The following is a 144179-nucleotide window of genomic DNA, read 5'->3' as shown; positions in this document are numbered from 1 at the left end:
GTCATGTGACCTTAAAATAACACTTTTCATTTGTTGCTAACAGTTTTTTTTTACAAAGAATGAAATCCCCACCCATTTCCTTCACTTCTTCTTTCACGTTTGTGACTGAAAGACCTGCCTTTTTGCTCCAGGATATTTCTTGGTTTTACAATGGCTGCCAGACAATCCAGCAGTGAGGATGACCCAGAATTCATTAATGAAGAATCTCCTCAACGAAAAGTTAAGGAACATTTCATTTGGAAATTTTTTGAAATCCCACCTGGACAAAAAAAGGTAAATGCTCCAAAAGTGCAGTGCAGGATCTGCAAAGAAGAGCTGTCACGAGGTAACCCTTTGAAAAAGTACTCTTTTGGGAACTTCACAATGATCCGCCATGTCCAGAGGAAGCACCCCCAGAATTTTGCCCGGGAAAGTGTCAGGGCTCTGGCACAAGAGGTTCCCAGTGATGGGGCCTCTACATCCACCGGAGGAGCAACTTCTTCTGGGAGGGGGCAATCACAGGAGCAGGTGCCAAACATTCAACCTGCATTTAACCATGGTATCCTCAGATGCAGATACTGCAATCAACTCCTCACCTATGGGGAGCAAAGTGTCCAGCTCATGGTTCGAGCATTGGAGAACCATCACTGCCCTTCCCACCCCTAATTTATTTTGGTTTTTTTGCTCCTGTTGAGCAGTTTCCATTCCCTGTTTTTGTTCCTGTTTTGAAAAAAGAAGAACACAAAAAGTTCTTTTCAGAACTACCTCCAATTCTCATCAAAGAGCTATATTCTTAAGAAAATGAAAAAGAGTAAGTGAAATAGAGTGCATTGATGATTGAAAGGAGAATGAGTAAGAAAGAACAGAAAGGTATGAGAGGAAAAATGAAGTGAAGTAGGAGGCCTGAAAGAAGGTGAGTGTTAGGAAAGAAAGTTATGAGAAGAAGAGTGAATATGGGGAATGTTGATATTCAATGAAAATGTTGAAAAAGAACAGGAGTGTTGAAGGATAAGAAAAGATGCATTGCTGGAGTTGAAGGTAGAAGGCCTCATTTATGAAGCCATGCGTCACTTTAACGCCACCAAAGCATCACTTTTTGTGACACAACATTCCAATAAAAAATGCACCTTATTTATTCATATTTACAAAGTGGTGTTTCTAGGTAAATACATCACTTTGTAAACCCCTGTGCCACATTATTCCTACGTCAGGTGTAATGTATGCAAAAGGGACGTATTGACGCAAGAAAGGGTCGTAGAGGTGACACAGTGAATAAACTGGAGGCCTCATTTCCGAAAAGTGACGCATCGCTACGTGAAAACAGCGATGCGCCACTTTTCTGGGCGCACTCTTTATGACATTCCAGATATGTCATATTTAATTTATGACTAATCAATTCGCAAGGAGTTACAGATACGTCAGTATTTCTGACGTATCTGTAAACACAAAATTGACACATTACTGGAGTGCGTCACAAAAGTGACGCAACTCCAGTAATGCGTCCTTTCACAAGGGGAAAGCACCATGTGAAAGGTCTTGCGTCAGTCTTACACCTGCTGTGAGGCTGCCTACCTAAATACGAATAGATTCAATGTCAAATTGACCATGAATTACTCAAGTGAAAGGACCGAATTCCTGGATCTCAGACTATACATACGTGACAACAAGATACAAAGCGAGGTGTTGAAAAAACCCACTGCATGCAACAGCATGCTCCATGCTGAAAGTGCGCATCTGAGTGCAACCATAGACGCGATACCTTATGGGGGACATTTATAACTTACCCGTTTGCTGGACGGGCCGCCGCCGGACCGCTGCTTCTGGCCACTGACCTCCTGTACCTGCTCTCCCTCCGCCGCCGCACTCCAGAGACCGTGAGTGCCGCCGCAGAGCGAGGGAGAGGACGAGGGGACCCGGGACAGCATTTCCCGGCAGCCACCGTGACCGGTAGTCGCTTCTCGATGCACAGCGCCAGGAGGCGCTTAAATCCACGCTTCATTTGCGGCTGAGCGGGGACATTTATAACTTACCCGTTTGCTGGACGGGCTGCCGCCGGACCGCTGCTTCTGGCCCCTGACCTCCTGTACCTGCTCTCCCTCCGCCGCCGCACTCCAGAGACCGTGTGTGCCACCGCAGAGCGAGGGAGAGCGCGAGGGGACCCTGGACTGCATTTCCCGGCAGCCACCGCAAGTCGCTTCTCGACGCACAGCGCCAGGAGGTGCTTAAATCCACGCTTCATTTCCCACGTCGCGGGAGCGTGCGGGGCTGCGCCGGCCCTCAGAGGCCAGAAGAGGCTGGGCTGGGCCACCTCCCTAAGTTACTGTCACAGGTGAGGCTGACCTACTAACACCCACAATGGTGAAACGAAACATCAACACCGTGGCACAAGCATCTGAAAAACCTCTAGTTCCCCTACCCTCTCTGGAAAGCATGTTGGAAAACGCTTTCAACATGGTAACAAACTAAATTGCGAACACTGAGAGGAGAATGTCAATGGGTCTCACAAGTACACTCTCTGAGACACCATTGGCAAACCCCATTAATGCCTTCCCGCTTTCACCTGTGGTTACAGTCATGAAATCTTCGCTACCAGCTAGCTCTCTGGAACCACTGTCAGGTGGGAGTAGCTCTACCATCAACGTGGAGTCCTTATCAGATCCTGTCAACTCCCTGACCCCGAGTAACAAGCCTGGAGGTGAGAAAAGAAAAAGAGGTGCCTCAAAACCAACGGGTAATAAGAGGAAGCAACCTCCTCGCAACAAGAGCCAGCCAACTCCCCAGAGTATGTGGTCCAAAGGGATCAAAGAACTATCGGGGGTTGGCGCTGACATGACTGAGTCTACACCACATGACGATGTGGTTCTTGTAGCCTCCCCAACAACCCCTGTAAACGATGGCCACACCTCTGCTTGTACACAGACTGAGTCATTACTCGACAGAATCAGCCAACCAAAGACTAATGGGAACCTTATTGAGACTATTGTAGACACTATTTTTAAACAAATGGAAAGTCAAATGATCAAGCAATTTAATACTATTTTTAAACTATTAGATAGGCTGGAAAATCTTGTAAAAAAGGAAGATGCAAAAAGGAAGGGGCTGATTAGTCTTGACCTACTGAGGGGAGATCGTCTAGTGAAAGACATAGGTTAAAATAGGTGAAGGGGCCAAGGCTCCCAGCAGTAGCATACCTACATCTACTGCTGCACCCAGGAGTAATACTGCAGGGAAAACTCCAACTGTCATGAAACCACAGCACACCTCGGTCATGGTTGCTGGACCCCCCAGTACCACCAGTATGGCTAGAGGCTTGTTAAAAGATGCCCGCACTCCTAGTGTCCCTAAACCAGGGGCATTAACCATCGCTGCCCCTGATAAGGGGCCTGCTGCGACAACAAGGCCCATAAAATCCCCGGGACCTGCCCTGCATTTACCACCGGATGCATGTCCTTATGTTTTAGTTTTAGCAGGCGTCCCACCGCTCAAAGAAGGCCAAGGAGAGTCCTGGGTCCAGTTAAATAATAAATGCATAGACTGGCTGTGTAAACATAAAGGAGTAGGCCTTGACATTTCCAATGAAATCTTGTCAGCTTGCCGAGTATGTTGGGTTGGTCCCCTATTTAAGAACATTAACGGCGACTGCATTGTGATTAATTTTCACCACCCTGGGACAGCCAAATACATTCTGAACAACAATAACATCTACCCTGGTCCACCATCTATCATAACTCTACTACCACTAGGCTATTTTTACAGGCCTCCCCAGAGATCATTTAATCAGGCCCCACCACCTTATCCTCTGTTTAACAGATTTAGTGTTTTATCTGAGTTGAGCAGTTTTGAATGACCACTACCATCAATCCCTTGGATACAACACCTAATGACCAGCCGCATATAATTGATCCCATAGCTGAAACGCCAATTTGCCTTAATACTATGGTGCCCTATGATTCAGGAGTACCCGCATCACCAATTACATCTTTAACATCTTCCCAAGGCATCAATACCCCCACATCCACTGACGACCTGAGCATACTGAGCTGGAACATCGCTGGTCTTAATGCTAAAACACAAATTAAGGAGTGGACAGAGTGGGTCATTAATTTTGACGTCCTGATGTTCCAGGAGACTTGGTGCACAAGTCCCCTACTTCAGGAAGGGTACAGCTGTTACAATAAGATTGTACCCGTCCCGGCCATGGGCCCCCCAAGTGGGGGACTATCCATTTGGGCCAAGATCACAGCAGGAGTTAAAACCGAAATATTACCTGTTAATGATAAGAGCTTTCAGGCGTTAATATATAATAGTAGGTTAAAGCTATGCTTAATCAATTTTAATAATAACGATTTCACAACCCATCCTAATTCTAATTTTATAAGATTATTTCATTTTATTGACGAAATTGTGGAGGGACACAAATATGGCAATTTTGGTGGCATTTATATAGGGGGTGACTTCAATGCCCATATTTATCTAAGAACCCCTAGCTGTAAAAGAGGGGTAGAACTGCTTGACCAATTAGCCTCACGTGACTTAGTTAACGCTATGGAAAGGTAATTTTCAATGGGTCTGATGAACCTGTGGCCACCTATGTAGGGCGAGGGTGCTCAACCACAATAGATTACGTATTCTTATCCTCTCTTTTAGGAGATCTCCTATTAAAGGCCAAGGTGGTTAACGTTCCCTATAGTGACCACTATCCGATCTTAATAAGCCTTAAATCAATCATAAAACAGGGGAACAAGAGAGAAATTGGGGCACAAAATTTAGTGGCCTCCACAGACAAACTTAGGGTGGTCTGTAGGGGGGTTGATAATAAGGGAGTCTTAACTCGCACCATTCAAAAGCACCCCCAACTAGTGTCAGTCTGTCTATCCACCGACAGTCCTGAACAAGTTATCATCGAGGCCTTTACGGACCTTGTAAGGCTATAAAAATGGAGATTTCTAAATCAGCTTGAACCACCAATCAAACACAACCAAGGTGGTTCGACTCCTTATGCTCTAAAGCCAACCGGGAACTAAGGGCTGCTCTCACAGCGGACCCACGAGACCAGTCTGCTGTGAGGAGACTGAGGGCTAGTTACAAGCATACTCTCAAAATAAGAACAGAGGAGTTACTAAGAGAGCATTGGGACTCTCTCATGCGCTTTGCGTCACTGAGGGATGTCACTGGGTTTTGGAGCGAAGTTAAGAGTTTAAGATCATTAGGAACTAATATTACCCCCATAAATTGTAACATACCAGGGGACGTGTGGGTGGATCACTTCTCGAAAATTTAAGAGGCCCCCCTTAACCCCACGGGCATTGTCCCTCCATTAATTACACTGAATATCCCTTTAATGGAGGTAGAAGATGCCATATCAGAAAGCGCTGGGAACAAAGCTCCTGGGCGTGACGGTCTATCCATCGACCAAATTAAATCGGAACCAGACTTTTGGGCGCCATTATTGTGTAACATTTTTAATCATTTATTTTACACCCCACCCCCAGTAACTTGGTCTAATAGCACCATAGTGCCTATTTTTAAAAAAGGCAATAGATCGGACCCTGCCTGCAACCGTCCGATATCTTTAATCGACAACACCTTGAAGATTTTAGGCAGGGTCCTTTTTAATAGGATCAGAGTTTGGGCGGAAGATAATTCCATCCTACACCCATGCCAGCTAGGTTTTAGAAGCCACGTGGGTACTGTGGAACAATGCCTAAACCTAAATCTATTAATGGCAAAGTACACTATTGCAAAAAAATCCCCGCTTTAATTAGGATTAATGGATTTAAGCTCTGCTTTTGATTTTGTTAACCGCTCCCGTTTATGGTCAGTTTTGTTGAATTATGGTTTAGATGAATCCTTAGTTAATTTTTGGCCCACTTGCACAGCGACTTGGAAGCTCGCGTCCGTTTGAATACCCTCGGTGAAGTCTCCAGTGACATTTTTATTGGTAGGGGGGTCAGACAGGGGTGCGTTCTGGCCCCCCTGCTTTTTATTTTGTATATAAATGAACTAAGCAGTTTTGTGTGTAAATTAACAACCGATGTCCCGCAAGTCAATGGTAGACCACTTCCCGCCCTTGTTGCGGATGACGCGGTACTCATGGCCCGCACACCTAATGCACTGCAAATTTTAATTTCAGGCTTTGTCACGTATATGGCAGACCTTGGCCTCTGCACAAATTTTAATAAATCATTTTTAATGTGCTGTGGTCCAAAAAAGCATAAGATTAATCAAATTTTGATAGGGAATAATGTCTTAAAAAGCACAAGCACTTTTCCATACCTAGGTCTGTTGTTTGCTGACTCTGGCTCACGGCAACCTCATGTTGCCCTGGGGAGAAATAAACCGGGCAAATCTGTAAATTCTGTCACCTCTCTTCGTCAACCCTTACATGCTGAGGTTATTATATCACTGTTACAAATTTATAAAACCCAATGCCTACCCACAGGAACCTATGGCGCTGAGGTATGGGGTTACATGAATTGCACCAATATACAGACAGTGGAGAATAGGTTCTGTAGGAAGATTTTGGGGGGGTTATTTCCGCCCCAACCTTTGTGTGCCACCGAGAATTGAGCCTTAAGTATACAGAGTATTTTATAAGATCTAGACCCGCTCTGTTCTGGCTGAAAATATGGATGAATCCAGCTGCGTCACTGACCCGTGACATCATTATGGATTGTCTAAAATGTGATCGGGCCAGGCGCATTCCATGGCTCGGGCAGTGGAAAAAAGTCTAGTGAGTGTGGAGCAGGGGCATTTATTTACATCTCCCCATACAATAGACTGCACACACAAGAATTTAGTAAAAAGGGCTCTGTACAATCTTTATAACAGCGAGAGGGAAAAGAAAGAGCTTGTAAAACCGGCAACTATAAGGTAAATAACCATCTTGGCATCTAGCGACAGGCCTTTTGATTTGCTGGAAGGCTACCTGTGTAGAAAGATGAGTAAATGGAACAGGAGCCTGTTGTTTCGGCTCAGGGATGGGAGCATTAAAAACCTATTATGCTTCCCAATAGGTTTTAACAGAAACTTAGAAAATCTAAACTGTCCCTGTAACCATGGCGGGAAACAAAGCCTTTTACATTTTATGTTTTTTTTGTGGTTTTTATGTAAAATATACTAAACATTTTTTAATGCCATATTTTCGTAAGACTGCCCAGCCTGATTTTAATTTAGCCCTCGGCGACCTACTGAGGCTGAGTTCTGATGAAGTAATTTTTAGAGTCAGTTGTTTTCTCAAAGCTGCTGTCCGCTCAAGAGCGTCATTGAACATGTCTTGAAAAGTTTTGCACTCTATATGCTTAGTTTGCACATTGCTCATTTTGCACAAGTAGCTGCCTTTTGCACATATTACAGACATTAATTTTTGAACTGTCCTTAATTGCTGCGTATTTTATCGTGTACTAAAATTTGCTGATATTTTGATTCATGCAGTTATTTGTAAACACACATGATGAATTATGTGATTTTACTATGTGATTTTATTATTTCCTTTTAAAACAAAAAGATTGCGGTTTTATGTGTTTTGGATGATTGTTGTGATTTTATGTACTTTTATGGATGTCATTTAATCCGAATAAAGATACTTGACTTGACTTGACAGTGGTCTAAGAAATAAATCTAGTTTTGTGCCATCTTGAGTTTGATGAAGCGAGGTACAGAAGATTTTGTGTGTACTTCATTCGGATCAATCACCCCCCATAACAAAGTAATATATTACTTTTGATTGCTGTGTATTAATAAAAACACACACATTACATGTGGGAAACGCTTTGCACTAACAGGTTTGATTAACATATTAATTAGTGATGTAAAACGCATGTTTAACCTATTTTGTGCATTTAAGTGGTGTAATAATGCATGTTTGTGTCGTAATGTGCATTGTGCATTTGCATGTTGCTTTTCTGCTTTACTTTTAATGGCTTGCAGTGTGATGCTTTTCTGCTAGGTAACAGTTTTAAAGGGTAAATATTAGCACTGGTGGTTAAGGTGACAGAAAACACATATATTCTGTGTATTTACATTTTCTTTTTCTGTTTATCGTAGTTTTGGTGGGTTGCCAATTCCAAAATGGCTTCGCTTTTCCCGGTTCTGCGCAGTACAAAAAGCTTACATCATTTTGCTGAAAGAAACTCGTCCATGCTCTGTGCTACACTGACAACTTTGCAACCTCAGCTAACTATGATTCGAGGCCACTTGATATCAATGCTGGTGAAGTGGCTGCAGGCCAAAGTGATAACCACGAGAACAGCTGAATGTCTGCCAAGGACAAAAGCATAGTGCCTTTCAAAAATGACCACATGGAAACAGCTGAATTACTGAAAATGAACATTTAAAAAGCCCTGATGAGGAACAGGAACTGTTGAACGTGTATTTATCAGTTTGTCAAACAAAGTTATTCACGGACATTCTGGAAGTTTGAGTAATGCATGTACAGTCGAATTTGTATCTGTCAGTCTTTTAATCAGGAAGTTATTCATGGACATCCTGAAAGTTAAGCAACACATTGTTGATTAACGAACATCCTGAGAGCTAATAATTGCAATGTCATGATCAATCAGAGAAAGGAGACCGGAAAGTGTTTATTTTTATTTTTTTTTAAACCGTTTTTATTGCGGGAAACACAATCCACTTCACATATTTACAACATGTCTTGTCCCCTGACGCTAGTGTGCCTCCCTCTCATCCCACGTATTGCGTACACAGCCATTTAGCCCACAACCCGGAGGTCGGGCGGCGTCAGTCAGTGGATCCTCCTTCTTGAGATCTTTCATATATGGAGTTCAGTATACATGGAGTTCCACATCCTGCTTTTAATATTTTCGCCCTTCCCACCCCTGTCGCCAACTGTCCCTCAACTCCCCTCCAACTTCCCCCCCTCTCCCCCAACCTTCCCGCCCCCCCGAGTGCCTTCCTCCTGCGCCTGAACTTCTGCGGTAGCGTACATGTGTGTGGGCTACCAGGAGTGATTACCATCCTATTGGGAATGTGCTCCCAGTGTGTGTCGGGGAGGCTGCATCGTTTGATTCAGAGAGGCTTTTCTCCTCCTCCACCGTGCTATCTCGCAAGGATTGCACCAGCATCTCCCATTCCATGGCCACCTCCATTGCTCTGTCATCTGACCTGCGGCGGGCTAATTGGTATCTGGTTGTACTTTCACTCACTGCCCACTTAAGCATCTTGTTAGTCCACCTCCTGAGCGTCGGGTAGTTTTTCGATTTCCAGTTTCTAGTCAGTTCTCTTTTAGCTAAGATTAAGCCCATATCTACAAATTTGCTCGAGATCCTATTTTTGGGTGTATGCGGAAACCAATGCACCATGCCCACCGCCTTGGTGAATTGTAACTCCCTTTCAGTCACAGTGTTCAATGTTTCAATAATCTCCCTCCAATAATCTCGTAGGTGTGTGCAGTCCCAGATCATATGTCCCAGGTCTGCTCCAATCATGTTACACCTGGGGCATGCCGCGCTCTCCACCCCAAAGTACTTCCCAATCTTTCTTGGTGTAAGATAAGCTCTATGCAGTATGTAGAAATGTATTAACTGAAAACGTGCGTTCCTTGTACTTTTACTCGCCCACCTCACTATCTGCGCCCATGTAGTATTGGGGATCTCTACCTGCAAATCTAGCTCCCAGGCATCCTTAAGTTTTACCAGGGGTTGCAGCGTCTCGCGCAACATCCATGAGTAGAGGCATGTCACCGCTTTATACGTGCCGGCCGCCATCATTGTATATTGGCAAGCCATGGATGTAGTGGGCTCCTGGATCCCTTCCCCCCAGTGTACCTGCATCGCCCGCGTTACAGCCGCATGCATTAAGAAGTCCCCCCTCGGGAGATCAAAGCGATCCTGCAAAGTCTGGTAGGGGAGTAGTTCTCCATTCTCATACAGATCCCCTTACATTTGCAGCCCCGCATCCTCCCATCCCTGCAACCTCGACCAATCCCCACCATGCGGGAGTGCCGTCACCATGCCCAGGGGTATTTCAGGTGCATACATGCGTCGTACCCCCGCCCTCTTCTGTGCTCGGTTCCAGCAGAGTCTGTATGTCTGCTCTTCCAGCGATAGGTCACTGAGAATCAACTTCTGTTGCAGGGTTATAAATGCCAGCACATGCCGAGGGGTAGCTCTCTCTCTCTCTTGCTCAGACCCTCGGTACACTCGCGCCACCTCCTGCGTGAAAGTCTGCAGTTGAGCTGCCAAATAGTATAACTCGAAATCAGGGACCGCTAGCCCTCCCTCATCCTTCGGCTGGAGCAGCGTGGTCAAAGCTATTCTGCGCCTGCCCGTGCCCCAGAGGAAAGAGATCAGTCAAGACTTCAATTGTTGGAAGACCGATCTGGGTATCCAGATAGGCAATGTGCGGAAGTAGTAAAGGAGACGCGGCAAGGCTACCATTGTTACCAGGGATATACGTCCCGTCATCGATAGCGGGAGAGTAGCCCAGAAGGTCATATTGCCCCGCAGCGCTCGTATACAACGGCCCACGTAACCCTCGAGCAGGTCCGCAGCTTTATGACAAATGTACACCCCCAGATATTTCAAACAGTCAGGCTCCCAGGCCAGCAGCGGTCGGGTAGCGGGTCTCGGTTCTCCGTGGCGTAGAGGAAACAAGCATGACTTAGACCAATTAACCTTTAGACCGGATAGCCTGCCAAATAACACTAAGAGTCTTTATGCTCCCTCCAACGCCTCCTTCGCATCCTCTAGATATAACAAGAGGTCATCCGCATACAAAGAAATAATTTTTGGGCTTCCCTGATAAGTTAGGCCCTTATAGAAGTGTCCTTTCCTGGCTTCCGCCGCGAACGGTTCGATCGCCAGTGCAAATAACAAGGGGGATAATGAGCACCCCTGTCTGGTGCCGCGGCCCACCGGGTACTGGTGCGATACGAGGGAGCCCACCCGTACACCTGCCATCGCAGAGGCGTATAACACTCTCGTTCAGCTTATATAGCCACCTCCAAGGCCGAAATGCTGCATAACCCTGTACAGGTATTCCCACTCCAAACTGTCAAATGCTTTTTCTATATCAATTGACAGGACTACAGGCGTTTGTGTGTCAGGCCACGGCCCTCCCAGAAGGCGTATCAGTCGGCGTATGTTGATAGTTGTGTTACGGGTGGGAATAAATCCAGATTGGTCACTGTGGACCAGTCCTTACATATGCTGCAGTAGTCTGGTCGCCAGTATAGTGCTCAGAATTTTGTAGTCCATCGTCAGCATGGACAGCGGCCTGTAGGATGCTGGGTATTTACTCTCTCTGCCTTGTTTCAACAATGGTATCATTAAGGCTTCACACATGGATTCAGGCAGTCTACCCCGAGACTTAGCCTCGTTGTACACCACCTGGAGCCACGGAGCTAATTGGTCTATATATTTGCTGTAAAATTCTATGGGCAGCCCATCCAAATCTGGTGTCTTATTACGAGCCATCTTCTGCACTGCGCTCCTAATCTCTCCCAGTTCTATATTCTTGCCCAGGGCCTCTGCCTGCTCTTTCTCTAATTGTGGCAACTGCAAGCCCTCTAAGAAAGCATCAATCCCATCCTCCTGCCCTTCTAGCACACTCTCGTAGAGCGTTTCGTAGTACGAGCGGAAGCATTCTAGTATCTCCATCTGTGTGTGGTGTACAAGACCACCCTCCCCCTCAATGGCTAAGATTGGGTGGCTACGTCTCGTGGGGTTAGCCAGCCAGGCAAGTAGCGCCCCCGCCTTATCCCCCTCCGCATGCGCCTTTGTCAGATAAGTCTTATGGTCAAAGCAGCGGAGCCGTTCCATTTCCACAGCCACCGCCTCCTTGGCCACGCATACCGTCTCCTGCAACTCTGGGCGAGTAGGGCGTGCTATTTCAGCTTCACGCAGAGTTCTCTCCGCTTTCTCTAGATCCTATCCCCCAACGCTTCTCAAAATAACAAGTCATCTAGTGTGTCTGGTCTCAGTTGCCACATCGGGACCCGCGAGGTCTCCATCATCCAATTAAGGGTGAGCAGTAAGGGATTGTGATCAGATAGCGTGCAAGATAAGTATTCGGAGTTTGCCACCATTGGAAGCACCGGTGGGGAGCATAAGAAGATGTCTGAACGGACATGAAGGTCGTGCAAGCTAGAGTAATAGGAATAATCCCTCGCCATTGGGTGTTGCACCCGCCAGGCGTCCTGCAACTCCCAGCTCTCTTGCCACTCGAATCTTCGCTTTGCCAGACGGTGCACTGGGTACATCCCCAGAGGTGGATGGGATCTGTCCAATACAGTGTCCGCCACTGAGTTAAAGTCCCCCCATTACGAAAGGGCCCGCTAAAAACCCTGCCAGTGCCCCGGACAGTTTTGTGAAGAAGGACAATTGGTCGGTATTAGGCGCATACACGCTGCATACCACTATATCCTTGCCCTTCAGTTTTCCTTCCACTGCTACAAACCTGCCCTCTGGGTCTATTGTGTGCATGATCACCTCGAAAAGGGTTCCCGCCCGTATCCAGACTAACGCGCCCCTGGCAAACGCAGAATATGTAGTATTAAACAGTTGCCCCCTCCATCTCCTTTGTAGCGCAATACCCTCCTGCTTTGTTAAATGTGTTTCCTGCAGCAGCGCAATCTGCACCTCTCTTCTAACTAAGTATGCATGTATTTTGTGTCTCCTTGCCATCGTGTGCAAGCCCCTCACATTCCAGGTTACACATTTCACAGTTCCAGTGTTAGCCATAGTCCCATGTTGTGCGGTGAAATCCAGCAGTGGTGCCCATCCAGGCACATAAGGTCGCACTTTTTCCCTCCCAGCCCCAACACAGCAAAACCCCCTCCCCACCCATCCCGCCTCAAGCTCCCCCAACTACTCTCGGCTCCCCCCCCCCCCAGAACAGGAGCCAGCTTTGCGAGAGCAGCTCCAATCCAAACCTAATGAGGGCTATCGTATCCCCCCAACAACCCAACTATTCCGTAGTCTGCACCACGGTGGCCTTAGGGGCCTAAAAGGCGTAGCTCGGTCCCGGAGGTGGTTAACTTAGTCCCATCCCCCCACCCCGCGATCCCCCCCATTCAAAGCCGGACATCCATCCTACTGTATTGTGTCCTTCACCATCTGTTGTCTCCGGCCCTCTCCAGGCACCTTCCGAAGTCAGCATTAGTCGCATCCAGTATCATTCGTCCATTAGCCCTCCCGACGTCTGTGGCGTTACCTCTGGGCCCTTGGCACCATTTAGGTCTGATTGGTCCCTTTCTGATCCAGTGACATGGCCCTCCACGTCCGAGCTCCCACATGATCTAGTCCTCACAGTTCCCGATAGATCAATTACTGCTTGTAACGCCGCTTTCCTCTCCCCTTCTGTCTGTGATTCGTCGGTTTTTGTGACCTTTGCAGGCGCTTCCGGAGTCTTTGCGATTTCCGGGTTGGTTGTTGACTCCGCTCTTCTACAGCTCTGTACCTCGCTCCGTCCGTACCAGCCTTGTACGTGTCCCACCACGCCCAGGAGTCCGCCGAAGTAGGGAAGAAGAGCGTTTTGTCGTCCACCACCACTCTAAGTTTGGCCGGGAAAAGGAGCGAATATTTTATGCCTTCCGCCCGGAGTTCTCTCTTAAGTGACAAAAAAGAGGCTCGCAGCTTCTGAGTTTCAAATGTGTAATCCGGGAAAAGCGTTACTCTACTATTATCCACCTGGATGGGGCCCACGTCCCTGGCCCTCTGCAGCAGCCAGTCTCGGTCCTTGCAGTGCAGCAGTTTTATCACCACTGGACGGGGTTGCTGACCCGGCCTTGGGGGTCGGGCCAGGACCCTGTGAGCCCGCTCCAGCGTAAAGAAAGGTTAGAGACCCTCCGGCGCCACTTCCGTCTTCAGCCAATGCTCCAGGAATCCCACCATGTCGTCCCCTTCCTTTTGTTCCGGAAGGCCCACCAAGCGCACGTTGTTGCGCCTGCCACGATTTTCCGCATCCTCCGCTCTCCTCTCCAGGGCTTGTATGCGGTCAAGCGCGTCCACTAGCCGCCCTTCCATAGATTTGTGCTCGGGCAATATCTCCTGAAGGGTGTGTTCTGTACTTTTAACTCTATCTTTCAGTTTATCATGGTCGGCCCGTAGAAGCCCCAGTCCTGTTGCCACCTGGGCGATATCTTGCTGCAGCGCCTCTTTCGTGGCCTGGATCACTTCCAAGATGCATGTTTGTAGCTGCTGCAGGTCAGCTGGGGCCTGTGGTGGTCCATCCGCCGCCCTCGAGCCCGCGGCCTCCTCCACTCTCCCCTTAGGCTTCCCCATTTGAACTGCTTGGAGGGGGGGAACCTCGTCTCCACTGTCTTCTGGATAAGAGGGGCAGGCGGGTCCGCTCCGCAGGTGCCGTGGGCGGTGCGTACTCGATCTCCGGTCGCTTCCAACTCTCCTCCGGCCACGGCTCACCAGCGTCCAGTTGCTTCAGTTAGCGCTGTTATGCCACTAGTTTGGCTGCGCTATACTTTTCGGGCGGCCAGCAGGAGTGGGTAAGTGCTACTCCAAAACCACCAAGCCCCTCCGGAGTCAGTCAGCTCTGATTTGCTAGTATCGCCTCCACTGTCTCCCGCTAGTGGTTGCTGTTTCGGGATTTACTCGACTCTTCGTGCGCTGTCTGTTCCCACTAGGGCCTCCACAGCAGTCAAGCCCTCGCTCCGGTTCACCTCCCAGCGTGCCGCCACCACCTAAGTCTCCAGCTCATCCACTGCCCAGTCCCGGACCATAGTCAGTTCGGGGAGCCTCGGCCCGATCCCGGGTTGCTTCCGGGCTCTTCAATCAACCTCTTGACAAGCGACTTATCCCGGAGCCGGGCTCGCACCCGCAGGGGATCACCTGTTGTCTCTCCTTGCTGGCCAGTCACATCAATGCAGGCAGCTCCATGTCTCCCGGGGTCTAGTCGCCCACGTTGGATTGAGCACCGTGATCAGCCTTGCAGCTCTTGCGTGCTTACTGACAAGGGTCCCCTTCAATAGAGGAGGCTGTTGATCCACAGGAGCAAAGATGAATGTCCCACACACTTCCAGACAACAACTACCCAAGCGAGAAGAGATAACTCGCTCAAAGTCAGCTGCTACCAAAAAGTGTGGGGGGAATTTTCCCAGGGAGTATACCACTCTCCCCCAGCAAGGTGATGTAGCTGCAGTCTCGATGGCAGGAGATGACTGGAAAATAAACGTACAACAATACTAACCTCACCAGTAATTTACAGGACTGATACATAAGTGTTCAACATAGCATTCCACTTACCTCACCAGGTGAGCGTTAGGGCTTTATGCTTGTAGTCAAGGCGAGAACCAGGAGGTACAGAAGGGAACCTGGGTGACTACCAGCAAGGATACCTCCAAGGCAGAGTGCACACAAATCCAGTCCTGCTCATAAACTGAAGACAGAGCAAGACTGGGGCCACAAGCGCAGCTGATGACGAACTTGTATCACTTATAAAGCTAAAGACAAAGTGATACAGAAACTCCCACTTCCAGCGCATAAACTTAAGACAGCGCGGAGTGAGAAACAAATAACACACAACACAGACAATCCCCACTTCCGGCTCCTAAGCTTAAGACAGAGCGGAGTGAGGAAACAAATAACGTAGAACACGGACAATATACACACCACGTCCGACTCGTAAACTTAGGACAGAGCGGAACGGGCATACAAGTAACAATACGAGATAGACGAAGCAGCGCTCCACTCGTAAATTAAAGACGGAGAGGAGCGCGTAAACACACACAAGCAGAACCCCTTCGATCACTCTGTAATAAACGACAGAAGTGACCGCTGAGAATAACAGGGCGGAATCGCCAGCAAGAAACTGACAGAAAGGAGTGAAGGGCAGACGGGGAACCAAGGCGGAAGGGAGAGCTAGGCACAGAGGGAGGGCGTGCCAGTAAGGAGAAAGTTAGCGGAACAGAGCGGGAGGTACAAACAACGAGTAGGGCACAGGCCAGAAAAAGAAATACCGTGACACAAAGGCGAAAACCACAGGAACAGGAAAGGAGCACAAACGGGATCGCTAAGGCAAAACAGGATTTCAGAACGCTACGGGAACCTCACGGAGCAGAACGCTGAGTAGAGGGGGCGTGGTCACTAACCAAACAGTAAGCCAAGCAAGGATTCGCGGGTGAGATTCCCTTTTCTGCTAGTTAGGGAGCTTCTCAAAATACCGTAGCCTAAGGCAGTAAGAGATTTAGGGAAAGTCACAAAAGGATCTCAGGGGCACAATAATAATTGCAGAAAAGAGCAGTCTACGCAGCCCTGAGGAATCTACGTTGAACACTCATGAATGGGGTCAAATCCGACCACCCCTAACAGTTCTCCCCCTCAAAACCCCCCTCCCGGGCGTTTCATTGGATGCAATCGGTGGAACCTCCTTATCAATCTAGGAGCATGTACATCCTCAGCAAGTTCCCAAGTTCTGTCTTCTGGGGTATATCCCACCCAATCTATTAGGTATTGGAGTTTTCCTCTCTGCCTTCTAGAATATAGGACCTGTTGTACTTCAAACTCGTCTTCACCTTCGATCACTACAGGAGGAGGAGGTGGTTCGGGTATCAATGGGGGAATGTATTTCTTAAGTAGTGAACAATGAAACACAGGGTGAATCTTGATGTGTGATGGTAAGTGCAATTTGAGAGTCACTGGGGTTATGGCCTTAATAATGGGATAGGGACCTATGAAGCGGGGCTGTAATTTCTTGGACCCAGGGAGTCTGAGATTTTTGGTGGATAACCATACTTTTTCACCCACATTATACTCCGGTTCCTCTCTGCGATGTTTGTCTGCCTGATATTTCATGTTTTCTTTGGCTTTGTTGAATTCTTGAATGGCCTTTTCCCATACCACCTTTATGTGTTGATGATGCTCTTTTAATGCAGGAATTTTGTCAAGATCATTTGGGAAGGGAATAGGAAGGAACCCCGGATGTTGTCCCTGATTAAAGTAAAAAGGGGACACTCCTATAGCTGAATGTGTTGAATTATTATATGCAAACTCTGCCAAAGGTAATGCTTCCAACCAAGTGGACGGTAAACTGGTCAGTAGGCAACGTAAATATTGTTCTAGTGTTTGATTAGTCCTTTCCGTTTGACCATCCGTCTGAGGATGGTATGCAGTGGACAATCTATGATCCATTTGTAACACTGAACATACTCCTCTCCAGAATTTGGAAACAAATTGAGGGCCCCTATCTGACAATATCACTGCTGGAGTACCATGTAGGCGAATTATCTGCTCTAGGAAAATATGTACCAATTCTTGTGATGATGGTATCTTTTTAAGTGGAACAAAATGAGCCATTTTGGACAGCATGTCCACTACTACCAGTATGGTATTGTACCCTTTACTACAGGGCAGTTCGGTGATAAAATCCATACTGATGGTATGCCAGGGTTTGGGAGGAGCTGGTATGATTTTTAACAACCCCGTGGGGGCGCAATATGAAGACTTTTGCCTAGCACACACTGAACAAGCTTTAACATAAGTCGTTGTGTCTTAGATTATATTATCCCACCAGAACCATCTCTGACATAGACTAACAGTTTTGGCTACTCCTGGGTATCCTGAAAGCACACTATTGTGACACCATTCCAATACTTGAGTTTGTAAGGGGGGACAAGGTATGTACAATCGGTTATCATGAAAATATAATCCTTCTTTGACTGTATTCAACGGATTCTTTATCCAATCTTGTTTGTCGATCAAGGCATATTGTTCTCTTAAGGTATCCAAAAAGGATTGAGAATGATGTTCTTCGGCTCCAATGATTTTATGTTCTGGGATGATAGGAGGTGTGCTGTTCGTATGTTCTATGCTAGAGTTGTTAATTCTCGAGAGAGCATCGGCCTTGCCATGTTGGGCTGCAGGTCTATAAGTGATTATAAAATCATATTCACTAAAGAAGGATACCCAACGCATCTGTCTTGGTGTCAGAGCTTTTGCAGACTTAAAGAACTGCAAATTCCGATGATCCGAAAATATTGTGATAACATGCGGAGATCCTAATAGATAATGTCTCCATTCCTGAAAGGATAACTTGATGGCAAGGAGTTCTCTTTCGCCTATGGTGTAATTTTGTTCGGCAGGGAGCAACGTCTTAGAAAAGTAGGCCACCGGATGAAGTTGTCCTGTCCCTGGATCTCTCTGCGACAAGACAGCACCAACAGCTGCTTGTGAAGCGTCAGCTTCCAAAAAAAACGGAAAAGTGTTGTCAGCATGCCGAATGATAGGGGCAGACATAAATTTCTTCTTCAGATTGCAAAATGCCTGTTCTGCTTCTTCATTCCAAGTGAACTTGATTCCTTTCTTGAGTAACTTCGTTATAGGAAGAATGGTTTCTGAAAAGTGGTCTATGAATGTCCTATAGAAGTTAGAAAATCCTAGAAAGGACTGTACTTCCTTGACTGTTGTGGGGCTAGGCCAATCCATCAATGCCTTTGTCTTCTTAGGATCCATAAGAATCCCTTGAGGAGAAATTACATAACCCAAAAAGTCGATGGTATCAGTGTGGAAGGTGGTTTTATACAATTTGGCAAACAAAGAATTCTCATGTAATTTCTGCAAAACTCTCTTGACGTGTACCACATGTTCTTATTCTGTTTGAGAATATATTAAAAGGTCATCTATGTACACGATGACGAAAACATCAAGGTATTCTCGAAGAACTTAATTGATAAAGTATTGAAACGCTGCTGGCGCGTTGCATAACCCGAAGGGCATGACACAGTATTCATATAACCCGAATTTGGTGCGAAACGCCGTCTTCCACCCGTCTCCTGCTTTAATACGAATTAAATGATAGGCTCCTCTTAAGTCTATCTTTGTGAAAATCTTTGCACCTCGCACTTGATCCAACAAAACAGGGATGAGCGGCAACGGATATTTATACTTTATGGTAATCTTGTTTAATGCCCTATAGTCCAGGCATGCTCTCAAACCACCTTCTCTTTTTGGGATAAAAAACAGGGGCGAAGATACTGGGGAAGTTGAATGTCCGATGAACCCTTTTTGTAGCATGTCATCTAGATAGTTCTTTAAATATTTGGTTTCAGCAGAAGTCAGCGCGTATATCCTACTGTTAGGAAGTTCAGCCCCAGGTAATAAATCAATGCGGCAGTCGTAGGAACGATGTGGGGGTAATTTAGTGGCTTCTTCTTCATTAAATACTGTCTGGAATTCAGCAGAGATGTCTGGTATCTTTGAAGCCACGGCTAAGGACTGGACTGAGCAACATAATGGGTGCAAACTGTCACTGGCTTCTTGATAACAATGAGTCATGCAATAGGGTGACTTTAACTTCACAGTTCTGTCTATCCAGTCAATCTTTGGATTATGGGTTTGGAGCCAGGGAACTCCTAATATTGCTCCGAAATTAGGAGTGTCTATCAAGTCAAAGATGATATGTTCTGAATGTCCATTACCACAGACCAGGAGCAGGGGAGGTGTTTGATGACTAATCAATCCTGATGAAAGTTCAGACCCATCTACCAACTTGACAGGTTCAGGTTTATCTTTCGCCACGAAAGATATGTTCATTTTACGGGCTAATTGTATATCGAGGAAATTACCAGTTGCTCCAGAATCTAAAAGAAGAGTCATATGATGTCTACCTTGATTTCTGACCACTAATGTGATATTCAATAGAAAATGTTTCACGGGTCTCATCAGTGTCTTTTGATTTTGAGAGATCTGACAAAGGCATGTACTTGAAGAATCGATCTACTCATTCTTCAAGCTCGTTAGTTTTCCTGAACACTAGCAAGTTTCTTGGGAGTATTAGAAGGACGGTTGGGACAGTCTTTGGCATAATGGCCACTCTTGCCACAGTATAAACACAAATTGTTCTTCATTCTTCTAGCTTTTTCCTCATCTGAGATAGGACCTCTCACTCCACCAATTTGCATAGGTTCAGGTATATCCTTTATCTCCTTCTTGTCGGTTTTCTGTAAGACCAACCTGGGGAATCCGATACAATTCTTTTCACCTCGTCTCTCTTGAAGTCTATGGTTCAACTTGACCCTGAGTTCAATGAATGAGGGACAGTCTTAAGGCGGGTTGACTATTTGTGCCAGTATGTCCTTTAACTCATCAGACAATTCTCGATAGAATAGCGATGTTCTCTTGTCTTCAGGCCAATATGTTTCGGCCAGTAGCCGGTTAAACTGTGTTATATATGTGAGAAGATCTTTGGACCCCTGCTTCAGATTAAGCAGGGCGGTATTGAGACAAAATATCGACTCCAAAATATCGACTGGACATAATATCGAGTTTTAAATATAGACTGGACAAAATATAGACTGGACATAATATCGACTACAAAAATATCGTTTTTCAGGTAAGTGAAGTAATATCGACTGTATAAAATATAGATAGCAAAAATATCGATTTTTTAATAATATATAATATTTTATAGTGTATTTTTATGTAATAATATGTGTGAATAGTGTGTATTAATGTTATAAAATATTTTATTACATGAATTTTGTTTTGTTAATAATTGCGTAATGTAATTCTGTAGCGGGTTGTGGGTTTATAGGGGAATAGGGTGGGAAGTAATTTAATAATATTTAATTAATTAATATATGTGTGTTAATATTTTTAATTAATAATTATTTGATAATTAATTAATATTAATTAGTTAATTATTTAATATAATTTTGAATATATTTTGTATTAGTAAATAATTGTTAATTAATTAATTGTAATTAGTTAATTACATTAATTAGAGTACATTTTTAATATATATAATTTTGTGTTATTTTTAAGTAATTAATTTTCAGTTTTTGGGTAAAGGGGTATTTTTAGGGTTCAGGGTCCGTTTTCAGTTTTTGGGTAAAGGGGTATTTTTAGGGTTCAGGGTCAGTTTTCAGTTTTTGGGTAAAGGGGTATTTTTAGGGTTCAGGGTCAGTTTTCAGTTTTTGGGTAAAGGGGCATTTTTAGGGTTCAGGGTCAGTTTTCAGTTTTTGGGTAAAGGGGTATTTTTAGGGTTCAGGGTCAGTTTTGGGTTTTTGGGTAAAGGGGTATTTTTAGGGTTCAGGGTCGACAAATAAGATTTAAAAAAATTATTTTTATTATTTTCATTTATTATTTAATTATTATAATTTAATTTAAGTTGTTTTAAGTATATTTTAGTAATTAAAATTTAATATTAATTTAATTTAACACTGTTTTTAATAAAGTCGATATTTTTTACATCTATATTTTTGTTAACGATATTTTGTACTCGATATTTTTGTACTTACCTGTTTGTAGATACAAACTCGATATTTTGACTGTCGATATTTTGTCCACGATATTTTGGCAAGTCGATATTTTGTCAGTCGATATTATTTCAGTGATCCAAGCAGGGCATTGCCACTGACTTGCATATAAGCGTGCTTGGCAAAAAGACTTCTAAACTTGAGCTGAAAGTCGTTGTAATTATACAACAGGGGATCATCTGTTTCTACCAAAGGGACAGCCCATTCTGAAGCGTTTCCTCCCAAATAAGAAAGAATAAATGCTACTTTTGAGGCATCGTCTGGAAAGGCTGCCGGCTTGCACTTAAACTGAAGATGACACTGAGTCATAAAACTGTTAAACTTGGCGCTATCTCCTGTGAATCTCTCTGGCATGGCTAAGGGAACAGGACTAGGTGTGTGAACCGTAACTTGTACAGGAGAGCTAGGCACAGAGGGAGGGCGTGCCGGTAAGGAGAAAGTTAGCGGAACAGAGCGGGAGGTACAAACAACGAGTAGGGCACAGACCAGAAAAAGAAATACCGTGACACAAAGGCGAAAACCACAGGAACAGGAAAGGAGCACAAACGGGATCGCTAAGGCAAAACAGGATCTCAGAACGCTACGGGAACCTCACGGAGCAGAACGCTGAGTAGAGGGGGCATGGCCACTAACCAAACAGTAAGCCAAGCAAGGATTCGCGGGTGAGATTCCCTTTTCTGCTAGTTAGGGGGCGTCTCACAATACCGTAGCCTAAGGCATTAAGAGATTTAGGGAAAGTCACAAAAGGATCTCAGGGGCACAATAATAATTGCAGAAAAGAGCAGTCTACACAGCCCTGAGGAATCTACGTTGAACACTCATGAATAGGGTAAAATCCGCCCACCCCTAACACTTACACTGGGGGCCCAGAGCCGCCGGACCTACAGCCAGGCCCAGCGCCGATCCAAGCCCGGGCTCCGGCCCTCGCAGCATGCCAGAGTAGGTCCCCGTGCTAGCAACCTCCACCCGCTGCTCTCCGCCGGTTGGGCTGGTACAGGCTCTCGGTCTTCGGAGGGCATGCTTCCCTGAGCCTCAACTCTCTGCTCTGCCATCGGTAATGCCAGATGCCAGGCTGACCATTGCTCAGTGCTGCCACTGCCTCCCTGCTCCGCCATCACGCACCGAGCCGCTCCCGGCCGCTGACTGCGAGGACGGCCGCCATCTTGTTCACTGCGGTCTTTGTCCGTAGTGGGTCCGGTCCTCCCCCGCCACGGGACCGATAAACTTCACTGTCCACAGCATGTAGGGAAGCCCAGGCGATTTCAGGCGACACCGCTGCTGTCTCGGGCCGTCGGCAAAGGAGCGCCGCACTCACTCGGCCGTCATCGAGCCCGGCTCTGAGCTCCGGCTGCCATATTGCCTCAGTGCTCCCGGCATCACTTTGTTCCCTTTCCGAGCCAACGGGCCTGCGAGAAGCCTGAAACCCCGTGCCTGGGGGTCCGCCACCGTTCCGGTGTCCTTCACCAGTCGGATAATGCCTGTCTCGATGGATTCCGTACAGTTTCCCAGGATAAAAGCGGGGATCGGGTGCGGAGCTCCGGGCTCATGCCGCCTGTCCCCTCGGCATCCAAGCCACGCCCCCACCGGAAAGTGTGGCAACATTTGAGGGTAGAGAGCCAGGAAATACAGTATAAATATCAGAGCAAATTTGGGGTAGGGTGTCACTGGTGCTGATCGCAGAGGGAGATGCTCTTTGCACTGCAGCTGTTTGCAGAGATGCTGGGAGCCTGAAACTATGCCGACTGCTCGCTGATAACCCCTGTAGGTTAGAGATTTGTTGCGGGACACTAAGCCTGGGTGAGAGACTGCGTCCGAGGAGGCTTGGGTTAGTAAGTATAAATTTGGGGTTTAGTGCTGGGTAAGCAGGTTTTTGGTGTAGAAATCTTTAGAATTAAATGCATGTTTTAACTATGGGTCTCTGATCTTTTTCATGCAGAATTTCTCTTTCAGTTACATGACCAAGGTTTAATGTTTTATTTTAGAAAATAATGCAATTAATGTGAACCTGAATTTTCTCTTCATGATTTTATTAAAGTTTTACTTGATTTATTACCTGAATAAATAGCAATGCTCAATGAGAATTAACAATGATAGAATAAATGCTAATTTTCTTTTATGCAAATTAATTACATAAAATCTTTTAAATGATTTCAGGTGCTTGTGATTCTTTAGAGTCAATTATTTATGCAAATCAATGTACTGTTGTAGTGAGGTTAAGCTAGTCACCATCAACTTGCTCAACTAATTGGTCCATCGACCTAATTGGTAGGGTACATTGATGCATAGATTAGTTTACAAGGATTATTGATGAAAACAAATGTTGGTGTTAAAAATCTGTGCTTAGAGGTATCCTGTCATAGGAAAGAATACACTCAACCCATTTTGTATATATATATTTGCAAGGGTCTGGGGTAAAGTGTGTGAGACTAGGTGTGTTATACTTCGGTGTTATGGGCCCCACCGGAGTGACCTGGACCCTGGTTTGGTGATATTTCTGGGTGAGTGCTGCATCAAGTTCATGACGCCCATATTGATGAGTTTTTAGAAAAAGTGACACAGCAGCTATACCAACTTGAGAACATGCATGGAAAAAACTCACATTGTATACACCATCACAATCTCTCCAAAGAAGAGGAAGCTTTTCTAAAAACATTACAGGGAGATCCCCAATTGGTAATACGTGAGGCAGACAAAGGGGGGAATATAGTTGTTATGGATCTTAAGGACTATTTGGATGAAATAGAAAGACAACTTAGCGATGATAGGTTCTATGAGTGGATCAGAGCACAAACCATCCCTGAGATAGAAAGAACCATTAATACAAGGCTACGGGACTGGCATGAGACGGGGCTACTCTCTGATCATGAATACCGCTATCTACAGACCCATAACTCTAGGCACCCTTGTATATATATATATACTTCCCAAAATACACAAAAGGGGAGTTTTTCCATCTGGTAGGCCGATCATTTCTGGAAATGGCGGTCCTACATAACGACTTTCAGAGTATGTTGATGAATTTCTACAGCCTTTTGTGAAAAATCTGCCCTCCTATCTTAAAGATAGTAGGGACGCACTGTGTAAACTAGAAGACTTTGAATGGGATAGCCATGACCTTTTCCTTGTTACTATGGATGTTGAAAGTTTATATACGTGCATCCATATGGAACGGGGGGTTGGAAGCTCTAAAACATTTTCTATACAAAAGAAATGCACAACATCTTTAGTATTCGATCATGCTCTTGGAAATGTCACGTATGATTTTAACAATGAACGTCTTTTTGCACAATGGAATCTGGTTCCTGCAAAAGCAGGGTACGGCCATGGGGTCCAGGTTTGCTCCATCCTATGCAAACCTATTCATTGGTTTGTATGAGACTGAGCATGCCTGGGGACCGGGCTCACAGAAATGGATCAACAATGTCATATTTTATGGCAGGTATATTGACGACATTGTGCTGATATGGTATGGGTGTGAAAAAGAACTACTGAACTATCAAAGCTACCTAAATACGAATAGATTCAATGTCAAATTGACCATGAATTACTCAAGTGAAAGGACCGAATTCCTGGATCTCAGACTATACATACGTGACAACAAGATACAAAGCGAGATGTTGAAAAAACCCACTGCATGCAACAGCATGCTCCATGCTGAAAGTGCGCATCCGAGTTCATCCATAGACGTGATACCTTATGGTGAAATGGTTTGCACAAAGAGGAATTGTAGTGCAAGAGCAGGAACAAAAATCAGAACGCTTGACAGGAAAAACACCCCTATACAGACTTAAAAACAGGAGATTAAAATGGGAAAAGAAAATGTAATTTTTATAACTCAATACAATGCCTTTAGTAATCATGTATATAACATACTACACAAGAACTGGCATGTATTGGTTAATGCACAGCTCACCGCATGTACTGTTTCAACAAAACCTAGGGTAGTTTACAGGAGGGGTAAGACAATTAAGAACATACTCTGCCCTAGCTATGTTAAAGAACAGAAAGAACACACTGGTTCATGGTTACCCAAGAAGCCAATGTTTTTTTTGTATGTGATTCATGCAATGTTTGCTCACTTGGACTACATAAAAAAAAACAAATTCAGATATAACACTGATAGGGAATTTAAGATCAACACCTTTATAAACTGCAACACCACATGCAAAGTGTACGTCATTGGATGTTCCTGTGGCAAAATGTACGTGGATATCAGTATTCGCTGTCTTAAAAGTAGAATATTAGAGCATGTGAGAGCGATAAAAAATAAGGATTTCAGGTACCCAATTGCCACTCACATTTTTGAGTCACATCCAGATGAATCAGCAATCTGGTGTCGTGCAATTGATCACGTGACGGTCCCAGAAAGGGGTGGTGACAGAGAAAAGATGCTAAGACAGGCTGAAGCTGGTTGGATCTGCCGTCTCAGAACTATCAACATGGGTTTGAACATTAATAATGAATTGTATCATGTCTTGTAAAACCCAAATAATGCAATGTACAAATTGAAAGTTCTGGGTATAAGTAGGACTGGAGCACTGTCTGTTATTATAAGTTGTTACAGAATGCTCACGTAAGCTGTGTGTAGTTGCGGCAAGATACCTTGGCCATGTTAAGATCTCTTATGGCCTAATAGAACTTCATCGCTCTTTACTTTCGTTGATCCAGAATGCTCACGTAACCTGAGTACAGTAGCAGCAATATACCTTGGCTATTTTTAGATCCTGTATGATTTACTATAACTTCATCTCTGTTTACTTTTATTGATCCCTTATGATCTAACAGAACGCTATTTCTATATTTTATATTGATATCCCGAGGAAGTATCTCTTACATGATTTATCATATATATAGCAAACAATATAATAGAGCAGCTTTACAATATCCCAAGGAAGTATCTTTTGGACCATTTATCATATATATAGCAAGCAATATAATAGAGCAGCTTTATGATCGCCAGTTGCTTAATGAGATCAGTTATTAAAGCACCAATCTATTCCCCCTTCTTTAAAAAATAAATAAAATCCCAAATACATCCTTTTATTAAACGATTATAGGCTAATTACAGTTGAGGACATATGCACAATGGTTTTTGTCTCAATCTTGTATAATAATTTATTGTTATCCACGATAAGATGGCACCATAATTTAAACATATAGAGCTTGTGCTCATTTGGCTCCTTTGGACATTCTAAGATGGCGCCCAAATAATCCTTCACTGAGTGAACACAACTTATGCCATTCTAAGATGGCGGCCATTTACTCGTTCTGTTTACCAACTCATAAGATGGCACCCCGCATCATATACATAGAGAATGCAAGTCTGTCTGGGGTCTTAAGAACTTTAAGATGGCAACCAAAATACGCCTGTACTGAGCTCAAACAACCTATACCTCTCCAAGATGGCGGTTATTCGCGCAACCTTTATCAAATGTTGCCGGCAATATTGTAAGCACCAATATATGTGTATATGGAATTAATTGATGTTGAGCACTTTTTAGATGCAGGAATAGAGCGGACATTTTGTTTGGATAGCTTCCTTTTGACTATTTTTCCACTTCTCTGTGTTACCAATGGCCTTATAAGATGGCGGCCGGTCTTGCGATTGTTTATCGCTAATTACGGTTCTGACTCGCCTCAGGTGACCTATAGCACGGGCTATTTAAAGCGAGGATTTTTGACAGTTCCATCATCGCATGGACTGCACAATGGAGGAACAGTTTGTTTGAACCCAAGTAAGTTTTAGAAGGGAAATGCTTCTTAGGTCTTTAGATGCTAGACTTAATGGCATGAACTTTTGTCCGTGTATACCAGGGCTTCTGTTTTAAGATTTTCTTCTCAGCTGGTGCATGTTTGAATATTTGGTTTGTAGAATGGAAAAGTCTCACCCATTTACAATACTCTGTTGAGGATGTACGTTGTTACGACGCATGGTATATTGCTGATAGACCAGTTCTTAGACCCTTTCAGGGTAAAACCATACCGAGAGCATCATACCAATCTGCAAAAACAAATGCGGTATCGCTTTGAAATTGCTTTTGCCTCGCCTGGGACCCTGGACTGCTGTTTTTTACCTTTGCCTTCACCCAAACTGCTCGCGGAACCCGCTCCGCGAGCCCCGCTTCGTGTGGGGCTCCTTGTGGGAGGCTGACTCTGCAGGGCTGCGAGCGTGTTGCGGTGCAGGACTACAAGTCCCAGGAGCGCCAGCAACCCCCAACCGCCACCACCTGGGATGCTCTCCCTGCAGCTCTTCCCTGCAAACAACAAAGTTAAAAGGCGTCTCCGCTAGCTGCAAGTTGGATCACTTTGAAATTGCTTTTGCCTCGCCTGGGACCCTGGACTGCTGTTTTTACCTTTGCCTTCACCCAAACTGCTTGCAGAACCCGCTCCGCGGGTCCCGCTTCGCGTGGGGCTCCTTGTGGGAGGCTGACTCTGCAGGGCTGCGAGCGTGTTGCGGCGCAGGACTACAAGTCCCAGGAGCGCCAGCAACCCCCAACCGCCACCACCTGGGACGCTCTCCCTGCAGCTCCTCCCTGCAAACAACAAAGTTAAAAGGCGTCTCCGCTAGCTGCAAGTTGGATCACTTTGAAATTGCTTTTGCCTCGCCTGGGACCCTGGACTGCTGTTTTTACCTTTGCCTTCACCCAAACTGCTCGCGGAACCCGCTCCGCGGGTCCCGCTTCGTGTGGAGCTCCTTGTGGGAGGCTGACTCTGCAGGGCTGCGAGCGTGTTGCGGTGCAGGACTACAAGTCCCAGGAGCGCCAGCAACCCCCAACCGCCACCACCTGGGACGCTCTCCCTGCAGCTCCTCCCTGCAAACAACAAAGTTAAAAGGCGTCTCCGCTAGCTGCAAGTTGGGTCACTTTGAAATTGCTTTTGCCTCGCCTGGGACCCTGGACTGCTGTTTTTACCTTTGCCTTCACCCAAACTGCTCGCGGAACCCGCTCCGCGGGTCCCGCTTCGTGTGGGGCTCCTTGTGGGAGGCTGACTCTGCAGGGCTGCGAGCGTGTTGCGGAGCAGGACTACAAGTCCCAGGAGCGCCAGCAACCCCCAACCGCCACCACCTGGGACGCTCTCCCTGCAGCTCCTCCCTGCAAACAACAAAGTTAAAAGGCGTCTCCGCTAGCTGCAAGTTGGATCACTTTGAAATTGCTTTTGCCTCGCCTGGGACCCTGGACTGCTGTTTTAAACCTTTGCCTTCACCCAAACTGCTCGCGGAACCCGCTCCGCGGGTCCCGCTTCGTGTGGGGCTCCTTGTGGGAGGCTGACTCTGCAGGGCTGCGAGCGTGTTGCGGCGCAGGACTACAAGTCCCAGGAGCGCCAGCAACCCCCAACCGCCACCACCTGGGACGCTCTCCCTGCAGGCTCCTCCCCTTCTTTTAGAATTGAACATCAGTAGCAGCCGTGTCCCGCTGCGCGGACGCGCGCAGGAGAGCGCCCGGGAGAAGCCCGGGACAAGGGCGGGACCGTCTGTGGCCATCCGGGGCCGAAGGAGGCCGGGCTGGGCCAGGTCTCTAACTCTTATCCAGTAACTGTGCTATCCTTTCCCCTGTTCATAGCTCTTGTGCATGCTGTCAGAGGGTCTAGTCTCTTGTGGTTATCTTTTGTCCTATTGCAAATATGACTAGCTCCCTTCCACCAAGTGCGGGTGTCTCTTTTCAGGGGCCCCTTGATAAATATTTCGACAAGGTCACTAAGGAGATTGATAAAGAACTTCTTCTAGCTGAAAAGCGGGCTGATCGTCGCCGTTCTATTGAACTCCTGAAACAAACATTGTTGACCACTCAGCCTGCACCTAACAATTCCCAAGATTTGGCAGTACAAGGGAAAACAATTATTGATTTGGACCTAACAAGCACTGACCAAATACTGAGTATTTTTCGTGTACCCAATTGTTCTCCTGTTTCCTCTCTTATGAATAGCGAGGGTCGACATAATAGTCCAAATCCTGTCCAGAGTAGCCTTATTGATTTTACTGATCATGTTGAGCAGATTGCTGCCCCAGAGTTACATTCAACCCTTACTAATCATTCATGTTTAAGCGAAGCTCAGGGAAGGAATTCGCTGACCCATTCTAATATTGACTCTCAATCTAAAACCTCTAGAAAAGTACGAGCTGTCTGACCCCCACCCAGGAAGAAAAGTAAAAAGGGTGGTGTTAAAAGGAAAGGTATAGATCAACAAACCTGTCCTTCCTCCCCAATCACGCAGTTAACCAATTTTTCGGTACTTCCTGTAATTGAGGTTCCCGTTGGGTCTCCCCATCTACCAACGCCCTCAGTGGATACCACAACTGGGTTTAGCAAGGAGTGTTATGACATCCTTGAGAAACTCCTGAAATCTTACATGTTACCCATCCTGGAACGTGTAAGGCTATTAGGTGAAAAGATGGACCAACTTTTACTCACTGGGGTTCCACCTTTACCCACGAGCATGGTTGGCCAGCTTGCCCCTCAACCAAAGCCTAGTTTTACTACTGCTCCCTCGAATACTCAACCTGGAGCCACCAGTACCAGTAACAGTATAACACATAATAAACCTAAAACACAGCAAGTGCCAATCGCTCCAAAAAGTGCTTCCAATACTGTTAAAGATAAGCCGAGCGTACCAAGTTCCAAGCCATCCGCTGTGGGAAGTAAGGCAACCCACAACACAGGTGTAGCCAAGCAAGTCAATTCCACTTCTAGACCCAATTTAAATCGCAGGAATATGGTAGATCTTCCACCTGAGTCTGCTAATTATGTTATTATTATGACGGGTGTGCCTCCACTCCTAAATGGTAATAGGGAAAGTAATGTTAATCTAAAGAACAAGGTCATCTTTTGGTTGAAGACCAACAGACCTCTTCCGGCCCATCTTAATGGTGATATTATTTCAGTTCGTAGATGTCAGTGGGTGGGTCCTCGCCCAAAAGATATTGAGGGAGATATAGTGATTATTAACTTCAGTGATCACAGGGTAGTTTCCCACCTCACCGACTGGTTTGTGGGAAACTACGATGGTGGTATTTCCACGAGGAATCTAAGTTATTTCTACCCTGAGTCCCTGGTTAAACCACAAGGTCAATTACAAGGACAATCAAGTCCGATAAGTAACCTCTACCCCCTCAAATGGACCAATTTCACCCACAGATTCAATGGGCCCCGGATCAACCCAGAAGCCATGACCATGCCTATTCACAATCAGCATACAACAGTTCTACTTATACACCGTCCTGGACTAACCATAATGCAAACCCCCAGTTCTCGGGTTATCCCGCACCACATGTTTACCCTAATCCTCGGCAACAGTATAGCCACCCTCCCAATTTCAGCAACCCTGGCAAATTCATCCAGCAGAACGAGTTTTGGAACATCCCGCTGAGGAATTTGTATGAGCCCCTATCAGACTTGAATCTTATTGATTGACAAACTACCCTTACAAGGGCTGGTGTGGGCAGTCTGGAAATCCCATGGGTTGCAGTTTCTAAACGGAATGATTTCTGTAAAGATTTAGACCCCAGGGGTCATCCTGTTCACAATGTACCTGTTGCTTCTGTCGAATTGTATGGGTCCAGGGACTCATTAGTGGTGCTAGAACCCGTAGAACCATTAATTGCATCTAAAGAGTCTGGAATCCTAGCAGTAAGTACTCTGGGTGAGCTCTCTGGCTCTGGTATAGTTGACGAAATGGGTGACAGTGTTGCTAAAATGGGAGTTGCTAGTTTGCAGGCAGCTGTTATCTCTATTGAAAATGCTGAGTGTTCTCTCGATAAGGGGATATCTAGTGCTTTATCAGGAGGATATGGTACTATTCTGGGTAGCTGGAATATAGCAGGTCTGGAGTCTGGATTGTCTATACCGGATTGGGTTAGTTTTATACGCAGAGGGGATGTTTGGTCCTTCCAAGAGACCTGGTCACTCCAACCACTGTTCCTTACTGGCTATTTGTCCTTTAGCAAATTGGCTGTTAAGGGACAAAAAGGTCGTGCCATGGGGGGCCTGACAGTGTGGGTTAGGCAGAAAGCGGGCATCATCGCTGAAGAAGTCTTTATTGATAGTCCGGACATACTACTTGTTAGCATAAAATCCACAAGTGGCTTGGATATTTTGGTGATTAACATTTATGCCAGGGGTATTCAGGGAGGTAAGATCTCTCCATCCCTTATTACCCTGGACGACTATTTAAGTACAGCTTCAAATTCAGGGTTAAAGGTGGTAATGGGTGATTTAAACTCTTGTTTTGAACCCCTGAGCCAGGATGACGGCTCTTTTACTGAGCCTGAAGACCAGGCCTGGGGGATCCCTCAATTGGATTTAGCCCCGAATAAAAGGTGGTCTCAGGTGGCTATTTTTATTAAAGGTATGTGCTTGGACCAAGGCTTGCGTGCCCTCAACGGTAGAACAACCTCTGATAGGTTAGGAAAGGATACTTTTAGTAATGGTAGACATAGTAGTAGAATCGACTATGTTTTACTGGATGTTAAATTGTGGCACTTGTTGGTGGACATGGAGGTAACATCACGCCCTGAAAGTGATCATGATCCCCTAGTGGTAGAATTAAGGGACACAAGTTTCTCAGGCCAAGATAATCATGCTCTTAATGTCATACAGGATAATGTCACTCTCACTAATGACACAAGAAGAGTACGCTGGCCAAAAATTCGTGCAGATCCTGAAGCCTGTAAAACTATCAGAGCTGTGGTATCCAATTCCCTAGATAACCTTTCCAAATGTGAAACTCAGGAGGCAATTAACTCTATGATCACTGATACTCACACTCTTATGTTTGGGTCTCTAAAGAAACTTTTCATTAAATCCCTCACTAAAAGGAGGGGTAGGGGGTGTACAAAAAGGTTAAATTGGTTCGATGATGAGTGTCGTCGAACCCATGCCGAATTGTTCAAGGTCCTTAAACTGAAGGATCTGTGCCTCATAAGGGATTGTAGGAAGGCTTTTAACGCAGCGAAACATAGAGCCAGGGTGAAATGGGATGAAGAAAGGTGGTCCACCCTTGCTGATGCATGTAGCTCCAAGAATCTCCAGCAGTTCTGGCATTTACTTAGATGGGGCCTGTCTCAGGATGATCGGCCGAGCCCTTCATCGGTGGGTGAACAACAGTGGGTTAGCTATGTTGGGAACCAATTTAAGGGTCCAGATTGTTCTCTAAATAACATTTGTTGGCCTTTATCAGCAGACCCCCTAGTGTTTACCTCTATAGAAGTGAAATCTGTCTTGAATTCTATCCCGAGAGGGAAGGCTCCTGGACCAGATTGCATCCCAGCCGACCTATTCCTCCAGGATCAAGATCTATGGGTTCCATATCTGGTACACTTGGTTAACGCTCTGGCCTCTGGTGCCAGAGTTCCTGATTCCTGGGCTGGGGCTGAAATATTGCCTATATATAAGAAAGGTGATAGGTCGATTCCTTCCAACTATCGGCCTATCAGCCTAATAGATGCAGTACAAAAAATTATAGCCCGTCTTGTCCTTGTTAGGATTCATGATTGGATAGATTCAGAAAATATTCTGACCCCACTACAGGCTGGATTCAGGTCCCATGTAGGGACTTTAGACCAGGCCTATCGTTTTATGTTACTTTTCTGGAAGACGGTCTATTTAGGCAAGGGCAACCTATATGCAGCATTTGTAGATCTCAGGTCTGCTTTTGACCTTGTACCGGGGGCTGGTTTATGGAAGAGCCTTTTAGATATGGGCATGCCAGCCCCTATTGTCAATTTGTTAATTAGCTTACATTGAAATACCTATGCCCAGGTGCGTTGGGGCAAACCTGGGGAGGTTACTGAAAGGTTTTCCGTGGCTAAAGGTGTTAGGCAAGGCTGTTTTTTAGCCCCTACCCTTTTTTCCTTATATATTAATAGGGTTGTCAACTACTTTGCTAATCACCCCACAGATGCCCCTTCATTAGCAGGAATGAAAATACCTCTACTCATGTTCGCTGACGATACCCTTTTAATATCTAAAACCAGCCAGGGTCTCCAGCAGGCCCTCTCTAGGTTTGAGCTATTCTGTCACGAACATGAGTTGGAGGTAAACGTTTCTAAGACCAAATTTATGGTCTTAAGATGCCATAATCAGATTTCCGCCAGGGTCACAATGGGGGGTTTGCCCTTAGAACAATTGAAGTTGTTTACATATTTAGGAGTAACATTTAGCAACTCCCTAAGCTGGACCCCCCAGATTGAGCTTATGGCCTTGAAACATCTGCAGATTGGACGTGCGCTGATTAAAGAGCACAAACGCTACTTTACTAGGCCTATCTCGCCCCTTATTAAGATCTATGGATCCAAGGTTCTTCCCTCTGTTCTTTATGGGGCAGAACTTTGGGGGTTTAGCAACTTGGACCCGCTGAGTTTAGCCCAAAACAAATTTCTCAGGGTGGCCTCAGGTCTGCCGCAATCAACCCCAAGGATCCCACTTATGTATGATCTAGGGTGTCTTCCGGTTGAGGAGCAGGCTAGAGAGGAGCAGGCTAAATTTCGCCCATTGGCGTTCTGGAGGCGCCTATGGACGACGCCGGAACTTAACCTGTATGCCAGGGCCTGTCTAGATGTTAGAAATACCTCTGGTTCATCGAACATAAGTTGGTTTAGAGATCTTAAATCGTCACTTTATGCCTTGGGGTTAAGTAATCTTTGGGTGGCCCCTGATTCGGCAGTCTTCCCCACAAAGAAAATATTAAAAGCACTGTATTGGGACTGGGTGACCTCAAACCGTCATCAGAGATTGCCTGCCAATAACCTTTCTAGTAAGTTCATTGATCTCAAACATGCCCCCAAGCTTGAAAAATATTGGGACCTTATCACCAAACCAATGGATCGCAAATTGTTCCATCAGCTTAGATGTGGTACGTTGCCTTTAAGGGTATTTACCAACAAATGGTGTTCAAGTGGGTCTGAATGTTGTCCTCATTGTCAAGTTTTAAGCGAAAGTGTTGATCACTTTTTGTTTGTTTGCCCACTGTATGCTGCTCCAAGGTCCAAATGGCTTGGCCCAGTTTGCAGATCCCTGGGTACTCGCTCAGCTATTGAGGCTAGAAGACTCTTAAGAACCAACCTAACCCCTCTTATTGTCACTGGTGTGGCTAAATTCCTTGGATGGGCGTGGGTGATTAGAACTAGGTATTTAAAAAACAGTCAGTGCTAGGCTTGCCTTTGAACATTTTAATGTGACTTTTAATTGTAGATCTAGGTCTTCCAGGTTTTTATATTCTATTACTAATTATTGCTATGTACCCATTATAAGAATGTCTGTTATATTTGATTTAATACTTTTTTAACGCCACATTGAATTAATGTTTTGTACCCATTATAAGAATGTCGGTTACAACTGATTTTATGTGAATTTGTTATTTTATCATGTATAATTTGTATGTACGTCTTTTAAGATGAAATAATCGAATAAAGACTTCTTAAATGGAAATGGAAATGCGGTACGCCTTGTTTATTTTGAACGGCTGACAAATATGAAATGAGATTTTTTGCATGCTTAACTGATATATCAGTATACCATACATCTATGTTTTCCCTCTGTCATATACCTGGGCTACACACAAGTTTGTTTTGTAAAAGGGAGCATTAGTATAGACCTTAGCACTGAAGAAGTACGATAATAAGCCCCTTATAGTTCAATTCTGGTAAGACTGTGCTTTGTATTTAGCAAAAAATGATGTAGTCCCCAAATGTAACCTAAAATATATGATCAGTTGACAAACTCGTATATCTTAACCCCTTGTCTGCTGATGACGGAACCGCTCCGTCATCAGCTGCGGTGGCGCTGTGCTGATGACGGAGCGGTTCCGTCATGGCCCGCTCGCTGCTCATGCGCGAATTCCGCGCCTGCGCTGAGCGTTCTATTGAGCGGGGCGGGCCATGACGGAACCGCTCCGTCATAAGCACAGCGCCACCGACGCTGGTGACAGAGCGGTTCTGTCACCAGCATGCGGCCGCCCCGCCCCCTTAGCACTGCGGCGGAATAGCCGCCGCAGTGAAGGGGTCAAAGCTATGTTTTTGCTTTTGTCATATACTTAGGCTGTACACAAGTTAGTTTTTAAGGGAGCGTTTGCCAGACACTTCAGCACTGAAGGAACACAAGAAAAAGCCCATTTTATTTTAATTTTGGTAAGATTGCGTTTTTGTATTCAGTTAAAAATGTCTTAGTCCCCATGTGTAATCAAAGGGTACATTTATATCCAATTACGATTTGTTTCGACCTTTATAGTATATTATTGGAACATTCTTGCCCCATCTGTGTAAAGTTTGAGATATTGACCACAAATGGAATCTATAGATGTTTATTTGAAAGAAATGCATCTAAGGAAGTGATATTTTGGTCCGATATACGTTGTATATGGTACTTGACAGCCACTGACTCAGTAGGTTGAGAGTCAATGATGTCTATCTCACATCTTCAACACAAAATGTACACAACAAAGTTGCAAAATACGGGCTGTCGGTTGGTTTAGATTTGTTGTATAGAATGTTTGTATAAAGTTGTATATATATAAACAGCCCTTTTTAGAATGTATATATTATTGTAAATATAGTTGTTAACATTATTGTAAATGTAATCTATATTATGTGTACTTATTTCTAGCCCTGAATAAGTCCTTAGGGACAAAACACATTGTCTACCCTGATCTTAAAGAAAAAATTAAATGAAGAAACTTGAAACCAGACCTGCTGAATGGAATGATATTTTTTGTTGTGCAATATTGTATTTTATAATGACTATGTGGTGTGCTGGATCACAGTGTTTTGTTTAAGATTCCATTATCAACCCTTCCATACTCATCCATTTAATCGCATCTCTGAATTTATACAACACCAGGGCATGTTTTATTTTCAAATTTTGTCATTAATAATTAAAAGGCTTATGAATCAGTGTCACACATGATCTATAAAGCACTAAGAAGATTTTCTTGTCATTGAAGTAAGGGCATCTTGCAGTGGAATCAGTAATAGGGATGGGACACATTTTGCCTTTAATATTGAGGTCTGTCCAGGCAGTGCTGCTTCAGGTTGACTCCTTGCAAGCATGGATCAATTATTTATAAATCTTGTTGGTTGCTAAGATGATCTGGGAGAGATCGGTTCATGCCACTCCCAGGCATGGAAATACAGTGCTTCAATGTAAAAGACAGTATCTTGACTCATCAGATGGCCACCTGGTGAAGAGCTACTATAATATGCTGCATTTGAAAACCGTGCACAGAATAAGTTTCAGTTCCGGTGTGAATGCTCCCTACAGTTGAGCTCTAGTTAAAACCTCCCCACTACATGGGAGGTGGCTCCAGATGATTATGTTTTGGCTGTGGGGAGGGGTTGGCTGTTGAGGCAAATCAGGAGGTTTAAAGTTCCCCTCTCCATGACCCCACCCTCTTCTTACTGTATGAGCATATTGTGAACATTATTCTGAGGTTGGGAAGTCCATCCTAGTATAATCACACATTTTCAATCCACTGTGAGGATCGGAACAGGGCGATGTACATTACACAACTGATTTAAAAAGCATGAGAGAGGAATGCTGTTAGAAACTGGTTTTATAGATGGCACATCAATTGAACTTGGTATCGAGAGGTGTCTTGGAGTGGTCATTTTGTTCTGCTTCATCTCCAGTATGCGTATCTGCAAATCTGCATGGATTAATGTTCAACACCTGCCCCCAGGCAATTTGAGAACCATGACAATGGTTGACTTGGGAATTACACCATAATATTCAAAGGTTTCTGTTTCTTCCAACTGCTTGCTTCCGAATACAAGCCGGATGTCTGCAGTAGCTGTAAATCAGACAGGAACACATTTGAGTAATTATACCAATAGACAGAAAATATTTGAGTGCAACAGTCAATGAAGAAAGGAATATGCTCTATAAATACTATCCCATCATCAATGGTGCTATAGTAGGTAACTCTTTTGCCACACATTGATGCAAAGTCACATTGTCACACAGACTTCATAACATTTGTTGACACTTAATATCTTATGGAAAAAAAACATACCTTAGAAATACGCAGTGAACACGGCCCCTCTAGCTGCACTTGTGACCTTGTCATTTACATTGACAACTGATCACTAGCACTACCTGTGCCATCATTGGAGGGGGCACCATCACCTCTGCACTGGTTTTACATATGTGATCCCTTCAGGTTATAGACAGCATAATAACGTGAGCAGTTAGTTGGAGATCTTGGGAGGAGCACTACAGTGCCTCACAAAATGTAATTTTTTCCCCATTAGGACCCACAAAATTGATTATTCTTTCTAGCCAAGGGGTGCATGGGAGGAACAGTCTGGGTTTTTTACAGTGGGTATTCTGACTAAAGGATCGTTTACTAATATCTCACACAATGCAGTACAGCAACTAAAGTTCTGTGCACTTTGTGGGATCGGGAGAGAGCAGAACAGCGCCATTTCTACTTAGATATGGTGCTGCTGATCAGTGGTGTAACGCAGGGCCCTTTAGCCTCTGCATCTCGGGGCCCCAAACACCCTTGAGATGAGGGCCCCATTCAGCTCAAGGTCAATGAATATCTCTGAGTTATGGGTTTTGTGTTACACCACTGCTGTTGTACTCTTCCCAAGTGCTAGCTCATTATCAGGGTGCCCTCACCACACACACACACACACACACACACACACATGCACCTTTGCACCACAGTGCAATGGTGAGCGTCATGTCTAGGAAAGTGTCTGTCCAAGAAGGATAGACGTACGGTACAAAGTACTAAGCTTTGAAAGAAAAGTTGGTAATGTTTGGACCATAAAAGAACCTTTTCTCATACTTTCTGTCTAAATCACGTGTACTTTTATGACACAAAGCCCTATTTCATTGTTTGAAGATAAGGATCGTAGCATGGCAAATGCCATGTTCCATCCAAGGGACAACCCCTTGAGACAAACCAACACAAAGTAATGCAAAGCACTATACGATTGATTTTGAGACCGATCCAGCAAAAAATAAAGTTTTAGGGTGGCCTAAGTGTAGTTGCATTTTGCTGAAAGTCAAAGGAAATATAGAGCAACAAATGGGGACTTAATGTTATAAAGTAGTATGGAAATGGACAGACTTTACGCACCTGGGCAGACCTCTGAAGTCTTTGTGTCGCAGCAAATTAATTCAAAGTGACAAAAAGCTTTTCAAGGTCTTGGATGGGCACTTCCTTTTGCATTGATTTGCACCCCTTTGCATCAAAGGGGTGGGATATGGGTAAAATTAGGGCATTCCAGTCCAAACACCCAGGTTTTTTAAACAAATGCCAATCTACTAAAATTGTCAGTGAGGGCTGTGTGTATTTATTCCTTCAAATAGTTCCCACATTTCATGCATGCTGCACTGTACAGCACACATGCAATGAGTGAGAAGTTTTAAAGTTAGGCCATCATTTACAAAAGGCCTGCACAGCAAAAGCAGCACTTTTTATGATGTTCTGGTGGCAAGCCTCTCAATGATATCTATGAGGTAACGGAAAGCCACCCTGCATGGCTTTGCAAGGGCCTCATAGATATGGAGTTAGGCAAAGCAGTGCAAAGCGCTGCTTTACGTTACTCTATGTCAAGGAGGCACTCCATGGGTGTTGCTGTGGGTGTGCCCACTCTACACCTATGGCATTTGACACTGCCCCAGATTTATAACATCACTTAAACCTAAGGCAGCACCAAAAACGATCACCTCCCCAGAGCAGGAGTAACAAGGAGAAATGTTTAAATTTCTTTTAGTTTTTTCCCCTTTCCACGTGTGCAGCAATCTGCAGCACACATAGAACGAGGAAAATGCCTCTCGTGATTGTTTTTGTGCAGGAGGGTGCAATCTTGGACTTGGCTTGAAGACGAGTCCCACACATTTTTTTGAAAAATAAAGAAAAGGGGCCAGGGTAAGAATACCCTGACAAACCAGATATGGTGGGAGATCCGAAAGCGACCCCACCAAGAGTTAAAAGCCTTTTTTAAATAAAATGTTGTCTTGAATTCGCAGGTGGACCTGCGGTTCGGCAGCAAAATTGAAGAAAAAAAAGATGTATTGACTCCTGCACATCTTTTATACGGTCCTTGGAGGCCAACAAGCCCTCCCATCACCTCCAGTTAATCCCACACAACAGGAATGCTGAAAGGTCTTCGGAGGCCACGCCTCCTTACTCCACTACTCTGCAAACGCACCGCCTGGTGCACTACTGGTTAGGGATGAAGTCCTCGTGGAGGCTGAGGGTCCTAAGGAGACAGGAAGCCCTCCTGTTACCTCTAGTAAGTGTGATACAGCTGGATTTGTGAGAGCTGGTCTGAGGCCCCACCCTTTCTCCACCACTCTACGAACGTGACTACTAGTTAAAAAAAACATAGAAATTCACAATAAAATCAAAGGTTACAGGGATGTTATAGTCAGGAAATAGAATTTTCAAAACGTAGAAATTCACTGAAAAAAAGTATCAGGAACGTTAAAGACATTTAAGTCATTCAAAACCAGCGAAATCCAGCAGTTATAGTTAGCTAAGCTAACTATAACTTATGCCCCAGCAATGCACTACTTATGACCTTACATATTATATCACTCATGACATAGTCAGTGACATCACTCATGACATCTTAAATTACATCACTCATGATATCTAAAATGACATCACTGATAACATCACTGATGACAACATCCACACTCACACCTATTCACTGATTCATAGAGCCACTCATACATCAACTCACCATCTACAGTCACTAATGCAACCACTAGCTCACACACACAGCCACTCATTTGAATTTGAATTTAAAAGTTTTTGTACAGCGCTCGCATACCCAGCGGTTTCATGGCGCTAGTGGTGAACAGTGAGTGGCAGCAGCAGAAGGATTAGGGGTAGGCTTGCGTGAACAGAAAAGTTTTAAGATTTTTACGTAACAGGGGGTAGGAGGGTGAGGTGCGCAGAGCAATCGGAAGGGAGTTCCAAAAAGTTGGAGCCAGGACAGCGAATCTCGCTCCGCCCGCCCTCTGTTTTTTAAAGCGAGGGATGGTGGGGAGGGCCAGATGGGCCGAGCGAAGTTCTCTGCCTGGACAATAAGGTTTGATGAGGGCACAGATGAACTCAGGGGCAGTGCCCACTCTGGCTTGGTAAGTGAGACAGCCGAGTTTAAACAAGGCACGCTCCCTTATGGGGAGCCAATGCAGAGTTTTGAGTAAAGGGGTGACCCGATGATATCTGGGAAGGCCATGGATCAGGCGGGCCGCCTGATTCTGCACCAGTTGTAATCGGTGGATCATATATGCAGGGGCTCCGTTATAGACTATGTTGCCGTAGTCTATACGGGACAATACCATGGCTAGCATGATGATTTTTAAAGCTGGGGGGGAGAAGAAGCGGGAAACTTTTCTAATTACTCTGAGAGAGAAAAAAGATGAAGAAACAACAGAGTTGACTTGTGGGAGGACAGTAAGCTGGGGATTAAGAAAGATTCCCAAGGTTTTCACTTTAGGGACCGGGAGTGGAGGAGCACCAAGGGAGGGGGGCCAGAAAGAAGAAGACCAGGGACTGCAGCCACCTCCGGTCAAGACCAGATCGGTCTTGTCCGGGTTGAGTTTAAGGTGGCTGCAGTTCATCCAATCTTGAATGAGGGTCATGACGGTTTGAACATTCAGGGCAGATGAAGGTGAGTGGGACAAATTAAAAATGCATCTACTCACTGACCAATACAGCTACTGACACATCCAGTCATACAGATATACAGACACTTACACGCCCACTCGTAAACCCATACAGCCATTCTTATACTTAATCAGTCTATACAAATACTCAAACATCCACTCACTTACTCATAGATATACTAACACATCCATTCACTCATGTATACAGTCACTGAGACAAGTATATATTTTCCCATAAAACCTCTCTCACACTCACTTACTAACTGATGCAGCCCCTCACACATCCTTTCACTCACCCATACAACTACTCACACATCCACTCACATACCCTTACACCCACTTACATGCCCATTCATGCACCCATACTGTCAATTACGTACCCAGTCACTCACCCACACAGACATTTATGTACCTGCTCAGTCACCCATTCAACCACTCATGCATACTCATTCATCATTTACAACCAATGACACACCCGCACCCTCACCCATTCAGCCACTCATTCATCCTCTTATTCACCATTACAGACACTTACACATCAACTCACTAACCCATACAGATACTCACACAACCACTCACTTAATCATACACCCACTAACACACACTTGCTCACCCACACAAAAACTCGCACACCCACTCACTTGTATACAGTCATCCAAACACCCTCATCAACCCTAAACCCTAAAATACCCTCACCATCCAAATACCCTTACCCACCCTAAACCCTGAAAACACCCTTACCATCCAGATACCGTTACCCACCCTAAAAATACAAGTGTGGTCTCCCGGGTCCTGGGGCCCTACGGGCATTAAAGAAAAAAAGGAAGGGGGCACAAGAGGCACCCCCTCCTGAGGCTCTTTGAGCCCCAGAACCACCACTTCACCAGAGTTTATTTTACAAAAAGAAGGGGGGCACACAGAATCCCCTCCATAGGCTCTTTCGAGCCCGGGTGATCACCTTCTCCTCAGGGCTTTTCTTAAAAGTTTGGAAGGGAGCCACACGGACCCCCTTCCATGAGCTCCCTGTAGAACCCTGGGGACCACCACCTTCCTTGGGCTTTGCTGTATTAATTAGAGGGGGGTCACGCAGACCCCCATGCCCCAGGGACCACCACCTCCCAGGGTCCTGCTATGAAAATATATGTGGAAGCGGGCACGTGACCAGGACCTCCCCAGTGCTGGCCTGTGAACAGCCACCCCCCAGGGCTCGCTCCTGCTATGTCCCGGGGGGCCTAACTCCGGGACAAAGCTGTTTGCTTTTGCTAGGCAGGGGCTGACAGCTCCCGCAAAAAAAAAAAAGCAAACACTCAGTTTTTAGCAAGCAGAAGCTGTCAAAGTGCTCCTGCTTGCTGGAAGCGGAGGTTTCATCTCTTTCCCTGCCACAGACATGTAGGCAGAGAAAGAGATGAAACTATTGCTCTTCCACACAGGTAGCTGCATTTCCATCAGCTCCCTGTGTGCAATAACAATGTTGGTTCCCGCAGGAGGTGGGGAGCTGGCTGGGACCACAGGGCTTGAGGCCCCCCATAGTTCCCAAGATGCACATTGAATAATGGCCAGGTCCTGGGGATTGGGGTCCCTGGGGCTGAAATCGTGATGACATCATCCACAGAACCACTCACACACCCACTCTAGCTCCGTAGAACCTCTATTACAGCTACTCTTACTCCCACACAGCCCCTCACATACCCATTTACAGACCCATACCAGTACTCACACAACCATCCCTTCATCCATAGAGCCAATCACACATCCACTCTCTCATAAAGCCACTCACACACCCTGTTACTCACTCATACAGCCACTCATGCATTAACTCACTCACCAATACAGCCACTCACATCCAGCCATACAGACACTTACACAGCCACACATACACCCTTATAGCCACTCACACACACACACACTCAATAACCCACACAGAAACTCACACAGCCACTCAATCACCCATACAGGTACTCACACACCCACACACTCACCCAGCAAAGCCACTCACACTCCCACTCACTCGCCAATACAACTACTCACACACCCACTCACTTAAATGTCTTATGTCTTGCCTTAACATTTATATACAATTTTTTGTATAAAATCTTCACACTATCTGTGATAAGATAGGCCCTGAATGAATGGGGGAGTATGTCTGAGGACTTATATTAGGTGGCATAAATAGATCATGTGGCTTAAAATGAAATGAGCAAGATTTCCTCTGAATTGGACGTAATGAAGTCATATTAAATTTCATTTTTTTAAAGAAAAAAAATAAACGAATTAAAAAATATATATTACTGTATAAATACATATTTTTGATAAATGAACAGTATCTGGGTATTTACATTTGAAAATCTCAAGGTCCAATATTTGAAATGTGTTTCCTAAATGTTTTTCACATATGTGTTATTTAGACCCTGATTTAGGAAATATTGTCAGGGGTACCCCTATTTTTGCAAACACACCCACTCACCTATATAGCCACTGACACACCCACGGAACTACTTAAATACCCATTCGCACATTCATACAACCACTCACACACTGACTCACTCACCTTAACATCCACTCACACAGACATTCACTCTCCTATACAGCTGCTCACACCCACTTACTTACCTATACACACATTCAAACATCTACTCACTCACCCATATAGCCACTCACACACCCATTCTCTCAGCCATACAGGCATTCAGTCACCCATACAGTCACTCACACACCTATGCAGCCACTCACGCAACCACTAACTCACCCATACAGCTACTTACACACTCACTCTCAAATACACCCACTCACAGTCACTCACTTACCCATACAGCTGCTCAAAAACCCACTAACACATCCATACACCCACCCACACACCCCTAAAGCCACTCAGACCCACTCACATACTGATACAGACAGTCATCAGTCACTCAGATGATAAATGCTAAAATAGTATGACTACTAGTACAGTAAGAATAGTAATTTAACTTATGTTGTAGCTTAGTATATATTTTTAAGTCTCAGAAACATTTATGAAACACACTCACCAGATGAGATGTCATTAGTGATGTCACTGACCATGTCATGAGTGATGTAATATGTGAGGTCATAAGAAGTGCATTGTGGGGGTGTAGTTATGGTTAGTTCATGTAACTAAAACTGCAGAATGTTTATGGTTTCGCATGAGTGGAATCTGAGACTAACTATAATGTCTCTGTATCCTTTAGATTTTTCAGGGAACATATATATATATATATATATATATATATATATATATATATATATATATATATATATATATTACCTACTGGCGTATATATATATATATATATTACCTACTGGCGATAGCCAGTAGGTATATATAGTTAGAATTTTTTCTCTATGGGACTTTTGAAAATTCTATGTCTAATAACTTTGGCGTTTGTGGACGGAATCGGCTGAAATTTTCAGGAAAATGGCACATTTTGATTCTGAGCAGCCCCTGAAAATTTAGGGGGGTTTCGTCAAGGGGGGGCTGAGAAAAAAGGGGGTCCCAAAACGCGTTTTTTCTATTCATTTTTCCATAGGGCGGTTGGACTCACTTTTAGCTCGAACGGCTGAATGGATTTGCACGAAACTTGGCAAAATTGTAGGGACTGTTAGCCCGATGTGCCTTTGCTAGGTCTCAATATATGTGCTACAGTAGTTTTTGAGAAATTAACGTTCAAACCAAGATATATATCTGTAACAGCGCTCTGGGCAGCGATCCGGTCCGCTTACTTTTCGCTTATCGGAACTTTGCGCGCAGAAAGCTGATTGGCTCTCCGGTGTCTGTCAACATTCTAAACAGTCCGGAGCGGACGCCATCTTGTCTCTCGGTAGGATCGAGAGAGAAGAAGAGGTGGAAAACGAAAGGGGAATTTAATGAAAGGGGGCAAGGTATCCCCCTCTTGACCCCCTAGGAATGTTGTTGGGGTTATTAAAGGGTCCCGTGGGGAAAATAAAAAAAAAATGATTTTTCACGGTAGAAGCGCGGCCGCGAACTGGTAGCGAAACGGGAATTCGCCATTTTGTGCTTCGTTAATTAAATTACTAGTTATAAGTGGGTGCGGGAGATGTATCCTAATCCCCTATGTTTCCTGAGGGTGGCTGAGGAGGCTGATATATGTTGATACATCTCTTCCAGCGGCTGTGCGTGAGCTTTTTTTTTTTTTTGCTGCGTGACAGTCCGGAGCGGCCGCCATCTTGTCTCTCGGTAGGATCGAGAGAGAAGAAAAGGTGAAAAACTAAGGGGGAATTTAATGAAAGGGGGCAAGGTATCCCCCTCTTGACCCCCTAGGAATGTTGTTGGGGTTATTAAAGGGTCCCGTGGGGAAAATAAAAAAAAAATGATTTTTCACGGTAGAAGCGCTTCACGGGCCGCGAACTGGGCCGCAAAGTGGTAGCGAAACGGGAATTCGCCATTTTGTGCTTCGTTAATTAAAGTACTAGGTATAAGGGGGTGCGGGAGACGTATCCTAATCCCCTATGTTTCCTGAGGGTGGCTGAGGAGGCTGATATATGTTGATACATCTCTTCCAGCGGCTGCGCCATCTTGCCTTTTTTCGAATGCCACAATTTTGTCGTGCACGGCAGCCATTTTAGATGCCAGGCTGGTCCCAGGCTATCACCTAACCCTGCGGATGTAGTTTATGGCCCCAGCTGTAGAGAATTCAGACATGCCAATCCTCCTGATTCAGGCGTGTGAGTACTGATTTCAGTGCTAGTCTCCCGCCTCCCGATTTCTGCAAGCAAAAACCCGGGGGCATATTACGAACAACTAGCGATAATTTTTGTCTCTAACTTGTTTAGAGACAAAAATTATCGCCGCACATCGGCGATTTGTATCGCAGATAAACCTTGCTATTATCGCAGAAAAGTCAGCGATATTCATGTATTATCGATCTAATGCTCTTAGCCATGTTATCCACCTCCCATTGGATAACATGGCTAAGAACTGCTCAGGGCAGGTGTTAGATTTTGGAGATATTCGCGCTTAGCGCGAATATCTCCAAAAGTTGGTAATAGAAGGTAGCGATGTTAGGGACTGTTTCCAGTCGCTAACATCTTGGCACGCCACTTTGCATGTCATTAGTGATAAGTATCACTGACATGCAAAGCGGGGCCCAAGATGGTCGCTATCTCCTTTTAGCTGTCACTAACTGGTGTTAGCGACAGCTTGGTAATAGGGAAATAATTTTATCTCCGCTTTCATGGCTTTTAAAGCCAAAAAAGCGGAGATAAACCCCCTTGATAATATGCCCCACGATTCCTTGGGGGTTTCAGCTGACAGGGCTTGGTATTGTGTTACATGGTAATTTTTCCATGAAACGTCAGAGGGTCGATGCAGGGGTTCTAGAAGAGGTGATAAACCATTTAAGCCTCATGAACAAGCGCATGGTCTTTTAAAGATTTGTGAAGTACTCGGGGCGGCGGTGTGTGTGTGCCCTCTTTCAGGAGCGGGCGGGGGGGGCACTGCCAGCAACTTGCCAGGTCAGGTAGTGTTCAACACGTGCATCACCCTTTCTCTGCCTGCTATTGCGCTCCATGCTTCTGAAAGGTAAGAAAAAGAACGTGCATTTGAGTTTGAAATGTCCGATCCTGCAGCAGCACACTTCCAAAGCCCACACATGACAATAACCCGATTCAAGGCCCCATTCACCCGTTTTTAAAAAAATAGATAACACTCCAACAAAGTAAGGTTATAAAACTTTATTAACTACTAACTTTAACGAACGGAACAAAAACTAAAAACATTTAAACATTTCTCAACACAAAAAGCAACAATGGTTAGAAGCTGTCTTTTGTGCGAATAGTCCCAAGGCAGCACAACGTGCAGAGTTCTGGACGGCACCCAGGTGATGTCGCCTGGGTGCCGCACTGGTTTAGGGATCCTACAATGCTGCTCCGAAAATTGGCGTGGGGCGTCCCGGGTGGGGCGGGGGGAGGCCTCGTCAGTAGCGGTCTGTTGTGCGAATAGTCCCAAGGCAGCACAACGTGCAGAGTTCTGGACGGCACCCAGGTGATGTCGCCTGGGTGCCGCACTGGTTTAGGGATCCTACAATGCAGCACAGAAAAACAGCGTGGGGCGTCCCGGGTGGTGCGGGGGGAGGCCTCGTCAGTAGCGGTCTGTGTCCAGTGTCACATGGCTGACACAACATGTACGACAGGCACCCAGGTGATGTCCAGTAAACTGCCGCACTGGTTTTGGTATCCTACAATGCTGCTCCGAAAATTGGCGTGCGGCGGCCCGGGGGGGGGCGTGGGGGAGCCGGCGTGAACGGGCCTCCCCAGGTGGCGGCCATCTAGCTGAGTTGCGCTCGCTCTTGCGGCCACAGCGTCTCGCTCACCATGTTGTTGAGTTGCTCCCACTCTTGCAGTGCAGCGATAGGCGGCTGCCACATGGCTCTTAAAATGGCGGACAGCTCCTCGGTTTTAGGCCTGGTCCACTGAAATGGTCCTGGGACACTTTGGAACTCGGACGCTTGCCTGCTAGGGCTTGGGCTCCATTCTCGAAAAGCGTCCCCTCAGCCGTGAAGATTGTATAAAAGTCTTGGGGGCCCCCGACTCCCGCAGGCTTCCGGTGGGGAGCGGCTGCCATGATTGCTCGCGGAATGACCACGACGGAGCCACGAGATGGTGGTGCTCTCATGCTGACGCCAGCTTCAGTCTGAATGATCCAGAAACAAGGTGGGGCTTTCATCGTTTGGGAAAAAAAAATGTTCTAAACCAATGAAAAGTGTTATTTTTAGGTCATATGACCAAGCCTTCCATCTTTAGGAAACCAAAAGTAAAATGAACCAATGAAAAGTTTTATAAACAAGTCACATGACCTGTTATGCGGCATAGGGCTACAAAAAGCGTAGAAAATCCGTTGGCACGTGAGGCGGCGTCAGTAGCGGACCGATGTGCGAATAGGCCGAAGGCAGCACAACGGGCCGAGATCCGGATGGTACCGAGGTGGTGTCCAGCAAATTGCCGCACTGGTGTGGCCATCCTACAATGCTGCGCCGAAAGACGGCGTGTCCAGCTGAGTTGCGGTCACTGTTGCGGTACAGTGACTCGAACGCGCCGAGATCCGGATGGCACCGAGGTGGTGTCCAGCAAATTGCCGCACTGGTGTGGCCATCCTACAATGCTGCGCCGAAAGACGGCGTGTCCAGCTGAATTGCGGTCACTGTTGCGGTACAGTGACTCGAACGCGCCGAGATCCGGATGGCACCGAGGTGGTGTCCAGCAAATTGCCGCACTGGTGTGGCCATCCTACAATGCTGCGCCGAAAGACGGCGTGTCCAGCTGAATTGCGGTCACTGTTGCGGTACAGTGACTCGAACGCGCCGAGATCCGGATGGCACCGAGGTGGTGTCCAGCAAATTGCCGCACTGGTGTGGCCATCCTACAATGCTGCGCCGAAAGACGGCGTGTCCAGCTGAGTTGCGGTCACTGTTGCGGTACAGTGAGTCGAACGCGCCGAGATCTGGATGGCCCCGATGTTGTGTCCAGCAAGTTGCCGCACTGGTGTGGCCATCCTACAATGCTGCGCCGAAAGTCGGCGTGGGGTGCCCCGTTGGCTTATGAGGTGATGTCAGTAGTGGACCGATGTGTGAATAGGTCGGAACCAGCACAAGGCACCAAGATCCGAATGGCAAGTCCTGGATGTTGAGTGCCTCAGTTGAGAGTTCTGAGCAGTGCTTGTAAGACTGTCTGAAGCTTATTTGCACCTGCTGCAGCTTCACTAGGTCCGGCGGAACTTTTTTCCTTTTCCTTTCTGCTTCTTTTCCTACAATGCGTTTCATCTGAAGACACGACCAGGTCCCTGAATGTGTGCAGGGGGACGCTATTGATTGAATGAAAATGGCGGCTTGACACAAAGCTGACTCAAGCGTTACTGTTGGTGCTATACAGACAAAAATTGGTTTTCAGTTTGTACATTCTTCAGGTTTTTTTTTCCATCCAAGTCTGATTGAGAGTTTGTAGAAAAATGGCTTCAGATTTTCCACATACTACTCTTCAACATTCTTCCTAAATGTAACAATGTGAAACTCACTAGGAGAACGGCTGTTTCTGTTTCCTTTCAAAATGCTGCCACCAATATTTTCTGAATGGAAGACACCATCTTGTAGCATAAAGGGCCGAAAGGGGTTCTGGTCTGGCCGATGGTTGGTGGAGACATTTTGACTATATCTTGGACCTGCCCGGCCTCGCCCAAAATGGCGCCGGTATAAATGGGACTCGTAACTCCTTGCCCGCAAATGTATATCTAGAAAATGTTATTGTAAGTGGCCCTGTCGTATTTTAATTACAAAATGTACGTCCACCGATTCCGCAACTGTTAGACACCTTTGTTCTTGTCACCTAATGGCCCGCTCGTTACGTTCTTCTACAGTGTAAATGTCTCCTCATCATATACGATTTCAGTTTGCTCCGTGGCCGGCCCACGTGGTTATAGGCCCGTATTTGTATACTGACATTTTCACAATAAAGGTTTTTAAAACAAAACACGGTAGTAGTATTTACATTTGTAAAGTTTTTACTTTTAGTGACTGTTTTCGAATCAGTAAAAGGCAAGTGAAATAAAGCAGTCCAATTACATGACGGATAAAAGGTATAATATGTAGGAACGCAGTAAAGATAAATGGTCAAGGGCAGTTGTGTTTTTCATGTCTGCAACATAAAGTTATCGATAAGAATCTGATAATCAGGCGTATCGGCGACTAAGACAGCAGGCCGAATCTCTTTTACTCAACGGCTCCGTCATGGAAGGAAGAAACGCCCTTTTTCTCGAAAAAGGAATATATTTTACTTGCAAGACAGTTGTAAATTTTCCGGGAAAGTACATTAGCCTGGAATATTATAACATATGTTTGAAAAAAAAATATTGTTCGAAAATAATAAAAAGCGTAATTTTTAGGTCATATGACCAAGCTTTTCATCATTAAATTAACAAAAGTAAAATGAACCAATGAAAAGTTTTATTAACAAGTCACATGACCTGTTATGCTTACGTTACGCGCTGCGCGCCGCGCCTCGGATCACTTCCGGGTGCGCTAACGCGGCGTGTCATAAAACGCATTACGCGACAACGTAGGTCAAGAATATAGTCTAAATGTCTCCACCAACCAGCGTTCAGAACACAACCCCTTTCAGCAGTCCAAAAAGTTCTGTTAAATGACAACAGAGGGGACAGGCAACAAGAACCATCAGTCAAAGAGGGGAGGGCAAGTTCTTCTCTTCCGGGTCATGTTGGGGCGCTACCGGAACTGATCGAATTGGTAGTCTATAGTGTTTCTGGATGTTTCAGACTAAAGCTGGCGTCAGCATGAGACCACTACCATCTCGTAGCTCCGTCGTGGCCATTCCACGAGCAATCATGGCAGCCGCTCCCCACCAGAAGCCTGCGGGAGTCGGAGGCCCCCAAGACTTTTGTAGAATCTTCACGGCTGAGGGGACGCTTTTCGAGAATGGGACCCAAGCCCTAGCAGACAAGCGTCCGAGTTCCAAGGTGTCCCAGGGCCATTTTAGTGGACCAGGCCCAAAACCGAAGAGCCGGCCGCCATTTTGAGAGTCCTGTGGCAGCCGCCTATCGCTGCACCGCAAGAGCGGGAGCAACTCAACTACATGATGATTGAGACGCTGTAGTCTCAAGAGCGGGCGGTAAACAGCTGAATGGCGGAAGAGGCACAGTGTAGCAAAAGCGGGCGGAATGGCAACTAAAACGATAAAGGGGCGCCCCACTACAGCTTGTCTTCAGGTCAAACGGATTGTGGGACAAGGTCCAGAATTGAAGAGTCATCAAAAGGCAAAAAGTTCCGCCGGACCCCGGGAGCCGGCCGCCTATGTCGGGGGCGATCTCAGGCTACACCAGTGCTATAAGACTTGGGGAGGGTGTCGGAGCCAAGCGTCTTCTCCGAGTCCATGGCCATCACACCGCCCCTCAGGGGCCTCCGTCAAGCTGTTTAGGAAGGTAACATATCACATTGTTTTCTAATGCAGTCAGGTCCACAAACGACACTCACTTACTTTGAGAATAGTGAAGCTGCAGTAGGTGGAAATAAGCTTCAGACAGTGTTACAAGCACTGCTCAGAACTCTTAACTATGGCACCCAACATCCAGAACTTATGCTATTTGAGAATGGTAGTGACATCGAAGCATCTCAGGGACCAAAACCATTAACGTACTTTCACGTATGAAAATCTTACTTGGGGAGGGGGCAGGAGCGAAGCGCCCCCTCCCAGTCAGCGCCACCACACCGTATGTTGAAAATCTGAAGCCATCGTTCTACAAAGTCAACCAAACTTGGATTGAAAAATCTAGAAAAATGTACAAACTGAAAACCAGTTTTGGTCTGCATAGCATCAGTAGCAACGCTTGAGTCAGCTTTGTGTCAAGCCGCCATTTTGATTCAACAAAGCACAGGCATTGAAAAAGGCTGAAATTCAGAACTCTAAACTATGGCACCCAACATCCAGGAGCTTGCCATCCGGATCTTGGAGCCTTGTGCTGTTTTCGATCTATTCACACATCGGTCCACTACTGACATCATCTTATAAACCAACGTTATGTAAATAGTTTTTTAATAAAATGTTTTACCCTGTTTCTTTGCTGGTGTGTTGTCTATATTTTTAATATTTGCATAGGGTTTGTCGTTATTTTGTGCGGGATGGGTGATGGAGCCGAGCTGTCTTGTAGCCCTCATGGTGTGGAGCTCAGTTCATCTCACTATTTTCGTATTTCTCATGAAGGGTTGTTCCTAATATTTCTATTTTAGCGAGGTCAAAAAGAGATCCAATTAGTGGCCTACTGATTTTGCTCGATTACTTTTATTTTTTTACACGATTTTTCACTATCTGCAAAGACTAAACAGAGTATTGCGACTTTGTGCTTGTTTGTAAATAGAGAATGATCCAAAGAGAACCAATTCTAAAACAGTAAATGCTTGGACAACAATCAATCAAATGGAGAGACAAGGAGGCACGACGGATTACAACGGGGGTAAAGGCCTGCGTTAACTACCCTTCAGTATCTGCAAAGAGAGAGTACTACTAAGACAAAAGAGGGGAGGGGGGGGGGGGTGCAGCGTTCAAAGCACATCAGCGTGCATAAATACGAAAATGTTTTTATCTATCACGTACTTGACATTTTAAAGCTTTTCATATTTGCTATTAAAAAACCAATGAAATTCACAGAAAAAACCATAGGTTATAGTGGATATATAGTTAGGAATTTGCATTTACAAAACCTTGAAAATTCAATGAAAAAACCATTGGTTTTAGGCCATATATAGTTAGGAATTAGCATTTACAAAACCTTATTTTACTCGCATAAAACCATTGAAATTCCATATATAGTTAGAAGCGCTAACTATATATCGCGCACCCGCAATCCACTGCTGATGATGTCACATATTACATCATTCATGACATGGTCAGTGACATCACTGATGACATCACTGATGACATCTCAAATGACATCACTGATGACAACTCAAATGACATCACTGATGACATCTCAAATGACATCACTGATGACATCACTGATGACAACTCAAATGACATCACTGATGACATCTCATTTGTCATCACTGATCACATCACTCATGTGATAATACAATGAACCTCTTCAGACTCTAATATAACCTTACATACTCTCAGTATAAACAGACACTCACAGACTGTCACTCATCCATGGAGTTACTCACACACCTAGTCAGTCATGCAAAGAATCAATCACACCTCCATTTCCTCAACTATAAAGTTATACACATCTTACTTATTCAAACATATAATAACACATATTTATTCTCTTATATAATCCCTGATACAAGCTCACAGTGATCGATACAGCCACTCACACATTCACTGGCTCTTATGTTCAGTTATTTATATATCTCAACTCTCACATGTATTGTGTTTTACATACGTACTTACTTGCACATGTAGCAATGAGAAATCCATTCACTCACCAACACACCCATGCATAGTCAACCGCCCATATAGCTGTTTCCACATGCACTCTTGAACTCATACTCCTAGTGAATCAACTGCTTACACATCTATGCACAGAGTCACGCACCTCCCAGCCACCCACACACACACTCAGCCTCCCATTCAAATACTTGGGCAACCAATCAATAACCCATATGGCCACTCTTATAGCTACTGATCAACACATGCAGTAGCTTACACAACAACAAACATACTGATGCACAAATTAAGACAGTTTAGTCACTAACCCATGCACTCAGTGAGACACATTTAATCACTCACTCATACAGTCAGTCATGCACCTACTAAATTCTTCATCCAGACACTTATACATCCACTCATTCTTCAATATGTGAAACATATTTAAACTTTACAGACACATACAATCACTGGATGTTGTGATCAGTGATGTCATCAGTGATGTCATTTGAGATGTCATCAGTGATGTCATCAGTGATGTCACTGACCATGTCATGAATGATGTAATATGTGACATCATCAGCAGTGGATTGCGGGTGCGCGATATATAGTTAGCGCTTCTAACTATATATGGAATTTCAATGGTTTTATGCGAGTAAAATAAGGTTTTGTAAATGCTAATTCCTAACTATATATGGCCTAAAACCAATGGTTTTTTCATTGAATTTTCAAGGTTTTGTAAATGCAAATTCCTAACTATATATCCACTATAACCTATGGTTTTTTCTGTGAATATATATATATATATATATATATATATATATATATATATATATATATATATATATATATCCTACTGGCGGACGCCAGTAGGTAATTGTAGCTAGAACCTAGTTTCTATAGGAATAGCATTTTTTGATTTGCTAATAACTTTGCAGTTGTTTGACGAATCTTTGCAAAATTCTCCCCAAAAAAGTCTACCCAGGTCAGCTCCTATACTGAAAGTTTGGGGGTGATTCGTAAAGCGGGGGCTGAGAATAAAGGGGGCCCCAAAACGTGTTTTCCCCATGTTAATTTCCGTAGGAAATTTTGCGATGAGCTACAGCTCTAACTGCAGAACAGAATTACCCCAAATTTGGCAAAAAGATAGAGCTTGGTTTGGAAAGCGACCTTTCTTTTAAATGGTGTAAATCCGTTCAGTAGTTTTTGAGAAATTCAAAAAATAAAAGTCAAAAAATCAATTTCCCATAGGAAACTTTGGGCAAGGCTACAGCTGAAACTACTGAACGGAATTACCCCAAATTTGGCAAAAAGGTAGTGCTTGGATTAGAAAGTGACTTTGTTTTAAATGGTGTAAATCATTCAGTAGTTGCTGAGAAATTAGAAAAATAAAAGTTTCGATATCTGGGCAGAGCCTAACTCCAGAGCACGAGCTTCACTCTGATTATGCCACATTTGGCAGGGAGTAAGGTCATGGTCCAGAAAGCACGCTTTTGTTGAAATGGTTAAATCTGTTCAGTAGTTTTTAAGATATTAAAGGAAAAAATAGATATATATCTGGGCAGAGCCTAACTCCTGAGCCTGAGCTTGCCTCTGATTGGCTGCTAACACTTCAAACCAGGAAGTGTCCTCTGATTGGCTGCTAACAGTTCAAACCAGGAAGTGTTAACAGCCATCTTGTGCCTCGCGTGAAAATATAAAACAAAGGTCCTGGGGGCAATTTAATATACCTGGGCTCTGTCTGTGCGAGATACCCCTTTCACGCTCCCTCTGCCACCATCACCTGCTTGCAGCTATGCCTTTAGAAGGCAGTCCGTCGGCTCGTAGCTCTGTACCTTTGCGACCTAGTACGCTGCTGTGTCTCCATGCGAGCCGACACGCCACATTTGGCAGGGAGAAAGGTTGTGGTCCAGAAAGCACGCTTTTGTTTAAATGGGGTAAATCTGTTCAGTAGTTTTTGAGAAATATTGTACAGATATCGATATTTGAGAATTCTGACATCTGATTGGTTGAGGCGTTACGAGCACGAGCTTGTGGTTAATTGGCTGCGAACTGTTGAGACTAGCAAGTGTTGGCAGCCATTTTTTGATTCAGTACGTCGGCTCGTATCTCTCTGTATTTCTACCTCTGCGAGGCAGTACTGAAAATATACTGGAGATCTGTCTGTGTGAGATTCCCGTTTCACGCTCTCTCTCCCCACATCAACTCTTCACAGCTATGCCTTTAGAAGCCAGTCCGTCGGCTCGCAGCTCTCTACCTTTGTGAGCTAGTACGCTGCTGTGCTTCTACCTCTGCAAGCTAGTATGCTGCTGTTCCTTTGGGAGCGGACGGCCCGTAGTTCTACCTTTGCAAGTCGAGTCCATGGGCCGCAGCTATCCCTCTTCGAGCCTGGGTGCGAACTGTTGATAAGTCACACTATATGAGCATTGAAAAGCCATTTTGTGATTCAGTCCGTCAGCTCACATCTGTCCAAGGCAGCTCAGAAAACATACTGGAGCTCTGTCTGTGCGAGATACCCCTTTCACGCTGCCTCTCCCCACATCAGCAGGTAATGCACCCTCTTCCAACATTACCAGCTTACCCCCAACAACCTTCTTGGGCCTGCAAGTCTCCCTCTGTGAACCACTGGTCGGCTTGCAGCTCTTCGGGTGCGACTTCTCGGGCCCGCAGTTGTATCTGTGAAGCCAAGACTGGAAATATACCGCAGGTCTCTCTCTGCGAGATACCCCTTCATGCTCCATCTCCCCACATCACTGTTCCACAGCTATCCCTTTGGAAGCCGACAGCCCGCACCTTTTCCTATACAAGTCGACCCGCAGGTGTTCCTCTTCGAGCTGGCCCGCAGTTCTCCCTCTGCAAACTGACGTGCAACTCTCCCTGTACGAGCCAACCAGTCGGCTTGCAGCTCTTCATCTACGAGCCAGCCCGCCGGCTTGCAAGTCTCTGAGAACAGATGCAATGGAGGCAACGATCATGCAGGTCAGACAACCAAAACTGCTCCGCCCCCCCCCCCCCCCCCCAGGAGCAGCTCCTTGTCCGCCATCCCCCCTCACCCCCACAAACAAATGTGACAGTCACGTTATAGAATCTGGAATGTAAAAAGTTGGCTAATGTCATACAGTTATTAATAAGAGATGCTTGTGAGGTTGGACAAATAAGAATCTTAATCATGTATGGAATTACATATAAAACATTTTATTAAAACAAACCAACAACAAATAAAACTATGTACAGCCATGGATTGTCATCCCTCGACAATTTGTGAATCACAGCCTGCAAGACAAAAAAAAAGATAAGATGGTGCATCATGCGTCCAGCAAAGGAGAGAGAAAGAATGAGCGAGAGGAAGAGAGAGAGAAAGAGAAAGAAAGAAGGAGTGAGAGAGAGAGAGAAGACAGAGAAAGAGTGAGGGAGCGAAAGAGAGAAAGAGTGAGATACAAGGAAGAGAGAAAGAGAAACAGTGTGAGAGAGGGAAAGAAAGAATGAGAGAGAGCAAGAGACAGAGAAAGAGAGAAAGTGTGAGAGAGAGAAAGGAAGAGATAAAGAATAAGAGACAGAAATAGTGTGAGTGACAGAAAGGAAGAGATGGAGAGGGAGAGGGAGTGTTGACACTGGAAAAAATCTTCGCAGCTCACCTTTCTGCCACCGGTGTGTCTCCAACCACGTGCCGGTACATAATGCAGCTCTCAAGTTTAGTCAACTGAAACATAGTATAGAATTAGTAATGGCAGAGTACATGCAACTGCACACGCATAATTCTCTATTTTGCCCCTGCGCACTCAGACTGCTGCACCCCATTGACTCCCGTCGTCCAGAGGTGTCTGTCCGGCCTACGCACTCAGACTGTTGCACACCATAGACTCCTGCCACCCAGAGGTGTCTGCCCGCGTCTGCACACCCAGGCTGCTGTACCCCATCCACTCGCACTGCCCAGAGGTGTCTGCCCACTGCTGTGCACCCAGGTTGCTGCACCCCATCCACTCTCAGTGCCCGGAGGTGACTGCCCGTTCCTGCGCATCCAGGATGCTGCACCCCATCCACTGCCAGTGCCCGGAGGTGTCTGTCCGCTCTTGTGCATCCAGGCTGCTGCACTCTATCCACTCCCACAGTCCAGAGGTGACTGCCCAAAGCTGCGGAAACAAGCCTCTCTGCTCACCTTCTGCCACCGGCATGTGTGTAAGAGAATGCACCACGTGCCGAAGCAACCTTCTCAGGGGTTGCGTACACGTGGTACAGCAAAGCGTACAATTCATACTGGGTGTTGATTGTCAGGATGGCCACTGATGGAGCGGACTTTCAGATTTATTTCTGAAAAGTTTGTGACAAATGAAACTCTCATGATTTTTATTTTTACTAATGTGTGTTGCATGATTGCACGTTTACTGACTCAACCTAGAGCAATATACACCATCACAAACACGCGGGTATAACCATTTGTGCTCTTGTTATGTTTGTCGTTTTGCTTTGAATAATATAATTACTTTGTCTTTTGTTTTGTCATTTATTAACTGCAGCTGTTTTGAAAATAATAGCATGTGCATTCTTTTAAATGTGCTTTTGTTTACGTATTGTCGTCTCATGTGTATGTGTTTGTTTATTTGTTTGTATGCAAAACTAGGTAACATAGCTAATGCGTTAATTTTAGTAGAGGGGGTGGGTAACAGAATAATTATCATCTCTTGAATTAATTATTGTCTTGTGTTTCCTTGCATACTAGACTCACCCTCATGCAAAAAGGCTTGTGGCCTACTTCTAAAATGGATGTTTGAAAAGCTTAACCGGAGTGGGCCTTGCACAGCTACGCTGGAATGTGAAAATGTTTTTCTACATTAATTCTTGGAGAAAGGCTTGCAAACAAAGGCTGTGTGGAAGCTTAAGACATTTGGTTCAGATTGTTTCATTGCCAAGGCCGTACTTGTCGTTCGGCAGCGGAAAAGCAGAAAAGCGTGAGCGGACAAAGGAAGTTTTGCTTATTGCGAAATGTTACTTTCTTTGGAAACTGCAGGTGACTTTCTTAATAGACAATGGCACTTTTGAAAATGTGACTCTGGCTATGTGAGAGTCGAATGACCGCATCGAAAGACATTTGTCGACCAATCAAATCCTGTTCTGCTCAAATATTTGTATTCTTTTAGTTAGTTTTAGATAGGAAAATACTATAAGAATTGCCCCCTTGCTAAGAGCACTGTTCGATCGATCCTGGACTCCAGAGACGCTGCCAGATTTCCCTTTCACATAAGACTTAGAGATTTTTCTTTACTTACAGGGTTTTCCTTTAGCTAAGTTAGGGAAATAGGTTATGAAGAAATAAATAAATAACTGTTTGAGCTTTTACTCATGCTGATGATGGTTCTTTGAATTTGCTTATCATTTGTGCCACTAATGAGTTAAGTTGCTGAAATAAAAATTGCTAATAAAGAGATATGCTTCTTCTTTGAAATAAAATTAATAAAATAGATTTTGAAATGACAAGCTGGTCTTGATCGTTTCTTTGCGTTACCATTAGTTAATCCATTGCCTATTAAGTGTGACTTAATTAAAGTGTTTGTTAGATTTGATTAATTAGGTCATATGATTCAGTAGGTCAAAATACAAGTCTCAGTTCAGGTTGGGCCTAGTGATAATTTTATAAATAATGGTGAGTATCATGGTGTAGAGTTTGTATATATGAGACTGATTTTCTTTGGACCCGCTGGATCAAATTCCTGGTAGCAGAGTTTGGTTACTATGGTAACATACATGTTACATGGTAATTACATAGGATACATGTTTAACACATGTTAAGTTTTGTCTAAGGTGTTATATGTTTGTTGTTAGGTTTTTCCAGCAGTGCGAAAAACCTATGTGCCGGCAGAGTAGTGTGACAGGTGAAGTTGCACAGTTCATTTGTTCCGTTTCAAAATAGTGGTACAGAAATATCACTAAGTGTTGTGGTCGTACGACACAAGTTTAGGGATTTAGGTATGACAGTTTGCATGAATAGTGAGGATTGTCTATGAAATCGTAACATTGAGTATAGGGACTTGGAGCCCATTTTAAAACTCGTTGTGAAAAGAGTAGTAGGATTTTTCCGAACTTGTGTGAAGGGTAAGATAGCTTTTTTCTTACTGGCGTAACAGGGATTCTATTGGTTGGTTAAAGTCCTACTGAAGAATTCAATATATGTATGGTTAGGTTTCTCTTTGTATGAAAGTGTATGAAAGTTGAAAAATTATTTTAAATGAAAATAGCGTCGTCTATTTCATGCGAGTGAAATTTCTGAATGTTTGATAAAACTATTACTTTGTTAGCGAATCGGACAAATGGTTTGTTTTATGTAGTTATTAACTAAAACTCTTCGAAAAGAAGTGTTTAAAATGGCGCTGTGAAAATATTTTGCAAGGGAGGGGTGAATTACGGAGTGACACTGACACGCGCAGCTTCGCTGCAGCGGCAGTATACGTCACAGGGTTCGCGCTGTGATTGGCTGACATACGTCACAGCAAGTGCGCTGATTGGCTCACATGATCAAATCGAGCTGTTAGCTGATTGGACTTTTCTGAAAACTGGTTTCTCATTGGTTGAGCAAGGTTGTGACGTAGCTTAACCTGATTGTCTTGTTGGTGAGTTTCGCGCACGGATTGGTCAGAATAGCGGAATAACAGAAAATTATTTACGATCTTTTCTAAGCTTTACGAATTAATTTTAAAACATGAGTTATTGGTATAAAGAAGAGAAAAAGCCTTCATGGGTTCAGAAAATTAAACATTTATTTAATCCTGACAAGAAAATTAAAGCGTGTGGTGGAAAATTGCTTCATAAGTATAAAACACCCGCAGCATATATGGAAGGAGAATACGGATATCATACCGTTCTCTGGTTTGAGAATTGGATGCAATATACAAAAGGAGATGGTGTTTTAGCCTGGCCGGAGGATGGGTCATTTAATGATAAAATTTTAAGAAACTTAAGAGATAAAATGATGGCTCTTTCACCAAGACCCAGACCCACACAATTTGAAGCTTTAGTTGAATGGGAAATTGAAATGATGGAGCTTGAGCGAGAAAATTGGGGAACACCAAGGAGTTTATATAAAGAAACTCACAAGGAAAAAGTACGTCGTTGGAGGAAAGGAGATATGCAGGAAGGATTATATCCAGTATTAGAAATGGTTTTAGAATCAGGTCAAAAGAATTCTTAAGAGAAAGGTAAACTAGATATATGAGACTGATTTTCTTTGGACCCGCTGGATCAGCCACGCATCATCGCAGGCTGCACATGCATTCAACTCTGGTGGCACTGAGTGGCAGGAGTTCCATTGGGGGGGGGGCATCAATCTGTGAATCACAGCCTGTTAGACAAAAAGCAAGATAAGATTGTGTGTCATGCATCCATCAAAGGAGAGAGAGAGAGACAGAAAGACTGTGAGAGAGGAAGAGAGAGAGAGAGAAAAAGAAAGAGTGAGTGGAAGAGGGAGCAAAAAAAGAAAGAAAGAGTGAGAGGAAGACAGAGAGAAAGAGAGAAACAGTGAGAGTGAGAGGAAGAAAGAGAGAAAAAGAAAGAAAGAGTGCGAGGAAGACAGAGAGAAAGAGTGAGAGAGATGAAGAGAGAGAGAAACAGTGAGAGAGAGGAAGAGAGAGAAAGGGAGAAAGAGTGTGAGAAACAGGAAGAGAGAAACAGAGGAAGAGTGAGAGATAGAGAAAGAGAGAAAGAAAGAAAGAGTGGGAGAGGGAGGAAGAGAGAGAGAAAGAGAGAAACAGTGTGAGAGAGAGGAAGAGAAAAAGAAAAAGAAAGAGAGAGAAGAAGACAGAGAGAAAGAGAGAAACAGTAAGAGTTAGAGGAAGAGAGATAGAAAAAGAAAGAAAGAGTGAGAGGAAGAGAGAGGAAGAGTGAGAGAGACAAAGAGAGAGAGAAACAGTGAGAGAGAGAAGAGAGAAAGAGTGTGAGAAAGAGGAAGAGAGAAACAGAGGAAGAGTGTCAGAGAGCGAGAAAGATAGAGAGAAAGAGGAAGAGAGAGAGAAAGAGAGAAATAGTTTGAGAGAGAGCAAGAGAGAGAGAAAGAGTGTGAGGGAGAGGGAGAGAAAGGAAGAGATGAGGAGGGACAGTGAGTGCCCACACTGTGGGCAAAACCCTCACAGCTCACCTTTACGCCACTGCTGTATCTCCAACCACGTGCCAGGACCTAGTGGAGCCCTCAAGCTCCCACATCTGAAACATAGTGCAGAATTAGTAATGGCAGAGTATATACCACTGCACACGCCTAAATCGCTGTGCCGCCTTAGTGCATCCAGACTGCTGTACCCCATTCACTCCTGCAGCCCAGAGGTGTCTGCCTGCCGCTGTGCACCCAAGCTGCTGCACCCCATCCACTCCACCGCCTAGAGGTGTCTGCCCGCCCCTGCACACCCGGCCTCAATGCTCAACAACAGACATACTGATGCACACATTCAGACAGTTTAGTCACTAACCCATGCATTTAGTAAGACACATTTAATCACTCACTCATACAGTCAGTCACGCACCTACTAAATCCTTCATCCAGACACTTATACATCCACTCATTCTTCAATATGTAAAACATATTTAAACTTTACAGAAACACACAGTCACTGGATGATGTCATCAGTGATGTCATCAGTGATGTCAAATGAGATGCCATCAGTGATGTCATCGCTGATGTCATTTGAGATGACATCAGTGATGTCATCAGTGATGTCACTGACCATGTCATGAATGATGTAATATGTGACATCATCAGCAGTGGATTGCGGCTGCGCGAAATATAGTTAGTACAACTAACTATATAGGAGCAATTTCAATGTTTTTTTAAATGCTAATTCCTAACTATATAAGGCCTGAAACCTATGGTTTTTTAAGTGAATTTGCAAGGTTTTTAAAATGCTAATTCCTAACTATATAAGGCCTGAAACCTATGGTTTTTTAAGTAAATTTGCAAGGTTTTTTAAATGCTAATTCCTAACTATATAAGGCCTGAAACCTATGGTTTTTTAAGTGAATGTGCAAGGTTTTTTAAATGCTAATTCCTAACTATATAAGGCTTGAAACCTAAGGTTTTTTTAGTGAATGTGCAAGGTTTTTTAAATGCTAATTCCTAACTATATCAGGTGTGAAACCTATATTTTTTTTCAATAAATTTCAAAGGTTTTGTAAATGCTAATTCTATTAGCGGATAACGTTTATATATGTTATTATCCTTCTGGGACCACCTGAGCAGCCATATTGTTTCTCAGGAGAAGTGAGGCACAAGAGAGCACAAAACAAGAGTGGAAAATGCAAAAAGGGGGCAGGGTTGAGACCCCCTGACCCCCTAGCCCTTCTCAGGGGGTCCCTTTTTTTAAAAGGAGACAAATACCCTCTCTGCAATCGACAGAAGAAATAAATGAACAAAATAAGAACAATTGAATCATCAATCTGTCAAAATTGAAGCTAAGAAAAGATCAAACAACTCTCCTCAACAAAGGCCTCACATTTTGCCCAGAACATCATGACTATACTGAAATAAAAACTGACATATACAAACTTATAAGGAAACTAAAACTGGCCAAAATCTTTGCAAAAAATCTGCATCAACAAAAAAACACAACTGTGAAACATCCAGACACAAACCTAACCCTTCAACAAATACCTGATGTAGTAACTTCATACGAACTAAAGATGGATTTAGAGGATAATCAAATAACAACGAGACAAGTACTTGATAGGTTGGAAATAGATACTTGTGGACATCGAACAACCAAGTTGAGAAGCCAATCCAAATTCTGTTCTAATTTACCACCAGGGAGCAGAATCAATACATATCATGGCCTGGTGATATCTGATCTGGAAAAATAAAAAAATACCAATCTCAACAAAAATTCAAATCTGATCAAAGGGGAACTAGAGGCCCTGAAAGAATTGATGAACTGTGAAACAATCGAAATAAAACCATCTGATAATGGTGGAAACATTGTTATAAGGGAAAAAACTCAATACATCAAAGAGGCCAAAGAGGCCAAACAGCAGTTAAATGATACTAGCAAATATACCAAACGAATAGGAAATCCCATCAATGATTAAACAATAAATTACCAACAAAGAATAAAAAAAATGGAGAGAGCAATGCATTATCTCTGATGAGGAGGCCGGCTATCTAACGGTGAACAAATCTATAATCCCCACAATTCACTTTTTCTGAAGGTGCACAAAACATTGACAAAGCCACCTGGCAGCCAAACATCTCGAGTTGTGTCTCACTATACGAGAACCTATCTATATACATAGACAATACTCTGGTACCCATGGTAACAATAGTCAACTCCTACTTAAAGGACACAGGAGATTTCCTAAAACATTTGGCCAATACTACATGGTACAAAGGCCTACTATTGGTAACGATTGATGTAGTGTCATTGTACATATCAATAAGCCATGAGGTGGGCCTAACCGCAATGAAGTACTTTCTAGCACAACGGAATGTCCAATGTTTGGAACAGTCAGAAGCCATACTAGAGATGATAGAATTATGCCTAAGTAACAACATGTTCCTGTTTGACAAACAAGTGTACCTGCAGACATGTGGGACCGCAATGGGTTTCACTGATAAAGTCACATAAAAATCATCGCTGCAGCCCGTTTGTGACATTTTGTCTGTTTTGCTACGAAATCCAGGTACTTTGTAAGTAAAAGGGTCACAGAGACCCCTGCTTTGAACTAATCCCCTATTTCAACAATTTGAATTACTTTTCCAGCTTTTCAAGAGTCCCCCCCCCCCCCATTCTTCAGTATTGTGCCTTTTCATTGGTCTTGGGTTAAGTCTATATATAAAGATACTTATTTCTTTATAACTACTTGTGTGGTGCCCCTTTGTAGTGTCCTTCACTGTGTTACTGTGTATGATCATAAATGCTTTACACACTGCCTCTGAGATAAGCCTAGCTGCTCTTGCTACGTTACCACAGGGTTGAGCAGGGGTTATCCAAGGGTGTAGCCCCCCTACTCTGACTCTGACTTAGGTAGAGACCCCCATTTCTAACTATATATATATATATATATATTACCTACTGGCGGTCGCCAGTAGGTAGTTATAGTTAGGATTTTTTTCAATGCAAAATCTCAACATTCTATTGTGAATAACTTTGGCGTCGGTTGACGAATCTGCCTGAAAATGTCCTCAAATTTGCCTCGCGGAGCTCCGGTCCTTCCCTGAAAGTTTGGAAGGGATTCGTCAAGCGGGGGCGAGATAAAAGGGGGGTTCCAAAACATGTTTTCCCCATGTTAATTTCCACAGGGCGGTCAAACTCACTTTTAGCCCGAACGGCTGAATGGATTTGCACCAAACTTGGCAAAATTGTAGGGACTGGTAGCCCGATGTGCCTTTGCTTTGTCTCAAGATATGTGCTCCAGTGGTTTTTACGAAAATTAACTTTGAAAAAATATATATTGGGCTACATTGGGCTATATATATGTTAGAGCCCAAATGTAGCCCAATGTAGCCCAAAGATGGCCACCAGAGACAAAAAAAAACAAATGTAGCCCAAATATCAGCCAGACGTAGCCCAACTATAGCCCAATTACAGAATGTCCCAGAGTGTTCTAAAGAACAACTAGAGCGCTAACAGTCTTACTTATGACAAAAGTATGGCACACCTGAAGTCATCTTGATTGGAATAAAGTGTTAACACTTAAAACATTTAATTTGCAAAGGAACAAAATGAGGGGGTTCATTTTGCCATAGAAATCATGATTAGTGCTGAAGAAAGAAAAATTATGGCACATTTTTAGTGACTTCTCAAATCCTCTTATATTTCATTAAAAACATTCTGATATGCAGTCTCCCAAGATGGCTACCAGAGACAAAAGAGCCCAAATGTAGCCCAAATATCAGCCAGATGTAGCCCAACTATAGCCCAATGACAGAATGTCCCAGAGTGTTCTAAAGAACAACTAGAACGCTAACAGTCTTACTTATGACAAAAGTATGGCACACCTGAAGTCATCTTGATTGGAATAAAGTGGTAACACTTAATACATTTAATTTGAAAAGGAACAAAATGAGGGGTTTCATTTTGCCATGGAAATTTTATATATATATATATATATATATATATATATATATATATATATATAGCTGCACACTCCTTCCATCCACGAGTATAGGAAAAATTGGTCGGCACTCTGGTATTCCATTGCAAGATTTATTCACACCAAACCCCCCTCACCCCAACAGACGCGTTTCGCCTTGACAGGCTTCGTCAAAAAAAATAATATATATATATAATATATATATATATATATATATATATATATATATATATATATATATATATATATATATATATATATATTTATATATATATTCACTGAAAAAACCATAGGTTTCACACCAGTTATAGTTAGGAATTAGCATTTAAAAAACCTATTAAATTCACTGAAAAAACCATAGGTTTCACACCAGTTATAGTTAGGTGGAAATTTTACTCGCATAAAACCATTGAAATTCCCACGTTATAGTTAGTTGGACTCACTATAACTTGCGCGTGCAATGCACTGCAGATGACGTCACATATTACATCACTCATGACATGGTCAGTGACATCACTCATGACATCACTGATGACATCTCAAATGACATCACTGATGACATCATCCAGTGAATGTGTATCTTTCTGAAAAATAAATATTTTTTATATATGTATATCTAAAGGTTGATGGAAGAATAAATGGGTAAATAAATGTCTAAATGGATGTTTTTTTGTGTAAAATTGATTGGTTAACTGACTTATTAAATGTATCTTAGTGAATACATGGGCGTTTTTGGTGGACCTTGGAGCTTGGCAGTCGTACTGCACACGCCTAGCACCGCCATTGAGGAGCCCTGCAATGGAGCCGTAACACGGCAGCCATCCAGGCTGTTGGGACAGCGAGAATATTCCGCCGCTCACTCCGACTGTCAGGATCCAACATGGCTGGCGAAAGAGGGTGACCCTGTGAGCGCTTGGAGTCGGCAGCTTGGGGCACTAGAGGGAGAAAGCAGCATGCAGATTCACTGCTGAACATCAAGTACCAGAAGACACTACGGCATATGCCTAGCTCCCGACGGGGCGTGTCATGTATAAATGGACTTGGGAGCATGTCTCCGCAGTATTCGTCTTTCCCTGAAGAAGAAGGATTTTGCCTTCGAAACGCGTCGGATTTAACTCAGACGAACTTTCCTGAATTCATCAGAGACTTTTCTCCCCAGCCCTGAAGTCATTTGGCATGCTGCCAAAATAAAGCGCTTACCTTGTCATCCCCGTGAGTGTGGTGCGTTCATTGAACGAGGGAGCGTACACATTTCAACGGACCCACCGCCGTTTACACCGCACCCGCCTGGAAGAGTGCATGGGCGTTTTTGGTGGACCTTGGAGCTTGGCAGTCGTACTGCACACGCCTAGCACCGCCATTGAGGAGCCCTGCAACGGAGCCGTAACACGGCAGCCATCCAGGCTGTTGGGACAGCGAGAATATTCCGCCGCTCACTCCGACTGTCAGGATCCAACATGGCTGGCGAAAGAGGGTGACCCTGTGAGCGCTTGGAGTCGGCAGCTTGGGGCACTAGAGGGAGAAAGCAGCATGCAGATTCACTGCTGAACATCAAGTACCAGAAGACACTACGGCATATGCCTAGCTCCCGACGGGGCGTGTCATGTATAAATGGACTTGGGAGCATGTCTCCGCAGTATTCGTCTTTCCCTGAAGAAGAAGGATTTTGCCTTCGAAACGCGTCGGATTTAACTCAAACGAACTTTCCTGAATTCATCAGAGACTTTTCTCCCCAGCCCTGAAGCCATTTGGCATGCTGCCAAAATAAAGCGCTTACCTTGTCATCCCCGTGAGTGTGGTGCGTTCATTGAACGAGGGAGCGTACACATTTCAACGGACCCACCGCCGTTTACACCGCACCCGCTTGGAAGAGTGCATGGGCGTTTTTGGTGGACCTTGGAGCTTGGCAGTTGTACTGCACATGCCTAGCACCGCCATTGAGGAGCCCTGCAACGGAGCCGTAACACAGCAGCCATCCAGGCTGTTGGGACAGCGAGAATATTCCGCCGCTCACTCCGACTGTCAGGATCCAACATGGCTGGCGAAAGAGGGTGACCCTGTGAGCACTTGGAGTCGGCAGCTTGGGGCACTAGGGGGAGAAAGCAGCATGCAGATTCACTGCTGAACATCAAGTACCAGAAGACACTACGGCATATGCCTAGCTCCCGACGAGGCGTGTCATGTATAAATGGACTTGGGAGCATGTCTCCGCAGTATTCGTCTTTCCCTGAAGAAGAAGGATTTTGCCTTCAAAACGCGTCGGATTTAACTCAAACGAACTTTCCTGAATTCATCAGAGACTTTTCTCCCCAGCCCTGAAGCCATTTGGCATGCTGCCAAAATAAAGCGCTTACCTTGTCATCCCCGTGAGTGTGATGCGTTCATTGAACGAGGGAGCGTACACATTTCAACTGACCCACCGCCGTTTACACCGCACCCGCCTGGAAGAGTGCATGGGCGTTTTTGGTGGACCTTGGAGCTTGGCAGTCGTACTGCACACGCCTAGCACCGCCATTGAGGAGCCCTGCAACGGAGCCGTAACACGGCAGCCATCCAGGCTGTTGGGACAGCGAGAATATTCCGCCGCTCACTCCGACTGTCAGGATCCAACATGGCTGGCGAAAGAGGGTGACCCTGTGAGCGCTTGGAGTCGGCAGCTTGGGGCACTAGAGGGAGAAAGCAGCATGCAGATTCACTGCTGAACATCAAGTACCAGAAGACACTACGGCATATGCCTAGCTCCCGACGGGGCGTGTCATGTATAAATGGACTTGGGAGCATGTCTCCGCAGTATTCGTCTTTCCCTGAAGAAGAAGGATTTTGCCTTCGAAACGCGTCGGATTTAACTCAGACGAACTTTCCTGAATTCATCAGAGACTTTTCTCCCCAGCCCTGAAGCCATTTGGCCTGCTGCCAAAATAAAGCGCTTACCTTGTCATCCCCGTGAGTGTGGTGCGTTCATTGAACGAGGGAGCGTACACATTTCAACGGACCCACCGCCGTTTACACCGCACCCGCCTGGAAGAGTGCATGGGCGTTTTTGGTGGACCTTGGAGCTTGGCAGTCGTACTGCACACGCCTAGCACCGCCATTGAGGAGCCCTGCAACGGAGCCGTAACACGGCAGCCATCCAGGCTGTTGGGACAGCGAGAATATTCCGCCGCTCACTCCGACTGTCAGGATCCAACATGGCTGGCGAAAGAGGGTGACCCTGTGAGCGCTTGGAGTCGGCAGCTTGGGGCACTAGAGGGAGAAAGCAGCATGCAGATTCACTGCTGAACATCAAGTACCAGAAGACACTACGGCATATGCCTAGCTCCCGACGGGGCGTGTCATGTATAAATGGACTTGGGAGCATGTCTCCGCAGTATTCGTCTTTCCCTGAAGAAGAAGGATTTTGCCTTCGAAACGCGTCGGATTTAACTCAGACGAACTTTCCTGAATTCATCAGAGACTTTTCTCCCCAGCCCTGAAGCCATTTGGCATGCTGCCAAAATAAAGCGCTTACCTTGTCATCCCCGTGAGTGTGGTGCGTTCATTGAACGAGGGAGCGTACATATATATATATATATATATATATATATATATATATATTACCTACTGGCGGTCGCCAGTAGGTAGTTATAGTTAGGATTTTTTTCAATGCATCACTCATGACATCACTGATGACAACATCCTTGTGACAGAATGACAGACCTCCTTTCAGTGTAATGTAACCCTTGAAACACATATTCAAAAATAGAAACTAACATTTTCAAAAAAGTGGATATACCCATACCAGTTACAACAACCAATTCAGTAATTCCACCATCTATATACACATTCACTCATTCACCAACAGTTCTATATAGTCACTCATACATATACTCACTCATCATATGTAGTGATACACCTATACATCCTGTTACACACCGACAGTCATCAAAAAGTTACTCACACACATACTCACACATGCAAATAAACTAATAAACATTCATTTATTTACATATACAGATATACACACACTACCACCTTACTTCTAAGGAAACTTACACATACTTACTCTCTTAAACAATCACTTATAGAAACACATACTTATTTAAACAGGAACTCTTACAATCTCTCACTCTCACATATACTCACTTATATATATCAATACTCACATATACTAGATTAAAACATATGTTGTTACTGATAAAGACAATAGTGAGACAGTCGTTTACTCACTAACACACACATATACACACTCATCCACCCATACAGTCCTGCACATATGCTGTCTTCAAAACACATACAAACAGTGAGTCAGTCACCAACCCATGCAGCCACTTATACACAAAGTGAAACACTGATACATATATTTAAATATTTAAAAATGAGTCGCCAATATATGTATTCACTAAGATACACTTAATAAGCCAGTTAACCAATCAACTTTTTTTCAAAAAAAACATACATTAAGACACTTATTTAAACATTTATTTTTCCATTGACCTTTACATATACATATATAAAACATATTTATTTTTCAGAAAGACACACATTCACTGGATGGTGTCATAAGTGATGTCATGAGTGATGTCACTGACCATGTCATGAGTGATGTAATATGTGACGTCATCAGCAGTGCATTGCAGGCGCGCAAGTTATAGTGAGTCCAACTAACTATAACGTGGAATTTCATTGGTTTTATGTCAGTAAAATTTCCAGCTAACTATAACTGGTGTGAAACCTATGGTTTTTTCAGTGAATATATATATAGGTATATATACCTATATATATATATATAGATAATTGGTGCAAGCATGGCGAACGTGGTGCAGGTGGGCCAACCACCACTTGGGAAGGAGGAGCCAGTTTAATAAAAATTGTAAGAGGAAACACCCTGTTTTGAGAGCGCATTTGGAAAAAGGCATCACGCCGAAACCGGTCATGCAAGCCTCATGAAATAAAACAACCAAAGAAATCCTGCTGTGTCCCGTGGTTCTCTGCACCGTAAGGAGGAAAAGCTGACTGTATATATATATATATATATATATATATATATATATATATATATATATATATATATATATATATATATAACCTACTGGCGGTCGCTAGTAGGTAGTTATAGTTAGGACCTAGTTACCATAGGAAAATGGCAACATTCTATTCGCAATAACTTTGGGGGCCGATTAATGAATCTTGGTGAAATTTTCAAAACAAATTCTTTGTTGAGATCAGCTCTTATGTTGAAAGTTTGGGGGTGATTCGTCAAGGGGGGCCAAGAAAAAAGGGGGTCCCAAAAAGTGTTTTTTTTATGTTAATTTCCATAGGAAACTTTAGACAAGGCTTCGAACGGGTGAACGGAATTACCCCATATTTGGCAGGGAGAAGGGTCTTGGTCTATAAAACACGCTTTTGTTTATTTGGTGTAAATCTGTTCAGTAGTTTTTGAGAAATATCAAAATTTACAGGTATCAATATTGGGGAATTCTGGCATCTGATTGAATGAGGCGTTATGAGCACGAGCTTGCTGCTGATTGGCTGCGAGCGGTTGCAACTAGGAAGTGTTGGCCGCCATTTTGTGATTCCGTGAAGCGAGTAAGGGGAAAAAGGGCAGAAAAAAGTGGGAAAGAGGAATGTAGGAGCACTGTGAGGTCTGTAGGGGGGTTAGGGTGTGCTGTAGAGGGTGTGTGAATCAAAGTATTTTCCCCTACCGGTGTGAAAGTGCTGTTTTGCCTACTGTGAGATGGTGCTAAGGTGAGGTGCCGGTACACTCCAGGATGAAAGCGTGTGTGTAAACCGTGAGCTGACTGCGGTAAACTGATGGGCTGTGGGCACTGTAGCATACTGGCCGAAGCAAAGTATTTACCCCTACCGGTGTGAAAGTGCTGTTTTGCCCACTGTGAGATGGTGCAGAGGTGAGGGGCCGGTGAACTCGACGATGAAAGCGGGTGCCTAAACTGTGAGCCGAGTGCTCTTTGGCATCCAGGCAGAAGCTAAGTATTTACCCTTACCGGTGTGAAAGTGCTGTTTTGCCTAGAGTGAGATGATGTTGAGGTGAGGTATTGGTAAAGTCGGGGATAAAAGGGTGTGCTTAAACTGTGTGCTGTGTGCTGTAAACTGATGTGCTGTGGGCGCTGTATCATACTGGCCGAAGTGAAGTATTTACTCTTACCGGTGTGAAAGTGTTGTTTTGCCCTCTGAGAGATGTGGTGAGGTGAGGTGCCGGTACACTTGGGGATGAAAGCGTATGCCTTTACTGTGAGGTGAGTGGTCTGTAGCACACTGGCAGAACCAAAGTATTTACCGTTACCAGTGTGAAAGTGCTGTTTTGTCTAGAGTGAGATGGTGCAGAGGTGAGGTACCGTTAAACTCGGGGATGAAACTGTGCGCCTAAACTGTGAGCTGAGTGCTGTAAACTGATGTGCTCTGGGTGGTGTAGCATACTGGCTGTTGTAGCATATGTGTGCAGGTGGTGTTAGTATGCGTTTAGAGTATAGCGGGAGTGGGAAGCAAAGTACTCACTGGTACTGATCTGAAGACTCGGGGATGAAACTGTGACTGTAAGTCGTGAGTTTATTGTTGTAAAGTGATGTGCTGTGGGTGCTGTAGGATACTGGCAGCTGTAGCATACCTGTGTAAGTAGTGTTAGTGTGCGTTTATACTATACAGGGAGTGGGAAGCGAACTACTCTCCCCTACCGGTCTGTAGACTCGAATGAAGTGTTTTAGAAATAATCGTGAAGGGTATAATGTAGAATGTTGCAATGCCACAGAAGAAAAATTGTGAAGTGAGGTGTGTCTAAGAAAGTGCATGTGTGTAATAAAGGCATGGAGTTTGCAAATTATTTAGAAAGTGTCTTTATTTAAGTGCCATATTTGGCCCCACTGGTGCAAGGGCATCCAGCTGATGCAAAGTTGAACCACTTCTATTGTATTCAAATATAAGTTCCTGCATCAGTAAATTGCATATTACATGTTACAGTTGCATGTGACATAAACAATAGCTATTACACTTGAATGACTCTACATTCTTTACGGAAAATAAAGGTAGGATACAATTACCACATATATCCTTTAAGAAAAGGAAGAAATAAACAAGTAATTGCAAAATGTAATCATCAAACTTTTTAGGTACCTTGGCAGTGCTTTTTTGTAACACAAAATTATCAACAGTAGAATAGTCAGCAATCTGTTGTACAGTAGATTCAATGTGGTGCGTGTCTGAATTGGTACTAGTTCTACCCACATTGGAACTTTGAGGATGAATACAAACATTGCGCTTCTGAGAGGCACATTCGGTACCTTTGTAGTCAAACCATACATTATTGTCAGAAAAATACAAAAGAACAGAATGGCTGGGTTAACAATTGCGCACGTTGCAAAAATTGTGATTTCAGTTTAATTAGTTAGAGCTCAATTTCTAGCCCTGAGGAAGTCCGTGGTTGACTCCACACAGGACGAAACACGAGTTAGCGGCTAGATCTTTTTCTTCGACGAGAAGAAAAAAATCATTGTAATAAAGAAGAAACCTGTAAAGATCATCTTGTCTCTATGAACTTTTTACTGGGAATTTGAGCACAGGATATATCCTATGTCATACATTATTGTCTTCAGCTGTTTCAAAAACACATTCTTGTGTAGAGAGCTAAGGCATCGAGCTGAGACAAACTCCAACCGCTTCTGCTTTAGTAAAAGCGAAGCTCCTGCATCAGTGAATTACATATATATGTTACAGTTCTATGCGACCTACACAATAGCTATTAGAAATGGATGAATTAATTGTATAATGAAAATAAAGGTAGTTTACGATTACTACACTGTGCTTACCAGTTCCTAAACAAAGTCGTCTTTTTTCGTTTTTATTGTGAGGTTCTGAGCAGAAGTTGACTGAGTAAAATTTGTGTGAAAGGGCTTTGTGAATAACAGGGAGGAAGAGAGGCGTGTGCACAAAGAATAGACGTGGTTTCAAAATGGGTTTTGGGTTTAGGCTAATTTAGGAATTAAATAGCGTATTTGCATAGGCCATACATCACCGATCCCTAATTAAAGTGGAGACGTAAGGGGCAATAATGAATATAGAGTTCAAATGTATGAGTATACTTAGAAAGTTGTTATATGAAAGTAGTATGATTGAAGTGTATTATTAAAAATTGAAAGGAAAAAGTAAAAAACGATGGAAAAAAATCCATTCAAGAATAACCTGAGTTTCTTACAAGTCTTGGAGATTCCAGTCCAGAAGTTCTTCAGCGGCTTGAGATGCGTAATGTTCCAAGAGGCTATTGTTGCCATAGTCTGAGAAAAGCGAAGCGATCCAATTCATATCCTTGAAGGGACGGTGATGTTCCTCGAATGTTGGAGCAGCAATTTGAATACACAGGAAATCTGCGATGTTGTGAATGGTCGCACTTTGCAGGAAATCCCATTCTGCTGTGAATCGTTTTTTCATTGCATTCGCCATTGCTTGACTGCCAGAACAATCACATTCATGGTTTTCAAGATAATGCATAACCTGCTGGATATCGGGAGCTATTGTTGGGATGATGGCAAGGCATACATCCATTCGCCAGTCAAATGGGCAAGTTTTGCAATGAAACGATGGTTGTACGCATTTTGCATAAATGTAGATAAATGTTATGTTGTAGCTAGCTCCAAAATGGATAGAGGCAGGTAGCCGAAAAGTTTTTCTGTTTTTTACAGTATTGATGTAGCTTGGCGTAGAGGCGTATTCTGTCACACATAGTTGTTACCACAGAGAGCGTGGCCATTTCTAGAAGTAGAAATAGTAGTAGGATGGCCGCAAAGAGAGGGAGAATTATGGGCACTATTCCTGTTATTCCAGAGATGGTTGAATGAATGTAGTCTGGTGTTAAAAGAAGAACAGTTTGAAAGTGTGTTAGAAGGTTGTAGGAGACCGTGTTAAAAAAGTGTGCCAGACCTTGAGTGTGACATGTGTTGTAAATTGTGTAACAATTCACAAAGTGTAAAGGGGCGGTTTGTATTTAAAAGGGAGTGTATTTTATTGGAAGGTTGTGGTATCTGTAGTTGATACATTTCTTTTGCAGAAGTGAGGGAGACTTCTGTTCTGAACAAAAGCTCTTTTAGTTTGGTTTGTTTCATGAAATCTGTTTTCAAACTAGGAATTGAAGCTCATGTCGACGTTTGGGAGTTAGTTTGTGTGGGTGGAAATAGACATTGCCACAGGAAGTTACGGTGTTTGAAACAGTAAGGACATGCGGTGTGCCAGCTGACATTCCATAGGAGTGCATGTTATTGAGAAGCAGATAACTGCTGTTAGAAAGCTGTGTGAATGTTAGTCGAATTGTGGGAGTTGGTTTGCTTTTAAGATATAACGCAAGGTTGGGGGCTGTAAGCTTAGAAGCGCCATGTAGTTGGACATTCTTGAATAGTAATGAATGACTGTCATTGTGGTTGCACTTTTCACCTGTGAGAAAAACTTCTGTATGCTGTTTAAGACAGCAATATGTAAATGGGAAAAACCACTGCTCGTGAATAAATGAGCTACCTTACATAATCACATACAACATGAAAAACAACACGTGCACCTAGCAGACACAACAACACTACATACTGTGGGAAACCTGGCTAGCCATGTACACAAACGAAACATGGTATGGCACCTCTGCCTCACAATGCAGAATGCGGGGAGAGAGGGAAGCAAAGTATGTGCGAAGGTGGTAAACAATTATGGATTATAAAAGTATATAATGTAAAGTCTTGAGGGGATGTGCTGGACGCAGTTGAATATGCAGAGCACAGACATGTACATGTCAACATACACTGATGGTCTATTGAGTATAGTGGACAGAGGACGCAACCATGATAGGTACAGTCAGTAGGGAAGATTACGGAATGGTAGCACGTACGTGCCTGCTCCCCCCCCCCCCAAAATAAAATGTTTAGGGTAGTGGGCTGGCTCGGCGTACGCAAGGCTAGCGTAGGGGTTTGAAGAAGAGGAACGTTTCTCTGGTTGTGGTTCTCTTCCGGATTGGCGAATGTGTCTGGCAGGGCTGTGCAACTTACACCGACACAAGGCTGACGCCGTGAGCGAAGGTGGCTGAATGAATGATACTTTCAGCGTGCTGGTATCTAGAAAATGTAATGGCCGCTGCGATGCATATATGCTCCACCCACAGTTCACCTTTCGACACCGCTGTATGTGAAAGAGGGCCCACCAAGTGCCGGCTGAAGCTCCTGGGCCGAGGTCTGCGAGCTCGGAAGGCTCCTGAGATTAATGCTGGCTACCGCGACACAGGCACACAACGTCCAGCCTGAAGCCCAGCACCATGGAGTGCTCTGTATACTACTAACACAGTAGTGTGACAGGTACCAACAGTGGAACGGTGTTCCATAGTGGGTGATGCTAGAACTGTATCTGAGAGTGGAGATGGAGGTACGCCCTTCGACAAGCTGTAACCAATTCTAGGTCCCAACAGTGGAACAGTGTCTTGATCCCACAAAGGACGATGCTAGAACTGTATCTGAGAGTGGAGATGGAGGTACTTCCTTCGACCAGGTGCAATCAGCTGTAGGTCCCAACAGTGGAACGGTGTCTTGATCCCACAATGGACGATGTTAGAACTGTATCTGAGAGTGGAGATGGAGGTACTTCCTTCGACCAGGTGCAATCAGCTGTAGGTCCCAACAGTGGAACGGTGTCTTAATCCCACAATGGATGATGTTAGAACTGCATCTGAGAGTGGAGATGAAGGTAGTCCGTTCGACCAGCTGCAACCAACTCTAGTTCCCAACAGTGGAACGGTGTCTTGATCCCACAATGGACGATGTTCAATATTACCTGCTGGTTGTTTTTCTCAGTAGTTCGTGTGTTGAGGTGCATCACACTCTGTGCTTCCATAGCTAACTGCTGCACAAGATTATTGGGCTTGGTTGACAGTAGTTGGAGGAGTATACTGTGGTACAGCAGGTGCGAACAGTGCAATGGGGTCTTGATTGTATGATTGAGGATGTCATAAGTTAAAGTTTGTGATGATTTCTGTGTACCCTCTGTAATCAGGTGCAACCAACTCTGTGCTTTTGAATCGAATAGTATGTGGCTGTGAGGTGTTAATGACCATTGCATCTGTTCTAGGCTGTGGTTCACAATTTAGATTGAGTGGTGATTGATTAATTACAGAATCCATTAGTTAAGTAATTATAACATCTATTGAAACATACACAATATTGTTTTATTAGATCATTGGAATGTTGGGAGCTCCATTGAAAACAATGGAGTAGCTCCGTTCTTATAATGTCTTGTATAAGCCTGGAGGTGCAACATTGCAAACTTTTTTTGTTCACAGCTCTGGCTGTGAACAAATGCTTCAGGGAGCCTGAAAGGATTCCAATCCCCTTGTGCTCTCTTAAGGCTTTTCTTTATTTATTAGAACATTCTATCCTCTAGTGGCAGAATGTTCAAATAGCCTTATAGACCTTTGTAGCTGGGCTATAGTGGCTATTAAAGTCCCTCTCCCTTGTTAATGATGAAGAGGGCCTTTAACAGCCGGTATAGCCTGCTACTGCGGGCTATAAGGCTATAGTATACTGGTTGAAGACGGTTTTTTAGATGAGTTATAGGTTTAGTAGAATGACAAAATTCATCTTGCAAGCCGAAAGGAACAGTGAATAGTGTAGACTGTGGACAGATGAAATCCCAATTCGAATTGTTTTGATTTATTTATTGTCGAGTTTTATGTAATTCATGGTATTGTATTTTGTAAATAGGGAGTGAGAAAAAGTATTGATTGTTGTGTGTGTGAGTACTGCCTTCAATTAACAATGCAGATAGTAGTGTTCACAATTCAGATTGTGTCGCTATTGTAGATGATGCAGTCCTGTAAGAGAAGAGATGCTGTAGTTTGCTCTGTCTGCACCACTTATACACATTATTGCAGGTTCCGCACACGTTTTGTTTGCTTCCTGTACTGCAAACTGTAGAGCTCAAGTCAATGCCATGTGGCTGTGGGCCCTTGCTGAACGCTCTCTCTGGCCTGTACTGCAGAATTCAGTATTCACATTTGCAATTGAGTTGGTATTGTAGATGATGCAGTCCTGTAGGAAAAAACATTGCTCCAGTGTGGTCTGTCTGCACCACTCATACGTATTATTGCAGGCTTTGCACACCTTTTTTTTGCTACGCGTATTGCAAGCTGTAGAGCTCAAGTCAATGCCATGTTGCTGTGGGCCCTTGCTGACTGCTTTCTGTGGTGTACACTGCAGACAGCAGTGTTCACAATTGAGATCGAGTCGTTATTATAGATGAGGTAGTCCTGTAGAAAAAAGATTGCTCCAGTGCGTACTGTCTGCACTAGTAATATGTATCATTGCAAGCTCTGCACAATTTTTTTTTGCTTTGCGTATTGGAAACTGTAGAGCTCAAGTCAATGCCATGTTGCTGTGGGGTTTGCTGACTGCTCTCTGGTCTACACTTCAGATAGCAGTGTTCATAATTGAGATTGAGTTGCTATTGTAGATGAGGCAGTCCTGTAAGAAAAGACATTGCTGCACTGCGTACTGTTTGCACCACTCATACGCATCATTGCAGGCTCTGCATGTTTTTTTTTGCTTTGCATATTGCAAACTGTAGAGCTCAAGTCAATGTCACCTGGTTGTGGGCGCTTGTTGAATGCTCTCTCTGGCTTTTACTGGAGACTTCAGTGTTCACATATAACGTTGAGTCGGTATTGTAGATGATGCAGTCCTGTAGGAAAAGACATTGCTCCAGTGCGCTCTGTCTTCACCACTCATATGTATCATTGCAGGCTCCGCACACGCTTTTTTGTTGTTTTACTTACGACACACTGGGCAGCTGAAGTCACCTTATGTAGGTGTGGGTTGTTGCTGACCGCTCACTGAGGCCAACACTGCAGACAGCAGTGTTCACAATTCAGATTGAGTTGCTATTGCAGATGATGTAGTGTTGATGGCAACAGATATTGTTCCTAGTACTGCCTGTCTACAGCACGCATTATTGCTGGCTGTGCACATGCTGAATGCTTTTGATGTGGCTATGAGAGTGCACTAAAACTGATGGAGTGTTTATGATATCTTTTTGTGTATTATTTCAGATCTATTGATTGTGTGTCAGTATACTACAAGTTGTGGTTCTTTTGTGATAGAATTATTTCTGTAATATTTCCCATCTACTGTCCCTACCTTACTGCAGCACAAATTATTTATTCTTTTAATATTGAATCTGTGTGTGTGATCCAATGATTACTGTTGTAGTTGATGCTAGCAGCAACCATTCCCTGAGGGCTGGTTTACGCTCACCACACTTGCATCCAGCACAGACGTCACTGGATTTGTGACCCTGGTAATAAAAAGGAGTCAAGCGCACGTGCCCGTACCCACTTACACTATCTATCTGTGTCCTTGTGTTCATTATCTATGCATGAAACTGTCTCTGGGCCGTACTATATTACGTTGTGCTGTGGACAGCGTATTCCTCTGGTATTGGAGAACATTTTGGTAATGTAACTTTTAAGTGTTTGGCTATCACAGGTGGAAGGCTACTTTACAGAGCATGAATATTGATGAAAATGATGGTTGCATGTTGTGTGTAGTGTTAGATATGTGTATATTGCAAAACGTTTAGAGAAAAGCTCTGTAAGCAGAACAGGTATGTTTCATGAAATGCAGTACAGATATTGACTACAATTAGTGGTGTTGGGGCGTGGCTTAAGGGCCGATGTGGATGGTCGCGTGAGATGAAAGCTCCGCGCCACCCCCGGCATTTCTCCTGTCTGGGGGCTGGAACTGCTCCTGAAAAGCGGAGCTGGTGGTGTGCTGTGCCGCCCTGGAGATAACTGTGGCGCCCGAGGGGGAAACGACCAATGCTGGGAACAACTGGAGACGGAATCATATCGGGACCCTGAGAACTTAAAATGGCGGCTAGCACGGTAGAGAGCTGAGCCAGCTGCGAAATAGAGAATCAGACCATCGCAAGCCGACAGCTGGGTGGAGAAACCCGAGGAGCAGTCCCCAGCAGCTAGTTTTAGTGGCGGTGACAGGGCGGCGGCGGCAGCGGTGGATCACGGAGCTCTCCTTCCCCCCCCGCCCCCCTTACCGTCTCCGACCTCCTGGAGATGTGCAGGGAGACGGGAGCGGCCGCACTGTGAAAGGAATAGTGCGGTGTGGCGCTGCAGTACTGGAAGCTTGGGACAGGCGCCCTGTGAGGCAGTATTACAGCACTTGAAGACGGGAGCAGAGGAGTGTGCAGGCACCGTGTGGCGAGCGTGCAGCCGCCAGTGTCAGAGTGAGGTAATGTGCAGTAATTGAGGGTCAGGGGAGTGGGAAGTCCGCGCTGGCCCTGGAGGCTAAGAAATAGGGGCTGAGGCCCCTATAGGAGTGTATTGCCAGACTCTGACCCTGGCCTGCAGAAAGTATTGCATAAATACTAATTAAGTAACCTGAGCTGAGAACTGGGTGAGCTGCTAAATATGGCAATTGGGAGATGAGGAGAGATGCCGGAGTACTGCGGGTACTGCCCGGCTTGGCTGACTGGGATACCCTTAGGCGGTAGGAAGATACGTGTCACTGTTGCCCGGGTGCCCTGGTGCTTCTGATCTGCCCCTGCCAGTAAGAGGGTGCACGTGGATGGTAGGCCCCTGCAGATAAGGCAAGGAGGCGGACCTCTGTGGATCTGAACTGCGGGCAGGGCCTGGCCCCTGATTGACGATGAGTACTGGCACAACAACGGGCACAACCACATTTATTAGCCGTGCGCCCTGGAATTGGGGTGGAGCTACCTGAAACTGCTGATCGGGTACCCAGATAATGGTGGAATGCGCTCAGAGTGATGGAATATGGGACCAGGTGACCAGTTGAGGGCCTCACTGTGAGGTACCATGAACTGAGAAGAGCACCCAGGGTAGTGGACCAGGAGCTTTGGGGGCCGAGTGGCGGCTAGACCTTTATAGCGGAGGAAACTTGGGACACCTTGAGGCATGGCCCATTGCGAGGATTCTCTGGCGATGGAGGAGAAGGAGAGACGACACAGTATGGCACCAACCGGGGGTACCTGGGCCTGCGAGAAGGAAGAGCATGGGAAAGCCACGGGGCAAGCAGGGGGGGTGTACCCCTGTAACAGGAAGAGGAGGTGGTGGTTCACCGGAAAACTGAGATATCAGAGTCGCACCCTGAGGGGATTATGCAGCAACAGGTGGAGGTGATACTTAGAGCTATTACGAACACTAGAGATGCCCTTCAGAAAGATATAGCACAGGTGTCCGTGGGGCTGGTCCTTCTCTGGGCTGATCACACAAAACTAGCAGACCGGGTGAAACAAACCGAAGCCACGCTAGGAGATCTGGAGCCGGCGCACAAAGCTATTGAGGTGCAGATGGGAGATGTACAACGACGCCTGCAAACTTTAGAGAGAAGGGCGGAAGATGCCGAGGGGAGGAACAGAAAGAATAATGTATGCGTGGTGGGCCTGCCGGAAGGAGTGGAAGGAGACAATATGGTGGACTACTTGGAGGCCTGGTTGAAGATGGAAGTTGCACCGGAGGGACTGTCCTCTTTCTTCACCCTGGAGAGGGCGCATCGGGTGCCGGCGCGCCCATTGAATCCTCGGAGGCCGCCCAGATCTGTGATGACACGTCTATTGTACTACAAAGATAGAGACCTGCTTCTGAATACGGCACGCACCATGGGCCCCTTCAGGGTGGAAAATGGTGATGTGACGTTGTTTCCTGACTATACTTTTGACATACAGCGCCAGCGGGCCTCCTTTCTGGAGGTAAAGAAGGCACTTCGCGCAGATGGGTTGCAATATTCCCTGATGTTTCCGGCGCGGTTGAGGGTGACCGTGGACAGCAAGACTTTCTTTTTTAATACCCCTGAGGAAGCATGGGACTGGCTAGAGACCTACAGGGCAGGACAGGGAGAGGCTGGTCGTGGTTTGGGGGCTGCTGGTGGGGCTCCACGCCCTTCCCGACCCAGGCGCAGTGGAAGAAGGAGGCTCAGGTCCTAGAAGCCGACGGTATGCCAGACAGAGTCGGAAGGACTGGTGGCGCTAAAGGCGGTGACGGAGATATCTCAAGAACAAGGACCCGAACGGAGAGGAGCAACTGACTCCGGGAAGAGGTTGGCCGAGACGGGGTCTGAAGAATTGGACTCAGCGAGTGTTACTATGCTGCATGTCACTTCAGGGACTGCTGATGAGATTGCGGATTGGGTAGTACAGTAAGACTTCTCCAGGACTGGAGAGTGTTCTAGGTTGCGGACGTTCTTTCCCCTCTCTTCCCTGTTGCTGAGTTATGAAGGGTGATGCGGTGGAGTGGTGGGGGTGGGGTGGGTGGTGGGGGTGGGGTTAGGGACGATGTGGGGGGTTCCCTTAATTGGGGGGCTACAGTAGTGCTGTAGCATTAGCGGGGATGGGGTAAGGCGTGAGATGGTTGAGTGAGTTAGTATCGGAACCGCTTGGCACTTGCACACCTTCCTTTCATTGTGAGTAGAGATCCCTGGTAGCTACTGGGGAAACAGTTTGGTTGAGAGTTTGGATGGGTGCTGCTTTGTTGGGGCCCATTCTGGGGTGGGGCTGTGGGGGACTGTTAGATAGTTTGTTTGGGGATGTAGGGGCTGCGGGTGTGTCCATGGGGAAGGAGCAGAGGAAGCAAGGGGTTACAGATCATCATGGGGACGGTACTTGATTTTAAATGCCTAACATGGAACGTGAGGGGGATGCATACGATGAGAAAGAGCCACAGGGTACACGCTTATTTGGTACGGAGAGGAATGCAGGTGGTCTTTCTGCAGGAAACCCACATTACCTGAGCAGAGAGTAGCGCATTGCCACGTCGGTGGTGAGGGCAAATATATTGCACAACATGCTCTGCCTTTGTGAGGGGGTCGCTTATATGGATTAGGGCGGGAGTACCCTTCCAGGTGACCCGCCAATTTGTTGACCCCGAAGGGAGATTTATGGTGGTGTGAGGGGCTTTATGGTCTGGTTGTCATATTGCTTAGCATATACGCCCCTAAAGGGGGACAGCGTCTACTATAGAGCTGGAGTGAGAGGCCTTTAAAGTGGTGACGAGGGGGTTGTGCATTGCCAAATGGGCGGGAGTGTGGAGGACGCTACTACGTGAGGTGGAGGCAGCAGAAAATAAGTTGTGCGGAGTGGAGAGGGAGAGACCTGAACACCCTGAGGGGCAGGAAGAACTGATGGGGCCATGGAGGGGGTGGCAACCAGTTGGAGAGATTACGATGTTATGATTACAGGGATTATCAGGCGCGTGCGCATGCAGAGCGGGACAAGGCGAGCACACTGCTAGCTTGGTTAACTAATCCGACGCCATGGGGCACGCCTATCTTGGCGTTGAAATCAGCGACGGGGACACCGGTCTATACCCAGAGAGGGATTAACGGATTGTTCTTAAGAGTATTATGAGGGCTTATATAAGAGTCAGTTGAGGGGTGCTGACGGAGCCCTTGAAGACTTCTTGGCTGACATACACTTGCCTCAGTTGGGAGATGAACAAGCAAAGTTGTTGGGGCAAGATATCACTCTGGGGGAAATAAGGAGTGCCATTAACCCCTCCCCTGCGGGGCTAATTCCCCTGCTATGCTGGGGGAGGGGGGGCGTGCGTAGAGCCGCGGTGCTCATGACGATCTCGGCTCGTCATGCAGCACGGTGGCGCTGTGCTCATGACGAGCTGAGCTCGTCATGACCAGGCCCGTTTCTTAGAACGCCCAGCACAGTAGGGGAATTATCCCCACGTGGGCGCTGCGCAACGGTCACGACGAGCTCAGCTCGGCATGAGCACAGCACGACCGTGCCTCATGACGAGCTCAGCCGCATGGTCGGGGATTGGTCGACACTGGCAGACTGGGCGACAATGGGGATCTAGGTAATGGGGGAGCTGTACGGAGATGGGGTGTTACTGCCATTCCAAACGTTACAGGATAGGTATGACTTGCCACGAGGAGATTACTTACTGCATGCAGCTCTGCTTTCGGCGATACAACGTCCTTGGAGGAAGGGCTATCGGAACCTCGGACATCTATGGCATGTCAATATGTAGTGATGGCGGCAGGGATATTTAAAGCGGTCACTTGTATTTACAGGTGATTGGTTACTGAAGGCATGCAACCTCTGCAAGACCTACAAAGGAAGTGGGAGGTTGACCTTGGGAAGGAAATACCGGACAATACGAGGGCGCAGTTGATTCGGAGGGCCTGAAAGAGCTCTAAGAAAGCTAGGTTTCAACTAATACACTTCTTTATATTACATAGGGCCTATTTGACGCCGGCCAAGATCAATCGGTATTTTCAGATAGAAACAGCCCGGTGCCCACGCTGTAGCCTGGAGGGGGCGGAGCTGCATCACATGTTATGGAGTTGCAGACAGTTAGGAACATACTGGCAGGAAGTGGTCGGACTGCTTTGTGAGATTACGGAATGGCAAATAGAGGCTGACATAGGTACTTGTATTTTACATTGGTTTCCGCATACTTCCAAAACAAAAATCACAAGCAAGTTTGTAGATCTAGGTCTGTTACTAGCTAAGAGGGAGATTACGGCACAATGGAAGTCACAATGAGGGCCTAGCATAGGGAAGTGGAAATCAGAACTACTTACATGGGCTAGAAGTGAGGGCATGATTAGATTACAACAGGCTATGCGCACTAATAATGAAAAAGCGATGGAAGCAGCAAGGGCGTGGGAAGCATTGGTAATAGCACTGCAGACTCCAGAGACCAACTCAGAGAGGGATCCTGTTGGGGAAGCTTTGTTGGGCTCTCCATGAGGACCCAAGAGTTGAGATGGGTGAATGGGTGTGGCTCTGTGACAACAGAGTGGGGAGTTCAGAGAAGAACCGGAAATAGCAGGTATTGTCTCCAGACTATCCTGAACCACAATGTGAAGGTACTGATACTGTTATTGTAATAAGTACTGAGGGATTTGGGCACACTGGCGGCAAGGGGAGGGGGGAGGGTGTTTGATTGTGATGGCTTGTATTAAATAGTACAACTTGTATTGACAATTGTTGGCATTGAAGAACCCACCAAAATGTGTTATTAGAGCATTAATGACCCCATTGAGAAGATTGCTGCCGAGGTGATAATACTATATTGAAATTGTAAAGCAATGACGGCTCAGAGAGAACAATCATGAGTGGGGTGCGATTGCGTATATGATGCAAGAGGTGGCCATTGATTTCTGAGGTAAGCTGGCCATATGTTGATTTCAAAAATTAATCAAAGAAAATGTACACACAAAAAAATACAATGGGCGGCGTTTTTGAACTGTTACAATGGGAAATGTTAAGAACTAATGAAATGTTTTTTTTTATGGTCACATGGCAATCGCGCAGCTAGTGCGCAATGAGATTGCACCTGATGATATTTTGACAAAATATATTTACTATAATATAAGTTTATTACAGTTAGAAATATATAACTGTTTAAAATATTTTTGATTATTGCTTGCTCTCATATACACGTTAAAGTTATTTAGATATAGTTTTGAGACCAAAAAAATGAGGAAATGGCATATGTGGCGCGATATCGTACGTCTATGACGTAACACAGGGCGTGGCAGCGTGTATTCGTTGCATTTGGAAAGCGTAGCGGGTGCCACCCCATACGTACATGACGTAACACGCCGCTTGGTAGTGCGTACCAGTTGCATCCCACAGTAGCAGCTGGCGCGATCTCATACATACATGTTGTTATGCGTGACGTGGTGTTACAAACCCGTTGGATACAAAACGCTTATCATTGAAATGTGGTGGATAGGATTTGCGTGCTAATCGAGGTTGGTAGACTACCGGTACGGGACTGTAGTTTTCTCAACAAAAAAAAAAGTTTGATATACATATTTATTTGGAAAGATATAAAACATTACATCATTTTTAAAGTTAAAAAAGGATAATAGAGTTGCAAAATATTACAAAACAATTAGAAAAAATATAGGTTTTATAAATGTTAAAATATGAAATTAACATCTCAAAAACCTTTGAAATTAACTGAAAAAATCATAGGTTTTACATACGTTATAGTTAGGAATTAGCATTTAAAAAACCTTAGAAATTCACAGAAAAAAACAGGTTTCAGGGACGTTAAAGTGAGTTGGAAATTTGACTCATATAAAACCAGAGAAATTCGACAGTTATAGTTAGTTGAGCTAACTATAACTCGCGCGCTCGCAATGCACTGCTGATGATGTCACATTTTACATCACTGATGACATGGTCAGTGACATCACTGATGACTTCTCAAATGGCATCACTGATGACATCACTCATGACATCATCCACGTGATAATCTGATGCACATACTGTGACCCTGACATAAACTAAGATGCACGCACTCTAAAATACAGAGTACTATTTTTGAAACCATACACACAAGAATGTCAGATACAACATAGCACTGACTATTTCCTAGGTCTATACACACATCCAGTGTCTTACACATACAGTTACTCATCAAATACAGTACTATAGTATGTACTGATACACCTATACATACAGTCACATTCTACCACTCATCCATAGAGTTAGTCACACACCTAGTCAGTCATGCAAAGAATTAATTACATACTCGTTTACTCATGTATATAGTTATATACACCAACTGAGTTATTTATACACACACCACATCACTTATTTATGCAGATACTAAGACATGCTTATTGTATTATATAATCACTGATACAAGCAGCCACTCATTTATACATCCATTCTTCAAATAACTTACTCTCATGTATAGTTATTTATAAACTCCAACACTCACATATACTGCTTTAAAACATATGTAGTTACTCACACATATACCACGGAGACATTCATTCACTCACCAACACACCCAAACACACACTAATCTACCCATACAGCCTTTCCCAGATGCACTTTTAAATGCATACAACCAGTGAATCACCCACTCAGACATCTGTGCACAGAGTTACACCCCCGTCCACCCACCCACACAGACCCTCAGGCACCCATACAGATACTCAGACAACAAATCAATAACCTATATAGGCACTCATATAGCTTCTGACCAACGCTTACACACCAACTGAGAGACTAATACAGCCTTTCACACAGTTTAGTCACTAACCCATGCATTCAGTAAGATGCGTTCAATACAGTTAATCACGCACCTACTATATAATCCATTCAGGCACTTGTGAATCCACTCATTCTTCAATACACCTTGGCATAGATATATATGAAAAATATGTAAAGTTTACAGAAACACACATTCACTGGATGATGTCATGAGTGATGTCATTTGAGATGTCATCAGTGATGTCACTGACTATGTCATGAGTGATGTAATATGTGACGTCATCAGCAGTGCATTGCGGGCGCGCGAGTTATAATTAGCTCAACTAACTATAACTGGCAAATTTCTCTGGTTTTATATGAGTCAAATGTCCAGCTAACTATAACATCCCTGAAACCTATGGTTTTTTTCAGTGACTATATATATATTTATATATATATATATATTCACTGAAAAAACCATAGGTTATAGACCATATATAGTTAGGAATTAGCATTTACAAAACCTTAATTTACTCGCACAAAACCATTTAAATTCGCATATATAGTTAGTTGCGCTAACTATATATCGCGCACCCGCAATCCACTGCTGATGATGTCACATATTACATCATTCATGAGATGGTCAGTGACATCACTGATGACATCACTGATGACATCAACCATGTGATAATACGATCAACCTCTTCAGACTCTAATATAACCTTAGATACATTCAGAGTAAACAGACACTCACAGACTGTCACTCATCCATGGAGTTACTCACACACCTAGTCAGTCATGCAAAGAATCAATCACACCTCCATTTCCTCAACTATACAGTTATACACACCTTACTTATTCAAACATATACTAACACATATTTACTCTCTTATACAATCCCTGATACAAGTTCACAATGATCCATACAGCCACTCACACATTCACTGGCTCTTATACACAGTTATTTATATATGTCAACTCTCACATGTACTGTGTTTTACATATGTACTTACTTTGACATATAGCACTGAGATATCCATTCACTCACCAATACACTCATGCACACAGTCAACCGCCCATACAGCAGTTTCCACATGCACTTTTGAACCCATACATCTAGTGAATCAACTGCTCACACATCTATGCACAGAGTCATACACCCCCCAGCCACCCACACACACACTCAGTCTCCCAAACAAATACTTGGGCAACCAATCAATAACCCATATAGTTACTCATATAGCTACTGATCAACACATGCAGCAGTTTACAGAACAACAGACATAATGATGCACGAATTAAGACAGTTTAGTCACTAACCCATGCACTCAGTGAGACACATTTAATCACTCACTCATACAGTCAGTCATGCACCTACTAAATCCTTCTTCCAGACACTTATACATCCACTCATTCTTCAATATGTAAGACATATTTTAACTTTACAGAAACATACAGTCACTGGATGTTGTCATCAGTGATGTCATTTGGGTTGTCATCAGTGATGTCATCAGTGATGTCACTGACCATGTCATGAATGATGTAATATGTGACATCATCAGCAGTGGATTGCGGGCGCGCGATATATAGTTAGCGCAACTAACTATATATGCGAATTTCAATGGTTTTGTGCGAGTAAATTAAGGTTTTGTAAATGCTAATTCCTAACTATATATGGTCTATAACCTATGGTTTTTTCAGTGAATTTCAATAGTTTTTTAATAGCAAATATGAAAAGCTGTAAAATGTCAAGTACGTGGTAGGTAAAAACATTTTCGTATTTATGCACGCTGATGTGCTTTGAACGCTGCCCCCCCCCCCCTCCTCTTTTCTTTTAAAAATTGGAAGAAACAAAAAGTATTCCCTTCCATAAATAACCCAAGACTTTTATTTTGTTATGGCAAGGGAACGAAATAGAGAATAAACTATAGTTGGTCACCATGGGGTTTAAAGAAGGGATGGTTCTTCACCAGATTAGATATTTACCCAGACCCTCATTCTTCAATGTGATGAACTAGGCTAAAATTCTTCTGGTGCCTGCACCCTGTCACAGAATATCACCCTAAAACATGGAATCTCCCAAACACCAGATTGAGTTGAACCCCACAGTAAGCCTTTTTTCTTCAGGGCCTCAGAATTTCTTTTGCTTTGCTCATGGAAATTGTGGGATATAGGAGAGATAAGGTGTCACCATTAAGAAAGGGTAGTATTTAAATTTGCATATCAATTATGTTAAACCTTTTAGACATATGATATGCTAGCTTGAACTTATGCTTTACATTTGAAGCCGAATTCAACAGCTTAAGTAAGTAGGTTTTCGTAGTTGTAACTTTAAAGGGTGATCTAGCAAGCTGTAAAGATTTTCTAAAACAGTGGAGCGTATTTAGTTTTTTAATGTACATGTTTATGAAACGATTACACAAATGAAACATTTGTGAGTTTTAAATTTCCGGAGAAGTATAATTCACCAATAGCTTTCTCTGTAGATGTTTTTCCATTAACAATCCCAGTTCCATCACCCGCCCAGGATATCACTACTGTTAGTTGCCATTGTTGCTTCTGTTTAAATAAAAAATGTTTTAAGGTGTTTACTGTTTTTGTTGCGATGTATATATTTATAAGTTATTAAAGTGTTATAATCCTACTAATTGTTTATCGATTATTGCTCTTTGAGATATTCCCTGTCTACAAACAGAGAAGAATAGGAATATTCTGTCTCCCTTTGCAGATAGTGAAGGATAGGTAATGCAGACTTTTGTCCCCCGTTGTAATCCGTCATGCCTGTTTTTCTCCCCACTGATTGATTGATTGGCTGGACATTTATTGTTCAAGGAATAGTTCTTTCGAGGTATTCTCTGTTTGCAAATAACGTGGAATAGAAATATTCTGTCTAGTCTTTGCAAGTAGTGAAGGGTGGGTAATGCGGACCTTTGTCCCCCGTTGTAATCTGCCATGCCCATCTACTCCCCACTGATTGATAAACTAGTTCCACCCGGACCATTTATTAGAGGTACATCATCTGGCTCAACCGGAGGGTACCCCTAATAAAGAAGACATATGTAAAATACGAAGTAATCACTGTACCCTGTTAAACAGAAACTTTAGCATGAAACACACTTGAAAAGGAAGGGAAAGAAATCGAACAAAATCAGTAGGCCACTGATGAGTTTTTGACTTCGCTAGAAATAAGAAACATGAAAGTGGTGAGAGAAGCCAAGCTTGACGTTACGGCAGCCACGAGGTAGCTAGGCTCCGCCACCCCCCCACTGCTCCAAGCATGTCTGTCCCACCGCCCGCCACGCCCAATAACGGTAACATGAAATAGATACAAATCAGCAGATACCTACCCCCATTCCGGAAACTCCCGAAGTGCAACAGGTTCGCGGCTACGCCCATCCGGAAGACGAGGCCTTCGGCACGTGTAGGGCGGGTCCTGCTGGCAGCCGTAGGCCGGGAAGGTCGTCGCATAAGGTGGGCCAGGAGAGGAGCCGAGGCCGACGGGATCCCTTGTCCCATCCTCTTCTTTCTTCAATAATGGCTGCGACAACGGGGGGAGATGTCCTGCACATGCCACCGACCCCCCCCTCCCCTCGTATCTCCTGGTCTGGCCCCGGCTTGGTATGAGCTCCCCGTTCGGTCCTGAAGCGGCGCCCTGCAGGCCACGGGGGGGGGATGTCTTGCCTCTGCCTCCGAACCCCCCCCCTCTTATCGCCTGGTCCGGACATCACGGATATCAACGCCAGGTGTCGGCGTGGGGTGCGCTGGGAGGGAGAGGCGGCGCGAACGAGCCTCTCCCACCCCCCTAGGTGGGGGCCCCTCAGCTGCACCCCCAACGCTCCACTCACCCAACAAAAGGTCTCGTCCACTATTGCGAGGCAATGATGCTCCGCTCACCCAGCGGGGGTCTCGTCCACTGTTGCGGTGCAACGGCGCTTCTGAGTTCAGCTAGAAAATGAGTCCTGCGTCCAGAAACGTTCTCCTCGACTTTGAAGATTCTATAAGAGCCACGGGGGCCCCCGATGGGGAATGACTGCCATGATCACCCACGGAACGACCACGACGTAGCCGCGGGACGTCGGCGCGCTCATGCCGGCGCCGGCCTCAGTCTTGAAATGACCAAAATCCTGCAAGACTACCAACTTGATCAGTTCCGGTGGGACACCAGTATGACCCGGTAGAAGAGATTGTTGCCTCCCACCCCTCTTTGACTGATGGTTCATGTCGCCAGTCCCCTCTGCTACCCTTCAACGAAAACTTTTGGACTGCCGAAAGAGGTCCCGGTCCAACCACGAGTTGGTGGAGACATTTTGACTATACTTGGACCTTCCTGACCTCACCCAAAATGGCGCCGGTACAAATGAAACTCTCAACTCCTTGTTGTGCCCCGATTGCTCAGCCTTGATATCATGAGATATGTATGCAGTTTATAGCACATGAATTGATATGGTATAAGACTGATTATATGTTCGGACAATGAATTGATCCGGGATGGGTATTGATTATACGTTCGAACAATGAATTGACATGGGACTTGTACTGATTACACGTTCGGACAATGAATTGATATTAAGTTCTAATGCATCATTGATTACTGTATTTATTGAAGGTTCGAATTGTCGACACTTTTGGTACTTGCTCACAATGAATTATCGATATGATTTTGTTGCACTTGTTGCACTTTTTACTATGAAATCAACGACCACTGACTCTGTTATGTTTTCCACAAATAAATACCCCTCCCCCCCATTTACAGTTCCAGCCTGCTCCGTGGCCGGCCCACGGGGTTGTAGGCACCAACATTTTTATTAAAGGTTTTTGAAAAAGCAAACGTAGTTGTAACGCGTAGATTGGTAAGTTTCGAATAAATGGCCACTGTTTCCGATATAAAAAAAAAAAGCAGGTGAAATGAAGCAGCTCGATTAGTTAAGGGTTAAAAATTATAGTACGCAGAAATATTGCAAATATGAATGGTCCAGGTTGGTTGTATGTGTTTTTCATTTTTGTACAGCATAAAGCAATCGATAAAGATCCTGGTTTTTAGCCTCTACTTTATATGCTACCTGTATCAGGGAAGTTGTTTTAAATGCCCCTAAGGCACCCCGAAGGAATGTCACCTGGCCCCCCTAGTACGAACGAAAACGACCCTGTACCACTGTAGGTTATCTCTCTTCCTCAAAGGAGAGCACGAGCTCGCCCCCACTTTACACCGACTGCCCTTTGTTTTGACCCTCCCCTGCACACGATCCGTAATGCCACACTTGGGCGACCTATGCTATCCACAGGCCTCCGATAATTATCTCTCCCACATTACCGGTCCCCCCTGGACTTAAACACCGAGATGGTAGGGACTGCATCCCGTGGAGATAGGCCGAGTATGGAGTAAGTAAAAGCCTTTTCGGGTTTATGCGCGCTGATGTGTTTTAAACGCTGCCCCCGCCCCTTCTTTTTCCCTCTTTTCTGCAGGTCACTTCGGAACGTCGATTAAAGTACGGAAAAATGGTGACTTAACGGCCGATGGGATGGGAAAAAGGGTTTGAATATGGTGCCTATACACTTCCTGATTTCCTTCAAATCGAACGTTAACAGACGTCACGCAGCAAAAAAAAAAAAAAAACGCTCACTCGCAGCCGCTGGAAGACAAGTATCAACATATATGAGCATCCTCAGCCACCCTCAGAAAACATAGGGGATCAGGATACGTTTCCCGTACCCCCTTATACCCATTTCTCAAATTGTTTTTCCTCCATCTTGTAATTTAATTAAAACGAAACACAAAATGTTGAATTCCCGTTTCGCGTCCCGATTCGCTACCCAGTTCCCGAACCGGAAAGCGCTTCTTCCGCAAATCTAGTTTTTTTAATTTGCCCCACGGGACCCTTTAATAACCCCAACATCATTCCTAGGGGGTCAAGAAGGGTCTACCTTCCCCTCTTTCATTAAATTCGCCCTTCGTCTTTCTCCTCTTCTTGTCTCTCGATCCTACCAAGAGACAAGATGGCGGCCGCACCGGACTGTTTAGAATGTTGACAGACACCGGAGAGCCAATCAGCTTCGCTTCGCAAAGCTCCGTTACGCGAAAAGTACGCGATCTGGAGCGCTATCCGGGACGCTGTCACAGATATATCTGTTTTTTTAAACGTTAATTTCTCAAAATCCACTGGAGCACATATATTGAGACCCAGCAAAGGCACATCGGGCTAACAGTCCCTACAATTTTGCCAAGTTTCGTGTAAATCCATTCAGCCGTTCGAGCTAAAAGTGAGGGCAAACGCCCTATGGAAAAATGAATGGGAAAAACGCGTTTTGGGACCCCCCTTTTTTCTCGGCCCCCCCTTGACGAAACCCCCCCCAAATTTTCAGGGGCTGCTCGGAAACAAAATGTGCCATTTTCCTGAAAATTTCAGCCGATTCCGTCCACAAACGCCAAAGTTATTAGTCATAGAACTTTCAAAAGTTCCATAGAGAAAAAATCCTAACTATATATACCTACTGGCGACCGCCAGTAGGTAATATATATATCCACACATTTGGTGATTTGTAAAAAATGTTTTATATTTTTACTTAACAGAGGGGGAGATGTAGTGTCTTGCAATACTCTAGAATTGAACCCATTTGGCTCCTTACAGACTCTGTAAAGCTGTGATGTAGGTGTCAGAGCGCGATGCCATGAATGCTTGTTTTAGAATGTTGAGTTCACAGTTACATGCAACAGAATAAAGACATGTAATACTAAGTTTCGTGTGTGGCATGGTTATTGCCGGGTACCCCAGGTGGGAAGACGCTACAACCAGGGGTGTGGAATTTATTAAAATGTCTACTTGTCCAGGGGGCAGGTAGCTTCATAAATCTACTTGTCCTGTAACAAAATCCACTTGTCCATTTGGTGCCATGTAGTGCAGCGTCAAATTATGGCAGCAATCTCATTATATAGGAGCTCTGCTATAGCCTCTCTGATTATGCCAGCACTCATACCATAGTAGTGTTTGAATACTTGCAATCCCCTTATGTTGCCACCTTTCTACAGATCTACATACAGGGGCTGAATGTAGTGGTAAGCATTAGTTCCACAGTTAGAATGCTCTTTTGAGTCTGTGCAAAACTACTAACTTGCATGTTTTAAGGGTTTTCAACAACTCTTCTCTAATCTTTTCCCATACTGAGAAATTTTGGAAATTTACCCCTGACAATGGCACACGTAAACCTTCTACAAGAGTTGGGAAAAATGTGGTTCGAGGGAAAGTGTTGCAAACACTCAGATTTGTGAATGAGCAAATCAACACATGTATATTCGCTCATGCAAATATTTTACAGGAGTACTATTTCTTTTCCTACTTTTGTAAATTCTTTGGAATTCACGAAAGCCGTATAGCTGCACTTAACATATACTATGGGTGCACTTTTGAGACTTTCTTTAATAATGGAACTCCTAATTTGGTCTGGCATTGACCATGACCTTTTGCATTTAATAAAATGCTGTCTCTCTCTCTGTATCGGCTGGCTTCACTGTGAGTGACAGCATTCTGCTCTTTCACAAGTAGCATATACCAGTAACTACTGTGGCAGTGTGTGCTTTTTTAAACCAAAAACAATTTTCGTTTTTGTCAATGTTTGTTATATTGGTGACGGCCCGGCAGCTCCCACACCAATAAGGTTTTACAAAAACCATGCCAAAACAATTCACACATTAACAAAACTAAAAAGCTAACCACCAATTTCAGACCTAAACGCTTTGTCATTGCTTGTTTATTTTTGTTTCCCAACATTTTATTGAAACTGATAACACTGATTTTTCATTCTGAATATTTTTGAGAAATACTAGCATGCATCAAAACGTTACTAAATGATGCAGCAAAGAAATGGTACCTGGAATTTTACAGTAGTTTAGCAAAAGATTTTTTTACTGCTTTCATTTTTTTAATGAACATTTTATTTTGAAAGCAAAAAATCATCAATCTTGCTTTCAAGCTTCTGAAAATATTTGCATAAAATCAGAGGGCATTTTGGGAGCATTATACATAGCCTCAGATTGCTAAACTTTGAAAAAGGTATGTACACATTTTTATACTAGAACCACTGTCAGTAGTGCAGTCATAGCTTACATTTACTTAGAGCGCTCACCCTAATAATAAAGGCTTTTGATTAATGAACCATAAATACAAGACTGAACAGTATTAGAATATGGACAAAAATATTACCTTAACTGCAGACAGTTCCCTTCCCTGATCTATAATGTGGTAATGCAAACTTGCAGCCAAAGGGTTTGTGCTGCAGGGGGTTGGGCCTACTTGTACAAAGGACAAAATACACATGAAAACGTGTTGCCCATGACCACAAACAATATGGTGGGCTATATGAATTCCACTTCCCAGTACAACCTATACACATGCCAAGCGCCTGGATACCCTCTTGGGTGATTAGTGCACTATACATATCAATATAAGATATAAATAAGGGGAGTGGATGTGTAATTGGGGGCGTGGCTTAATCGTGTGAGCTACATTTCTGTGATTCCCATAGTGTACCACCCAACCAGTATTTTGGTTCCTTCTTGAGCTTTCTGTTATTGTATCCAGATATATAACACAAGATCTGAAACACACAAACCAACCATGACTATTGACTCTGTCAATGGTTATTAGCTGTTTAAGATTAATGAGTAAAAACAACTATTTTGTTGCAAATAAATAATATTCGTAATCGTTCAATTCTGAAATTGCGAGACTGAAGAAAATATTACTGAGGCTGTGGAAAACACTGTGGTCTTCAGAGTTTCTCAATCTCTACCATTATGTTTACTCTTTGTTAGACATGTATGCCCTTTTCTCACCACATCTCCTCCATCTGCATATCTAACACCTCATCTCTTTCTCTCCAGTACCCTCTTTTCACTCTCCCTCTTGACTGCACTTCCTCGCATTTCCTTTACTTCAACTGGCCGCAATTTGTGCCCTGGGCATAGTCCTGTAATAGGTGTAAACAAGAGATTGCTCTTGGATCAGGATTAGAGCCCACATAATAAAGAGGATCTTAAAAAGGGTAAATTTAGTGAGATATTATCATAATATTCAGAATCAGACGGTATGTGGAAATCTTGTTATGCAAAAAATCACAACCGATGGCAGTAGAAATTCCTAATGCCGTTCTTAACTATTGTAGATTCAAGCAGACACACCAAATCACGTGTATTAGCTAAGTATTGCTTTAAAAAGCCAAACTAGTGCTCACTGAGAACAAAGAAGATTTCTTAAGTTCTCAAAACTCTCACAGTTCTCAAATACCCATATCTACCCAAATACCCCAATCCATAATATAAAGTATGCAGGAGCATGCCAAGTACAAGGCATAAATAAGGGCATAATTGTGTAAGGAAATACACTAGGAAATAGCTCCCGGTCTTACAAGCTTGCCAAAATTCTGAAACAGAAACAAGGGAGATTTTGAAAATAAATCGGATAAATGTATTCACCCCATTGATTTACATTGGAATGAATGAGTTTTTAGGCAGGAAACAACTAAAATAAAGTCCTTTTGGGTCTAAAATTTCAAAATTCTCCTGCCCGAATAGGGGTTTGGGGTAGACGACTTTGGAGGTGAGCCCTTCCAGCAGGTTGGGCAGGTGGTACAACCCAGGGGGCTGAGAAGCAGGGATTTGACAGGAGCAAGCTGGGGTGAGCAAAGGGGACATTTTGGTAGCCAGTGCGGGGTTCCCCATCACCATTTTTTGGGAGATGGCATGGTGGCTGAGAGAATAGGCAGGGCAGAATACAAGGAATTTGGGCAAGATACGGAGGTAGGCCAGTGAGGATAGTGAATAGAGGGGGTTAAAAATAATGGGTTAATGAGTGCAGCGTAGAGTGAGAGTGTAACTGGCGGGTGCTCAGGACGAGTGTAACATGGAGGATGCGATCCTGAAGGCTTTACGTCTATTGCAGGAGGCAGGGTGGGAGGACTTGCTGCAGCCTGAAGTGCATGCAGGCCAGCGAGGTGGTGGTGAGGGGTAAGCCATCGTGGCAGGAATCAGCGGAGGTGGCAATATTTGCCTGTTCGATGCGGTTCACCAAAGTTTGGAGGTGTGAGGATGAGCGAGAGCGGGGGCATACCCAAGGCATTGTCATGACTGCGCCAACTCTTTTAGCTGGAGCTGTGAGTGTCAGCAAGCATCCAGAGGCAGACACCGCAATTGGAGTTGATGGAGCAGGGTGAAGAGCAAAATTTTGTTCTACCGTGTGAAGTTAATTTCCTACAACTAAAGTAATATTTATTAACAAAGTGTGCAGTGAAAATACTAATCAACTTAATTTAAAGATGCATACATTATGGGATTACACGCGGGATTAATATGCTTTATGTTGCAAATGCGAATGAAAAATAATAAACTAATATTGTCCAATGTCTTTGTCAGTATTAAACGCGGCTGTTTTCATAATAATGGCATGTGCTTATTCTTTTTGCTTGTTGTAATGTCTTTTGTGTTAAAAGCTCAAAGTGTTCCAGTTTTCGAAAAGGATTGGTAATATAAAGCTGCCTTTTTGTGCTCGCTAGGTAACATAATTAACACAGTTAATTAGCAAAGGGGGAGGGTAACAGTGTGGGTCTCAATTCTTTAATTAATTGATTTCTTGTGTTTGTTCGACTATAGTTTTCAAAATGAGGCCTAAAAGTGACTCGGGGACCACGCCAGACCTACCTGTAATCAGCGAGGGGGTCCACGAACGCCGTTTCCACCGCCGGAGAGTCAACTAAGGCATTCTATCGCGCCGCCGCCCCGGGACCACAGTTCCCGGAAGCCTCAGCGGCGGCGCGCACCAGTGACCTCACACCAGCGCCCGGAGGCGCTAAAACCGGAGCAGAGGTCGGCGGAGCTTGGGGACCACGCCAGACCTACCTGTAATCAGCGAGGGGGTCCACGAACGCCGTTTCCACCGCCGGAGAGTCAACTAAGGCATTCTATCGCGCCGCCGCCCCGGGACCACAGTTCCCGGAAGCCTCAGCGGCGGCGCGCACCAGTGACCTCACACCAGCGCCCGGAGGCGCTAAAACCGGAGCAGAGGTCCGCTCCGCGGGACGCCCGGGGCGAAGCCCGGGCAAAGGGCGGGCCCTCTACGGCCCTCATCGGCAGGAGGAGGCAGGGGCTGGGCCCCACCCCCTGGACCATCAGAGACTCGACTACAAGTAAGACTCTGTTGCTGTGTTGTTTGTGAACCGTGTGATATATAAATGGCGACTAAAAAGAAACCTGCTGCTCTGCCCGCAAATACCATGGACAATTATGTTGTGCAAACAGTAAAGAAAATAAATGAACAAAGGAGGGAATCACTTGGGCTAAGCCAGTCACCAGATTTGCGCAGGTTAAGCCCTACTTTACCTCTGTCAGCTGAGGATAGCCCCTTCGTGTTGGTGGAAAATAGGGTCTCACCAAATGCATCACCTATGACTGAGACTTATAGCCAGCCATTGATTACGCTAGCATCTCCTGTTACTCTGGATGTAGACTCTGATAATGTTAATGACTCAGACCCAGAAACTGTATCTGGTCCTGTGGAGGATGATCTACCACTGATTGAGCATACACCACGGCCTGTGCGCGCCTGTGTGAAGAATCAGCGTAAACAGGGCGGTCAAAGGCCAAGAGTGAAAAGGAAAAGAACATTATCCCCAGGCTCCTCTAGAGCTCCACAAAAGGCTGTAGGGGAAGGGACTTTAAGAAATAGAGGAGATGACGAAATGCTCACTAAACTGCTTGAGGTTGTAGAGAGTAAACTTTTTGATATTGTAAAACCTCTGATCTCAAAAATAGATAAATTACTGGCGGAAGTGAAAAGACTTGGAGGTGTGCAAACAAAGTTGACGGAGGAAATAGGTAGCCTTAACACTTTACTAATAACAAGAGATACTTCCGAAAGGGTTAATCAAGCCGGGGAAGGGCCATCTGGTGTGCCGACTAATCTAGTCCTTATGCCGGCCCCGAAAGTTAATCACAATATAGTAACTGCAGAAGGGCGTCCGTTGATAGAAAACCTACCCCAAGCACAAGTTCACGGAACAGACCCACTGCAGTTTATTGAGGAAGCCTCACCTGTCGTTCTGGTGTTAGCCAATGTACCCCTGCTGGATGACGGTATTGCCGAGTCATCCAGCTCTCTGTGTAGTAAGGCCCTTCGCTGGCTCTCTGGTAATATGAGGTTAGCGCCTGGTGGGTCACAGCAACTGGCGCATGATATCAAAGCAGCTAAACGTGTTCCCTGGATAGGGAATCGCCCCAAAAGATTTAAAGGGGACTGTGTGGCGGTAACATTTGCCCACCCCGATGTACTTCCTAATGTCCTAACACATATTCTCCCACCTCAGCGTAGAAGAGGTACGGTGGTACCCCTAACACTAAAATTCTTTTATGGGGAACAGCAAAATGTAACTCTACCAAAAACGCCAGCACTAGGATGGGATAACAACTTGAATATGCATAATCGCTGGGCATCCCCCCTAGTACCAAGCATGCTACTACACAATAGATTTGATGCCTTGTCTGGTCTTAATAACTGCGATTGACAAGAGGTCAGACATGAGCTTGCTGAAGTGGGTGCAGGATTAGATTTACATCAGTCCCCAAACACTACTGGTAGTATACAGCCTAAGTATGAGGGTTCATCTTGCAATACCTCAGAGGGGTTACCAACAACTTGCATTATTGCCAGTTGGAATATTGCAGGACTAGTCTCTAAATTAGAAGTATTAGGGTGGTTAGAACTTATTAGAACATTTGATATCTTATGTTTACAAGAGACCTGGTGCCTAAATTTTAAGGGCCTTGATGGTTTTGTAGCATACGAGTTACCAGCAATGGCAACTACCTCAGGGAGGGCCAAAGGTGGTTTGCTAATCCTGATCTCTGTGAAAATGCGAATTAGGGTGAAGGAGCATATCACTGTGGGGAATAATTCCCAACTGCTGTGGCTAGTTGATGAGGCAGACAAAAACATTCTGTTGATTAATATGTATAATAATGTTTTTGTTGCTAGCAGATACACGGTCATTTTAGAATTAGACATCGCAATCAAACAATTGATGAAAGCTTCTAATACAGTTTTTGAGTTCATATATGTTGGAGATTTTAATATTTCTGTTTGTCCTCTCTCTAACCAAAAGTTGTGTGGCACTTTGAACCGTGTTGGAGAGCCAGCTACACATTTCCAACACAATACATATGGAGAAACTCTGAACTCCTTCCTATTAGACTATGACTTGGAGATCCTAGAGATTGAGCAGGACGGGAAGGGTGATAGTTTGCCAACCTTTGTGGGGAGAGGGGCAAACACTGTAATTGATTTTATTTGCATGTCTTTCGAACTAGCTCATTTTAGCTCTGATGTCAAGGTTGTTGATTACTTGGTCAGTGACCACAACTGTCTTGTTATTGAAACTAGGTTTTGGAAAGCTTGTACAATTCCAGATAGTAGCCCTATTATAAACATTGAGGTACATAGGCCGAATGGTTTTAGAATAAGGTGGGCAGGGGATAAAGCAGAAGTAACCTCTAATTGCATTATCTCATGCTGCTCAAATGATATCACATCAATTATTGATGAGAAACCAAACCTGGAGGCCTGTATCCTTCATTTTACGAAAATCAATGTTTTTATTAGTGGTAAGTTTACTAGGTCGGCTGGAAATCCTAATAACAAAGCAAGGGGATGGTTTAATAATGCATGCACTGTGGCACTGAAGACACTAAAAAATGCATTATCCATTAAACCTAGAGACAAAACAGTTGTAGCTAAGCTTAGATCCGACTATAATTTAGCTCTTAAGCAAAGGAAAGCTGAATTACGTGAGGAAGCTTGGGAGCGACTGGATCTAGCGGCTGTATCGAACAACTGTACTCTTTTTTGGGCAGTAGTAAATAGCCCTCTTTTAAAAGATGATAAACTTCCCGTGTTAACCTCAAACGTGGGAAAGGATTCATGGGTACAGCACTTTTCTGGTATTTTTAATTCTAACATGGTAACGTTGCCGATAAGTTGCTCTTGGCCAGTACTTAACCTAGATATCACCTTACAGGAGGTCCTAAGTAGTATCAGGGCTAGTAAGGGTGGTAAGGCCCAGGGACCCGACGGTGTCCCAGTTGATATGTACAAATTTGCACCTGAGACTTGGGGGCCAGTACTAGTCAAAGTTTTTAACGCTGCTGTTCGCTATACTTTCCCGTGCACCTGGTCTGAATCCATAATAGTTCCGATTCACAAGAAAGGGGACCGAGGAAACGCTAAAAATTACCAGCGAATCTCATTGCTGGATTCATCCGTCAAGATTATGAGCCGTGTACTCCTCGTCCGATTAGAAGAGTGGGCAGAGTCTAATCAGATAATGACAGACTGCCAATATGGGTTCAGGAAAGGAAGAGGTTGCATTGAACAATGTTTAAACCTGGAACTCCTGATAGGGAAATACACCCGAGCTAAAAATGGCTCACTCTACCTCTGTTTCGCTGATTTGAGCAGCGCTTTTGACCTGGTGGATCACGCCATACTATGGACTACCCTGCTAGAAATGGGAGCACCTAGGGAAATCATATATTTTCTGGCCCGTTTATACGAGAGGCTTAGCTCGAGTGTCCGTTACGGGCCGTCGGGCGAATGCACAGACAAATTCAGGGTCAGGAGAGGTATTAGACAAGGGTGTGTTCTGGCACCCTTGCTTTTCACTCTGATTATTAATGAAATAGACTCGATCTTAAAGAAGGCACCAGCTGACGCCCCTAGAGTAAACACAAGTTCCATCCCCGTGTTACTCTATGCGGACGACGCTGTGTTGCTCTCTAGGACCCCTCGGGGTCTACAGCTTTTGATGGATAAATTTGTGGCCTTTATTGAAAGAAGAAAGCTGGTCATTAACAAGAGTAAGACATATGTGATGGAGTGTGGAGCTAGTAAAGTCAAAACAAAAAAGCCCTATAGGTATCTCATCGATGGCCATGTGGTGCAGTGTGTGGATAATTTTTGCTACCTGGGGGTTAACTTTTCCAAAAATGGCCGCTGGGACGTCGAGCACAAGGTGGTGCGCGACAAAATGATCAGGAGTGCCAATGGAATATTTGCTTTTGCAAGTAAATTAGGTAGTAGAAGACCTAAAGCAATGCTTAAAATTTTTGAAGCTAGGTGTCTCTCTGCTGCCCTCTACGGAGCAGGGGTATGGGGGGTTTCCAGGGCAGAATCTTTACAGGTAGAAGAGAATACATTTCTGAAAAAATTATTGTGTCTCCCGACCTCTACTGCTAATAGTTTGGTCCATAAAGAATTAGGACTATGTCATCTAAACGATCTATTATTACTGAGACCTCTGATGTTGTGGCGTTCGGTCTGGATGAAAGACGAAACCTCATTTAATAGGGCCATCATTGAGGATTGTCTACGTCTAGACTATTTTCTCAAAATCCCATGGATTAAATACATAATTGAATCCTTCTCCAATGTGTTCGGGTTTAACGTTACATTAGATCACTGTTCTGCTTCGGATCTCTCTAAAGAGAGTCTGAAATCAATTTTCCTAAATCATTGTGCAGAAAGACGAGCCACGGATGATCTTAAACTTTCCACCTGTATACGTTATAACCTTTTGAACGAATTCGTGGGCCTACATCCTTACCTCCTCCAGGTAACTAAAGGGCAACACCGGTTTGTTCTCACCAGGATGAGGATGGGTACGGTCCACCTATTGGTTGCATTCCCTGAGATTAAAATGCGCCCCTCAGGTCCATGTCGGTGCGACAACATTTCAGAACAAAGCACAGAGCACTTTCTACTTATATGTAACCTGTATAGTGAATGTCGCAAATTCTTTTTAAAACCTTTATTTATTAAATTTGGAACTAGAACTGTTAAAGCGGCAATGAAATTACTTTTTAACTTGCATCATCCTGACATCTGTTTTTATACGGCTAGTTATCTACTTAGGGCCATCAGCTATAGGAAAAGCATGATTTTTTAAAATTAAAATTTTTTATAATATCTTATTTATTCTATATCTTTTTAAGTGTGATACTCGATTCGTTATATGTACCATACTGTATTTTTTTTAGCGGATTGCGATTGTCATGAATATTTTCTTTTAACATGTTTTGTATGTATGTACTTTTATGGACATGATTTACATGTTTCCGAATAAAGTTTATTGAATTGAATTGACTCGGGAAAAACATGGCCGAAAGAAATGCAGACGTGAAAGAAATCTTGTCCAGAGTGGAGCCTTGCATTATGAAATGAAATATTTGCTGAATTAAAAGACTTTGCTTGAATAAAATGTGCTCTCAGAATGATGGCCCAAGGACAGGAACTACGAATGTCTGCCAAGGTTAGGAAGTGAAAAGTACAGTACTCGAAGGAAGAAAGTTACACTTTTTAGGAAGCCAAATGTCGGTGAGGAAAGAGACAATAGGGCTTATGTGAAGACAGGAAGTAGATGGCAATAACAAGAGTCTGGCAGGAAAGGTTATTGGTTCCACAGGATCATGAGTCCCTGGATTTTGAGGAGCTGGAGGAAGGCAATATGGGGTTACAGGGCGAAGAGGAAGGGATAATGGAGAGCTTGAAGGGTGTAACAGGTTTGGCAAAGGGTAACAGTAACAACCAGGAGGAAATTAGGGTTGTTAAGATTCTGGCAAAAATAAAAACGGAGATGACAAGGTTGACAACGGTGGACATGAGAGAGATGGCTGGGTGGCAGACTTCCGCGGGGGCCGGACCCTGAAGCAAGGTAGGTAATTGGCAAAGGCCCTGCCTGTGATGGTGTCAAAAGGGGCTGGATGGGGGGAGCAGGGGACATAACAGAGAAGATGGATGCCCATTTACATGAAGGTAAATATGTAGCAGACAGGGGTGTGGGACGGACAAAAGTGTCAAGCAAGGAGAACGAAGGAGAGGAGCTGAAGATGGAAGGAGGTAAGAAAGTTGGGGAGACAGGAAAAGGTGAGAAGGGGACTAAAGGCAAGAAACAGTACATAGGGTCATAGCAATACTGGGACAAGGAGGAAACAGAGGAGGTAGAGAAGAGAGCAAGGAGTTGAAGAGGAAAAGACTGCCTTACATTGGGTTCAACAAACCGCTTTGGGCACATTTGATGAATGCCGCAAAAGGGGGAAATTAGGGCTAAAGAACGGTCCAAGAAAAAGAAGATGAGTTAGAGAAGCGACCTCGGGTCCCAGTGAACATTGAGAATTGGACAGCTGCGTTCTTGATATATGTCAGTGTGTTCTGCAAGAAGTACCCTGAGCACTTCCTGGCATTATTAAATTATATGGATGTGATACGCAAGGCTCAACATCACATTTGGAGGAGATCCGTGGGTTAGGTATGATGAGGAGTTTTGAGGGTTTGAAAGGAAAATTGGTAAGACTAGATAACGATCTGTAGCTGCCCAGATGGTGCCCACCAGGTCAGCACCAACAACCTTTATGGCCATAGTGCTGCCAGTTTTCTAACAGTCCTTTCAGGGGCGTTCTACCAAGGGAGGGGTGGGGAGCAGGTAGTGATATGCCGAGTCAAGGAGGGGCATGCTGTGCGGATTCTGCAATAGGGAATGCTTTTAAATTTCACATGAGTGTTCCGAGTGTGCTGCAAGTCACCCCCTCATGTAGTGTGGATTTAATGCAGGTGGTGCGCAAGGACCACAGTGAGGGTCATGGTCACGACCTATGACCCTGGGTATGGGGTCTACAGGTAAGGGCTCATACTCCAGTCGAAGTACACAGATTGGAGTACTGGCTACAGTGGTATGACAAGTAAGATGTAGCGGAAGAATGATCAGATTTTCAGTTGGGATTTTCTTTGGGGTACAGGAGACAGAGGATAAAGAGGTGTGAGATAATTTGAAGTCTGTGACACAACATTTCAGGTGGTGTGGAACAAACTGATGAAGGAAGTATGAGAAGGGAGGAAGGAGGGCCCCTCTGATGTGTGCTTTATGGATAGATTGATAGTGTCACTAATAGAAGTAGTACCCAAAAAAGAGCAGGATCAGTTTTGACTGTTTCAACATCTGCTCATGCCAGAAGGGCAGTCAATTATTGACTAAATCCCAAAAGACTTGGAGACAGTAGTGCCTAGTTTATTTGGGGGGGGGGGGGGGTGGCTGAGAAACCTTTTTATAGGGTTTTTCTAAGTGACCCAGTTCAAGGAAATTTTCATGGGTAAATAAGGTTTGATCACCAGTTAGGGTAGGCTATGCCGTTGGAAGGCAGGACGTTGTGGGTCGAAGGCTATGAAATACTTGAAGTAATGGATTTAATGGAGTTGGGGAGCTATTGGTGGTACTTAGGAGTAGGGGGGTTAAAGTAGAGTAATAAAGATAGTTAGTGAGGCATTATAGTTTTACATGGCAAAGTTGCCTTGGAATATGTATATAATATAATGTGCATCTGCGTCATTAAACCGGCATTTTGCACACTATACTAGTTGTCTATGAACTCTGTTGGGGGTCTCTTGCCCTGGAGCTTGTCCCCCCACCTTCCCTCACAGGGTAGGTTGGTCAGGTGGTACAGCTCATTGGACTGAGAAACATGGATTGCACTGTTGCAAGCAGGGGTGAGGCTAAGTGGACCTTTTGGTAGCCAGTGAAGGGTCTCCAGATACCATTTTGTTAGATATGGCAGTAGCTAGCTGAATAGGAAGGGCAAAATAGAAAAGTGTGCAGAAAATCAGCCCCTCAAGCAGTGTGTATTAAGGCCAGTGGTGCGCAAGGACCACAGGGAGGGTCTGGTTCACAGCCGTTGCTCCTGGGTGTGTGTTGGGGTGCTGCGGGCACTGCAGGTAAGGGTTCGTTCTCCGATTAAGGTACACAGATTAGAGTACTGGCTACAGTGGTATGATAAGCAAGATGTAGAGGAAGAATTTGTGTCAGGTTTTCAGATGTGATCTTTTTTGGCGTATGGGGGACTGAGGATCAGGAGGTGGGTAGACAATTTCAAGTTCCCGAAACAATATCCTCAGGTGGTGCGGGACAAACTGATAAAGAAAGTATGAGAAGGGATGATGGAGGGCCCCAATGATGTGGGCCCCATGGAGAGATTATGAGTGTTGCCAATAGGTGTAGTACTCAAAAAAGAGCAGGGGCCTCTGTTCTGGCCAGAAGGGCAGTCAATTATTTACTACATCCTAGAAGACTTGGCGACAGTAGTGCCCAGTTCTAGGGAGGTGGGCAGAAAAATTCCATATTAAGGTTGTTCCGAGTGGCACAGTTCCAGGACGTTTTCATGGTTAAATATGGTTAGATCAACAGTTGGGGTACGCAAAGCAGTTGGAAGGCCGTGGGTGAGGGATAAGTTGACATTTGTGGAAGACAGGTAGTTGTGGGTTGAAGGTTATTTAATACTTGAAGTTTTGTATTTAATAAATTGGTTAACTAAAAGCCACCTGACTTGGGGAGTTATTGTTGGTACAAAGGGGTGGGGAGGGAGTGAAGTAGAGGATTAAAGATACTTAGGGGTATATGTACAAGAATTGCTGCAAACTAACGCTAACGTTAGTTAGCTGCAATTTTCTTACCGCCTTGTACAACTGAAAACTATTGCCATGGTACCGACGCATTTACAATACGTCACTACATGGCGATAGTATCTTATTGCGGCGGCAATTGTTTACGTTAAGACCTGCATCACGGCAATGAAAATCTTGCCACAAAAGTGACGGCCAGTCAGTTGTCAGAAACTGCACGCTAATCAGCGTGATGCCATTTTTTTCACGTTTCGCAGGGAAAAAAACTACAAAATGCCAGCAAAGTTCACAAAACACAAAAATAAAAAATAAAAAAGCCCAGAAGAAACATGGAGGAAGCGGGAACCAGTAATGCTGGAGAGAGCAACCCCCCTGACCTCTCAAACAGCCAGGAGAACCAGCCAAAAACCCAGTGGAAGAGGAAGAGGAAAACCAGGTTTAGCCAGCAAGAAAATGAGATCCTGATTGCGGAGGTGACAGACAAACAATACCAGCTTTTTGTCAGCTACATGGTGTTATTAGGGACCAAAAATCCCATTGTAGCCAAGGTGAATGCTGTAGCAGAGGTCAAGAGGACAGTGACAGACTGCAAGAAGCGCTGACATGATGCTAAGCACAAGACCAAGACCAAGCAGAAACTGTCCAACAATGGCCAGGCAGCACTGAAGACCGGAGGTGGGAGTCCAGCGCCACAGGAGGAGCTGGATGCCTTGGAGGAAAAGGTGTCTGCGGTCATCTGCGAGGAGTCGGTGGTTAGAGTCCAGGGACAGGATAGTGCTGAACATGACCAACTACATCAGCAACTGGGTAAGTAACAACCATGGGCTGGGAGGTGGGCACTAATGGCACACATCTCCATCCAACTATCCCTCAGTGCACACCAACACTGTCTGCAGATCTCTTTCCAGACACAATGGTCCCTGGTGGTATAGACATGTCACCTTAGTTATTAAATATATATAAAGACACATAATGTGGTATCACTGACTTGGAATTTTGCACATAAAAATAATCCAATATAGAGTAAAAATAATATACTTCAGACTACAAAATAAGGGCAACATGAAGCAGAGGGGCATTTTGACTGGAGAGGTGGCACAGTGAAACAGTCGCCTTCTAGGCTCAAATCCACGCTCATCCAAATTGGCTACACAGGGCTGCATCTCATTGACAACAATATGATTCAGCCCCGTGAACCACCCTGGTCTGAGGCTGAAGTTAGCAGGTCACCACTTGTGCTGGCGCACATGCACCAATATACAGGGGGGCCTGTGTTGTGTGGAAGAATGTGTATGTGCAGTAAGTTCCACCTTCATGCACATGTACAATCTTCAACTCAACTCAGACACCCCTGCACAATGGTGCATGTGTGTTGGCATTGGTGCCTGAATTTGTGCCACGCTGACAAGTCAACTGCCAGTGCATGATGAAACGCATGCCTGCACCATAAACTTGCGAACATGGTGCATTCCTGTGTCACTGAAGTGGATGAGTGCGGAGTCAGTCCTGTAAGGAGAAGGCCTCACTCTGTCACTTCATTGTATTATGCCCTCCTGATGCAAGAAATATGTCTGCAGACCAACAATGCACGAGTGTCTCAACCCTGACCAATACCCATATTTCCTCCAGCTTGCAACATGGTGCTTGTGTGTCGGCATCGATGCCTGTCTTTGTGCCATGCTGACAAGTCAATTGCCAGTGCATGATGAAAAAGCATGCCTGCACCATAAACTTGCAAACATGGTGCATGCCTGATTCACTGAAATGGATGAGTGCGGAGTCAATCCTGTAAGGAGAAGGCCTCACTCTGTCACTTCATTGTATTATACCCTCCTGATGCAAGAAATACGTCTGCAGTCCAACAATGCACAAGTCTCTCAACCCTGACCAATAGCCATATTTCCTCTAGCTTGCAACATCTCACCATTATAAATGCACATAAGTGCAAGGGTCACTGGGTGAAAGGAATAAGGGGCAGTAAAACAGAAACCGGACCATACCTGCATATCAGCATGGATCAATGAGAATGTTATTTGTCAATGTAATTTTGCAACATTAAAATGGATCTACACCAGGGGTCTCCAACCAGTCGCTCGCGAGCTACCAGTAGCTCACCGACCCTCTGAGAGTGTCTTGCGCTGCTATCTAATTATTAAGATGTCATATAAGCATTGTATTTTGTAACCCTTCATTGTCTTTCACAGCTATCATCGCCCTTGCCCACCCTCACACAAACCAGCTGCTCCGATTGGCTGAAGTGAGCTTAGCTGGGGCGGGGCAAGCTGAAGAACGTGACCTTCTTCCTCTTAGTCATGCGCCACCTGTCATTTACGGGCTCGCACCGCACTTTGCAGCCTGGAACCGCACTTCGCATTTGTTTTCGATTTGGGCCTCCCGTAGCAGCTGTGAGTAAAGTGGGCCCCTAACCGAGCAGTAGCAGAGTCTGTAAAATCGGGCAGTTATGAGGTAAGTGGGCCCCTGACTGAGCCGTAGCAGAGTCGGTAAAATCGAATGAATGCATGAAAGGCCCTTTGATTTTAACGTTGGCTGCCTCTGCGCTTGAGATCTGCCTTCAATAACAAAGCGCAGTGGCAGGTGAGGCAACGTTAAAATTAAAAGTTCTTTCAGGCACTGGGCAGCCGATGTTAAAATACAAGGTTCTTGCCTGCACTAATCCGCTTTCACTGACTTAAACACGCTTTCATTTGCCTTCGCGTAGTAGTCGGTGAAAGCAGCTCAGTGCATGCAAGTACCTTGGATTTTAACATCGCCTGCCACCGTGCTTTACATCCGCGTTAAGGAATAAAGCACGATGGAAGCAGAGGTTAACATTAAAAGTCCTTGCAGGCACTGTCCGTTAACACGGTGGCAGCCAATGTTAGATCCAAAGTGCTTGCCTGCTCTGAACAGCTTTCACAGTGTTGCAAAGGCAAATCTATAGCCCAGTGTAGAAATCAGTGAAAGCCTTTCACTGATTACTACACTGCGCTATATATTTACCTTTGCATGACTGTAAAAGCTGTTCAGAGCATGCAAGGACCTATGATTTTAACATCGGCTGCCACTGTGCTTTACATTTGTATTAACCAACAGTAATAAAGCACTTTGGCACCCGACGTTCAAATTAAAAGTCCTAGCATGCACTGTGCTGCTACCGCGCTTTAAATCTTTCTGCCTTTAACCACTTTGATGCTTGTGACAAGGTCAACTCGTCATGGGTGTTACCTGCCCTGTGCTTATGACGAGTTGACCTTGTCACAAACAATGGGATTTTAAAAATTTCAGCACAGCGCGGGAAACAGCCGTAGCAATGATGCGGTTAATAAAGCATGGGGCAAGGTGTTTGCCTGCATTGAACTGCTTTCACAGTCATGCAAAGGCAAATAAATAGCGCAGTGGAGTAATCAGTGAAAGCCTTTCACCGATTACTACACAGTGCTATATATTTGCCTTTGCATGACTGTGAAAGCTGTTCAGACTCAGAGCATGCAAAGACCGTTGATTTTAACATCGGCTGCCACTGTGTTTTACATCTGCCTTAACAGTAATAAAGCACAGTGGCAGCCGATGTTCAAATTAAAAGTCCTTTCATGTACTGTGGTGCTATCGCCAGGGCTGGCTCTAGGGCGGCGCAACTGGTGCCACCAGGTGCTGACTTCATGTCGTGTCGCCAATATTATGGAAAAGCACCTGCTGCTGTGTTCCTGGCCTCCAGCAAATGTAACCAACTATAAAAATTTCAAATTAACTGGGTGATGAATGTACTTCCTGGAAAAAGAGAGAGATTGGAGGTTTGTGTAATATTCTGTAAACTTGCAAAGGAATTCTTTACTCATCGTAAGGTAGCACAGAGGGTTAATATGCTTGCTGCAAAGAACGAGCAGATCATAAAATGCATATATAATGTAATATCAATAGGTCAGTGGGTTACTACTTTTGTCAGAGAGACCATATTGTTGCTAGCTCTTTATCAGTTAAAATCTTGATGTAGAACAGTGAGCAAGTAACTGTTATCAAAGAGCTGCATGAAAACTACAAGGTATAGACTGGCTGGACCATTATGATGTACCCATTTTTCATTATCGTAATGTTGTATAATAGGTTCATTTGTTTAGAAATCAATTCTTATTATTGAAGAGAATCCCCCAACCATGGTGTTAGGTTTTAATTTAAATTCTATGTTTCTTCCTCTCCTGGCCAAGCACTCTTAAACTATTCTGCCTACCAGTATGGATGACATGAATGACTCCTATATCTTCTTGTCCTCTGTTTTATGTAACATTTCACTGATTGGCTGTATGTAATCTGTGTGATGTTGTTATAAACGAAATTGAGGCCCTAACATAGGTACTCTGTCTCAGAGGCACAAATCCTTCGTGTCACAGAGACAGGCAGGCCCTTTCACACAGGCATGCCCTTTGACCTAGATTAGCCCTCCCTTCACAATAACGAGCAACAGAGAGGCTGTCCCTTATCTGATCAGTGTGCTCTGGGCACAGAAGACGGTCCATCCTAAATACGTAATCTCTATGTCCAACAGTGACTAACCTACATCACAACAAATTCTTGGAAACAGGCCCTTTCTCCAAGAACACAAATTCTTGGAAACAGACCCTTTCTCCAAGAACTCATCTTCCTCTGACCAACTTTGCGTCAATCCAAGGCACCTATCCGGTATAAGTATACCTCCCTTTGCCCAAGCAAAGTAGAGGAGACCGAGCCTTCCATGGCGACACTCTGCCTGAGGCACTGCAACCTGCATCATGCCTCAGCTCCAGCTGGCAGAGGTCCATCACCCATCTTTGGGTGTCCAGCTCGAGAATCAGGATGAAGTCCCACTAAGGTAATGGGGTTAAACTAAATCCTAGGGGGTTTCTTGGCTCTCTAAAGACCTACACACCTAGGTACACTTAGGTACATCTAGTTAGGCATCAAAGGGGTATAGGCTTTATCTTAATGCATTCTGTATTTCATCTATGTGTTTATTACTATTGCAAAATGGTAGAACAATGCCTTTTTATTTAACTGCACTGCTGGCCATAATTCTCTGCTACTGTCTAACAGTTGTCGCAGCACATATAACCAGTACTAGAATAACAACTGTTCAACAAGTTTTATTGTAAACACACCCGATTGTTTCTTCTAAGTACTTCTCTGGGATGAGTGACTCAATGAAAAGTAGTATATTGTTTCCACGATCCTGAGGGATGTGGGTTTTATGTTATGTGGTTGCCAGAAGCTATTCCCTTCTTGTCTTCAAGAAGTTTCTAGTGGCCTCTGAGCTAGCTGGTACACAGCAATTAAGTTTAATATACATAATAGGGGCATACAGACCTTAGTCCTATGCCAAGCCTATCGTGTATGTCATTCCAATGCGCTGAACCTATAAGGGAAATAGGAACTACACTACAATGTAAAGTGTTCTGAAACCTTACACTGGTAGGAGCGGCGCTATTAAACAAATTAAATGCATCTGAGAGAAAGTGGTTATTAAGTATTTTTTTCAAACCACAGTATGAGCTCTGAAGAAATTAGGCTTAAAGTCAATGAAACTAGGTGTGGGGGGGTCTCTCGGCACAATGTGCAAGTTGCTTGTTGTTTAGTAGCTCACAACGATTTTCACTAACCGGAAGTAGCTCTCACTACACAAAATGTTGGAGACCCATGATCTACACTGTTTGGATCGTGACAAATCAGGCATATCTACCTGTCATATCATGGGGCACATCACATTACCCTGATCTCAACTGCATGGTTGCCCTACTCATGCCACAATAAGAATCATGTGGCATTGCCAACAGCAAGGTGTGGTACCATGTAATCCACACCTCCAAAACTAGACAATCTGAAAAAGTTTGAAGTGGAATGAGTAGGGGTGACTAAATTACAATGCAGTATACAGACCAATAAATCAGAGCTAATCTGCATTGACAACAATGTGGTACAACCTGCACCACTGTCACTACTGAACAGAGGACACAACTGGTGCAGCATGTGTGTAGAACGTGGCAACTCACATTTGGCATAATTTAAAACTGTAAAAAAATGACAACTCTAATGTCTCATCAGTGATGTTGTACATGATTCACTATCCTGCATGTAATAGATGTCTCCTTTTAAAATTTTAGATTGGACATTGTCATGCAGTCTGCTTGTAAACTGCTTAAATGCATGACCATACTTGAAACACACATACAACAGCATCTCACTTTACATTGCAGAGGGAGAAACATCACCTCCTCTCCAGCAGCCTGTCCCACTCTTCAATGATGAAGAGGAAGACATCTCAACCATCGCACAAGGCTACCCTACAAGAGCTGCTCAACTCCATCGGCCGCCCAGCTCGGAAAGCATGGACATTCAGCAGCGTCGTGGCAGCTCCAGCCCTTGCACACAACACCCAGCAGCAAACACAAACCACCACAGCCGTCTCCCATGACCTTGAGGACTCACTTCTAACATTTCAATGCTGTGCTGTAGAGGTCCAGGAGGAGATGGCTGGGCAGGTGCTGGTGGGGTTTGACAACCTGGCGGCCAAACTAGATGGGTCCATGGGTGTCTCAGTCCCATTAGGGACCACCTTGAGTCCATCACAGGCACCCACAGTTCGCTCTATGCTCTCTAGCATTCCATGGCTGACATTGCGAATCCTCCATCACGCACTTGGGAGGCACATGACACATCAGAGGAGGAAGATGTGGATGAATCAACAATCTTGCGAAGAAGTCAGCTGTAGCATTCATCTCTGTCAAATGGACTATTTCTGCTTGGAACTGTGGCCACCATCATGCCTCAGGACATCAGCTTCTACTGTCAGCTGAATGACTCTGCTACACTCACCATGGTCTTTAAAATGGATTGCCAAATTTAGCATTGTTCCCAATGACACTGCAATTAGCCTGCTGACTGAACTCTGCCTCTTCCTCAACATGTCTTTGGACATGTCCCCCACCCCCCAAGGACTCTGTGTGCCCCCCCTACTGGGAACTCACACAATGGGGTGTTGTTGCACAAAGAACGGGCCCAGTCCGCTACCTCAGTTACTGCAAATGTAAATAAAAATAATTGAGTCACTAAGATGTAAGTTGCCTGTGACAATTTATGCTTAAAAGTGCCAACAATGCATGTTCAGGTTAGCCCTCACTACTAATCAAGGAACATTTGGCAAAGGCAATGTGCTTACTCTGTGTCCATGAAAGGCATTGTGAGGGCCTGACACGTGTGACTCAACCAATGCTCAGATCTGTAAGACAACACTGTCTCAGCAACACAAAAATATTCCATGCCTATGATGTTGATCATGATTTGGAACAATACTCACGTCAGTGTAAAGCCACATGTAGTGTCTCAAAAAAATATGTAAAAAGTATATACTTTGAAGAACTACCCATAGTCAATGTGAATAGATGTGCGTCGTGGCATGACACATGTAAAGACAGTTCCCGCAACATGTCACATATTCAAAATAATTCCATCTAGCAGAAAGAAAAGGAATGGTGTAGGAAAGCATAGCCCAAACATTGTTACTGGTTCAAATCCTAAAACCTAAGACTATATATATGACAACATATATTAAACATTAACCCAACTCCCCCCTTATGGCACATCCAGGACGGCACAAAGACACCTTAACCTATACATTAACTAACTAAACTTACATACTAAACAATTATATACTTTTTGTAGTTTTCTATCAACAAGTTTAAAAACACATCAACCCCCACCCAAAGGAAAAGGAAACCTAACCAAAAGCAATAAAAGGAGAATATCCAAAAAGTAAAAAGCTAACTTTGCCTAATACTATACTGGTCCTACACTAAAACTAAACTTAACACTAACTAACTACTTATTCTATGAAAAGGATGGTAGAAAGGTGAGGGTAAATGTGGGACTGTACAGGGTGATAAATGAAATGTCCATTGACCTTATATAGGGAAGCCCCAGGGCCCCTTTAATGTCCATGAGGTGGCCCTTAATGTCATCATTGTCCCGTTCAAGTCAGGCCACCCGAACATTCAAATTGTACATAAGCTTCCTCTCCCTCTTTGTGAGGACAGATCTCTCTCTGTGTCCTGCAGCTCTTGAGGATGTCCCCGGTTATGCACTCTGTGAGGGGGCTAGACTTTGTGTCGAAGAGGTGGGTGCCCCACATGGAACAGCTCCTGATGGTCCTTGGATAGCTGACCTTTACTTTTGTGTGCCACGATTAAATCCTTATGGGCCAGGTATTGGTGAGGAGTGGCTCTGGTGTGTTATGGAGGCAGGCAGGGTAGCGTGTCATTTTACAGCTTTCTTAGTGCTGTATGTGATGGATTTCCACCTGCCAGAAGCCTTTTCCTCACTGTACCTCTTTGCCATTGCAGTGAATCCCTCAACCACATGCCTGATGTGAAGGTAAAGTTCCTTCAGCTGGAGAAACAGACGCTGCTCCTCCGGTGACATGTTTACTGAAAAAAACAAATACGTCATGTTTCCTGACTCCAAGAACATGATGGCATTAGGCATAATTGCCATACCAAAAACTAATGAGCCATATGTTCTTTGAACATCATATATAACAGCATGCAACAAAACACAAAACCTAAAAATTCATAAACACATCATAGCCGGAATTAGAATAAGATGTTCATAACAACAGGGTAATTCCTTTGCGTGGACAAAGCAGGCACAGAGTGCAGTGACAACAGTTGTAGAACTGCCATTTGCAATTTGGCCGTGCAAAAGAACAACCGTCGAGTTCAACAGGGGGAGCACAGTAAGTATGAAGTATAACAGGCCCATAGCAGACCCTGCCATTCCATCTACACAGAGACAGTAGGCTGCACAGTCTGCAATCATGTCAGTTGACTAATCACAACAGTGTTAGTCTTGTAGTAAATTGGAGGATATGGAAATTCATCATATTAGGGATCCCTTGGAGGTGTCACCACAACTCCACAACCAGATTTGATCATGTACACATGTACTAGCCAATCTGTGGAACAATGCATATAAGTGACATGCATGCAAGGAAAGAGGGCACATGTTGCACGAAGCATTGTGTACCAGTATTAACCAGCTCTGCACATTTCTGTGCAATGACCCAACGGGGCAGCAAAGCTGCTGCATGTCAACTACACCTTTGGCTGCACTGCTTTTCAAACAGTGGAAGTGTGAACACATTTATGCCAGTGCTAAGGAATGCACCCTCGCCCAACAGTGTTATGTTGTCTGATTTGAGCACGTTAGTCAATGTTATGCAAGGATCACCATCATGCACTTGATCCATCAGTGAACTATTGTGTTTTTAATGTGTGACACACTCTGATGACCAACTTGTAACATGTGAACTGGAGAACTGTTGTGCAAGTCACCATAAAGAGCATTATATAGACATATTTTACACTCACGATATTGAAGGGGCCCCAGTGTAAATTGTTCTGTGTGATGATAAATGGGCTTAGCAGTGTAACAATGTCTAACCCTCAACATCTAAATGCAGTGTGAAAGGATCTCTGATGAATGAGTCAACATTGCCCTACATTGATTTTCTCATGCCTGCTTTGGCACTAAGTCTGAGATGTCCAAGACAATGTTGTGACACCAATCTTTTCTTTGGCTACAGAGGCGTGCTTACTTGGAAATGATTCACAGGATTCCTCATCAAAAACACAAGTATTTGATGGGACAGAATTATGTACCATCAGTCTGTGTTACATTGGAAGAGTTTCCTGACAAAGTTGTTGATGTTTCATCATGTCAGTGAGCCCTCTGTGACACATGCTCATGTTGTCATTGTGGTTATGTGACATGCTCTTTGAACAAATAACTGTCAATTTCAACTGGAACTGCTATTAGAGAGGACAATTACCAACATGCACATCAGTGCTGGTGGTCAAGGTGTTCCAGATCTGTTCTTACACATCAACATCATTACTAAAGTGTATCTTCTTAAGTGTGTACGCTCTGGTATGTACCAACAATGGCTGGAGTGATGTACAAAGTTTTTATTGATGGGCTCATAATTCAGTTGCTCACTTTGTACCATATTCATCAGGAAAATCTTTACATGCAAAGAAAACATCGTTAACATGGTGTAGCAGTGGACGTGCAACATGTCCACAATCTGACCTGTACACATTACACCATGTCAAGGAGCCATGATCATTGTGAGTTTTTGATCAGGTCATGCGCAATACATCACATATGTGTCTGGCCATTGTACCTAAATGACATATCGAATTGAATGTGTTGTGAGTACACACAGACACAGCTTAAGTCAAATCACTGTTTTGTGGAGACACAATTGATGCCATGGGGGCAAACATCATATGTTGATGATAGTACATTCTAGTTAATTTACAATAAGAATGTATGTGGGTCTTTGTCACTAGTTCATGTCAGCATGCCACATGACTTTGCAAATGATAATTGATAACAGATGTGACATGTCCAGTGGAACAAACTTATCATCAAATACAACAGTCTACAATTGAAATTGCCAGCAGCATATCAGGAACCCTTGCCTAATCATGTCAGGACACATGGATGTTTGTGATGCTGTGTGATCTGCTCTATGACAAGGGTATGACATCACCCACATCATGGACTCTGTGCTTGCACATACTTAGGGTGTTGTGAATCATATGTGGCTTTGCAACATAAAGTCCGGAAGGGCAATGCTGTCCTCCAGCATCACATCATGATGCCCTGCATAACTCTTGACTTGATGCAGCATCATCACACCAGAGGTGAGGTGCATGTGATGCACATCCAGACTGTGTGCAACGACATACAGGGTCTGTGGCATTGCTTGAATATGTCAACACATACAAACCAAAGCTAGGGGCAACGCACTCACCTGTGGTGTGTGTTGGTCCATTAATGCATCCACATCTCCTTGAGTGATCAAGGGTATTCCAGCTGCGGAAAAAATATGGAAAGTACAATTCATGTCATTGACATCACATTTTGCAAGACTCACGTACATCATTGATGGCTTCATGATACGATTTCATTCACTGTAATAGTCAGGTGTTGTGCCACGTTAAATACATGTTGCAATCTGCTGAGCAATTCTTACCCACAACACATGTCAAGTAAACGCTGGTGGCCTAATGGGCATGCCTGCCATGGTCTGAGTAACATAACATACTACGACCTGTCCCACAGCTTCATGAATGAGGATTTTGCTCTCACATCTTAATAGATGTGAATTTTGTAGGTCAAATCTGTTCATCTACGCACAGGTGTATCACCAACATGTTGGTGACCCACTTTGGGTATCTCACAGAGATTTGCAGGCTGTTGATCATGTGAAGTGTACCAATATCAAAGCATGTAGGGGTGGCACAGTATATCATGACAGGCATGCATTTTTTTCATATGGCAATTTCAATGATGGGTGCATATATGTTGTGCTCAACCTAATTAATGTCTTGTGCATTCATCCTCTGATGTGATACGTTGTTGGTCAAGTACTTACCACATTGCCTGCTGATGATGAGTCCAAGGTGACAAATTAGGTCCCGCTCGCGGCCCACACAGTCATGCCACCGGTGCTTCCACTGCTGGACAGTCCTGTCCATGCCAAACATGTTGAGCATCTTCTCCCGGATGCGGTCCCATCTCACTTTCCGGACTTTCACATTGTATCCCTGTTGGATACGTCCTCCGGCCTCCACCATCTTGGGCAGGTAAAATTTAACAGGCCAGAGGAAGGCCCCTAAGCCCCCCTCTGACATCCTGCCCTCCCTACACTGAACCAACATCCCCAAATACAATGTTGACCCTTGGCAAACAAAAAAAACCACAATTACCCCCTAATGACTATGGAAATTTACAAAGATACCCCAAAGCTGTACACCCGCCAAAACAATCAGACAGTCACACAAAACATGTATGGACAGAGAGACAGGACTCAACAATGACAGTATGCACAGTACACTACACACAGAACTCACTCCAAAAAATCAAGACCAGCAGACACCTTCGAATACCTCCACAACTGACAAAAAGACAGTAACAGTGTGGCTGAAATAGAAAGTGAAAGTGTTCTGTACTCCTATACGCAACAGGAAGCAGATTGACATAACTTCCTGCCAGGTTGAGGCCCATTTTCATGGTTTGCTGCACATTTACACATGCCTAGGCATGAGTGGGAAGACTTCATGTGTATATATGTATTTTGCGAGGATTTTTTGTGCCTAATATGAAAAATATTACAACAAACATGGATTTGAATTGTTTTTTTTTAACGCTTATTGATATTTGGTCAGTATGTGTACCATTTCATAAGATTTGTCTGGACTAACAGCACAATATTTATTTGTGATGTGATCTGCGTGTTGTACTTTTGTATAGTGTATCTGTACTGTATGGGTATTAGTGGTCCTGAGCTATTAGTAGGCACTATTTACTCACATTGATGGCTGTTCATGACTGATCATGTGTGTACGTAGCCACGTGCGACAGTGACACACATTAGGGTTGGCATTGGTGGTATGTGTCACTGCATGTGAACCTCTTACATCACACATTGCAGTGATGTTTGTGCCAGTTCGATGGTCTTGCTACACAAACGTACTTGACCAACAGGCAGTCAGTAGGTGTCTATGATATTTGCAAAGCGCAATGCAATGCCCAGCTATGACTGCACATTAACATTTGAGTATATGAATAGCTAAAGACACAGAGATAGACATTGATGACAGTCTGTGCTACAGCGCTCATGGCTTCATTTTCACAAGATATGTCTATGCATTTCATGCTGTGCTAAGCATGACATGGTCTATGGTCAGTGTGCAATGACCATCGCCATTGTCAACATTACCAAAATGCTATCCAAGGAGTTACAAGGTGTGAGTATGTTCTTGTGCAAGCAATATCACAAGATAATTCCAGCATGTCAGCAATGAGCTAATATTAGCTGGTATGGTAAATTATGTTATGACTGGACAGATACCATTGTAAGTTAGTTTTGGTGTTGTGTCTACACGTATTATTAGTACCCTATGGGCTACAAGATCTTACAGGGACAGCTCAGATAATGCATAGTTAATGTGTGTAACAGATAGCATAATGGAGTAGAAACCTCAAAATAATGCATAGCTTTACATGCCCCACTAAGCCATGTACAAGCATGTTGAAGACCCAGATTCACATGTGGACATGTCATTGTTACTTTGGAATGGCAAGGCAGCACTTTGCATGTCAAAGTCCTTGCAACAGCAAAAGTAACGATGCCTGTAAGCACAAGCAGTCCACATGGCCTGAAGATCATGCTGTGCCTTTGTATGAGACCCTGGTGTCTAGACACAGATACTGCTGAGTTACAGCAGACTAACAGGGATGACAATGCCTGTGTTGTGCGTGATATGGTGGGCCCATTTTCTTGCCATTCTTGCATGAGCAATGAACATTACCTGATGGCAAGGCTTGTCATGTTATTGTTTTAACATCACTGACAAGCGAAGTATGCATGGTGCAACTTGTTGTGTTGATCATTGAAGGTGCTACTGGTAATGTACAAATGTTAGTGTCCATTGCAGGACACACACCATGAGGACACTGATGTAACAGGGTACACACCCTATCTCTTTGAAAGTCCTCTCAACGTCATTAAGCAAGAGTAGGTTGTGCTGTCCGTCACTACTGAGGATGAGGTCCATCTGCTCTACAAGACCTGTGATGCAGGGGACATGTGATTAGGCAAATTCGAGTGTACACTTGCGTCCCCTGTTTCAGTATTTTAAAATGCATAGTTTGCGTACCATGCTGTACCCAGGATTTTATTAATTGTACTCACCAAGGATTATACTGGCTGAGTCAGTGAGTCAGAGAGAGTGTTGTATATTGACGCCTGCTGTAGTATTGAGTTGTTGGAAATGGTTGGGTGTGAAGCAGAGGATGGTCAGGGGTTGTATCTGCACATTATCCAGAAGAAGACTGCTTGTACCTAACAGTTTTCCATGGACGATACGGCACATGTGATCTGCTTGGAATGTTGCCATTCATGAGGCAAACATGTGGTGCAGCTTCTCATCATCACACGTTAGGGAGCACTTTGTTGTATGTTGGATTTCGCTGGATGATATTGAGACAGATGTTTATGTGAGGCATACTCCTGACTGTGGTGGAGTGTCTTGGTGTCCACACTGTACTGTTACATGAATCATACATTAAAGCTGGCCAGCTTGCACAACGCCATTCCATGATTAGGTTTTATACATTGCTTGAGAGATGCAACATTGTGTGACTCTAACATTTCTTCTTAGAAGCATGCTTGTCTTTGTGTTGAACTGTGCCTGCAGATGTGTTGCTATTTAGATTGTTGTAGTTGTGCTGCAGTGCAAACGTACACACATCATACAAATGACATGTGAACGTGAAGCCATTATCCAGATCTAGGTGGTTCACCTTCTGTGGGCTATGATGAATCATTGCATGACCGTATGACCCCAAACAATATCCATTCCTGTTATCATATGTTACATGTTGTTGGGATTTTTTTTCTGTACTGATTGTATTCCCTGTAGCACTTCACAAATGTGTATGTATGTTTTCTGTTTTGGGTTTGTGAGCACACAGCTAGAGTTCTTGGAAGAGGGTGTAGCCCATTATACCCCTTCATTGCCATGAAGCAAGCTTGTTGTGGTGCATGTGACATCGACAATTCATTGACATTGCCTTGGCAGGTGGATGGTCCTACATACACGTTGTTGTGTGATGTTGTCTAGAAATTTGTCCCATGTCTGGCATTTATGTCATTGTTTGTGCTTATGTGACTATAGCATTGACAGATCATTGCTGTTTTGTAGAATGATGCATGCACAGTGAATGATGCATGTCATGTGACTATTGATCATTACAATTGCACGTGTCAGCTTTTGAGGTATTCTCGGTTTCATTTGTGGTTTCACTGTGTGTGCTTGATGTTTGAAGTATTCACAGAACTGTATTGACACACCAGATATTGTATCTGTACTATAATCTGTAACGTCATACTCCACACCCAGAAGTGGATGCAGTACAGATCTGCAATCTATATTTGATACTGTTGTCACTCACATTTATTTGTGTGGTATTGGATTCACAGATATGTTTAATTGAACATATTTTGATGGTTTCTAGCTATGTGGGCACAGCTACAATGATGTATCAGACATACAGTGTTTGTTGTACTACACTCTTGTGTATCATCAGACATGTATGTGCTCCCGGGATGAGACAACACACACATATTGGTTGCCACTGAGGGACCGTACACATTGATTTGCTCATATGCCCATTACGTTGTACCAACCCAATCTAGGTTTACGTTTAATTGATGTTCTGTCCACTGCTATATGTGATAGCTGTGTGGCACATTTGTTTAGGTACCTGTCACTTAACAGATATAGGAACTTCTGAAGGAATAACCCATGCATACAAGACTTTTGTGTAGTAATAGTATACTTTGGTAATTGATATCTGTTAGGGTTTTAATAGTAAAAGCCATGCGATGGGATATTTGTTTATTGTGAATATATAAAAAAAATTCTGATGATTTGATCCCTTCAGCTGTGGTGTGTCTAGCATCTGCCTCTTCGTCCTGGTCATCTGCTGGATTGCCCTGCTCCTCCTGGTCTTCATCCAATGGCGTGTTTGTGTGTACACAAATATTGTGCAGAATGCAACATGCCATTTTGATCTTGCAATCACGTTCAAAACTGTACAGGAGTCGCCCCCCGATATGTCTAGGCACCGGAACCAAATGGCCTTTTTGCATCCCAGTGCAACGTTGTAGTCTCTCTCGTCCTGTGTATGGGTCACTTTAATGGGCTTCATCAGCCATGGTGAGAGTGCATATCCTTGATCACCTGAAACAGATTAAAGAGATATGTGTCCATTGGTAATTGTGCTTGCTGTGTTTGCAGAGTGGCTTTTTAGGTGTTTTTGCATAGTGCAACTTTGTGCTTACTGGTTTGTCATGTGGAGTTTCCGACAATTTACCAGCATCACTGAAAATAACTTGCCTATACTTGACACCCTACACATCACCATGTTGTCATAGTTCAGGTCCTGTGTATTACCTTCATGTTGTGACTGTCAGGATATATGGGTCACTGAAAAAGATAGTTTCTTTACAGGCCCGTTGAACAAACAGAAAGTCTTCTGTGCACATATTGTAGAGGGTGCATCATTGGTACATGCGCCTGATGGGAAACAGTCAGAATATCGAGTTGTTGATGTCGACTTGCACTAATATCGAGTGCAAAATATCATGATACAAAAATATCGACTGTCAGAATATCTTGGTCAAGAATATCGAGTCTAAGGTAAGTAATATCGTTTTGAACAATATGGAAGTCATTAATATCGTTTAAAAAAATATCAAAGTCATTAATATCATTTGCAAAAATGCTGTTGTTGAAAATATTGTTTTTTTAGTTAGTGTAATGTAGTTTAGCATGTATTTTAAATGTACATGTTCTATTGTTTTGTCTAAGTATTGCATTTGTTTTTTAATATATGTGTTAAATTTAGAGAAGTTATTAATTTTATTTTAAGTACATTTTGCTCTTAGTTCCGTAGTGGGTTGTGGGTTTATAGTGGAATAGGGTGGGAAGTAATTTAATTATAATTAAATAATTAATTAATTAATATTTTTGATTAATTAATATTTCTGTATTTAATAATTTATATTGTAAATTGTAGTAATTCATTTTTTTAAAATTATTTATGAATTGGTTGTTAACTATTATTAATTAATTATTAATTATGTTAATTGTGTCCTTTTTTTAGGAGCAGGTTGTGGGTTGATAGGGGAGTATGGTGGGAAGTGATTTAATTATAACTAATAAATACATTTTTTATTAATTAATATTTATGTATTTAATATTTTCTATTGTGGTATTTATTTATTTATTTATGAATTGGTTATTCTTTATGATTTATTAATAATTATGTTAATTGTGCCATTTTTTTAGGAGAGGGTTGTGCATTGATAGTGGAGCAGGGTGGAAAGTAATTTCATTTAAATAAATTAATCATTAGTTGATCATTAATATTCATTTATTAATTGAAAAATATTTTTGGTAATTGTTTTGTTTTTATTTTGTTTGGGGATTTAGGTTCAATAGCTGTAATCTTTGGTTTTATCCACTTTTCTATCAAACACTTTCCCTACTGTTGCACTCATTGGAGTGGAAATAGTAATTTATTCCCCTCCGCAATCCAACACTTTCCCTACTGTTCACTTGCTTGAGTGGGAATAGTAATCTTTACCCGTACTCTATTCAACACTTTCCCTACTGTTGCACTCGCTGGAGTGGGAATAGTAATTGTTATGCCTCTGCTATCCAACACTTTCCCTACTGTTGCACTTGCTGGAGTGGGAATAGTAAATTATTCCCCTCCGCCAGTAGCGGTCGTGGTGGGAGTAGCTGCCGGGCGGTGACGTGGGGAGAGGCAGGGTGGGGGGTAGTGAAGTATTCTCATCAATAAATCCAAGATAGAATAAGGTTCACAAAATGAAGTTTAATCCAGGAATAAAAGATCCCATCCACATACAAAGCCAACAGACATCAACTGACTGAAATTAGAACTTTTCCATGTCAACATAACATGACATAGCTAATGACATCCTTAAAATTCTATTAAAGATGCAGTGTTAATTATTACACATCTCCTTCCCTCCAAAAAAATAAATAAAAAAAAAGCAAAAATAAGTTATGCAAATTACACAATATTGTCAAGATAACAAACTATACAAAATCAGTAAGATAACTAGGCCTTCTGGACACACATGTAGAAGACCTAATATTTCCAGAAACAATTCCTTTACTATTTTCCAATTCCACCTTTAACTTTTCCTTGGAATCAAAATTTTCCCCACCTTGCAATTTCCTTCTAACAATCACAACTCTATTTAAATTCCAAGTGCGATGATCTTGAGTCTGTATTGCATTGTTAAAAATTTTGATCACTTTGATAGGCTTCATGAACTTTGTTTCTGAACAACCCACCATGCCAGGACGTCTGATCATGACCATATCGCCAACACAGACAACAGTTTTTTTGACACTTTTTTAACATCAAAATATGCTTTTCTACTCTCAGCTTTATCCTTCTCATTTTTGACAATTTCATCTTTATTGCACACACATTCTTTACCCTTCAACACTTCATACCTATTAACCCAAAAAGGTTCAACATGTGTGTTGGGAATTCTCCCACGAAACAACAAAAATGGAGTCTTTCCAGTTGTAGTATGGGGAGTATATTGGTATTCTTCTATTTTTGTCAAAACACATTTTTTCCAATCAGATGACAAGTTTTTAGCTAAACTAATAGTGTCCTTGATTACTTTATTAAATCTCTCGACCATACCATTGGCCTCAAGGTGGTAAAGAGAACAAGTCTTATGTGTAATACCCTTAGAGGATAAATAATGTTCCATTTCCTTGGAAACAAATTGAACACCATTATCTGACAAAATGGTTGCAGGAAAACCTTCTTTAGAAAATAACTCACCCAAACATTGAATAATTTTACTCGAATCAATTCCTGACAAAAAAACACCTCTGGCCATCTTGAGTACATATCAATGACCACCAGTATAAAAACCTGAGAATCTCTGTGTTGTATGGGACCCACTAAATCCAGGGCTATGTCCTGCCAGGGACCATTAGGTCTTCTTCTTAAAAACATAGGTTGCGTATGCGTACTATAAGACTTGTCACTAACATTGCAGTGGACACAATCTCTAATTACCCTTTCAACCATTTTATCCATGCCCGGCCACCAATATGACATGCGCAGCCTCTCCTTACTTTTGGATAAACCTGAATGAGCAACATGAACCAAATCTATCAAATCTTTCCTGAGACTTGATGGAGGAATCAACCTTGTCCCACGAAACAACAAATCATTATCAACAGATAATTCACTGCGTACCGTCCAAAAAGGCTCAGTCAAAGCAGAACCATCTTTGCTTTTGATCCAACCATTTTTCATCAAAGACATAACTTCACGTAAAGTATCATCATTTCCCAATTCTTCAGACCATTTCTTTTCAGATAGAAATTCGTAATCCACAGCACAAACCAATTCATCATCTAATTCAAAATGATCATCCTACAAATCTCTATTGGAAACTAAACGTGAGAGAACATCCGCTACACCATTATCAACACCCGGAATGTATTGAACACCAAAGCTATATTCTTGTAGGCCAATAACCCATTTTGATATCCTTCCAGATACAAGATCCAAACCTTTCTTACTAAAAATTTCCACTAAGGGTTTATGATCAGTATGGACATCAAAGACCAGACCCCAAAGAAATGTCTTTAGCTTTCTCACCGCCCAAAACACTGCCAAAGCTTCCCTCTCTACGACGGAATAACGAGTTTCAGCATCTCTCAAACTTCTAGACAGAAACATTATGGTTTGCATGCCTTCTGGACCATTTTGCTTCAATACAGCACCTAACCCTTTCTCACTTGCATCAGTAAGTAGAATGGACTTGATCTTGGGGTTGAAGCTTTTTAACGCAGGAGCACTGTTCAACCTTTGTTTAATTTCATTAAACTCAATCTCACATAGATCAGACCAATGAAATTCCACACCTTTCCTCAACAAACACCTCATGTTTACTGTTAAATTGGCAAAGCCTTTGGCAAATTTTGCATAATATTCTATCATGCCTAAAAGCTTCATAAGTTCAGTTTTATTTTCAGGTTCCACCATCTTGTTTATTGTATCCACCAATTCAGATTTCGGTCTCACTCCATCACCTGAAATGTTATGACCTAAGTAATTTATAGAATCAGATCTGAATCTACGTTTGCTTGCTTTTACGGTGAGATTGTGTTTGCTGAATCTTTCCAAAACCATATTCAATCTCACATCATGATCAGACACATCATTTGCAAATATTAATACATCATCCTGGGAGGAGGAGCTTCGCGGGCAACCAAGATGGCCGCGTGAGCTCGGAGCTCCGAAGACCCTCCGATCCTCCGAATTAATCCTGTCGTCTATCCTGCCCCACGGAAGTGGGAAACTGTTGGTGAACTGCTGCTGACACGGGACCCGTTGTCCGATTGAAAATCCGAGGTCCCTAGGTAGAGACACACCGTGTGAAAGTTTGGGGACGACGACGTCATCAGCGCCTGTGCCTGAGTCGGTACTGCGACACGGCCGTATGGTGGTGGAGTGGCAGGAGAGTGACTGTCCCGTCTCAAAGCGAAGCTTGCGGAGTTCCGGAGTTTGTTGGTGCTGAACAAACGGTGCATACGGCTGCGACTGCTCTTTGTGTTGGTGATCCGGCAAGGGCCGGGGGTTTTCCCGATCGTGGTGGCCTCTCGCCTATCATGGCGGGCAAAGGTGAACCCAACAGAGGGAAGCCTCGGACCAGTAGAAAATCAACCTTTTCTCAATCTACCAACATAGAACGATATGCCCACCCAAAGGGCTCACCCGGTGCTGTTGCGAGGCCTAAGGACATGCATCGGGATGTGTCGCCGGATGACTCGGCCCGACTCTCCAGGACGTCATGGGTGCCATTGCGGGCATAAAAGCCGAGATGCACAAGCAACATGAGGCATTGACGCATAAGGTCGACACGCTGGCCATTGAGGTCAACTTGATCAGGGCTGACTTGGGCAAGACCAACGATCGGGTCAAGTCCCTTGATATAAAAATATCGAGCCTGACCTCAGATGTATCGGAGCTGCAATCAGAGGTCCGGGACCTGAAAGCTGTGAACTCGCTGTTTGCCCGTAGGCTTGATGACTTTGAAGGACGTGCCAGGCTCCAGAACGTCCGAATTGTAGGTGTTCCGGAGGGGGCCGAGGAGGATGCCACCGACCTCTTTGTCGAGAACTTGGTCCAGAACCACCTGGCCCCTGGGGGCCTCAGTAAGTTTTTCTCGGTTGAGCGAGCTCATCGACTGCCCGGAGGCCGTCCGAAGCTGGGGGCCCTTCCGCGTCCCATCATCGCTCGCGTGTTCAACTATAGGGACAGGGACGCTATTCTGCAGGCATCGAGGAGAGGTGGACCGCTGAAATTTCAGAATGCTGATATTAACTTCTTCCCAGACTTCACCCAAGCGGTGCAGAAGCGGAGGCAAAGTTTCACGGGCGTGAAACGTAGACTACGGGAGCTGGGGATGAAGTACTCCATGCTGTTCCCCGCGAAACTACGCATCGAGCATGATGGCCGTGCATTGTTCTTCGACATGCCTGAAGTCGTCGGGGACTGGCTGGATACTTTGCCTCAGCGCCGAGAGGAACCCGAGGAACAGTCGGAGGGGGCAGCTGGTGGCCCTGATCCTCAGGAATAGAATGATCCTTTGGACCTTATTCGGACAATGGGACTGTCCAGGCAGTCGGTTACGCAGTACTGTATTCCTTATTACTGTCCTTGCTTTATGAACGGGGGAAACGGGGGGGATAGGACAGACTCCTTTCTCCTCTAGGGGCTTTTCGTAGAGTAGTTTTCTGGGGGCGACAGGCACACTGCTAGTTGGCGGGGCTCTTTAGTCTAATGCAGGGGTGCAGGGTGGGGGGCGGACGGCTGTTTGTTTGTTACGTGTTTTCTTTTTTCTTTTTTCTATTTCACGTCAAGGTAACTGTTATGCTGCTGATTGTGTTGTAGCGACGCCACCCTGCAGGGCTGGTATGGGACTTTACATTGACGACGGGGGGTAAGAAGTTAAATGTTCTGAGTTGGAATGTTAACGGGCTGGGGGATCGTATTAAGAGAGGTGTGGTGCTACAAATGTTCAAGAGATGCATGCCTGATGTCATTCTGCTGCAAGAAACTCATTTGATAGGGAATACGTGCCACGCGCTTAATAGAAAAGGTTTCAAGATGGTGGCACATTCGGGGTTCTCTTCGGGGTCCCGAGGGGCGGGGATTATGGTACGTATGTCCCTCCCGTTTGAGATAGAATCCAGCGTGATTGATGAGAGGGGACGCTACGTCGCCGTAACGGGTAGATGGGAGGGGCGTACCCTAGTCTTGGTTTCTGTTCACGTCCCCCCTGGTTTGCAAACGACTACGTTTCAGGATCTTGGGGGCGCCATTTTGGCCTGCCCGAAGGTTTGCTTATTGTTGGTGGTGACTTCAACGCGGTTGGCTCTGGGACCTTAGACAGACCTCCATCCAGAGATCTTCAGAGTGCGCAGTCCTGGCTTCCTGACTTCTTAGATACTATGGGGCTTATTGACTGCTGGAGGCTTCTTCATCCCACCCAGCGTCAGTACTCCTTTCACTCCGGAGCGCATGGTAGCCTCTCCAGGATCGATTACGTTCTGGCTTTGGTGGCCCACGCATCGGCTGTCTCTGAGGCCCGTCTGATGGCCAGGGGTATCTCGGACCATTCTCCGGTCTGGGTGTCTTTTGACTTTGACATTGGGGCGGCTAAGAGGTAGCGCCTGTTAATCCGTGGTACTTCCGTAGCCCTAAGACCCGTGGACTCCTGGCTAAAGCCATTGAGCGCTACTTTTCTGAAAATACGGGCTCGGTTACGTCAGCGGTTTCCCTATGGGAGGCCTTCAAGACTGTCTTGAGAGGCGAAGCCTTCTCCTTAATAGCCGAGGCGCGCAGACGTAGAGACGAGGATGTGGTGCGGATAGAAACAGAGATCGAGGAACTTGACTCCCAATTGGAGACTGATCCGACGCCTGCATTGCTCCAGGCTCTCTCACTTAAGCAGTCGGAGTATCGGGTTACTGTTACTGACGCTGCCAAAGCTATAGGCAGAGAACAACAAGGGAGGATCTATGATGTTGGGGACAAGGCTGGCAAGCTTATTGCGTGGCTCGACAAAAAGGAGATGGCCTCCCGGGTGGTTCCCGAGGTGCTGGGGGAGGACGGCTTGGCTGTTACCGATCCCAGCGCTATAGTCACGTTTTTTGCCGATTACTTTGAGTCCGTTTACACCTCGGTTTCTGACATGTCTGAGGCGGACTCTGACGCCCTCCTGAGAGAGGTGGACCTTCCGTGTCTGTCGGATACTGAACGCAACAACATGGATAGAGGTATAACTGCGGACGAAGCCGCGCTGGCGATACGCTCCCTGAGGTCCGGAAAGGCACCCGGCCCTAACGGCCTTCCGGTGGAGCTTTATAAAATAAAAGCTGACACCATCGCCCCGCCCCTACGGGACATGTTCCTGGAGGCGCGAGAGATGGGCGCACCCCCCCGGACCAAAGGTTGGCCACCATTGTGGTCATACATAAGGAAGGAAAGCCCAGAGACCTGTGCCGGTCGTATTGCCCTATTTCTTTGTTGAATGCCAAGCCTAAGATCCTGACTAAATTGCTGGCCAATCGGCTGGTGGGCGCGGTTAGCGAATTGGTTCACCCGGACTAGTCAGGCTTTATTCCTCACCGCAACACCGCCCTTAACCTTAGGAGACTCCACGCGGTCATGGCGAGGATCCGTACGCTCCGGGAGCCGGCCGTTTTGACGTCTTTGGATGCCACGATGGCCTTTGATTCCCTCGACTGGAGCTACCTGTGGGCCGTGTTGACGAAGTTTGGGTTTGGCCCTGACTTTATAGGATGGGTCAAACTTCTGTATGCTAGTCCACTTGCCAATGTTACGGTCAATGGCCGAGTGTCTGCATCCTTTGCTCTTCGCAGGGGCACCAGGCAGGGTTGCCCCTTGTCACCCTTGCTGTTTGCGTTGGCGCTGGAACCCCTGGCTGCCTGGTTACGGGTTCACCCAGATATCAACGGGATACGGTGGTCTTCTGGCTTTGAGGACCGCGTGTCTTTATACGCGGACGACATCTTGCTCTACCTCACCTCTCCCTGTAAGTCCCTTATCGTGGTATGCGATGTGCTGCATACCTTTGGCAGGTATTCGGGCCTGGTCATTAACTGGTCAAAATCACACTTATACGTCTTGAGAGGTGATACTCCGCGGCTCCCTAGGGGCTGCACCATACAGATCGCGAGGCAGGGGTTTAAATACCTGGGCATCTATATTTCAACCGATGCCCGGACACGTTATGCGAACAACTTGCTTCCCCCTCTTGCACGCCTTCGGCGTGACGTAGAGGGGTGGCGGAAGCTACCGCTTTCCCTGCTTGGACGTGCGGCGTTGTTCAAAATGATGTCCCTGCCCAGATTCTTGTATGCGCTCCAGAATACCCAGGACCCAGTCCCCTCCGGGTACTTCAGAGAGGTTGAGGGCTTACAGCGGGCCCTTCTTTGGGACGGTAGACCGCGTATTGCTATAGCCAAACTCACGCTTCCGTGGTATGACGGAGGTATCGCTTTGCCTGATATCCGTAGGTACAATTGGGCCTCCCAACTAGCTGCCCTCAACCAAGGTTTCTACGGTCCAGCCGATAGTCCGGGATACGCCATGGACCGGTGGCTCCTTGACGATGGGAAATACTACAGGGCGTTGCATTCGAGATCTCTGGATGGAGGAATGACGGGCCCGACCAGGACAGCGGTACATATATGGAGGGCTGTCACGAAGGCACAGGGATGGAAGGGGAGGCTCACGTTGGCCACCCCACTTTACGACTCGGACCTACTGGGTAAATTGTGGCACACCAAGGGGTTTGACCGATGGAACCTCATTGGTATCTCCAAGGTCGACGACATGCTGGCCAAGGGTGAGATAAAGTCTTTCGCCGCTCTACAAACAGAGTTTCAACTGGGAGCGAAGGAATTTTTTAGGTACGCCCAATTGCGACACGCCCTTCTGGCAGTGCTGCCGGTGGGAGAGAAGGTCCCTGAGTCGTTCCCGCTGGAAGATAGGGTGCTGGATGGTCATATGCCGGACAGTGCCATCTCGTTGGTTTATAAAAAACTGATTAATGTCCGAACAGACCTCCTTCTGAGTGTGAGAGAACAATGGATGCGTGATGGAGTTGAACTGGATGATGAGGATTGGCACTGTGCGGTGTCATCCCCCAAGGAAGTGGCAATCCCAGCCAGACTACGATTGGTCCAACTAAATATTTTGCATAGAGTGTATGTGACCGGCCCCCGGTTGATCCATATGGGCCATTCGGTGGACGGACTTTGTAGGCGTGGATGTGGTGCACTGGCCACCTTCATGCACATCATCTGGGAGTGCAACGCGGTCGCTTCCTATTGGAGGCGGGTCCACGCGGGGATGTGTGAGGTGACTGGAGTCGACTTGCCGGCTGAGGCCCGGCGCTGCTTATTGAATGTGTGGGGCCCCACGGACTACAATAATGCGCAAACTCAATGGGTCACTTTGGGAAACATGGTGGCAAAGCGAGACATCGCTCAGAAATGGGGCGCCACGTCGCCTCCCTCTGTGGAATTGTGGAAGACCAATATGGATTGGTGCATCGTTCGTGAGAAAACAGTGTACGTGGCCCGGGGCAAACCCAAGAAGTGGCTTCAGATCTGGGGGGCCTGGAACGAATACAGGGGTGATATCTGTCTCCCACCCGACACTGCCCCACTGGAGGTACGACTTTCCCCTTAGCCCTTAATTCCAACCCACATGCCATTACATTGCACATCCTGTACTCCTCCCCTCCCGATATCGTCCATTTTGCACTGTTCATACGTGTACTCTTTGGGTTTAAGGCCCAGCCTTCTCCTACGCTGGGTACTGTCGCATTTAGGTACTTTTGCCTTGCCTTTTTCGCACTGGTTCTGGTGCTCTTTATTGTATTTTAACTTATGTTTTCATCATCTATGACATAAAACTAAACCTTGCACGATTTTACAATATGCACTGTGTGCACTGATCATCCTCTCTTTATAATGCTGCCTAGCCTCCGGGATGTAAGGCTGAATAGCTGTGTACTTTGATTCGTAAATAAAGGTTTTCCAAAAAAAAAAGAAAATACATCATCCTGGTATATACAAACACCAGGAACATCTTTTAAGACTTTTTCCATTACCTGCTGAAACACAGAGGAAGCAGATACTAAACCAAATGGCATCCTCTTGAATCTATACGTGCCAAAAGGTGTAATAAAGGACGTAAAATCTCTGCAATACTCCTCTAATTCAATTTGGTGATACGCAGAGGTAAGATCTATTGTACTAAAAACCTTAGCATCCCCTAGAAATACCAACAACTCTGCAATATTTGGTAGAGGATATCTGTCAACAATTACACATTTATTGAGTTGCCTGAGGTCAATGCATAAGCGCAGATCGTCATTAGGTTTTCGCGCTGCGACGACCGGAGCCATCCATTCACAACCCTCTATTTCTTCAATTATCTCATTTTCAATGAGTTTTTCAATTTCCTTTTTCATATCTTCTTTCACTGCTAAAGGTACACCACGGACTTTACAACTCACAGGAATAGAATCATTCTTTACCCGTATTTTATGTTGGTAACCTTTAAGACAACCTAGAGTTTCCTTAAACACATTAGGAAATTTATTTTTTAATTCACATGCAAATTCGTCTTCTATTGATTTCCCTTCAATTAAATTTCCTTTCTCATTTACAACACTAAGAATTTTATCTCTCAATTGTATGCAAGGATTGGCATTAGGGTCTAAATATACACCCAAATCACCTTGATGTATCCAGCTGATAATGCTGTCTCCCTTCTTTGAAACGTACACTTTACCAGACACAAATCTAGATTTGTACTCTATAAGACCTATGAAATAACCATGTAGTTTTATAGGTTTCTTATCATACCCCAAAGGGATGATGTCAGGTTTTATAAGAGATACTTTACCTTTTAATTTGCTAGTGAAAAACTCATCAGAAATGATTGTGATTCTGGCACCAGAGTCAAATAATACTTTGGTTTTTTCGCCATCAACTAATATCTCATCAATAGGATCAGGTCTTTTACGCGGGTTTTCCCCACCATCCCCAATAGCTTGAACCACCTCAATATCACAATCAGATCCTGACGAAGTTCTCTCAAAAATTTCTACTTCTTTTACCTTAGATCTATTTTTTGTTTTACACAATGCAGTGACATGACCTTTTACCTTACACTTAGAACAGGTTTGTTTGAGAGCAGGACACTTTTTGTCATTAGCAAGATGACCTGGTTTGCCGCATCTGAAACATTTAAGTTCGGATCCAGCCTTTTTATAATCTGGCTTGGTAGAATCCTTAACATATTTATCACTTTTACTCTTTACTATTTGGACCTTGTTCTCCTTTTCAGTACTTTTTTTGATTATAGCCACACATTTAAGAGAATGCTCAATACGCTTAGCAACAGACAGTACCTCATCAAGTGAAGGCTCATCTTTTAACCATAACTCATCTCTAACTTTTTCTATTCCACAACCAAACATAAATTGATCACGAATACGTTCATCAATTAGAGCTCCAAATTTGCATGAAGATGCAAGTTTCCTTAAACGAGTTACATAAGATTCAATGGTCTCTTCATCATTTTGCATACATTTTGTGAACCGGTACCTTTCAAGAATAGTACTAACCTTGGGTAAAAAATGTAAATCTAATTTCCTTATACTAATTTCATATTCATTTAAGCCATTTGCCTCTGAAGAAGGCAAATCAGGTAAATCATCAAAAATATCTTGGCCTTCAGATCCTAAACAATGAAGTAATAAAGAACATTTTCTTTCAGCACTGAGAGAAGGCCCACATACTTTGGCATACCGTTCAAAAACTACTTTCCATTTTTTCCATCTGATTGGAGGTTCACTAGGACTGGATAAAAAAAATGGTGCAGCTGTAACATTTTGCATTTTGTTGAAATCTAAAATGACACTATAGTAAATAAATAAGAGGTTAAAATGATGTTGAATAAGTAGCTAAAATGATGTTGAATACCATAAACTTGTTTTTACGAACAATTGTCCTTGTGTCAGAAAAATATACAGGAAATGCGGCAACCAATCAGAATACACATACAAAAAAAAAACAAGGAAATTGGTAAAGACCAATCAAAATCCTTCTTAAATAACTGCAGTTGAATGAAGACACGAAGGAAGAAGAGGTGAGATTCAAAATCCCTTAAATCCAACTTAAAGTCTGTTTATGTGAAAGTTCCTCGTTTCCGTGTTTAACTGTAGGCACTCGTTTCCGTGTTTAACTGCAGGCACTCGTTTCCATGTTTAACTGCAGACACTCTTTTCCGTGTTTAACTACAGACACTCGTTTCCGTGTTTAACTGTAGGAAATCATTAGTGTTCACGACGATTATCATTTAATTAGGCACACGAGAAGACTGCACGCACCAAGGATTTGTTTATGTTCAAATATGCTCCTCACGAGATTCAAGCTTGACTGCTCGTGCTTACACGTTTCACGTTTATTTGCAATTGAGCTCACGAGCTGCTCGCGCCTACACGTTCCAATAACAAGTTTATTTTTAATTATAGTTAGCTCGATGGCATTCAATTGGGCTCACGAGCTAATGTCTTTAAGCTTGGCTGCTCGCGCTTACACGCTCCAATAACATGTTTATTTTCAATTATATTTAGCGCAATAGCAGCTCCTTCAAGCTTGGCTGCTCGCGTCTGGCTGCTTAAAATAAGTTAGTTTATTTCAATTAGGCTACACGGTGGCAGAGGATAACAGTTCATCTAAATCCAATTAGGTTCAAAGAATGGGAGCTTGTAATAGCTTGTAATAACGTACAATGGATTGAATTAATGACAGATATCCTTGCGCTCCACCTTGTGCACCAGCACACGATGACAGTTCATTAAATATGCAGCTGATAAAACGTGATAAAACGTAATGAGCTTAAAAAAAATGTTTAAACATAAGCGCAGAGCAAAATCAGCTTAAAGAAAACGGTGAAGAGTCAAACAGGAATTACTCACAAATTGATCGATGTCAATAGTAACAGCTCCTAGCCAGTTAAGTGAGGGTTGGCCTTTTTTCTTGCCAAGAAAGAATAAAGTTGATTCTTCTCCCCACAAAGACTTATGTTGGGATCTTCACATGAAAGTTAATTCTCCTGTTAGTTCCAAAGAGTTCCAATGCCGACTACGCCAGTGAAGTATTCTCATCAATAAATCCAAGATAGAATAAGGTTCACAAAATGATCCAGGGATAAAAGATCCCATCCACATACAAAGCCAGCAGACATCAACTGACTGAAATTAGAACTTTCCCATGTTAACATAACATGACATAGCTAATGACATCCTTAAAATTCTATTAAAGATGCAGTGTTAATTATTACAGGTAGTAATCTATGGATTACGGAGGGTTACAGGTAAGTAAACATATACATAAATAAAACAAATTTAGTTGCCTGCACTGCATCGCATTTGGGGATGCAGTGCGCGCAACGAAATTCATTTTATTGATTTATATGTTTATTTGCCTGTAATCCTCCATAATCCATAGATTACTACACCCCACCCTGCCCCTCCCCCTCCCCACGTCACCCCCCGGCAGCTACTCCCACCATCGACCGCTACTGCCCTCCGCTATCCAACACTTTCCCTACTTTTTCACTTGCTGGAGTGGGAATAGCAATTGTTGCCCCTCCACTATCCAACATTTTCCCTACTGTTGCACTCCCAGGAGTGGAAATAGTCATTTTATCCCGTCCGCTATCCAACACTTTCCCTACTGTTGCACTTCCTGGAGTGGGAATAGTAAATGATTTCCCTTCGCTATCCAACACTTTCCCTAACGATGCATTAGTTGGAGTAGGAATAGTTATTTTTGTCCCAGGCTATCCAACACTTTCTCTAACTTTGCAATAGTTAGAGTGGGAATAGTAATTTCTACCCCTCCGCTATCCAACACTTTCCCTACTGTTGCACTCCCTGGAGTGGGAATAGTAATGTTATCCCCTACACTATCCAACACTTTTCCTACTGTTGCACATATTGGAGTGGGAATAGTAAATTATTCCCCTCCACTATCCAACACTTTCCCTAATGTTGCACTTTCTGGAGTGGGAATAGGTATTTTTACGCCTCTGCTGTCCATCACTTTCCCTACTGTTGCACTTGCTGGAGTAGGAATGGTAATTTTTTCCCTTTCGCTATCCAACACTTTCCCTACTGTTGCACTCATTGGAGTGGGAATAGTAAATTATTCCCCTCCGCTATCCAACACTTACCCTACTGTTGGATTAATTGAAATGGGAATAGTAAATTATTCCCCTCCACTATCCAACACTTTCCCTACTGTTGCACTCGCTGGAGTTGGAATAATAATTTTATCCCCTACGCTATCCAACACTTTCCCTACTGTTGCACTCGCTGGAGTGAGAATAGTCATTTTCATGCCTCCGCTATCCAACACTTTCCCTATTGATGCATTAGCTGGAGTGTGACTGGTAATGTTTATCTTTATGCTATCCAACACTTTCCCTACTGTTGCACTAGACGGAGTGGGAATATTGATTTCTATGTCTCAGCTATCCAAGCCTTTTCCTACTGTTTCACTTGCTGGAGTAGGAATGGTAAGTTTTTTCCCTCGCTATCCAACACTTTCCCTACTGTTGCACTTATTGGAGTGGGAACAGTAAATTATTCCCCTCCTCTATCCAACACTTTCCCTACAGTTGCATTAATTGGAGTGGGAATATGTAAATGTAAATGTATGTAAATGTATAGGCATTTATATAGCGCACTACTTACCCGGAGGGTCCCAAGGCGCTTCGACCGCTGCGAAACCCTTCCTGGCTTCCCTGAGAGATGGTCCCTTAATGGGTATCTCCAGGGTGAGACCAGGCATCCCCGGCGGTCGGTGGGGCCGTTAGTGAAGATGAGGCAAGCTAATGCCCAGAGTTGCCAAGTGTGATCGCTGATCAGAGTGGGCACCGAGGCGAGAGAATTATCGAGTCCGCTGACCTGGTCCTGAAACCTGCCGCGCCGGGAATCGAACCCTGGTCCCGGGCCGTCCTCTGCTCTCGGGTCTGCCGCCTCTAACCAGTGAGCCACACTACCTCACAATAGTAAATTATTCCCCTCTCTATCCAACACTTTCCCTACTGTTGCACTTGCTGGAGTGGGAATAGTAATGTTTACCCCTCTGTTATCCGACACTTTTCCTACTGTTGCCCTCGTTGGAGTGGGAATAGTGAATTATTACCCTCCGCTATGTAACACTATCCCTACTGTTGCACTCGCTAGAGTGGGAATAGTAAACTAATCCCCTCCACTATCCAACACTTTGCACACTGTTGCACTTGCTGGAGTGGGAATAGTAATGTATTCACCTCCGCTATCCAACACTTTCCCTACTGTTGCACTTAATGTAGTGTAAAATGTAGTTTTAAAAACTAATAAATATATATATTTTTTTAATTTTGTATGTTACATTTGTATGTATATATATGTATTTATAATTTTTTATATATTTCTAACATTTTATAATTTATTAAAATAAGTATGTATTAATTATTATTAAGTAAATATATATATTACATTTCATATATGTATGTTTAATTTATTTTTACATTACATTTATTATTCATAATTGTTAACAATTTCTAATAATTCTAAATATGTTTTTAAGTTATATGTGTTATTCAATTTATATGACATTATTTTGTATACATTTAAAAAAACGATATTTTGTACTTCGATATATTTAACAACAATATTTATTTCGATATTTTAGTACTTATAATTATGAAAATAGGATGTCGATATTTTTGACATCGATATTTATGTCCCGATATTTTGGGAACACAATATTTTGTCACTTAATAATATGACAGTGATCCGGGTCTGATTAAGCATCCACCTTGACTTTTTGATGATTACTATGTTGGAACATCATATAGGTACCTCATTGGGAGTGATTGTGCTGAGGGTAGCTGAGAGTGAAAATCCTGGTCTAGTAAACTTTGAACTTTGGGCTCTTTACATCCACCTTCCCCCCAAGGTGGGTCAGGGTCTAAGTGACAGCGGCACTGCTACCTGGTGCACTTGACTTACTGGGACATGTGAAGACAACATACATATGCATTGATGTACTTGTGCATAAGTTGACTTTGACTCTGCATATATGCATGTTGGGGTAATGGACATCAGTGTTGCCATGTGTGTCTGTTCCCAATCGATATACATTTTGGTTTCTGATTCTGTGCATCAGATTTGTACACCTCACCAGGGGAGTCATGTGGATGCACGTCATGTGGTGAGAATGTGACGTGGATGGTTTGTTTGCTCTTCCTATGCATGTTCCTTTCTGCGACAACCCAGACTGATGTTTAAATACACTTGGTGATTCTTTTTGAGCAGTTGGTTCTCCCTTCATGCAGCACTACTTGCAGACCCATGATGAAGGTACACCTGCTGCATGGTGCATGACTGACTGTGTTTTTGTATGTCAGCTAATTGTGCACTGTCACAAGTGAGAGCAGGGTGATCTGTCATCTTGTTGTACATATGGTACGTGTTGATTTCAAGATGTATGTAGCACAGCATAAGCATATGTTTTGTGTCATGTACTGCATTGATTATTTTCATATTTGTCTAGGGAGTTCTGCAAAATCTATATTCCAAGATTGCCACAGTGGCTTGTGTGAGATTTTCTTGGCTACTCCCTTGTTGGGCTGTCTTACATATGTCTTGATTATTTTGCATTGTGTTCTTGTGTATATTATTTGGACCTGTATCAAGGTATGTCGTATTACATGCCTACATGTGAATTCTCACATATTTAAGCTACATGATGGTGTACTTTAGGTGTGTGGTGTGTTCAGTTTGTACTTAACAACAAGCAGTCCATTTCCATATGTGTCATTGTCAAACCACTGGTGGATGATCGATTGACGAAAGATGTAGGAGTCATGCACACTCCCAGGGAACTTAGCAACAACGTTGATGAACAGGCCTGGGTGGTCCACAATTGCCTGAACATTTATTGAGTGTGTATGTTTCCTGTTCCTGTATATATGTGCATTGTCCCCAGGAGGCACAAGTAGAACATGGGTGCAGTCAATTGCCCCCAACACATGCAGAAACCCAGCAATGTCATAGAAGCCTTGCTTGTTGTCAAGTTGTTCCTGTGCAGTGTTGGGGAAGTGTAGGTGCTGTGGCGTCAGGCTGATAATGGCATCCAAGACCTTTGGGAGGAACCTGGAGAAGGCTGACTGTGAGACTTCAACCACTCTGGCAGTGGTTGGTTGGAAGGTACCAGAGACCAACATGAGCAGAACTGCAAGTAGTTTTGTCTGCAGAGGGATTTTTTGCAACACTCTGATGGTGCCTGCAGCCTTGGTGCTATCTGTGTAAGTATGCGTAAGATAGAGCTCCTTTTCGGCCTGCAGTGGGCTATCACATTCTCTGGCCGGAGGTCTATCAGGGTGAAGTGTTGGCGGTAGACCCGCTCTCTTCTTTGGCACTGCCTCTGTGGTGGTACTGGTGGTGGAGGTTGTGGTCTTCTTGGGGCTCCAAGCTGCAAGAGTAGTACCTCCATGGCATCATTAGTTAAGCAAATGAGGGTACGGGTTAATCTTCCGTAGGTACAGTTGTGTTTGCTCTATTTTTTAGACCAGCTTTTTTCTGGGCTTAAAAACCAGCCGCTAACTGGCCTTTGCAGCTGTTTTTTGGAAGTATGGCCAGACAGATAAATAATTGTAAATATTGCGAAGTGGGGTTAGCTGCAATTTTTACATGGAATGCCCACCTTGCATCTCATTTACGTTACGTCCCGTTGACAGAAGTGGCAACGCTAAAAATGCACGTTTACACCGGAAATCTGCCCTAACTGTGGTTAGCAGCAGCTTGTTAATACGAAGAAAAAAAAGCTGCAGTAGCATCGAAAAATTGCTGCTACGGAGGCGTTAACTCCAAGTACATATGCCCTTTAGTGAGACATTAGAGCTTTGTATGGTAAAGTTGCATAGGTATATGTATAGAATGTAATCTGCATCTGCTTTATTTAAGCAGCCTTTTTCACACTATACTGGTTGACAGTGGTATGTGTTCTCTCGCCCAAAAGAGGCTTGTGAGGTAGAAGATTTTGTGAGGTGTGCCCTCTGTGCAGGTTGGCCAGCAGGCACAGGCAGGGGGCTGAGAAGCAGGGATTGTACAAGGGCAAGCAGGGTTTGTGGTAAGGGGACCCTTTGGTAGCCAGTGTGGAGTCCCCAGTCACCATTTTGTTGGAGACGACACAATGGCTGGGTGTATAGGCAGGGCAAAATAGAAGACCCTGTATCCTTCTCTCCCCTATAATAAGGAGTGGGGTGTTGATGTGAGGTAGCTATATGGGACACGTGCACATGATGACAATATGTTTGTAATGTTGTCACTAATGTGGCAGGTGCCAGGCGAGGCAGAGATCCAGGAAGTGTTCATTGTTAAATATGGTTGATCAAAAGTTGAGGTAGCCAAAGCTGGAAGGCGGGGATCGGGGGACAAGCTGGCATTTGTGCAAGACAGGAAGTTGTGGGTAGAAGGTTATGAAATACTTGAAGTTATTAATGAAAGGGTACAGTGATGGGCACCTGAGTTAGAGAGTTATTGGTGGCACTTTAGGGGTGGAGATATAGGGGGAAGTGGAGGAATAAAGACATTTAGTGAGGGATTATAGTTTTGCACGGCAAAGTTGCCTAGGGATATGTATATAATATAGTGTGCTCCTGCTTTATTAAAGCTGCCTTTTTCATACTATACTGGTTGTCAGTGGTTTGTGTTGTGACCTATTGTTCAATAGGGGCTTGTGAGGCAGATGACCTTAGGAGGTGTGCCCCAAAGGCATGTTGGCCGGGTGGCACAGCCCAGGGTGCTGAGAGCAGGGACTGAACAGGGACTAGCAGGAGTAGTGCTAAGGGGACCTTTTGGTAGCCTGTGTGTGGTCCCCAGCGACCATTTTGTTGGGGACAACACAGTGGCTGGGTGTAATGTTTATCTTTATGCTATCCAACACTTTCCCTACTGTTGCACTAGCTGGAGTGGGAATAGTAATTTTTATGTCTCAGCTATCCAGGACTTTCCCTACTGTTTTACTTGCTGGAGTAGGAATGGTAATTTTTTTCCTTCGCTATCCAACACTTTCCCTACTGCTGCACTCATTGGAGTGGGAACAGTAAATTATTCCCCTCCACTATACAAAACTTTCCCTACAGTTGCATTCATTGGAGTGGGAATAGTAAATTATCCCCCTCCGCTATCCAACACTTTCCCTACTGTTGTACTTGCTGGAGTGGGAATAGTGAATTATTGCCCTCCGCTATCTAACACTGTCCCTACTGTTGCACTCGCTGGAGTGGGCAAAAAAGAAGACTCTATAGCTCTCACTCCCCTAAAGTAAGGAGTGGTGGGGTCTTGGTTTGAGGTTGCTACATGGCACAGGTGCACAAGGGGACAATATGTTTGTGAGGTTGTCGCAGATTGGGCAGGTGCAGGGCCCAGGGTGGCAGGGACCCACAATGTTTTCATGGTTAAATACGGTTTGATCAAAAGTTGAGGTATGCGAAGCAGTTGGAAGATGGGGATGGGGATAAGCTGACATTTGTGGAAGTCAGGAGTCTTTGGGTAGAAAGCGATGAAATACTTGAAGTTTTGAGTTGAATGAATGAGTACAGTGACAGCTACCTGAATTGGGGAGTTTTGGTGAACATAGAGGTGAAGGGAGGGGGTAAGTAGAGGAATAAAGATATTTAGTGAGGCATTATAGTTTTGTATGGCAAGGTTGCCTAGAGGTATTTATCTAATGCAATTTACACTTACGTTATCAAAGCAGCCTTTTTCACAGTATACAGTTGTCAGTGGTCTGTGATGTGCCCTTTCACCCAACTGGGTCCGTTGCAGAGGTCAAAGTGGGCTGGGGAATGCTGGATGATGTTCCTAAGCTTTATTGATTTGATCAAAACAGTTCCTTTTTATTAAAAACACAAAGGCTGAGTTCCATTGGGTCCTAAGGTGTGAAGAGGCGTCTACTCTACTGTAAAGAAGGTAAAGGGACAGGCAGGTTAAATAGGATTTAGCCCTCCCTAGAGGATGCTTGCTCCCTGAAATTAATAGGATCTGGAATGCGTCCTTTAAAGCGAAATTGATAAAAAAGGTTACAATAGGTACATTTATCATGTTACTACAACATAACTTTTGAAAGCACTGTAAATATTTAAAAAATCTTATTTTTTTTAAATTTGTTAACTTTTATTTATGGCCGCCATTATCTAGGTCCGGGCTTCGGCGGGTCCGACGGGGCCGCGCGCTGCTCCTTTGATGCAGGCAGAGTTGCGATTGGCGCTCTGGGTCCACGGGAGGGGGCAGGGGGGGCCCCCACTGCAGAATCCCGCTCGGCGACACCACTACGCCAGGATTACAGCAGGATTAATTCAACATTAGGGCTGGTGCTTAGTGATAGCAGGTCTTGTCGGCCATCTTGTTAGTTGGCAATCATATTTAAACAATCTTTTTGCGCCTTTTTGTAACAATGAATGAATGAATGAATGAATAAAACTTGAAACGCGCAACTTAACCCAAGGGCATCAAGGCGCCTACAGATGGTACAGCATATACTATGAACCGATGCAAAATTACAGATAGGCATCTGCGAAGAGCCACGTTTTTAGTGCTTTACGAAAAGACATGGCAGATGGTTGCCCTTTTAATTCAGGGGGAAGCATATTCCACATCTTGGGGGCAAAAAGAAAAAAGCCATCCCTCCCCAATCTATTTATACTGTGTGCAATATATTCTTTAAACTAATGAAAAATTTTCACAGTGCTTTATGCCATTGGCTTAGACCTCTTAGCACTATAAATACATCTCACTATTTCCCCACTGCACCGACCAGGATTCAAATCAGTGACCGTCCTGAGAGATCTTAAGTAATCGCTTTAACCATCCAAGCTTTCCTACCCGAGAAATAAAATCCCCTCCCCCAGGTAAATTGAAGTTGCGTTTATTTTTACTATACGGCGTGTGAATTGTATGTTATGTGCAGTCACCTTTGGTGAAAGGCCAACAAAAAAAGTTAATATTGGTTTATTTTTTAGCCTCGTATCTGCTTCCGCCCCCACACTCACTGACCCCGCCCTCACTGCACTCAGGCTCACAGTTCCTATACTTCTCTTTCTTATGCACTTCAATGCTATGCTATTTGCATGTACAGGCTTGAGTCCAAGGTTTTCCTAACATTTCCGAGGATCTGATCCAAAGATATGGATAGTTACCACACACAGGTATAGAATAGGAACTGGCAGTCCAGCTGTCGGCAGCTAAACAAAAAACACAGGCTAAAGCTCTTCGGTGTACTTCTGTGAACCTTCCACCCATTAACTCATTATTTACACCTGCCCCCAAGAACATATTATTTAATACAAAAAATCAAACACAGGTAGTTTAAAATCTACGTTTCCCGTAACGTCACTGCAAGTGAAAACTGTTACATACCTATATTTTTCGCTGCTGCTTCCTTCTCTATTTTGTTAGCCACCAGCCCTTTGAATTTTGAGATGGTTGTTGTATTGAAATTTTCCCGACTGGTGTCCACATCAATGGCATACGTTTGGCCAGCCAGCCAGTAAGGGTTGGAGCCCAAGTCTGGCATGTGACACGTGTCACTCTGTCATGTGGCATATGCCACATCTGATGTGACATATGCCATAGATTTTCTACTTGGTCTTTCATTATTATCAGTTGAGCATTTCCAAAGGACCATGTTTCACTCTGATAAAATAAATAAATTGTTTAAAAAAATAAAAATAATATTAAAAAATAATTTTCCGAGGTGGGGTTTGAACCCTTGTCAAAACTCACTTAAAGCCCCTGTACATTAACAGTGAGCTACCTACTCTGCTGAAAGTTCCCCACCCACAGGTATCTATGTCATAGAATAAGGTTGTCAGTCCTTCCTCTATTTCTATTGTCTTTGGACTGTAGATACCACAAATCTTCTCTCGATTTACATTCTTTAAATACAAATAGCCCTTCCTTTCATACAGTCTGCCACTAGCCCCATGCATTTCCAATTCTTACACAATCATCCCCAAATTCTCATTCCACTAAATAAGTGATTTCTTTCATAGCAAACCTGTCCCCCCTATCCACGTGCCACCCAGCATGCCATTATCAATGCCTGACATGCACTATGAGTAAGGAGGCCATAGTTCTCCCAGATACTGCTAGGGGGTCATTTACAAAGGCACAGCTTTCATTTGTGGAATTTAGAAATAAAAAAAAAACAAAAAAAAAACGATTTCCCCCACCTGGGGTTTGAACCCTGGTCAAAACTCATGCAAAGCCCCTGCACATACACAGTGAGCCACCTACTCTGCTGAAAGTTCCCCAGCCAAAGGCATTTATGTCATAGAATAAGGATGTCAGTCCTTCCTCTATTTCTATTGTCTTTGGACTGTAGATACCACAAATCTTCTATCGATTTACATTCTTTAAATACAAATAGCCCTTCCTTTCATACAGTCTGCCACTAGCCCCATGCATTTCCAATTCTTACACAATCATCCCCAAATTCTCATCCCACTAAATAAGTGATTTCTTTCATAGCAAACCTGTCCCCCCTATCCACGTGCCACCCAGCATGCCATTATCAATGCCTGACATGCACTATGAGTAAGGAGGCCATAGTTCTCCCAGATGCTGCTAGGGGGTCATTTACAAAGGCACAGCTTTCATTTGTGGAATTTAGAAATAAAAAATAAAAAAATAAAAAAAAACGATTTCCCCCACCTGGGGTTTGAACCCTGGTCAAAACTCACTCAAAGCCCCTGCACATACACAGTGAGCCACCTACTCTGCTGAAAGTTCCCCAGCCAAAGGCATTTATGTCATAGAATAAGGATGTCAGTCCTTCCTCTATTTCTATTGTCTTTGGACTGTAGATACCACAAATCTTCTCTCGATTTACATTCTTTAAATACAAATAGCCCTTCCTTTCATACAGTCTGCCACTAGCCCCATGCATTTCCAATTCTTACACAATCATCCTCAAATTCTCATTCCACTAAATAAGTGATTTCTTTCATAGCAAACCTGTCCCCCCTATCCACGTGCCACCCAGCATGCCAATATCAATGCCTGACATGCACTATGAGTAA

At 44.2% G+C, this 144179-nt stretch overlaps 1 long non-coding RNA gene across 1 annotated transcript; it reads right to left on the bottom strand.

The window, feature by feature from the left end:
* Positions 1–36014: 36014 nt before the first annotated feature.
* Positions 36015–142634, bottom strand: LOC147663519 (uncharacterized). The gene is made up of 2 exons (XR_015305303.1): positions 142516–142634; positions 36015–36982 (listed from the first exon to the last, which is right to left on the bottom strand). It is a non-coding gene; the product is annotated as an uncharacterized LOC147663519 (long non-coding RNA).
* Between the last annotated feature and the right edge of the window lie 1545 nt (positions 142635–144179).

The sequence above is a fragment of the Lissotriton vulgaris genome, unplaced genomic scaffold, assembly GCF_964263255.1.
Source record: "Lissotriton vulgaris unplaced genomic scaffold, aLisVul1.2 SCAFFOLD_3846, whole genome shotgun sequence".
Taxonomy (NCBI): Eukaryota; Metazoa; Chordata; class Amphibia; order Caudata; family Salamandridae; genus Lissotriton; species Lissotriton vulgaris.
This window is presented reverse-complemented; position numbering and strand designations above follow the sequence as displayed.